A 144,179-nucleotide genomic window follows, 5' to 3' on the forward strand; every position below is an offset into this window, starting at 1 on the left:
ACACAGCCTTGCTTGACACCATGGAAACTTTGGATTTCCTTTGATAGGTTCCCATAACGGTCGCATCTAACACGGATCCGAGTATTTTCATGTAATCTACGGATAAGAAGCAAAAGACGTCTGTCGATGTTTGTGGCATTTAATTTTTCCCAAAGTCTGTGCCGGGGTATCAAATCGAAAGCTGATTTGAAGTCTATAAAGGCTACATAGAGGGAGCCTCCTTTCTTTGAGGTGTATTTCTCCACTAGATGTTGCAATACCAGTCCTTGGTCTAGAGTTGATCTATGTGCCCTGAAACCAGCCTGGGCTTTCTTAAGGATGTGCTCCCGTTCCAGCCAGTCCGCAAACTTTTCACGTAAGTGAGTTGCATAGAGTTTGCTGATGATGCTTAAGAGACTGATTGGTCTGTAATTGGCTGGATCAAGTTTACAGCCTTTCTTGAATATGGGAACGATGATTGCCAATCCCCAGTCCTCTGGTATTATTGCTGTTTGATCTATGCTGGTGAATAGGCTGGCAAGGACTGGGGCCCACCAGTCAATACTGGCTTTAAGAAGCTCAGGAGAGATATTATCTGCTCCCGGGGCTTTTCTGTGTTTGAGTGCCTGAATAAGCCTCCTGACCTCCGCAACCGACACCGGAGGCCACTCGTCACCTGCCTCACACTGTGTTAGTGGCTGTGTCAAAGGCAGAGCTGAATATGAAGATTGGAAAAATGCCTCCCAAGTCCCTGCAGGTATAGTATACTCCACTTCTGAGGAGGTAGATCGCACTCCATTTGCTACCATTCTCCAGAAGGTGGCCGAGTCTCTCTCTCTGGATGCATCTATTAGGCATTTCCATTCTCTTTTCTGTGCCTGGAGTTTTTTGTTTTTGATCAGGATTTTATAATTTCGTTTATCTTCAAACCAGACCGTGGGGAGTTGGGGTAAGTTGGCAGATCTATAATTCTTGTATTTTTTCAGTAAGTTTAGCTTCATGTCCTGACATTCTTGATCAAACCAGGGTTTGGAGTTTTTATATACTGAGGATTGCCTACTTGAGCTGTTCCTTTTTTCCTTCAGGGAATCTTGAAGGAGTGAAATTAACTCCTGAAATAAATTTATTTTTAATTCATGGCTTGAGGAAGTTATAAGGTTATCTCTCTAATAAATAGCTGGTGCTTAATAAATAGCTGGTGTTTAATTTTGTTGCAAACAGATCAATAATAAGTAGATCACCTGGAAATTACCTGAGCATGCTCGCTTTCAGAAGCCATGTTTATTAAATCAAGAGAGCTGCACCAAGAATGAATTTGACATACTCGGTGGTAGGTGGGAGAAAAACGGTTTCTGAAGTCATGAGACCAATTGTGGCCGAGACCTTATGCAAGTCATATGAACATTCATGCCTTTCCAAGCTCTGGCAAACTGAAGGGGAAACAGATAACAAGAGAAAGGAATAAAATCAAACCGTCGGAAGACAGGAGAACATGGGAGAGGTACTATGCGGAAACGCTTTCAAGTCTAATTGCAGATGCTGCCATGAAGAGATCGAAGACTCATCGCAAGACACTATTCAGCCTAATGGAGCAGATTGTGTTTTGAAGGTAAGTGGTATTCCAGCCAGGCTTTGGAGTTACGTATATGGGAGAAGGAAAAAGGGGTCATATTTTCTATGGGATGTATATGGAAATCTCTGGAGTAGAGTCTCAGGGTACACCCATTAAAATGAATTGATCCAAGTTTATTTATTTCACATTTTTAAATACCATCTGTTTATATTATAAAAACCCCTCAAAGTGGTTCGGGTTAGTAATTATTTTTAATGGCTCTACTCTGAGTAGGACTTCCAATAGCAATAATCCTATGTAACTGAGTTGCAAAACAAGCATGAAGGAAAGCAAGATAATGCAAATTCATTGGTTCGTGCATTCTACGCAATATAACCACGTATGCACACAGCCCCAGTGTAAGAAATTGTGAAGAAATGAAAGATGTGGGCAAGAATATTTATATTTGGGTGCCTTATCTCTTGCCTTTTTGCCCTGGCCAGGCGAGAGAGCCAGACAAGATGCCAAAGCCAATGGATTCAACACAGCCACAGTGGTTCCAGACACTTCCGGTCCAAAAAGCTGGAAGACGACGGCAACGCCGTCTCAGTGATCCTTCTCAGGAGCTGGATTTTGCTGCGAGGTTTCAGTGGGTAAGCTTGCATAAAGTGATTAATAAAAGGCATTTATCGTCATGTATGCATTTAAAGGTAAAGGTAAGGGACGCAGGTGGCGCTGTGGGTTAAACCACAGAGCCTAGGACTTGCCAATCAGAAGGTCGGTGGTTCGAATCCCCGCCATGGGGTGAGCTCCCATTGCTCGGTCCCTGCTCCTGTCAACCTAGCAGTTCGAAAGCACATCAAAGTGCAAGTAGATAAATAGGTACCACTCAGGTGGGAAGGTAAACGGCGTTTCCGTGCATTGCTCTGGTTCGCCAGAAGTGGCTTAGTCATGCTGGCCAGGTGACCCGGAAGCTGTACGCTGGTTCCCTCAGCCAATAAAGCAAGATGAGCGCCGCAACCACAGAGTCGGTCACGACTGGACCTAATGGTCAGGGGTCCCTTTACCTTTACTTTATGCATTTAAAGGTAAAGGTAAGGGTCGCGAGTGGCGCTGTGGGTTAAACCACAGAGCCTAGGACTTGCCGATCAGAAGGTCAGTGGTTCGAATCCCCACAATGGGGTGAGCTTCCATTGCTCGGTCCCTGCTCCTAGCCAACCTAGCAGTTTGAAAGCACGTCAAAGTGCAAGTAGATAAATAGGTACCACTCTGGCGGGAAGGTAAATGGCGTTTCCGTGCGCTGCTCTGGTTCGCCAGAAGTGGCTTAGTCATGCTGGCCACATGACCCAGAAGCTGTACGCTGGCTCCCTCGGCCAATAAAGCAAGACGAGCGCCGCAACCCCAGAGTCGGTCACGACTGGACCTAATGGTCAGGGGTCCCTTTACCTTTACCTTTATGCGTTTAAATGTGCAGTCCAACCCATTGTAAATAAATTTGACAATAAATGTAATAGATGAGCCAATGATGATCACAGAATCATAGAAATGTAGAGTTGGATGGTACCCCAAAGGTCATCCAGTCTAACCCCGTGCAATGCAGGAATCTCAACTAAAGCATCAATGGAAAATGGCCATACAACCTCTGCTAAAAACCTCCAAGAAAGGACAGTCCACAACCTCCCAAAGGAGACTATTCCACTGTCTTAGCAGCTCTTACTGCCACTTGTGTTTGTTCCCACCCATCTTGAATCCCATCACCCCTTTTTTTTGGAAACGAACAGCTGCGGATTTGTTCCACATCATTTAATCAGCTGAAGATCAGCTGCTTATCCAGTTTGTCTGATGAATAATTTTGGGTAACTTCAAAAGCGTGTTCACTTCAATACCATACCAAATTCATCCAGTAATAAGTATCATCCGTTTTCCATTCATTGACAATATAGCCTGTGTTTCTGCTGGGTTTGAAACTCCTTTGTTAAATCTAGTACTGAATACAGGCTTTCTCTGTCCTCACCCTCATCTAAGCAAAGAAGAGGTCTCCCGTTTGGAAATGCTTCATCCTACCTGAATCTGGAGAAGCTGGGTGGGAGTTCTCATTCCACAGTATACAAAGGAATCAGCAGGTGAGTGATATTTGCAGGGTAAACCTTGGGTACTCTTGGACTAGTTGAACCTATAATGATTAAAATGGATCAGATAAATTGAGCACCATCAACTTAAGCATCACATGATAGATGAAGCATTACAAGAAACATTCCAGAATGCAAAGAAAATGTTTGCAGAGGAAATGAAAAGTCTGACATTTGTGCGTCTGTTCTAGGCTATAAAAAAGGTAGCTTGAAATAGTCATACTGAAGATAAGTGGTTTGGGGTCTAATTTTAGGCATCTGTAAACATTTGACGCGGGTGGTGCTGTGGGTTAAACCACAGAGCCTAGGACTTGCCGATCAGAAGGTCGGCGGTTCGAATGCCTGTGACGGGGTGAGCTCCCGTTGCTCGGTCCCTGCTCCTGCCCACCTAGCAGTTCGAAAGCAAATAAAAGTGCAAGTAGATAAATAGGTACCACTCCGGCGGGAAGGTAAACGGCGTTTCCGTGCGCTGCTCTGGTTCACCAGAAGCGGCTTAGTCATGCTGGCCACATGACCCGGAAGCTGTACACCAGCTCCCTCGGCCAATAAAGCAAGATAAGTGCCACAACCCCAGAGTTGGCCACAACTGGAGCTAATGGTCAGGGGTCGCTTTACCTTTTTAAACATTTGCAAAATGTTTTCTGAATGTTTATTTTATTTTTGTAATATTTTTTAAAAAAGTTTTCTTACACAATTATCTGAATATGATGCGTACAGCAAAGTTTGCCTGACCTGGATTAGAGGACATGTTTCAACTGCAGACACTGGGAGGGAAGATTTCTTTGTGAGTTGAAGATGGCACATAGACAAAGGTGTACCAGCTGGGCCACCAGGGCAAGGCTTTGGAGCAAAAGTCCACACACACACACGGCAATTGCAGCAGGGCTGATGACATATATTTTGAATTAAAGGAAGTAATGCACATGACCATATGGAGAATTCTCACCCTCTACAAATAATAATAATAATAAAAAAGTAGAGCCATCACCTTGCCAACAAAGGCCCGTATAGTAAAAGCTATGGTTTTCCCAGTAGTGATGTATGGAAGTGAAAGCTGGACCATAAAGAAGGCTGATCACCAAAGAATTGATGCTTTTGAATTCTGGTGCTGGAGGAGACTCTTGAGAGTCCCGTGGACTGCAAGAAGATCAAACCTCTCCATTCTGAAGGAAATCAGCCCTGAGTGCTCACTGGAAGGACAGATCCTGAAGCTGAGGCTCCAATACTTTGGCCACCTCATGAGAAGAGAAGACTCCCTGGAAAAGACCCTGATGTTGGGAAAGATGGAGGGCACAAGGAGAAGGGGACGACAGAGGACGAGATGGTTGGACAGTGTTCTCGAAGCTACCAGCATGAGTTTGACTAGACTGCGGGAGGCAGTGGAAGACAGAAGAGCCTGGCGTGCTCTGGTCCATGGGGTCACGAAGAGTCGGACACGACTAAACGACTAAACAACAACAACAAATAAGACCATTAAGTTCAGGCTCTAACATTACCTAACAGAATCACTGTTTAACTCCACTGCTTCCCTGCTGGAAAACTGTGGATATATGTTATTAAAGCACATATAAATATATTGGGCAACCATTAAAAGCAGTGGGTGCTCCATGCAGGTACTGTTTTCATGTGTCTGTAAAACTACATGTCATATAATACTATATGACCACAATGTGGAGAACAGGGGAAAGTTTTTTATCCTGTATTCTCAAAACTCGCAGAACATTGGATTGCGGGAGAAGTTTGATTCAATTCGCATTTAAAGGCCAACCAACCTAAATCACACTTTCTGAAATAATACACGAACCAAAATGCAGCCGTCCTTCAAAATTTGCACTTTCAGTGCAACTATCAGTAGAAGTAGCTTGCAAAAATGAAGAATATTAAACAAAACTGCTTTGCAGAAAAATGTGTACAGTATGTTAGAAAAAAAATTGCACTACAATGTTGTTGAGTTTCCATGACTTCTTTTCCAATAATAATTGGAAACTGGTGTGAGAAATGTGGACCTCCTGCAAAACTCTACAAATGAGTAAAACAACTTTTAATTTATGGCAACACAACAGCGTCATATTTCCCTGACACAGTAGTCACTGATTGTTCTTTTTCTTTTCTCTTTCTATTATTTTAAATTTTATTCATTGTTTTTTGGTTACAGGTATACCAAATACACCGTTCTGTTTATGTCAAATTAAATAAAAAGAATTTTTTTAAAACGTTACACGCATTAGTATGTAATGCACAACTTGCTTCATCAATGGTACTAAATCAGTTGACTGAACTAAACCAGTGGCTGAACTAGGTTGAAGCAGTTTTGTGTGTGCCTTAAATAGTGGATCCAGTTGTTATGACCAGGGTTTCATCAGCTGTGCTCTGTCCCTTTAGGATCTATGGACAGCTAGTAGCTTTGAAAGTCATCAGCCTGAAGACTGAGGAAGGAGTCCCTTGTACAACCATAAGAGAAGGTAAGATATTCGAAGTGGACACCATCTCTGGCAGCAGGGCTCAGTTCCTGAATCCACTTTCTGTACCAGGGCCAAGCCCTACAATATAGGAACTAATAAAAGTGAGTCTACATACATGCAGAGTACTAGTTCCTTGCCTCCAAACTATCTCATCTAGCAGGGCCAGGCTGCCTCAGGCATCTGATTTGGGGGGGTGGGGGGAGAGAGAGATGCATGTGGGATTTTCTGTCTCAGGTGCCTAAATAAACCTCATCAGCAGTACTATACACCTTGACTTTGGGAGAGGAAACAAGTTCCTGCTGTCTCTCAGGCAGCAAATTATACCTGGCAATTCCTGTCACATTCATACAATTAAGGAGGGATCCCTGCGACGGGGTGAGCTCCCGTTGCTCGGTCCCTGCTCCTGCCAACCTAGCAGTTCGAAAGCACGTCAAAGTGCAAGTACGGTGGTGCCTCGCAAGACGAAATTAATCCGTTCCGTGAGGCTCTTCGTATAGCGGTTTTTCGTCTTGCGAAGCAAGCCCATTGACAGCTTAGCGGATTAGCGCTATTAGCGGTTTAGCGGCTTTTAGTGGATCAGCTGATAAGCGGCTTATCAGCGGATCAACTAATAAGCGGCTTAGGGCTTAGGAAAAGGGGGGGGAGGGAAAAAACCCCGCAGGAACTCGCAAGACATTTTCGTCTTGCGAAGCAAGCCCATAGGGAAATTCGTTTTGCGAAGCGCCTCCAAAACGGAAAACCCTTTTGTCTTGCGAGGCGTTCGTCTTGCGGGGCACCACTGTAGATAAATAGGTACCACTCCGGCGGGAAGGTAAACAGCGTTTCCGTGTGCTGCTCTGGTTCGCCAGAAGTGGCTTAGTCATGCTGTACGCTGGCTCCCTCGGCCAATAAAGCGAAATGAGCGCCACAACCCCAGAGTCGGCCACGACTGGACCTAATGGTCAGGACCTTTACCTTTACCTAGCAGGGTAAAGGTATATTCCAGGGACGTCCAACTTCCAGGGGACTGCAATCTAGTCACATGATTAAAATCACGTTTTAGGGAGGAACAACCCAGTTTTTTGGGGGGGGGGGTTCAGGTCATAGGAAATATCTGTTTATCTGTTTATTTAGGGGTTTGGGTAAAATAAAATATTAAAAGGCTCACAAACAGATCGATAATGGCAGTCTGCCATGCAGAGGAAATTCCAGCTTCCGCTCTAGCAATCGAGACGATGGGGCGAGGGGGCAGGGCCGGATGGAGGAGCCAGCGATCTACCGTGATCTACCTTAACCTACTGGGGATCGATCAGTCGATCCCGATCAACCTGTTGGACATCCCTGGTATATTCTCACTAGAAGTGACTGGAGCTGCTTGGGAATTCTAAGAAACCAAAGAAATTGCAAGTTAAAAGACAGTTCAGTCCAGTCATGAACGAGTCTGGGGTTGCGGCGCTCATCTCGCTTTACTGGCCGAGGGAACCGGTGTTTGTCCGCAGACAGTTTTTCCAGATCATGTGGCCAGCATGACTATTCTGCTTCTGGCGAAACCAGAGCAGTGCACGGAAACGCCGTTTACCTTCCCACTGGAGTGGTACCTATTTATCTACTTGCACTTTGACGTGCTTTGAAACTGCTAGGTTGGCAGGAACTGGGACCGAACAACGGGAGCTCACCCCGTCGCGGGGATTCGAACTACCAAAATTGCAAGTTACTCAAGGGCAAAAAGTTACTCCTTTTGTTGGTGTGGTGCCAATACCTATTTTGAGAGTGTTTTCCCTCCATCATTGTTTTCGTTGATCTTGTACTGGGCAAAATGTCCAGAGTTTTCTTGGTGTCTCTGATTTGATGCATTAGATAAAGATTTTAATTATTGCCTTCAGGCCTTTAGATGCTCCCACTGATATAACATCCAAAAGCAGCTTGTTTAATTTTCCATTAAGACTGTTGCTTTAGTCTGCCTCTGAGTCCCAATGGAAACATATTTTCCCTTCTAAGGGGCAGATAAACAATTTAATGCCAGCCTCTAGAAAGAGCAAGTCCTGCAGAAATAATTTCTCATGGTGCTCCTAATTTTTTGTTCTTTCCCCCACTCAGCTCTGCATTTCATAATAGGGGTGAGCAAAAAAAAAAATAATGATCAAGATTGACGGTTAGATCTCGGGGGGATTTAACAATAGTCACAATTGAAAAAGGTTTTCTTTTTCTTTTCTAAATTTAGTTACTGTGATTTTAAAAGTTTGCGGGGAGGGAGAAAGGACTTACAGTGGATTTTTTGTGAACTGTGGAAGGGTTATCTGTTCAGTTGAAGTTCTGAACATGTATTTCTGGCATATACTATGAGCACATACTAAGAGCCACTCAGTTTCTAGGTATATGACACCTAATCACTATTTTGCACCTGTCTCCATTTGTGGATCTTGGGGTGCTAGTGAAAAAGCAAGGTATAGAGATCCCACAACAAGTCTGAAGTCTGCCCACCCATGTCCTAACTCATCCTGAATGAAATTGTGCATTGGGATAAATGAAAAAGACTAGATTTTGTCCAGCTAAGTCAGTGTTTCCCAAACTCAGGGTTTCCAGCTGTTTTGGACCACAACTCTCACCATCCCTTGCTAGCAAGACCAGTGGTCAGGGATGATGGGAGTTGTAGTCCAAAAACAGCTGGAGACCCAAGTCTGGGAGTCACTGAGCTAAGTCATACTCAGAACACAGGCAGTGCAATCAACAGACTTTTAAGTCATGATGATTAACAATTTCATCGCTTTTAGTGGCTCGTCCTTGAGTATGACTTGGGTACGTACACCTTAGTGCAGGCATGGCCAAACTTTGCCCTCCAGCTGTTTTGGGACTACAACTCCCATCATCCATAGCTAGCAGGACCAGTGGTCAGGGATGATGGGAATTGTATTCTCAAAACATCTGGAGGGCCAAGTTTGGCCATACCTGCAGTAGTGGCTTGAAATGCTGTGTTTCATGACAAATTTTTAGAGTTGTTCACATCAGAGAGGGGGCAGTGATGTCTTCACCCAATGTACATGACCTTTATGGTTTCTGTTATCTGTGTTTGCACGAGGACTGTCAATGTATGCTCACATTATGCTCTTACTCTCATGGGATTGAAATGTGTCTGAGAAAAAAAACATATTTCAATAAACTACAGGACTGATATAGATTGTGGCATTGTGTGAATAAGGCTTCAAAAATTCCCACATTTACTTGAATGTAATGCACACCTTTATTGGCCAAATTACATCGCAAAAATTAGGGTGTGCATTAGATTTGATGGTACATTTACATTCGCCAGAAAAAGCTTTCTGGGTTTTGAGGTTTTGAAAATTGAGGTGTGCATTAGATTCGATGGCGCATTTGTTGTTGTTTACTCGTTTAGTCATAGAGTCATAGAATCATAGAATCATAGAGTTGGAAGAGACCACAAGGGCCATTGAGTCCAACCCCCTGCCAAGCAGGAAACACCATCAGAGCACCCCTGACATATGGTTGTCAAGCCTCTGCTTAAAGACCTCCAAAGAAGGAGACTCCACCACACTCCTTGGCAGCAAATTCCACTGTCGAACAGCTCTTACTGTCAGGAAGTTCTTCCTAATATTTAGGTGGAATCTTCTTTTTTGTAGTTTGGATCCATTGCTCCGTGTCCGCTTCTCTGGAGCAGCAGAAAACAACCTTTCTCCCTCCTCTATGTGACATCCTTTTATATATTTGAACATGGCTATCATATCACCCCTTAACCTCCTCTTCTCCAGGCTAAACATGCCCAGCTCCCTTAGCCGTTCCTCATAAGGCATCGTTTCCAGGCCTTTGACCATTTTGGTTGCCCTCCTCTGGACACGTTCCAGTTTGTCAGTGTCCTTCTTGAACTGTGGTGCCCAGAACTGGACACAGTACTCCAGGTGAGGTCTGACCAGAGCAGAATACAGTGGCACTATTACTTCCCTTGATCTAGATGCTATACTCCTATTGATGCAGCCCAGAATTGCATTGGCTTTTTTAGCTGCCGCGTCACACTGTTGGCTCATGTGTCCGACTCTTCGTGACCCCATGGACCAGAGCACGCCAGGCACTCCTGTCTTCCACTGCCTCCCACAGTTTGGTCAAACTCATGCTGGTAGCTTCGAGAACACTCTCCAACCATCTCGTCCTCTGTCATCCCCTTCTCTTTGTGCCCTCCATCTTTCCCAACGTCAGGGTCTTTTCCAGGGAGTCTTCTCTTCTCATGAGGTGGCCAAAGTATTGGAGTCTCAGCTTCACGATCTGTCCTTCCAGTGAGCACTCAGGGCTGATTTCCTTCAGAATGGATTGGTTTGATCTTCTTGCAGTCCATGAGACTCTCAAGAGTCTCCTCCAGCACCATAATTCAAAAGCATCAATTCCTCGGCGATCAGCCTTCGTAGATTCACATAAATATGGTAGGAGTGGGAATGTGCTAGATGTGGAATAAGCAGCAATGTGAACATATCCAGAGTCGCATACAACCCTAAACTAGTAGGAGAGGGTAGTGTTCTTTTATGCCAGCATCTGGGGCTTTGCCCTATGCTATCATTGAGAGAGACCAATATCTAGGCTGTTTTGGTGTCTTGGTGCACCTCTAATGAGAAAAGCATGGTGGGAAAGGTTTCTAATTTTAACTGTTCTATCGTTTCTGAGGCAGTCCTTCTGTTTAAGAAGGACACAAAACGGGACCAGCTCCTGCTCAAAATTCCAGGTGTGGAAATGATGGGTAGTTGTATTTGACAAGGCAACCTTGCCTTGCTTTCTGTGCTGTTAAATTGTTTCCCCCTCTCGCAGACAGCAGGCTGACCCCTATTTATGTGTCCTTCTTTAGCATCTCTCCTCAAGAGCTTGAAGCATGCCAATATTGTGCTCCTTCATGACATCATACAAACCAAGGAGACCCTGACATTAGTCTTTGAGTATTTGGTGAGTTGATTTTATTTAGGGTTTGTGAGCTTTCTCATGAGCCAGTAAACAAACACTGGGTCTTATTTTTGCAGTGCTACAAAGCGTTTTATAGCAATGCGCAAGAGTCCATCATGGTGACATATGTTTCTGGCTTGCTTTCCCCAATTGCCTTTGCGAGTTATCTTCTCAGATCCCTAACTTCTCTTAAGTGACAGCTGCGTTTTAAAAACATGCTTCATTTGCAGAAAAGCTGGCAGGAACTGATTACTCTTGAAGCTGCCATGACAACAGACTCGTAAAACCACTGGTTTGTTCATTCACAAGCACACATGCAAAAACCTTTCCCTCCGTCACCATTTGAGTAATGATCCTTGTAAAAGCAGCACAAGCAGAGAAATACAGTGGTACCTCGGATTACGGATGCTTCAGGTTACAGACGCTTCAGTTAACAGGTTACAGACTTCGCTAATCCTGAAATAGTACCTCGAGTTAAGAACTTTGCTTCAGGATGAGAACAGAAATCGTGCAGCAGCGGCGCGGCGGCAGCAGGAGGCCCCATTAGCTAAAGTGGTACCTCAGGTAATAATAATAATAATAATAATAATAATAATAATAATAATAATAATAATTTATTATTTGTACCCCGCCCATCTGGCTGGGTTTCCTCAGCCACTCTGGGAGGCTTCCAACAAAGACAAAAAATACACTAAAATGTCACACAATTTCCCTGAACAGGGTTGCCTTCAGATGTCTTCTGAATGTCAGGTAGTTGTTTATCTCTTTGACATCTGATGGGAGGGAGGAACAGTTTCAGGTTAAAAACAGAACGAATTAAGTTCTTAACCCGAGGTACCACTGTAAAGTCATCAAGCTGTAAAGGTAAAGGTAAAGGAAACCCCTGACCATTAGGTCCAGTTGTGACCGACTCTGGGGTTGCGGCGCTCATCTCGCTTTATTGGCCGAGGGAGCCGGCGTACAGCTTCTGGGTCATGTGGCCAGCATGACTAAGCCGCTTCTGGCAAACCAGAGCAGTGCACGGAAACGCCGTTTACCTTCCCGCCGGAGCGGTACCTATTTATCTACTTGCACTTTGACGTGCTTTCGAACTGCTAGGTTGGCAGGAGCAGGGACCGAGCAACGGGAGCTCACCCCGTCACGGGGATTTGAACTGCCGACCTTCCGATCGGCAAGCCCTAGGCTCTGTGGTTTAACCCACAGTGAGGTATATGTAAATTCTCCTACCTTCTGTGTACAATCTTCTGGTGATACTCTGACAAACCTTTTGCGGGATTAATTCAGGCATTGTGTGGGGACCCTGAATTCTTCAGATGTTGTTGGCTAGTTCTCTCTTCAGCCCCAGCCAGCACGGCCTATAGTCAAGGATGATGAGAACTGTTGTCCAGGAGCATATGTAATGCCACAGGTTTCCCATTCTTGCATTAATCCTACAGAAGGAAGTGCAACCTCCATTAAGAACAGGCCAAACAAGACTTTTATATGCCCAAAGATGGAAGAACTCATTATTACCAACAGTGGAGGAATGCTTGTTAAAATTAATGGACTTAGCTGAGGTGGTGAAATTGACAAGCTTAATCAGAGAAAAGTCATTGTTAACATTTACTAAGGATTGGAAACCTCTCATAGACTTTTTGCATGAAAAAGAAAAAGAAATAAAGACATTTGGGTTTGAGGATTGAAGAGAACAATCAATAGAAAGTGGCTTTTATACTGGAGTGGATGACGTGAGTAATGCTTGTATATAGCAGTGAGGCAAAGAATCAAAAGTTCTTCAGTTCTTAACTTTCTTCCTCTCTTGATTCTGGATTGTTCTATTGATGTTTTAATATGCTGTAAACCGCTTTGAGATTTTTATTTAGAAATATAAAGTGGTATAATAATAATAATAATAATAAAGATCTTTTCTCTCCCTTTATATCTATCTCTTTCTTTTCACCTTTCTCCTCTTTTCTTCTTTTTGCCTTTAAATTAACATTTTAGTTTGGACAAAAAAAGGATATTTGATAATAATCTTTGTATTTTTATTTCTAAACCCTAATAAAAATGTATTTTAAAAAGAAGAAGAAGAAGAAGAAAAACAGGCCAAACAACACCTCCACAGCCAGGAGGGCCACCTACCAGCAGCCTCCATGGTGTCTGGGTTCTGCCTCAATTTCTCAGCTCTCATCTTAATCTTCTATTGACTCCAGGCATAGCTTTTAATTATCAAAATTGCAGAAGGCAGAGAAGGGAAATGTTCCTTCCCCTGCTGAGATCCTGTAGAAACATCTCTTCTGAAGCTAATATTTGTACTGGGATGACATGTACACATACATTGGCTCAGAGGAGGGATTTTCCTCAGGACCTCAGCAGGGGTGGAAAGGGTTAAATGACCCCTCCCTGGTTGTTCTCATTACGATGATTGTCAGCCGCTCTCCAGCAGATGCAATTTGCCCTTTTAAAAGACTCCTACATCATGAAAGTATTGCAGCCCATGTTAATGTACTTTATATATTGTGATGCGGGTGGCACCGTGGGTTAAACCACAGAGCCTAGGACTTGCCAATCTGAAGGTCGGCGGTTCAAATCCCCGTGACGGGGTGAGCTCCCATTGCTCGGTCCCTGCTCCTGTCAACCTAGCAATTCGAAAGCACATCAAAGTGCAAGTAGATAAATAGGTACCGCTCTGGCGGGAAGGTAAACTGCATTTCTGTGCGCTGCTCTGGTTCACTAGAAGCGGCTTAGTCATCCTGGTCACGTGACCCAGAAGCTGTACGCTGGCTTCCTCGGCCAATAAAGCGAGATGAGTGCCACAACCCCAGAGTTGGCCACGACTGGACGTAATGGTCAGGGGTCCCTTTATCTTTTTATATTGTGATATCTTGCTCGCATGGTCGACACACTTTTAAATGGCTGTGTGTTGAAAGTAAAGATGGATTCAGATCATGTTCTTTTGGCTCAGCATAGTACAAGGAACTGGCATCAATTGGTGTAGCATCGTATTTTTCACTCTATGACGCACCAGACCATAAGGTGCATCTAGTTTTTGGAGGAGGAAAACAAGAAAAAAAATATTCTGAATCCCAGAAGCCAGAACAGCAAGAGGGATCTGGCTTCTAGGATAGCCTCTGGCTGTTCTGGCTTCTGGTATAGCCGCGGGAAGCCTCTTCAGGGCAGCAGGATGAAGGCTCCCTCTGCCCGGAAGAGGCTACCACTGCTAAGGCAGAGGCCAGGAGAGGCGCTTTGCTGAAGGGGCGCTGCGCAGAGAGGGAGAGCTGTGCAGCGCCCCTTCAGTGAAGCGGAAGGAGGAACAGAAGGGGCTCTGTTCCTCCTCCTGCTTCGCTGAAGGGGCGCTGCACAGCTCTCCCTCTCTGCGCAGCGCCATTCGCTCCATTAAACGCGCTCACATTTCCCCTTTTAGGAGGAAGAAAGTGTGTCTTGTGGAGTGAAAAATATGGTATTTGTGTGTCCCCAAGGCACACACAAAGCTCCAGGAGGAGAGTTTCCATCTCCCCATACAATGCCCTACTGGTTTCATCAACAAGGGGCTGGCGGGAGGCTTGTGCAAAGCACACATGTGGCTGCACGGAAGTATCTAAGAAAATTGGGTTCACCGCCCTCAATTCCATTTCCTGTCTATTTATTTAGCACACAGACTTGGCACAGTACATGTCCCAGCATCCTGGTGGGCTTCGTCTTTATAATGTTAAGGTAAGTTCTTGAAGAAAAATGTACTGTTCTTAAGTGTGCAACAGTTCAATCCTACGCATGTCTACTCAGAAGTAAGTCCCATTGGGTTCAATAGGAGGCGCTCCCAGGTGAGTAGACATGGGATTATAGATCATATACCAAGAGCAGCTCTGGTTATTGGATAGATTATTTCGCTGAACTGAGGAGACCTGGGACTCAGCTACACAGGTCAATTATAACATTAAAAATGTGACACCAGATGGTGCTGTAGTGCAGCAATCCGAAGTCAATAGTAAATTGCATTGTGAGCTATATATATTTTCATTGCATTTTTTTATATCTGTGTAGATCCAGCCTTGGTTCAAATCTCTGGTTGGTTGGTTGGTTGGTTGGTTAGTTGGCTATATATTTATTTTACAGTTTCTGTCCTGCTTCTAAGCCCATGCATGGGTGCTCAAAAATTATCAGTTGCAATAAAAAGAGGTTTGGTTTCTTCTTCTTCTTCTTCTTCAAAGAAATCAGTTCCATTCATACATAAATACAACTACAAAGCTCATTTAGCAAGTCTCTCTCTTGCAGCTGCACCTATCTTGCAGAGGTCTTGCAATAAGTGAGACCTTGAAATGTTTTTTTTAAAGCTGTAGACAGGTATGTCCATTGGTACCAAACGTAAATAATTTGATTTGCTCTGAAGCAAAGTACCCCATAATAGTCTATTGCCTCAGCCTGTGCTGTTGATTATAAGTAGCTTTCAAGGGTTTTATGTACAGTGGTACCTCGGGTTAAGTACTTAATTCGTTCCGGAGGTCTGTTCTTAACCTGAAACTGTTCTTAACCTGAAGCACCACTTTAGCTAATGGGGCCTCCTGCTGCCTCTGCACCACCGGAGCACGATTTCTGTTCTCATCCTGAAGCAAAGTTCTTAACCCGAGGTAATATTTCTGGGTTAGCAGAGTCTGTAACCTGAAGTGTATGTAACCCAAACATATGTAATCCGAGGTACCACTGTATTTGCTTACTTTTCTATCAAGGGTTTATCCTTTTGCTTGAAATGCCGCAGTAAAACTGATCAGTCATGAACCAATTATGTCCTGTTTCTGTCTGCCAGCTCTTTATGTTCCAGCTTCTGCGAGCCTTGGCTTTCATCCACGAACACCGCATCCTTCACCGGGACCTGAAACCTCAGAACCTCCTCCTCAGTTGCCTGGGAGAGCTTAAGCTAGCTGATTTTGGTAAGCCATCATTGTCAGACTGCTGGACAATAGCCAGACCTTCTGGCAAAGGCCAGCTTTCCCATCTTTGACAGGGTTTTTTTTTTTTTTTTTGCTTTCACTGATCTTTTGGAGGAGCACATTGCTGTTTAGTGTCTTTTGTCATCATCCCTCTCCTACGTATAACATAATATAAACAAAGAATTTAGAAAATATCCCTGGATGAAACCAATTGACTTCAAATGAGAATTCTCTCCAGCTCCATAGGGAACGCATACCTGCCAACAGTTGAAAATTAAAAGTAAGGGGCAGAGATCCATAGTTCATTGGCAGGGCATATTGTACAGCCATCAGCATTGCTTTCAATACTAAGGTTAAAAATTGCCTTTTTGTATGTATGGAATAGCCCTTGGTGAAAACAGTTGACTTTAACTCACACAGACATGACACATCTTGTGTGCGTGTTCTTGCAATTGCTTGTTTCATTTATTGCAATTATTTATTTCATTGGCATCTGTTTGGCTGCATTTTCATAGCTGGCCTTGTAGCTTGGGTTTCCATCTTTGCACAGGGACGAGTCCGTTTCTGGAGAGGGCATTAATGTTAAATCTACACTTGTAGGAAAGTAGCAAAAAAATAAATGTAATAAATTTAGCTCCCTAGCTAATAAGAGTTAAATGAGTCTGCTGTTCCATGTACAAAGGCCCTTGGGCTCTTTGTACTGCTGTGGCAATTATGTACACTTTAAGGCCCCTTCATGTAATGTCCTTGTCTATTAAAATGACTCAGAGACATCCAGAATGTTCAAACTGAACCATAACATCGGGCACTTAAACTCCCGGTAATGAACCAATTAAGTGGCAGCACTTGGAAATAATCTAGTTTAATGCCCATGAAGCTACTGGGGGAAATTATCTTAAATCCAAGTGCTTTGACTTAAGCTGAATTGAGGAGTTGGGGTTGGCTGCTCACTTTATATTGACACTAGTGGGAAGTGCCCACTGCTGCCCAGGAATTTGTAGAACCCCCCCCACAAAACCCAGTGATTTTAAAATAGATGTTGTAATTTGTAAGCTTGGACCCATCACGCTAACAATTGGATGAAGTCACACCAAAGCCATGTTTTGGTTCGCCATTTTAATTCAAAATGGCGCCTTATATCCAAACGTTGATGAAGGCTGCCACCCCCATTTTGGGAACCCATTGGCGATGATATCTCAAGAGGCGGCTGAACACCTAGTGATCAAACAGACAAACCATTTTATTTCCAAAATACACAGTAGATGAGTTAGCTGTTGGAACCTCCATACGACCGAGCTGAAATGGCTCTCCTCCTCGTCGTATCTTCGGAGTCCATCTAGGCTCTCCTCCAAAGGTGATTAACGACCTAAGCCTTTGAATGAGGCTTCAGGCACGCTCCCCATTACGCAGAATACCCAGACAGCAGAAAGAGCCAGAAATATGTGCTACATTGCTGCTTTTATTTCTAACTATGCCAACAAAGGTCCGTACAGTAAAAGCTATGGTTTTCCCAGTAGTGATGTATGGAAGTGAGAGCTGGACCATCAAGAAGGCTGATTGCTGAAGAATTGATGCATTTGAATTATGGTGCTGGAGGAGACTCTTGAGAGTCCCATGGACTGCAAAAAGATCAAACCTCTCCATTCTGAAGGAAATCAGCCCTGAGTGCTCACTGGAAGGACAGATCCGGAAGCTGAGGCTCCAATACTTTGGTCGCCTCATGAGAAGAGAAGACTCTCTGGAAAAGACCCTGATGTTGGGAAAGATGGAGGGCACAAGGAGAAGGGGATGACAGAGGACGAGATGGTTGGACAGTGTTCTCGAAGCTACCAGCATGAGTTTGACTAGACTGCAGGAGGCAGTGGAAGACAGAAGAGCCTGGCGTGCTCTGGTCCAGGGGGTCACGAAGAGTCAGACATGACTAAACGACTAAACAACAACAACAATGCAGGACAGAAAAGAACATGCGTCTGCTCTCTGTGAGAGACAGAGAACAACAGGGAACAAAAGAAACAGGAAACCAGAAACTTCAACATCTGTCTCCCGTCTCCAGTGAGACTTCCAACAGTCTGGAATGTCAACAGAGTCTTGTGACTCCAAAAACTGCACAGTGGCATAACAGAAATCTAACATCCTCCCCCTTTCTGTGAACACCACTGGGCAATGTGTCAGTACAATCCCAGTACGAACCCAGTTTCTGTACATAGGTAAAGTGTTGATCCCTTGGAACAACCTTGGACAATAAATCAGCAGGAATTAGGCTTATGCTCAAACTTGCTGCAGAGGAGAATCTACAGGTTTCTCATCACAATGTGAATACAGTGTTGACATCGGCCAATAAGTGTAAGATACGGAGAGTTTAGATATTTGGGTCTCTAGGTTATTCAGAAACTGAAAAGCCACCAAAAAGTGGCTGTATGTTCAAGGCCTTGCATGGCTATCTATACTGGAAACTCATTTGAAATCATTCACATCAAAAAGGTGTGAAATAATAGTAATGGGTTGATGTTGCAGTTAATGGTAAAGGAAAATTTCATAAAGGCTAAAATCCTAATCCTGTCTATTAAGAAGTAACAAAGTGTTGTAGTTGTTTTTTAATTTACTGGGGCTTATCTCCAGGTAGGAATGCAGGGGAAATTTGGCTCTATTTGCATTTAAAGGCTAACCTACCTAATTTTCACTTTCTGAAAAAATGTGTGAACCGAAACAGTCATCCTTCAGAATTCACATTTCTCTGAATTTTGCAATGCAATTCTCCCACTAAGTGACGTCCAGAAAAAGGCATGTACTGGGGTAAAGTGTGCATTAAATGTATATATGAGTGAAAATAACATACAGAAATGCATGTCATTAGGGAAAATCACACTATTAAATATGTATATTAGGCAAAATTACATGGTAAAACATTAGAAGTTAGTACTAAATTGCTGATGAATGATTTTTCAAAAATTCTGCAAGCTGATGTGGAACTGAATTTGAAATTGAATAATTAGAAACTGAGAGAAACCAAAATTGACAGGATTGCACATCGCTTAGGATTGCAGCCTAACCTTGATAGAAATGGCTGTGATAGGCCAGGCTTGACTACTGTAATTCGCTCTATGCGGGGCTGCCCTTGAAGCTCTCCCAGAAACTCCAGAGGGTGCAGAATGCTGCAGCGAGGCTCCTCACGGGGTCTCTGCCATGGGAGCATATTCACTCAGTGCTTTTCCAGCTCCACTGACTCTCGGTTGAGTACAGGGTGAGATTTAAGGTGCTGGTTTTGACCTTTAAAGCCCTTCACAGCCTAGGACCCTCGTACCTACGGGACAGCCTCTCCTGGTATGCCCCCCCGGAGGACCTTAAGGTCCATATATAGCAATATCCTAGAGGTCCCGGGCCCTAAGGAAGTCAGGTTAGCTTCCAACCAGAGCCAGGGCCTTTTCAACACTGGCTCCGGCCTGGTGGAATGCTCTGTCTCTTGAGACCAGGGCCCTGCAGGATCTGATCTCTTTCCGCGGGGCCCTCCCCCTCTTTCTTTTTCCTTTCTCCTCCTATGAAGAGATTGCTCCCTAATTGTTTTAATGTTGTATCTTAATCTTTTAAATTGTATTTTAATCAACTTGTTTTTTTTATTGGTTGTTAGCCGCCCTGAGCCCGGTCTTGGCCGGGGAGGGTGGGTTATAAATAAATTATTATTATTATTATTATTATTATTATTATTATTATTAATGCTATAGAGAGTGTATTGGAATTATAATTTCATGCATGGTTTTAAATGACTTGTTTCTTGGCAGGTCTTGCTCGTGCCAAGTCCCTTCCCAGTCAAACGTACTCTGCTGAAGTGGTGACATTGGGGTACCGACCTCCTGATGTGCTGCTGGGAGCCACTGACTATACTGCTGATGTGGATATCTGGTGAGAGCCAGCTGTGGAGATGCTGTAAATCATGTTGAGCGTAGCAGTCTTCCCCTTTCAAGCATATACAGAACATTGGCAGGGTGCAATAAGAGCACTTTTTGAGACCATCATTAAAAATCACTTGAACTACATAAAAATTAGGGATGTGGGTGGCGCTGTGGATTAAACCACAGAGCCTAGGACTTGCCAATCAGAAGGTCAGTGGTTCGAATCCCCACAATGGGGTGAGCTCCCATTGTTCGGTCCCTGCTCCCCACCAACCTAGCAGTTCGAAAGCACGTCAAAGTGCAAGTAGATAAATAGCTACCGCTCCGGCGGGAAGGTAAACGGCATTTCTGTGCGCTGCTCTGGTTCATCAGAAGTGGCTTAGTCATGCTGGCCACATGACCCGGAAGCTGGCCAATAAAGCGAGATGAGCACCGCAACCCCAGAGTCGGTCACGACTGGACCTAATGGTCAGGAGTCCCTTTAGCTTCACCTTTACATAAAAAGTAACTTTGCAAACATAATAAAAGGAAGAACTTTACTCAACTTTCAAGGCTGACACAGAAGTGAGGTTTGTGGAACCTAGATCCCTACCCCCAAGCCAACTGATACCACCAATTTCTAGATTTGAATTGGACTTGAGCCCCTATCAGAGTAGATATGGAGATTCTTCCCTCTCTCTTGCTGAGATAGGTCCAGAAGAACATAGAAGCAGAAGTGAGATATTTTACCATGCCCTTGTGTTCGTGGTGAGGAGCACCACACATGCCACTACTCACTCAATATCAGCATGGTAAATGCACACCTGACAGTATGCTGAGAGGAGTTTTTATCTCTCTTCAACTAATATACAAAGTCCCTTTAGCAATGATGGCAGGAGGGCTAGAGCCAGTGTGGTGTAGTGGTTAAGAGCGGTGGACTCGTAATCTGGTGAACCGGGTTCGCGTCTCCGCTCCTCCACATGTAGCTGCTGGGTGACCTTGGGCTAGTCACACTTCTCTCTGAAGTCTCTCAGCCCCACTCACCTCACAGAGTGCTATCGGCCAGTGCTATCCCAGAAACTGGGATGCGTGAAGGGGGTGCCATTTTCTGGACTGACACCACCCCCTCCCTATTCCCAGAAGCTGCTCATATACCGTATTTTTCGCTCCATAAAAGGCACTTTTTTCCTCCTAAAAAGTAAGGGGAAATGTCTGTGAGTCTTATGGAGTGAATGTGTGGTCCATCGCTGGCTCCCTTTCTGGCCCCACCCCCTTGCCCAGGCCTCCATTGTTGAATGTTCTTCAGATGGAGGCTGTTTCTTACCCCAGTGACATGTGACTGGCTGATTAGATTATCTGTCTGGAAACTGTACATTATTACATGAGGACTGTTCCACAGCATTTGATATTTTCATTTACATACATTCATTTGAAATAAGATGGGTTTGGGTTTATGAAGCAATTCTATATCCTCCCACCATGCTGACGAAGAATTCTACGAAACAGTAGTCAATATCTGGAATCCCTGTTCAGTGTTGGACATCATCTTTGCTGAATATACAAAGCTTCACATCGTACAAAGTCTGGTACCTCGCTTCATTTAAAGATTTTCATAGACTTTGAGACTAAAGATTTCATTTTGTACTTGTTATGGTTTGAAGATCTATAAAGATTAGAGGTCGGCTGGCAAGCTCTACGGTACGTGGCCTTGAAGACGAAGCTCTGGCTATGGCTCAAGCTTTGTTTTAAACCAGTGGGTGTTGACCCCTTGATATTGGGGGATGATTTTCAATCATCGTGGGAAAGGGAGGTCATTAACGAGGTTCAATCCTGTGGATTGTCTCACCTTTACTTTGAGTCTATGACGTACAATCAAGCTAGAGAGGTGATCTCCTGGAGACTGAGTGATATTGCCAGACAAGAGGACATAGCCCAGGTAAAACCTGGGATGTTCCTAGGGGACCAGATTTATCGGACCATACCAGCCCCCTACCTTGCAGAAATCCACTATGTGGAATACCGCAGACTTCTTACAGCGGCTAGATTAAATGTCCTTGACTCTGCGATATTGTGGGGAAGGTACAGGGGAGTACCATACGCCCAGAGAACCTGTCATTGTGCTATCGGTGTGGTTGAGTCCACCGAACACATTCTCTTGACTTGCCCTTCTTATGCAGAGCTTAGACAAAACTTTATAGACCCACTCCTATGTCAACTTAGCTTCCTACCTGGAGAAAACCAGGTTTTACACTTGCTGAATAATGTCACCAGAGCTATACCTTTCTTGGTGGCCAAATTTCTTTTTTTAGCCTTTAAGCGTCACAAGACCATAATTGACTGTATTGACATGGGGCTATCTGTTTAGCCCTTTTAGTGTTGGCTAAGCTCTAAAATCTTCCTGGATGTTTTAACTGTGTATTGACAAATGTATTTGTATTTTTTTCTGACTGACGGTCGAATAAAAGGTTGATGATGATGACAAACAAAACCATTGAAAATCCCAAATATAAATACAAAAATAAAAACAATGAAATGGAAAGAAAAATGAAGATCTATAAAGATTGTCTATTGCGTATGTACATGGTCATCGTGTTGCCTACACATTGCTGATGGAAACTGTAGAAAGGGCTCCCTTTCCTTTCCTAAAGAAGTTGCAGAACTGTGAGGTGAACCCCATAAAAACAGGATTTCCCCCCTTTACAAAGTAAGCTCAACAACTTTGAACTGATTCTCAAAAAAATGGGGCTTTTCCCCTTTGCAAAAGAAGCTGCACAAGTGTGAGCTGACCCCTCCCCAATTGGGCTTTTCCTCTTTCCCCCTCTAAAAACTAGGTGTGTCTTATGGAGCGAAAAATACAGGTACAGTGGTACCTTGGGTTAAGTACTTGATTTGTTCCGGAGGTCCCTTCTTAACCTGAAACTGTTCTTAACCTGAAGCACCACTTTAGCTAATGGGGCCTCCTGCTGCTGCCGTGCCGCCGGAGCACGATTTCTGTTCTCATCCTGAAACAAAGCTCTTAACCCGAGGTACTATTTCTGGGTTAGCAGAGTCTGTAAGCTGAAGCGCATGTATCCTGAAGCATATGTAACCCAAGGTACCACTGTAGTTGCATTGCACCTGTCTCCCTCCTGCCCGCCCCAATGACCAATATAGCAACTTTGCAGAAGTGATTCTGATTAGGAGCACAACATGGTGCGTGTGTTGGGAGCAGGGCACCCCACTGCTCAAACCATATTGAGCAATCCTATTTAGCAACGGTCTTTAATTGGGAGATCCATTGACTGTCCAAATCAGGCCAGAGGGTTTGATGTTTTGGGGAAACACTTTACAGTGGTGCCCCGCAAGACGAATGCCTCGCAAGACGAAAAACCCACTAGACGAAAGGGTTTTCCGTTTTCGAGGCGCTTCGCAAGACGAATTTCCCTATGGGCTTGCTTCGCAAGATGAAAACGTCTTGCGAGTCTTGCGATTTTTTTCGCTCCCCCCCTTTTTCTAAGCCACTAAGCCGCTTAGCCGCTTTGCCGCTTTGCCGCTAATAGCCGCTAAGCCGCTAATAGCGGCTAAGCCGCTAATAGCGCTAATCCGCTAATCCGCTAATAGGGTTCCTTCGCAAGAGGAAAAAACCGCTAGACGAAGAGACTCGCGGAACGGATTCTTTTCATCTTGCGAGGCACCACTGTACTTCTTACTTTGAATAGAAAGTGTAACTGAGGATGTAGTGCATTTAGTTTTCTTCCACCTAGATCTGGACTTGGGCATATTTATCTGTGTATTTAATATCCACGTTGTGAGGCTGAGTGAGTGAAGAGAATGTATGCTTTTTCTCCAGGGGTGCAGGCTGCATATTTGCTGAGATGCTTCAGGGTCAGCCTCTGTTTCCAGGGGTTTGCAACACCTTTGAACAGTTGGAGAAGATCTGGGTGGTAAGTATAATGATACATCTGGGAAACTGGAACAAAGATCATTAGCATCTCAAAAGGGTCAGCTTCTATCCGTCTATCTATCTAGTCCCAATAATGGATGCAACAGAAAAAAGGCAATTTGACTGAAAGTCTCACTCACTCCCAGTGTGTTAAGTTTGGGGTTGTATCCAATAGGCTGGTCTATATTTGGCAATTTCCCCACAAACACTAAGATAAATCAAAGTGACTTCCCTTTGATGCCTCTCTTGTCTCATCAAAAATTTAAAGCCAATTAAACGGATAGCAGGTTGAAGGAGGCACACAAAAATGGAGTTGCTGCACTTTCTACTCCCTCTTGTTAAACTCTTGTATTTCTTTGTGTCGTGTAAAACAGCATTCTTGTGTGTGTGTGTGTGTTTTGGGGTTGTTTTGGGAAAGATTATCCAAAGCTGCAGCCCTATGTTGGGAATAGGAACAGTGCTTTTTTGTGATGGTACTCAATGGTATGGCGTTCCGCAAGCATAGGCAAACTCGGCCCTCCAAATGTTTTGGGACTACAGCTCCCATCATCCCTAGCTCACAGGGCCAGTGGTCAGGGATGATGGGAGTTGTAGTCCTAAAACATCTGGAGGGCCGAGTTTGCCTATTCTTGGTGTAAATGCTCAAAAGAAACTGATAGGATAAATATTAATTTTAAAAATCCTTAGCATTTGCTAAGCAAGCTCTTCAAAGTATTGATCTAAATCACAAGTTTTGAATCAGTTTGAGCTTTGCTTGTGAATCTGTTCAAGTTTGGAACCACAAATTCGCCACAAAGGGAAGGGGGAAATCTATACATTTGGGGGGTTTTTTTGTGTGTGTGAACTCGAAATTTCAAAAGATACCAGGCGAAAAGAGAAAGTGTGATAGGATGAATATTCATTTCATTATTAGCATTTTCTGATGCTTTTAAAACAGAGCTATGTAGCTGCTCCAATTGCAAAGGCAAATTGGAAGCATCGCTCACTCAGCCAGTAACAAAAAGCTTGCTTTGGTGGGGAGGACGTATCACATTTTCATTGGCACAGATTTGTTTGCTTGCGGGCAGAATCCTAAGGTGGACTCAGACCACCTCATCAAGATACAGCGTACTTGAGGCCCAGAATGTCTTTGAATTGTGCCCCGGATGGGTTTTTTGAACACCTGTCAGAAGATTCGTTTGCTATCTATTCCTTTTCATCTCAAAGCAGCAGGGATCTCCATCGCAGCCAGTGTATGGCTTCGGAATGCCTATCATTCGGGGGGAGCTACTACCATCAGGAGTCGCTCATCAATGCAATCCTGGTCTCTAGGGGAGCACCTTGGGTGTAAAAAAAAGACTGTACCGTGATCCTGACTGCTGCTGATATATTTGAAGTGGCACCTGTCTTTGCAGTCGCGAAAGCACATTTGTATTCCCGGCCACATCCTCGTAAGAAAACCTTGCTGGGCACCCTTTTCCAGAAGCAAAACCGAGAGTAGAATCTAGTCTGCATACATGTATTTTGGAAAAGACATTGGATGTGTGCTGAGTTGTTCTTTTGTTTCAGGTTTGTCTCTTGCTTTATGTAGGTCCTGGGAGTCCCAACCGAAGGAACATGGCCAGGGGTTTCCAGGCTTCCCCTTTATAAGCCAGGTATGATCTCTCTTCAGATGGCAAATATGCCACAAATGCTATTTGAAGCGGCTTTTCATATGAGCAAAATCCATGGTTGCATCCTGAAGGTAAAGGTAAAGGGACCCCTGACCATCAGGTCCAGTTGTGACTGACTCTGGGGTTGTGGCGCTCATCTCGCTTTACAGCTTCTGGGTCATGTGGCCAGCATGACCAAGCCGCTTCTGGTGAACCAGAGCAGCACACGGAAACGCCGTTTACTTTCCCGCCGGAGCAGTACCTATTTATCTACTTGCACTTTGGCTGCTAGGTTGGCAGGAGCAGGGACTGAGCAACGGGAGCTCACCCCGTTGCAGGGATTCGAACTGCCGACCTTCTGATCAGCAAGTCCTAGGCTCTGTGGTTTAACCCACAGCACCACCCACATCCCACAATCCTGAAGGTTGCAACATTTTTAAGAGCTTTTGGCTCATCCATAAAACAGTTCAGTGTTAAGCAAGAATCAGAGAAAGATGGATAATACTATGACTGATGAATAACGCTATGGAAGTTATAGGCTTTCTCCCTTCTGGCTATTCTCTCTGGTTATAATAATATAATAATAATAATTTATTGTTTGTACCCCGCCCATCTGGCTGGGTTTCCCCAGCTACTCTGGGCAGCTTCCAACAAAGATTAAAAATACATTAAAATGTCGCACATTAAAAACTTCCCTGAAGATGTCTTCTAAATGTCAAGTAGTTGTTAATCTCTTTGACATCTGATGGGAGGACATTCCACAGGGTGGGCGCCACTACCGAGAAGGCCCTCTGCCTGGTTCCCTGGTTGCCCTCTCTTTTCTGTGATGATGATGATGATTATGATGATGATGATGATAAGAAGCAGAAGCAGAAGCAGAAGAAGCAGAAGAAGCAGAAGAAGAAGGAGAAGAAGAAGAAGAAGAAGAAGAAGAAGAAGAAGAAGAAGAACCCCACCCATCTGACTGGGCTGCCCCAGCCACTGTGGGCAGCTTCCAGCATATCCTACATTATTTCCTTTTTCTCTTATGCTCCTGGTTTCCTCTGTCCCTCTACTTAATCATGTATTTTACTCTCTTTTTTCTGCTTCCCTTTTCTAAGCTTTCTACTTCTGTCCCCACCCTTGGACTCCTCTCTGGCCCAATTCCCCCTTCCTCCTCTCCTGCATTTCTGGGCTCCCCGGGTGTCTTCTACCATTCCTTCTTTAAACATCCTTTCCCTCAAAGCTCCTTTGCTGTTTGTCAGAAACCTCCTTCTTGGGTTTTCTTCTGCCTCTCAGTCCACTCTGTTACCTTCCTGCAGGAATTCGCACTCAGGGCTCCATTTCCCCCCAAAAAACCTGAGGATGAGGGTGTTTGGAATTGTAGCTCTGAGAGGGGGAAACAGCCATTTCCCAGGTGATTGAAAGGTGTTTAAAATGTGCTCTGCGCATGGGCGTAGCCAGGATTTTTGTTGGGGGGGGGCAGAACCTTAGTTTGCTATGTCTTTTTATTTATTTCTTAATTTAAGGGGGGCAGCTGCCCCCCCTGCCCCCTGGCTACGCCCATGGCCCTGCATAAGCAGCCTTCCGAAGCTCACCTCTACTGTTCGTTCCGTCTTTCTTTTTTCCCACTCGGTATGGCAGGCCTTTGGGTGCATTGCCACATGGTGGCAGTGTGGGACAGCACAGGCTAGGGAAATCTGTAGGTGGGGGGCAGCACCAGCAGGATGGATACGTGGCGTCTGCCCCTTTCGTCAGCCATGCACCCATTGTGCTAGACACTGTACATGTACATCAAAGTCCTTCCTCAGAGTCTGCAAGAGATGGCGACAGGTGGAGGCCACAGACTGAACAGTGACATAATCTCTGATCAGCCTAAAGAGATCCCTGTGTATGCTAATCATGTTGGCTTGTCAAATTTGAAATACACTGGCTGGTATTATATTTTGCCTTTGGTGCTATAAAACAGATTGTGGCTATACAGTGGTAAAGGTAAAGGTAAAGGGACCTCTGTCCATTAGGTCCAGTCGTGGCCGACTCTGGGGTTGCGGTGCTCATCTCGCATTATTGGCCGAGGGAGCCAGTGTACAGCTTCCGGGTCATGTGGCCAGCATGACTAAGCCGCTTCTGGCAAAACCAGAGCAGCGCACGGAAATGCTGTTTACCTTCCCGCCGGAGCGGTACCTATTTATCTACTTGCACTTTGACATGCTTTCGAACTGCTAGGTTGGCAGGAGCAGGGATCGAGCAATGGGAGCTCGCCCCGTCGCGGGGATTCGAACCGCCAACCTTCTGATCGGCAAATCCTAGGCTCTGTGGTTTAACCCACAGCGCCACCCATATCCCTATACAGTGGTACCCTCAGTTTAACAACAGTCTGGTTTAAGAACGATTCAGTTTACAAACTCCGCAAAATCGGAAATAGTGTCCCGTTTTGAGAACTTTACCTCGGTCTAAGAATGGAATCAGAATGGTGGAAGGGCACCGGTGGTGGGAGGCCTCATTAGGGAAAGCACGCCTTTGTTTAAGAATGGCTTCAGTTTGAGAATGGACTTCTGGAACGGATTAAGTTCGTAAACCGAGGTACCACTGTATTGTTCAATCTTTCTAGAGATGGGTTGGAGGGTCCCCTCTGCCTTTCTGTCTCTGATTTCGATGTGAGCAAGGCAAGAAGTGTGTGAGAGAGAATGTGAGCGAGAAAGAGAGAGCGCGTGCATGCACAGCCGCACATGTGATTTATAAAGCAAGTTTCTTTTATTCCCATGCAGACTGGGTGAGACTTCTGTGTCCTGAACTTCAAAGGGCCAGTTGTCTCTTATTTTGATGTGGGCAGATTGAGAAGTGTGCTTTGAAAAGAAGGCTCCCCCCCCCACCTCCTGGTTTTCCTTTCCTTCCCCCCTCCTCTTTTTTTGTTTAATGTTTTCTCGTGGGATATCTTTCAGAGCACTATACCCAGGTGCTAGAGAGGGCTGGGGTTGGGAAATGATCAACACCAATTCTCTAACTCTCAGCAGGATCATTCTTTTGGATATATATATATATATATATATATATATATATATATATATATATATAAAAGCCTGAAATGTGAAATCCATCCATCTGCGTGTTAGCTGCTGTGCCTTTTGCTTGCACTTGCAGAGATGAGGAGGGAGCTGTTTGAAAACCAGGAGTAGCAAGAATTGTGATAGTGGGGGGGTGGGGGGAGAAAATGCTTTCAGCCAGAGGTTTGCAGGTTTAGCAGAGCATAGTAACATCTCTTCAAAGAAGTGGGTGTTGTTCTGTGACTTGCTCCAAACCGCCCTTTCTCTGGCTCCAGTGCTCGAAAACTAAACATCTTCTTATTTTCACATGCTAGCCGTGATTGGCTAAACAATAACCCAAACTTGCATTGTAAAGGTCTGGAATTTTTCACACAATTAGCCGAGTCTCATTAATCAAACTGGCGTGAAATGAGAATGTGTCGCCTTCCTCTGCAGACGTAAGGGTCTGTGTCCCATCCTCCCCACATAATAACCGGGGGTGCGAAGGGCAAGTAAGTTTGCTAGCAGGGGTAGCTGTACTTACTCCAGCGAAGTACTTTAAAACAAAATTGGAGAAGATGCACATTCTGACATTGGGACGAGAGAGCACATCACTACAAAAGAAATAAGGGACATTTTTTCTTTTTGGTAAGCGAAATGTTTACCAGTGGTGGATAGTCACTTCTGTGGTGAGAGTTGCTCATATTCGTTGTTGCTTTTAAGAGAGACCTTGATGAGTTCTATAGATGTGAATGATCTAAATATCTGAATAACAAGCTTTTTAAAAGACCACAAAATCTTGTGTGTCTGAGAGACATGACCTGGGTTGCTGATTTTTTATATTTTTTTAATACAGCAGAATAATACAGTTCTGGAAAGTGAGTGAAAGTAATTCATTTCTGACTTCAGTGTGCTTTATACAGACATGGCATAAACCTACCCAGACATCTGGGTAGGGGAAATTTTTTTTTCCTCCCAAGCCATATAACCAGGAAAAAAGCAAAGGGGAAATGTGTGTTGTTGTTTTTTGGAATGTCTAATAAAACACCTTACATTCCAATTGTTCTGAAACGATGTAGAAAGAAGGGGGAAACTTTTAAAAAGCCAAAAAACCCCACAGATAGGATGGAAAACCCTCTGATGGGATGGAGGGAATGGGGCAGGTTCGTGAGTTGTCAGATGCTACATAAAATGAGGTTGGGGCCATGGGCTGCCCACCTGTGTTGTAGGTGCACAGGTGAGTGGACGGGTGAGAGTTGTTATATGGTGGAGATGCAGGTGTTCCCCATCCCCACTAATACATAGAGGTAGAAGCTTGTGAATTGGACACAACAAGGTGATCCCATGGGACCATGGGACCTTGTTATTGTTTAGTCGTTTAGTCGCGTCCGACTCTTCGTGACCCCATGGACCAGAGCACGCCAGGCACTCCTGTCTTCCACTGCCTCCCACAGTTTGGTCAAACTCATGCTGGTAGCTTCGAGAACACTGTCCAACCATCTCATCCTCTGTCATCCCCTTCTCTTTGTGCCCTCCATCTTTCCCAACATCAGGGTCTTTTCCAGGGAGTCTTCTCTTCTCATGAGGTGGCCAAAGTACTGGAGCCTTAGCTTCAGGATCTGTCCTTCCAGTGAGCACTCAGGGCTGATTTCCTTCAGAATGGAGAGGTTTGATCTTCTTGCAGTCCATGGGACTCTCAAGAGTCTCCTCCAGCACCATAATTCAAAGCATCAATTCTTCGGCGATCAGCCTTCTTTATGGTCCAGCTCTCACTTCCATACATCACTACTGAGAAAACCATAGCTTTAACTATACGGACCTTTGTTGGCAAGGTGATGTCTCTGCTTTTTAAGATGCTGTCTAATGCCTAATTCATGCCTAATTCAGGGCGACATGTCCACTACTCCCATCATATGAAGGCTTTGCCGGTTTGATGAATGTATAAATCTGGCCAGGCAGTGAGTATCAATCATGGTTTAATTAGCCTGCATCTCCTGCGTTCCAGAGCAGTGTTATCAATAGAGTTCCTTGACAGCTGCCTTGCAAAATAGTTATTTCACATTCAAGTGTACACTTATGTGCTGTGTTCACAGTATGGAGAACATTACGCTCCAAAGGCTACTGAGAACAAAGACTCTGCCTAGCAAGAGCAATATAAATGCACGATTTAAGATTGGATTCTCTGCTTTCACCCCTACTGTTCTCAATTAGTCACCACTTGATACTCTCAAGCTATCGTCCCGTTTTACGTGGTGGTTGGCACATTTACACAAGATCAACTGCTGCTCTGTGTTAACCTGACCTGGGCTATAAAACGCCGTAAGACCAAGTGAATCATTGACAGAGACGTTTCCAAATTCACTGGTTTTAAGTTCGTTTCCTGAAACACATGGCAGATACAGTATTACACTTTTGCTCACCCAAAAAGGAACTGAGCACAGCCCCCCCACTGAAATCAACACAGCGTCACACTGGCAAAACCTGCCAGTTTTCCTTCCTCCTTTGATTGGTTATGGAGATCCATACATTTAAAGCATGTCCGCTGCACATTGTGTGAAGTAGTTCCTCAGGCAGTTCTGGGGATTTATATATAAGATTTGGAGTGTATGTGGTGGTAGGAGAGGAGGAGTAGCACCTCTGGTGGAGGGACACATTGTGATAATAATAATAATAATAATAATAATAATAATAATAATAATAATTTATTATTTATACCCCGCCCATCTGGCTGGGTTTCCCCAGCCACTCTGGGCGGCTTCCAAAAGAATATTAAAATACTGTGATACATCAAACATCAAAAGCTTCCCTAAACAGGGCTGCCTTCAGATGCCTCTGGGGTAGTTTGTCCACCTTTGTGTCTGGAGGCATTTGGAGGATGGATGGCGGCTAACAGATTGAGGTTGAATCCTGACAAGACAGAAGTGCTGTTTTGGGGGGGACAGGAGGCGTTGTTTTCTGCAACCTGAGGTACCACTGTACAGCCTTGTCGTACTCCTTTCCCAATTTTGAACCAATCAGTTGTTCCATATCCAGTTCTGAGGTGATCAGGCACTCCCATTTCTTTAAGAACTTGCCATAGTTTGCTGTGGTCGACACAGTCAAAGGCTTTTGCATAGTCAATGAAGCAGAAGTAGATGTCTTTCTGGAACTCTCTAGCTTTCTCCACAATCCAGCGCATGTTTGCAATTTGGTCCCTGGTTCCTCTGCCTACCTGCTGCTAATGCTTTAGCAAGAGTTTTGCCTTGTGCCTGTTCATTTGGTTGGGCTGTCTTATTTTGCTGCTTCCAATGAGGAAGTTGTAAACTCTTTTAACACAATGCTACCCCACACCCCACCCCACGTTTCATGCTGGTGAGCTTAAATCCTCGCATTAATCCACTGCTGTGTTTGTTTCACCAGGCTGAAAAGCAAGACATGTAAATTCTCTCTCAATTCCGCTTGTACACCTAAAGGCCAGCAGCCTGATCTTTTTCTAGATATATTAGAAAGAGGCAGTTAGACTCTAGATACATCCCGAGTTCAAGGATAGGAAAGGATTAGGGATGACAGGACAGCTCTAGCCAAAATGAAATTGCTTCCTGCTGCGTTGAGGGGTTTGGGGGCCACTTAGTTTAAAACTTGCATCACACTGAAACCTGCATCCCCACAGGCGACTGCCTTGCTTCTAAGCACTGTTTTTTTTTTCATTTTGAATTGATGTGGCAGCGCATTCATTTTTAATTTTATTTTCTTGGTATTCCCCCCCCCCGAACCATTTCATATACTGTACATTCTAGAAGCAAAGGTCACACATACTAAAACAACAACAACAAAAACAGGATGTACTCTGGTTCTGGGGTATGATGATGCTTCGTAGACCTGGTCAGTGTCTCATGTGAATCACTTGGGTGCGCTCTCTCCCATGTGGAATGTGGTAGAACTTCTTGGCAGACAAATAAACAAATAAATAAATAAATAAGGAAGAGGTCCCTGAAGGTAGAAAGTTTTTGAAAATTGAAAACTATAATCATAGTTACTTGAGCAGAGCTAAAGTGGTCCTTCCCCATTTCACTATCCCATTCACAGGCGGCAAAAGTGTCACCAGTTTCTTTGGTGTAGGAGATGTGTGAAGGCAGAATTTACTGGTGGTAGTTCTTCTTCCTCCTCCTCCTACCTCCTCCTCCTCCTCCTCCTCTTCTTCTTCTTCTTCTTCAGAATTCAACTGATTACCATAGGCAAAGGTAAAGGGACCCCTGACCATTAGGTCCAGTCATGGCAGGAGGAGGGACTGAGGTTGGCAGGAGGAGGGACTGAGCAACGGGAGCTCACCACGTTGCGGGGATTCAAACCGCCAACCTTCTGATCGGCAAGTCCTAGGCTCTGCGGTTTAACCCACAGCGCCACCTGCGTCCCTACTGATTACCATAGGGGACACTATTTCCCCACCTCAGAATGACCCCTGGGAATGATGCAACATGATCGAGCCCAGTGTCAACATCTGACATAGGGGTCACCCAGACTTCCTTTTCACCCGTGTTTCTACACACACGTCCAAACTTTAATGCTATGCGTCCTATTGTAGGTGTTTTGTTTTGGCACTTCCCTCGGGGAAGCCCATGCTTTATCGTTGAATTAGAGCAAATGGCAGTTGGGTTTTCTGCGGATCGACATTTGCTCCAATTGAGCGGTAAAACACAGGTTTCCCCAGGTAAAGCGCTGGGACAAAAAACCCTCTTGGACAAGGAACTTCAAAGATGTGGAACCTGTGGCTGGAAAGCATGATGCAAAATGAAGTGTGGATTTGTGTTTGTGTTGAGCTGGGTGGCTGCAGCTAGCGCCATCTTCCCCTGCTCCCATGCCTGTAGGCCTCACGCCTCACGAACCAAGACATGTCATGGTCTTCTGTGAGGATGGATGAGCACAAGGAAGAACCCCTGGATCAGAGCTCTCCCACCCAAGCTCGGAGCTGGGTCCTTCTGCTGAGACTTTCCCTATGGAAGTCCCTCAGGTCCCCTCTTCCTAGGGATGGGGAGCTAGAGCTGGTTGGTGGGCCAGATCTTTACCTCAATCAGCCACCCATGAGCCAACAATCACTTGTCAATTGTCGTCATTATGACATCAGGTGGTGTCTTCAAAACGGCTTATTCTCTCTCTTTTTTTAAATAACTTTTTATTCAAAATTAAAACAAAACATATTATCCAGAAAGATATCATCCTTATTCCCCCCCATTTTTCCTCCCCCTCCCCTCCCTCCCCCCACAGAAACCAACCCCCCCAACCCCCGGCTTTCCTCAGTTCCAGTCTTTGATTTCTCTAAAAATGCTGTTTTCTGCATGTTACACAGTTAAACTATTTAGCTGATTATTATCAATAAAAAGTTTGTGAATGTTTATTCAAAATCGGATGTCAGGGAACTGACATCGGAGCCAGAAGTGGAGGCAGGGCTCCCAAGCGATGCCGGAGAAGGGCCAAGCAGGGAGAGAGGGAACTCATTGGCTGGGGAAGGAAATCAGCGTAACACCAGGGATAAAGGGGGGCGGTTGGGGGAATCGGAGAGGGGTCTCCAGGACTCTTCGCTGGAGACCAGTGGGGAGAGCACAGGTCCTCCTCTGCCCACACCCACCCTGCGCAGAAGACTTCCGCGCAGGGAAAGTAGGCGTAGACTTGGCGTCAAAGAGCTTTTGTGCTGGAAGAAGTTCAAGAAACGCCCACTGACGGATTCTGCTAGCGACTGAACAGCCACGAAGTGAAGGGCTGTCCAGGCAGGAAAGGTTTAACCAGGCTACCTAGCCAGCAGTGGTGGCAACTTACGCACGAGCAACCCCCATACATTCATTACATCAGCCAAGGAGTCCAGTTCGCTTTGTTGCATCTTCAAATACTTTGAAAGGTTCCCATTCATCTTTAAAGTCACAGTTATCCTTCTCCCGTAGTTTGTATGTCAGTTTTGCCAGTTCTGCATAGTCCATCAATTTTTCTTGCCATGATTCTTTAGTTGGGGTTTCTTCAGTCTTCCATCCTTGTGCTATTAAAACTCTCGCGGCCATTGTCGCATGCATGAAGATGTTTTTCAGCTTTTTTGGCAGATCTTTCCCTACAATCAATAATAAAAATGCTTCAGGTTTTTAAACAAATGTTAAATGGAACATTTTCTTCAATTCGTTGTATATCATTTCCCAAATTTTTTAAATTACCTTACAATCCCACCACATGATATAATGTCCCTTCCTTCTCCTTACACTTCCAACATATATTTGAACTAGTTTTTTACATTTTCCGTAACTGCACTGGTGTTGTGTACCATCTGTACATCATCTTCATGTAATTCTCCTTCAATAGGGAACAATCTGTAAATTTTAAGTCGGTTTTCCATAATTTTTCCCAATCTTCCATCATAATGTTGTGACCTACATCTTGTGCCCATTTAATCATAACTGATTTTACCTCTTCATCTTTTGTCATCTTTCCAAAGGGCTTATTCTCAGCGCTGCTCAGTTGATGGGCACTGTGAGAGTGCGCCTCTGAAGTCCACATGCAGACTTCATATGCATTCAAAACACTGCCTGCAAAATCTCCATTTGCAGGCATGGTTTGAATATATACCGTGTCTGGAAACAGCCTTCGGAAAATGGGAAGACCCTGTCCCTTACTCTAAAGCACAGGAGCTTTATTTTTATTTTATTTTTAGGGCCTCTTGCTTTTTCACTTTCTGCCAGCAGATGGAAGCAAGAAACAAGAAGCGCAGTCTTGCCAAACAACAGAATGCATTTGTTCGATAAATGACGTCCAAGATCTGGAATGTGTATTTTAATATTTTGAAAGCTTTTTCTTCCCTTTCCCAGTTTGGTTGATTGCTTTAAAAAATAAATCTCTACGGGGCTGAAAGAAACAGAATTCTAAAATGAAGGCAAATCTTCCTTGTCATATGAGCTTTTAGATCTAAAAGTAATCATAGCTGCTGTGTGTGTGTGTGGATCAACAAGGGAGTTTGCTGTCTCCACCATGGCCTCGAGGAACTCTTATTGGCAGAGTTGTCTTTTGCACAGACAAACTGAGAGTGCCTTCAGCCTCTGTAATTTAAGATAAATAGTTCAAAGTTCAGATGTGGGAAATTCAGGGTCAGTTCCCTTCCCACTCAGCCATGAAACCCATTGTGGGGCAAGTCATTGTACGCCAACTCTAATCTCCTTACACAGTCATTCTTAAGGCAAAAATTAGCCAAGTTTGTGCTATGTAAACAGGATCTGATTAAGGGAGTTCATGCAATATACGTGGACTTAATAGAGCCATGCAGCGTTTGACACTCAGCACCGAAGCAGCCAAGTGATTGCTCAAACATGCATCCATGCCATAAATTAGATCAATCCCAACTCACATCCAGCAGCTTTGCAGATTTGACAAATGGCAGGCTCACCTTGACGGAAGGTTGGGCTACAAATGTGACAGACAGATAGGCTGTGGATGTATAGCCAGGTAATCACTCCCAATGCTACTGCAAGACTTTGGATCTGCCACCTGGCCTGTAAATGTTTGCATCTGCAATCCTGAGAAAAGGTGGGCTGTTTGAATTCCATTGGGTCCAAATGGTGCTTAAGGCATTCAAGTACACAATGTCAAACTGATCACCTCTGTATGTTGATTGACAGTCTCAAGGAACTCTTAAAGGATCATGACAAAGGACTGGCCCGCAGAAACCATGCTGACTTTGCTTTAGCAAAGGAGCATAAGGAGACTGTAGAGAATCTAAACAAATTCTTTACATCTGTCTTCACAATGGATGATATAGGGCAGATCTCAGTGTCTGAACTAACTCTTGCAGGAAGGGAGTTTGAGAAACCTAGGAAGATAGTAGTGAGGAGAGACGAAGTTCTAGGCCTAATAGACAAAATAAAAACTGACAAATCACCAGGTTCATATGGTATCCACCTGAGAGTTCTCAAACAACTCAAATGTGAAATTGCTAAAAAATATGGGACTTGTCCTTAAGCTCAATTTCCATGGCCAAGGACTAGAAAATAAACAAAGCAACACCTATTCTTAAAAGGGGTTCGGGGGGAGTTTCCTTAATGAGAAACTTGGGGGGAATGTATTGTTAAAGATAAAAGTAACCAAGTATATATGAGAACAAGCCTTAGCATACCTTTGACTCTCTCGTCATCCAGGACCCAACTGCCTCCCTGCTACTAATTTTTTTAAGAGTTTCTTGTTGTTGATCTTAATGCTTTTAGCAATGTATTCCTCAATATATATTTTTAGCATGCCTTTCTGTCTGCTTGCACATCTTTTGCCAAAATTCCTGTTCTTTTTTGTCTTTTTAATTTTTCAAAGGAAGACTTCTTGCCTCTGATAGTTTCTTTGACTCTGCTAGCTAACCACGCTGGCATCCTCTTGACCAGTGGTGGCCAAACTTGGCCCTCCAGCTGTTTTGGGACCACAATTCCCATCATCCCTGACCACTTGGTCCTGTTAGCTAGGGATGATGGGAGTTGCAGTCTCAAAACAGCTGGAGGGCCAAGTTTGGCCATCACTGCTCTTGACCCTTGTGGCACCTTTCCTGATCTGCATTTATACATTCCACTTGAGCTTCTAATATTGTTCTCACATATTTTGGAAGGATTTGACCTTCCTGACTTTACCTTTCAATTTCCTTTTTAACTAATCCCCTAATTTTTGAGATGTTTCCTCTTTTGAAGTCAAATCTGACCATGTTGGGGTTTCTTGGCAAATGGCTATTTACATGTACATTTTGTTTAAAAGCACTATGGTCACTGCTCCCAATTGGCTCAACAGCACTTGCATATTGCACCAAGTCCCTCAAGATTAAGTTCAGGGTCCCTGCCTCTGCTACGCTATGCTATGCCTACACAGACCCTGCCCCACAGGAAAGAAGGGCAAGTAACATGCAAGAGAGCTGGAAATGCAGAGGGGTTTCTTTTCAAGGTTCCCAAATGCAAAAGGGGATAGGAGCCCATGCCACCAAATGTCCATCAGACCAAACACCCTACCAGACACCTGCGCCTAACATGCAACAACTACCGTATTTTTTGCTCTATAGGACGCACTTTTCCCCCAACAAAAATGAAGGGGAAATGTGTGTGCGTCCTATGGAGCGAATGCAGGCTTTCGCTGAAGCTGCGCTCGGAAGGCTTGCGGATAGCTGCCTGTTCTGGGGGCTGGGGTCGGGGGAAGCTCGGGCTTCCCCCACCGCAGCCCCGTGGCTAAAAACGAAGCCGCGCGCAGCCTCTCCCAGCTGGAGAGGTTGCGCATGGCTAAAGAGGAAGCCAAGACAGCCAGTGGGATGGATCCCGCTCGCTGTCTTGGCTTCTTTGCTCTTTGGGGCTGGGGGGGAATAATTTTTTCCCCTTTATTTCCCTCCAAAAAACTAGGTGCACCCTATGGTCCGGTGCGCCCTATGGAGCGAAAAATACGGTATTTCCTGAATAATTGGCAGGATTATATAGAAATCTACATCTCCCTGAGCACTGTGATGCTCAGCGACCTTACACGACTCTTCTTTTAATCCTAGGTCAGGAATTGTCAGTAATGAACCTTACCCGTTGAAGATCCATGCTTGACACATACAGATGGAGCTATCGGCACACCTCCGCCCCATTCCAGCGAATATTTACAAATGCCAGAGGTGTGATGTGCTTTCATATCAGTAATTTTCAACTTACAGCTTTAAGTCATCCACCCAGTCTGGGAATTATTATTTTTATCACTTATCTCTAATCAGTAGTCACAGCGTCTTGCAATCTGGTGGTTATGAAAGAGCTACTTCAATTACATTAGAGAGCTCCAAGGGAATCTTGTTGTCATTGTAATCAAAGCACCAGTTTTCTCCTATTCCTCCTTCCCTCCTCCCCTCATATACACATGTTCGTATACTGCAAATCAACATGTTTATTGGCACTGAAATTATATAAAGGCATGGGCATGGTGACAATTATTAACATCTCTCTTAGGCTTTTTCCTAAAAAAAATTTTTTAGCAAGAATCCAGAGTGGTGAAAATATGAATCAAGGCCACTGTCCTATTAGGTAAAGTGAGGCTGTGGATGCTGGGATTTGTGAGATGTCAGAGGACAGAGAGATATGTGTGCCATGTAGCTTGGTGTGTGCTCCCTAAGTTAGCCTGATGCCTTCAGGTGAAGTGGAGGACGCCAGCGTTGCCAAGACAGAAGGACAATTCAGTTGCCAGTCCAGCTGGCTTCAGTATGTGGAGAGGGGGGCCTCAGGTGGCAAAATGTCTTGGGCCAGCCTTGGCTTGAATGGAGTGCAGAAACACGCAGATAGGCTTTGGGAGGGAAACCAACAGTTTATTTATTGCAATTATTTATAAATTGTAAAAAGTGAAGGGTAGTGCTGGGGTCTAAACCACTGAGCCTCTTGATCTTGCCCATCAGAAGCTCAGTGGTTTGAATCCCTGCCATGGGGCGAACTCCCATCACTCTGTCCCAACTTCTGCCAACCTAGCAGTTTGAAATCACACCAGTGCAAGTAGATAAATAGGTACTGCTGTGGCGGGAAGGTAAATGGCGTTTCTGTGCGCTCTGGTTTCAGTAACAATGTCCTGTTATGCCAGAAGTGGTTTAGTCATGCTGGCCACATGACCCAGAAAGCTGTCTGTGGACAAACACCGGCTCCTTCAGCCTGAAAGCGAGATGAGCGCCACAACCCCATAGTCGCCTTTGGCTGGACTTAGCCGTCCAGGAGTCCTTTACCTTTTACCTATATATTGTAAATACTGACAAAGGCAAGGAGACTATTTATTTATTTACTTATTTACTCATGAAATTCCTATGCCACCCTTCACCCAAAGGCTATTTTTGTGGGCCTTGGGGTGGGGTGGAGAAGTTTTTTGAAGGCTTTCCACCTTCTCCCCAGTGTTTGCCCTCACTGACTGGACCGGTGGAGAGCAAACATTATCAGCAAGGTTTTCCACAGTAGCATAATACAGAAGTGGAATGTTTTCCGTTGGTCCTGGGTTGAGGTTAGCGCAAGTGTAGTTTAGGAAAAAGAATCCTTTTCAAATTGTCTAGGAAAGTCTTTAAAGCCTGCCTAAGTGTTGTTACACGCTGTGAATTCTCCCCTCTATCTCGGCAACTGCCATTGATGTGAATTGCTGACAGGGAAATTCACCATGATACCCTTGATTGACACTTGGAGTTGTAATAGAGCGCCGTGTGTGAGCGTGTCTGAGTGTGTATGAAACTCACCGCAAAGATGTTGATAACCGATGGCAAGGGTAATGTCTAGCCCAGGATAACATGACATCTCCTGATCAGAATTTCTAAACCACTTAAGATTTTTAAATTTCTAACTGGTATACAAAAACACTTAATATTACTGTACAGTGGTACCTCAGGTTAAGTATTTAATTCGTTCCGGAGGTCCGTACTTAACCTGAAACTGTTCTTAACCTGAAGCACCACTTTAGCTAATGGGGCCTCCTGCTGCTGCCGTGCCGCCGGAGCACGATTTCTGTTCTCATCCTGAAGCAAAGTTCTTAACCTGAAGCACTATTTCTGGATTAGCAGAGTCTGTAACCTGAAGTGTATGTAACCTGAAGCATATGTAACCCGAGGTACCACTGTATTTTATTACTGATTATTTACTTATTGTTCATTTATATGCCATATTTTTCTCCCAGGGAGCTCAACAACCCTGTGAAGTATTTTTAAAATCTCTGAGTGGGGTATCTAGTCCATAGGAGCAGTGCCAAAAGGATGAGGGGGTGGTTGAGACTCCAGTTATTCAGAAGAGAGGAAAGAGCAATGGCCAAGAAAAAAAGAGGGCTTAAGACTCCTGCCTATTTTGATCTAGGAAAAGTTGTATCTCTTCAATGAGACACTGTAAGGCAGTGACAGATTGCGGATTTTGTGCCTCCCTGTATAGTTGTAGCAGGTCATGTGAGAAAACAGATGGTCGCACATACATATCAGCTGGTTTTCATGGTTCCTCCGTGTCTGCCTTCCACTATTTTGGCAATCCCAACCCAGTCACTTGTACCCACATAACCTGTTTCAGTTGCAGAATTTGGGAGTCCTGGTTGCAGAATGTGTCTTCTTAAAAAAAGAAAAAAAGAAAATTCAAGCGTTGGTGCCTATATTCTCTAGCAAATGGGTAAAGAGCTCTACAGAATCGCTTTATACCAGTACTCACGCTTTATAGAAGCAATGTAGCTTTATAAATACACCACCAACAGATTTTATAGCAGGATTTGGAAAGCTAAGTGCATGGCTTGGACTGTTTCCTTGGGTTTTGTTTAATCTGGTGATTGCATATTAACTTTCCAGAGAGGTTCTTCGCCAGCAACCCTCGGAGGCTCGGAATGATCTGTGACAGGTAAACTACCTATGACAGCGTTATCATGCTTTCCCTTAGGGTCTGTTTGTTTTTATATGCAAGCTTTTAACTCCAGACTTGGAGTCAGAATAAGGCAACTCCAAAGTAGTCTATGGTAGCAGCAGAAAAAGGCATCATTATTGGGCTATTTGCATGAACTACCTAAGCAGCCGCAAGTGAACCATTTCACGACAAGTCATCAGTATGAAGCAAGAGTTCTCTGAGCTTATGGTATTCACTCTGTAAAAGCCCAGGCTGAAATATTTACCAGCTTGCCCATTGCTTAATAAATACCGTATTTTTTGCTCTATAAGACTCACTTTTTCCCTCCTAAAAAGTAAGGGGAAATGTGTGTGCGTCTTATGGAGCGAATGCAGGCTGCGCAGCTATCCCAGAAGCCAGAACAGCAAGAGGGATTGCTGCTTTCACTGCGCAGCGATCCCTCTTGCTGTTCTGGCTTCTGGGATTCAAAATATATTTTTTTCCTTGATTTCCTCCTCCAAAAACTAGGTGCGTCTTGTGGTCTGGTGCGTCTTATAGAGCGAAAAATACGGTGCACACATCTTGAGGGGTTGGGGTCAGCAATTACTGCATTGCAGATGGGTTGGGATGACCCTCAAGTTCCCTTCCAACTCTACAATTCTGTGATAACTGCTATCAGACGGGGTCCCTGTGATGAGCTGCGTTCTTCCTGAGCTCCGAATGAAAGCCTAAGGCCCCTCCATGCCTACTCTGAAGTAGGGATAACTGCATTTGAGAAGGTCCCAGGTTTCTGGTATCTTTAGTGCAGGCTCAGCAAGATATAGATAGAGATAGAGATAGAGATAGAGATAGAGATAGAGATAGAGATAGAGATAGAGATAGAGATAGAGATAGAGATAGAGATAGAGATAGAGATAGAGATAGATATATATTAGTGTTGACAATAAAAAAGGTAAAGGGACCCCTGACCATTAGGTCCAGTTGTGACCGACTCTGGGGTTGCAGCGCTCATCTCGCTTTATTGGCTGAGGGAGCCGGCGTACAGCTTCCGGGTCATGTGGCCAGCATGACTAAGCCGCTTCTGGCGAACCAGAGCAGCGCCCGGAAACGCCGTTTACCTTCCCGCCGGAGCAGTACCTATTTATCTACTTGCACTGGCATGCTTTCAAACTGCTAGGTTGGCAGGAGCAGGGGCCGAGCAACGGGAGCTCACCCCACTGCAGGGATTCGAACTGCCGACCTTCTGATCGGCAAGTCCTAGGCTCTGTGGTTTAACCCACAGCGCCACCCGCGTCCCATACGCATGCGCAAGTATGTAGACACGCATAAAAGCATTTGAAGTGGAGAAGGCACCCGGTTCATGAGAAGATCAGAAAATATCCCTCTATGCCACAGGAGTGGCAAGGATCCTAATTGCTAAAAACTGGAAAAAAAGAAACTGCCAACCAAAAAGGAATGGCAAGACAAACTGTTAGAGTATGTTGAACTGGCTAGATTAACAGAGGCAGTTAGAGATCACACTAGACAAGAGTTTCAAAAAACATGGAGAAAATGCAGAGAATACTTCACAAAACAGTGCCCTAAAATACATACCTGGACCAGTTTCGAATAATGTCTGCAGGAGACTTTGTGGATATTTAAGTTATAGTTAGAAAAAATCTTATTATTCAAAAAGGAAACAGTTTATAAGAAGTAAATAAGGAGGCCAGATACAGGATAAAGGAAGTCTTTTATTTGGTTGTTTGTATTGTTGTATGTTATGCTTATTGTATGTTATGTTCACGTTTAATAAGGGGGGTTTTGTGTATGGGGGGGTTATGTTATGTTGTAAATAAAATTCCAATAAAAAATTATTTAAAAGAGAGAGAGAGATCCCAAACTGAGATGTATTCCCAGGGCAGGTGGGGCAAAGCATTGCCCACAGAGAACTAAAAAGTGGCATTGTTGTTGTTGTTAAAATTTGTACATCATCCTATACCCACAGATCTCAGGGTGGTTCACAAGATAAAAACACAAAATACATTAAATAAAAATGGAAACAACCCAATAACCCTCCCTCCTAACACATTTTAAAAGGGCATTGGATGTCAATCAACCAAAGGCCTGGTTTAAGAGGAACATTTTTTTTTTGCCTGGTGCCAAAAGGCGTCCAAATGCCCCAGCCCTGGGGAGAGCATTCCACAATTCTCAGAGTGGTTTAACAGTCAATACCTCTTCCCCGCAGACTCTGGGAATCGTAGTGCTGCATGATGCTGCTTTCAATGTATAGTGCTTCCTCGGGTTAAGTACTTAATTCGTTCCGGAGGTCCGTACTTAACCTGAAACTGTTCTTAACCTGAAGCACCACTTTAACTAAGGGGGCCTCCCGCTGCTGCCACGCCGCCAGAGCACGATTACTGTTCTCATCCTGAAGCAAAGTTCTTAACCTGAAGCACTATTTCTGGGTTAGCGGAGTCTGTAACCTGAAGCGTATGTAACCTGTAGCGTATGTAACCTGAGGTACCACTGTATAGGGCAGATGGAACCTCAGTAATAAGGCATTCCTCTCCATGGGAAGGGGAGATAGTAGAGGAAGTGCAGAAGTGCGGGTTGTCCTCCCTTTATATAGAGTCCATGACGTATAGCCACGCAAAGGCGGTGATCGCCCAAAGATTAAGGAATATTGCGAGACAGGAGGACATAGCCCGTGTGAAACCAGGGCTGTTTCTGGGGGAGCAGATGTACCGAGCTGCTCCAGCTCGCTACCTGGCGTATATCCACTACGTGGAATACCGCAGACTATTTACCGCGGCTAGGCTGAATGTTCTTGACTCGGCGGTTCTGAAGGGAAGATATGGAGGAGTCCCATATGACCAGAGATTATGCCATTGTGCGTTGGGTGAGGTAGAATCCACAGAGCACATTTTACTGAGCTGTCCCTTCTACAACGATTTAAGACAGTATCTTATAACCCCATACTTACCCCAGCTTAGTCCCCGACAAAGAGGAAAGCAGACAGCATATCTGCTAAATAAGTTTTCTAGGAAAACAACTTTGTCAGTGGCTAAATTCCTTTTCCTGGCACTCAAGCGTCGGAAACGTACAATGGAATGCCTTGATGTGGGTTATCTGTGAGAGGTTTAATAAGGCATTCCTATCTGCACTCCGTTGCAGTTCTGGTAGAATTTGGCCCTCAGTTCTGTGCGTGTAAATGGCTCCCGCTTCTTTTCGCCCCCCCCCCCGCTACCTCCCCTCTCCTCAAAAGGCGTTGGCAGCTGACATGAGATATTCACGCTCCGAGCCCAGTTCGTTTTATGGGTATGTTTTGGTTGGGGCTCCAGGCTGAGAATGAAAGTGAGTAGATCCCAGCGGCGTGATGTCATCTGGAAGGGAAATGCCCGGCTGGGGAGGGTGTGAGGAGAGGCACAGCAGCTGGAGCTCTAACAGGCCACCCGACGCTCTGAATAAGCAAGCAAATTAAATGGTATAAAACTCAGGGCACTGTTTTTGTTTGCTTGGCGGCGTTTTTGTCTTCTGTTTTGCTTCCTACACTCCAAACTGTCATGTTTCCCAGGAGTCAGCCACTTGGCATTGAAGTGTCCCCCGCCCGCCCAGACATATCTGTGGGGAGTAGAGAGGGGAACCGCACAACTTTGTGACATGAAAGTGATTTACATCAGACCATTGGTCTGTCCACAAGGAATGGCAGTGGCTCAACAGTGTTTCAGCTAGGAAGTCAGAGCGCTTATATAATAAAACGTTCTGATGTCAGATCTATGGAGCATCTGAAGAACATTCTTCGCGTATGATGAAGTGATTAACGGGGCGGTTAAAAACACCCCACTCCCCTTCGAATGCCATAATGACACAACAAAGTTTCCATGCTTAACTTTTCTGGCAAAGTTAATGGAACATGTCACCAATTTCACAGGTTTGTCCCTCCACTCTTCCCCGTGCCAAAAAATCCAACCCAGGGTGACTTTGCTCCCTTATAAGCCTCCCCAGGGAGGCTTTGGCTCAGCTTTGGTAGACAAATAAATGCCTCCACTCTCTTGCAGGATTATTTGGAGTTGCATGTACTTGTGCGTTGGCCAGGACTGGCCCTCTCATTGCAAGGAGCAAGGCAGCTGTTTCAGAAATATCCTTTTCAGTTAAAGGGCATCAACTGATTTAATATAAGTGGTTGTCTCTATCTACAAACCCTTACTAGTATGTGTCCTCACTTTGGTGTAGAGATTTTACTTGGGGTACCAAGTATTAAGTCTGCCACCTCCTATTCAACCATCATTCAACTCCCCTAAAGGTAAAGGTAAAGGGACCCCTGACCATTAGGTCCAGTCGCGGACAACTCTGGGGTTATGGCGCTCATCTCGTTTTATTGGCCGAGGGAGCCGGCGTACAGCTTCCGGGTCATGTGCCAGCATGACTAAGCCACTTCTGGCGAACCAGAGCAGCACACAGAAATGTTGTTTACCTTCTCGCCAGAGTGGTACCTATTTATCTACTTGCACTTTGATGTGCTTTCAAACTTCTCACCCCGTCGCGGGGATTCGAACCGCCGACCTTCTGATCGGCAAGTCCTAGACTCTGCGGTTTAACCCACAGTGCCACCCGTGTCCCTCAACTCCCCTACTCCCAAGTTATTGTGCCTTTCCTACCTCATCATTCCCCCCAATGATGTAATCAATTTCCTAAGTTCAGCATTTGACTCAAACCAAAACAAGCTGTTTGTCACCCAATTATTAAGGAGAGATTGGATAACTATCACTACCCTCATTGATCTTTACCTTCAGAGTACTCAGTATAGTCTATTCCTAGCAGAACATTATACTTTTTTGGTCTGGGTCTTCATTTCATAACCAGAAATTTATTAAAAGAATTGTGTGCAGCTTGGAAAGAATCCTGGCTGTTCAATCCAATGTATACATTTATTCTTAGGTTTGGGGTGAGTGGGGACAATGTTGGACTGGACCCAAAAATGACCATTGCAATTTCAAGCCAAAATTTAATGGTAACAAAAGCAATATGCACTGCATTAGTCTGCTATTGGTCCTTCCCATGCATTTAAATCCTTTGCTTGCAAAGTAGTGATTTTGCTTCACAATGGATGGCTTTGGGGGGGGGGGAGCTTTCTCTGGAAACGAGTCTAAAGCATTCTCCAGCAGTTAGGTCCCTAACTTGGAATAAATTTGGAGGAGATGCAAAATGTATTTACCCATTTATATACCTTTAACTGGCATAATTCTGTGCCTGAGTTGTTAACACACAAATTTCTCTGTCTATACCTTCGCCCAAAGGGACATGGGCGGCGCTGTGGGTTAAACCACAGAGCCTAGGACTTGCTGATCAGAAGGTCGGCAGTTCAAATCCCTGTGATGGTGTGAGCTCCTGTTGCTCTGTCCCAGCTCCTGCCAACCTAGCAGTTTGAAAGCACATCAAAGTGCAAGTAGATAAATAGTACCACTCCAACGGGAAGTTAAGCGGTGTTTCTGTGCGCTGCTCTGGTTCGCCAGAAGCGGCTTAGTCATGCTGACCACATGACCTGGAAGCTGTACGCTGGCTCCCTCAGCCAATAAAGTGAAATGAGCACCGCAACCCCAGAGTTGGCCATGACTGGACCTAATGGTCAGGGGTCCCTTTACCTTTACCTTTCACCTTTGCCCTGCTTTGGCCAGTTCGCTCGTGAAAGATCCCCCTGTGATAGCCTTCCTCAAGCTGATACCTTGAACTACAGCTTTCCTCAGCCCAAGCTGACACAGTCATGATGTCTGGGGCTGTTGGAAGTTGTAGTGCAAAAACATCTGGTGGGCACCAGGTTGGCAGAGTCCTGTGGCTAAACCTATGGCTCAAGGTCTTGTTTTGGTGTTGGTTATTTCTCTCTCTTTTTTTTTTTTTTTTAGGCTGGGCAGAGAATCTGAAGCTGAAGACTTGGCAACGAGAATGCTAAAACTTTGTCCACGGGACAGGATCTCAGCACAGAAAGCATGTCTCCATCCTTTTTTCAACTCTTTACCTTCTCAGCTGCACCAGCTTTCTGATGGTATGTCATTCTATATTCTAACTGCCTCAAGAAGGTGCCCTTCAGATGTTGTTGAACTACAACCAGTGCTTTTCTCGCAAGAAAAATAGGTGCCGGAATTCACCATAACGTTGTTACAGTAAGTCGCTCGGTGCCAGTTTGACAACAGCCATCATCACCACCCACGGAAGTGCGAAAAACTACAGCAAACTCTCTCCCTAGCTGGTTTGGGGGTTGCCCCTGGTTTTGGTACTGGTCAAATAAATGCGCCCTACCACACTCATTCTCCTAGATTCAGGCAGATGGCTAGGGCAGCTCATAAGGGCCCTCGCGCATACAGCAGTAGAGACCTGACTGGAAAGCTTAAAGCTCGCGCCACTACATGGGAGATGGACTGAGGAAAAGGAAATAAGAATTGGCCCTGCCCTGTGGCTTGACCAGTCATGGCTAGGAGCTAGGTGGAGTCATGTTGTTGTTGTTTTTGGAGTCACAAGACTCTGTTGACATTCCAGACTGTTGGAAGTCTCACTGGAGACGGGAGACAGATGTTGAAGTTACTGGTTTCCTGTTTCTTTTGTTCCCTATTGTTCTCTGTCTCTCACAGAGAGCAGACGCATGTTCTTCTCTGTCCTGCATTGTTGTTGTTGTTTAGTCGTTTAGTCGTGTCCGTCTCTTCGTGACCCCATGGACCAGAGCACGCCAGGCACTCCTGTCTTCCACTTCCTCCCGCAGTTTGGTCAAACTCATGCTGGTAGCTTCGAGAACACTGTCCAACCATCTCGTCCTCTGTCGTCCCCTTCTCCTTGTGCCCTCCATCTTTCCCAACATCAGGGTCTTTTCCGGGGAGTCTTCTCTTCTCATAAGGTGGCCAAAGTCTTGGAGCCTCAGCTTCAGGATCTGTTCTTCCAGTGAGCACTCAGGGCTGATTTCCTTAAGAATGGATAGGTTTGATCTTTTTGCAGTCCATGGGACTCTCAAGAGTCTCCTCCAGCACCATAATTCAAAAGCATCAATTCTTTGGCAATCAGCCTTCTTTATGGTCCAGCTCTCACTTCCATACATCACTACTGGGAAAATCATAGCTTTTACTATACGGACCTTTGTTGGCAAGGTGATGTCTCTACTTTTTAAGATGCTGTCTAGGTTTGTCATTGCTTTTCTCCCAAGAAGCAATGACAAACCTAGACAGCATGGGTAGGAGCTAGGTGGAGTCATTAATCTTAAAAAAAGTGTAGACTCGCACATGCTGGCCAGCTTCCGTTTTGACTTGAAATGTTCATTTGGGACTTCTCAGAAGTTCATAAAGGCAAGAAGCGGGGTAGGGGGGGGACGTTGGCCTACAATGGCGCCTACCTTCACTCCAGATGAAAAAAAAAAACACTGACTACAACTCCTAGCATCCATGACCACTGACAATGTTGGCTGGGGTTGATGGAAGTTGGAGTTCAGTTCAGTTGGAGGGCACCAAGCTGGGGAAGGCACCAGAAAGTATCCAGGGCTAAAAAAAAGTCTTTCTTGCGCATGGCATAATAATAATAATAATAATAATAATAATAATAATAATAATAATAATTTAATTATTTATACCCCGCCCATCTGGCTGGGCTTCCCCAGCCACTCTCTGTGGCTTCCAACAAAATATTAAAATGCTGTAATACAGTGGTACCTCGGGTTACATACGCTTCAGGTTACATACGCTTCAGGTTACAGACTCCACTAACCCAGAAATAGTGCTTCAGGTTAAGAACTTTGCTTCAGGATGAGAACAGGAATCGTGCTCTGGTGGCGCAGCAGCAGCTGGAGGCCCCATTAGCTAAAGTGGTGCTTCAGGTTAAGAACAGTTTCAGGTTAAGAACGGACCTCCGGAACGAATTAAGTACTTAACCCGAGGTACCACTGTACATTGAACATTAAAAGCTTCCCTAAACAGGGCTGACTTCAGAGGTCTTCTAAAAGTCTGGTGGTTGTTCTTCTCTTTGACATCTGGTGGGAGGGTGTTCCACAGGGCGAGCGCCACTACCGAGAAGGCCCTCTGCCCAGTTCCCTGTAACTTGGCTTCTCGCAGCGAGGGAACCGCCAGAAGGCCCTCAGAGCTTTCTGAGAAGCTTTCTTGTCAGGAAGATGTCTACTTTCTAAGGCTTTTGCAGACACTGAATTCATGTTTAAAGCCATCCTCCATTCAGGGACACACCTATAATGTTACCAGATTTTTTTCAACGAATCCAGGGACACTTTTCAACTTCAACGGAGTTTGTATGGGGACTGATTTGTAAATCCGGGGACTGTCCCCAGGGAACGGGGATGTCTGCTAACCTTATCCTAGGGGTTGCTCAGATTGGCCTCTGCCAAGGACGAAAGGCCCAGGAGAAGGGGCACGAAAACCCACTCCTTTCCACTCCGGCTCAGAGTATCTAGGAGCCCACTTGCCTATCCATGCGCTCCCTGGCACATGCCTCTGCTGCTCTGGGCTGCTGGGCGAAACACACAGGCTCCCATGGGCACCTTGGTGGAGGACTCCGATTGCTGGTGTGGGCTGTCGCAGCAGCCTCACTCACCTTGTTGTGGTGAGTGGGCTTGCATGTTCCTATGATAATATGAAGGGACGCGGGTGGCACTGTGGGTTAAACCACAGAGCCTAGGACTTGCCGATCAGAAGGTCGGTGGTTTGAATCCCCACGACGGGGTGAGCTCCCGTTGCTCGGTCCCTGCTCCTGCCAGCCTAGCAGTTCGAAAGCCCGTCAAAGTACAAGTAGATAAATAGGTACCACTCCGGCGGGAAGGTAAACGGCGTTTCCGTGCGCTGCTCTGGTTCACCAGAAGCAGCTTAGTCATGCTGGCCACATGACCCGGAAGCTGTATGCCGGCTCCCTCGGCCAATAAAGCGAGATGAGCGCCACAACCCCAGAGTCGGTCACGACTGGACCTAATGGTCAGGGGTCCCTTTACCTTTACCTTTTATGATAATATGACACCAACAATCACAGATTGATCGCTCTCAAAGTGAACCATTCACATTGGGATCAGGTGTTAATCAGGGTTGTGTTATCGCCCCAACTCTATTCATTATTTTCGGCGGCCCTCCGGGGCCCCCTCCCCAGCGGAAGGCGACAAGTTTTTGAATTTCCAGTCCTTAGTCTGAAATTTGACTCCTACAATTGACTCCTAGAATTTCACTTTTATCGTTTTTATCGCCGTCTCTGTTTGGTCCATAGTCCTCTGGCTCATGAGGAAATCTCTCGTCTGAAGGTCTCCATCCCTCCCAAGAGGCCCACGGTTTGGACCTCTGCTATCTCCCTCATTGAATTCTCTGGGGTCAGGGGGGGAAAGGTGGGACTGGACCACCTCGTCTCCACTTCTTGGGGTGGGCCTCTCTGTCCCTCAAATTCACGTAAGTGATGGCCAAATCGCTTGTCTGAATGGAAGTCTTCACGAAATCCAGTCACCATGGAACTCTGGATGAGGTCCTCTTATGTCTGGCAGGCCCCTATTTTCGCTACCATCACTCCAGTCTTGGCCACCTCGGAAGGGATCCGTCTCAAGGCCACGATCAGGACCACCAAGGGAGCCTAGGACTCCTCTGACTCCGTTAACGTGATAACTGACAGCAGTAGAAATACCTCAGAGCGAATTAAAGCTGGACCTCACAGACGGGGACGCAATATTCTTTGCGTATGAAAACAACTCTTGACAGGCTTTCCCGTCTTGTTATCGGGCCCGGGTTGTGGGTGGGTTAGCGGGTGGGAAATAAATGATTTTGACTTTGGAGGCATGTCGCAGGCTGGGCAGACGCCGCCAAAGACCATGAGATTCATGGGCGGAATTAAACTAAGTTGTTGCATGCACAGAACAAGGTCCACATGTGCGAGGGGACTCCCCCGCCTTCTCTCTCTCTCTCTCTCTCTCTCTCTCTCTCTGTGTGTGTGTGTGTAGAGCAAGGGAGAGAACTGCATCCCTTTTCTACCCAACCAGCCGCACAAATCTACTTTGACACTTTTAGAAAATTGAAAAGATGGAATCTCGTAGGAGCCTGCCTTTGCCGGGGGATGGGGAGGCCGGGGAGGAGGAGGAGGAGGAGGGGAGGGCTCTCAGCAGGGTGGGGGGGGGAGTTGACTTTTCTTTATACATATAGGTTTTTTTTCCATGCAGAGTTTAAATTATGCCTGATAAAAGGAGTTTCGTGGATGTTTCAGTTCTTTCAAACCCTCCTGGCTTCCTCCCAATTAAATGAGGTTTGTCAAAGCCACAGGGCTCTGCCGCTGCCTGAGAGGCAGACAAGCACTTCCTGCAGTGACATCTCAAATCCCCGAGGGAGGAGATGAAAGTGCCCCTGCCAAAAGACAGGAAAAGAAGGAGAGAGAGAGAATGTGTGTGTGTGTGTGTGTGTGTGTGGAGGGGAGAGGTGGGGGGGGGAGAGAGAGCAAAGAGACAGAAACGCAGGAAGGGAAAAGGTGGGGAGGGAAGGAGGAAGGCAACAGATTGGCGAACACAACATGTCACTCCTGGAGAGGAGTTGGATCATTTCCATATGAGGAATGCATTTCCCAGTCCCCTGGGTTGGTATTTTGGAATGTTTCTTACAATGGCTGATATTTCACTCCAATTGCAGCCCGTGGGGCCTTGGTGGGTTGGGGGCAAGTCCATGATGTCATCATGGCAACCCAACGTGTTGGGAAACCAACCAGAGTCTTTCAGGCAGAAATCGTTGCAGTTTACGACCCAGCAAGCTCGTATTCTCCAGTGAATTCGCTACGATTGCAATGATGATAATAGGTGGTACCCAATGCTAGTCATGGGGACGCGGGTGGCGCTGTGAGTTAAACCACAGAGCCTAGGACTTGCTGATCAGAAGGTCGGCGGTTTGAATCCCCACGACGGGGTGAGCTGTTGCTCGGTCCCTGCTCCTGCCAACCTAGCAGTTCGAAAGCATGTCAAAGTGCAAGTAGATAAATAGGGACCGCTCCGGTGGGAAGGTAAACGGCGTTTCCGTGCACTGCTCTGGCTCTCCAGAAGTGGCTTAGTCATGCTGGCCACATGACCCGGAAGCTGTACGCTGGCTCCCTCGGCCAATAAAGCGAGATGAGCGCTGCAACCCCAGAGTTGGCCACGACTGGACCTAATGATCAGGGGTCCCTTTACCTTTACTAATGCTAGCCATAACCAATAAAATAAATGGGGTGAAGTTACTGAAGCCGATCGATTTCTGTGGGTCTACTCAGAATATAGCTAACATTGGATATCACCCAACAACATGATTTCAAAAAAACAAAACAAAGAATTCCCGACAAACAGCTTGCCTGTACTTTCACAATCAAGCAAGACATTTGGGTTCCAGGGTCACTGCAGCTAATTTAATTGAATTATATAAAATTTAGCATTCTGAGTGCATACAAGATTGTGTTCTGGCTGTAGCCTAGTCTAGGGGATGCTGGTGATTAGCTTTCGTATGCTCAAGTACAAATTTGAAGTGGCAGTGGGTAAAAGAATCAGCTTGTTATCTTCATCTGAGAGGATACGAGAGAGATCTCCCCCCCCCCCCGGACATTGTTATGAAATTGTTATAGCAGGGACCACTCTTTCCTGTAAATCGCCAGGGGGTGACTAGGTGGGTGGGAGGGAGATAAATGAACGATGCAAAGATCACTTTTTTATTTGAAAAAAGAGTTTTGATGATGACAACAAGATTTTAACGATTATTGAAAAGAATGCAAAGGATCAGATGTTAACTGCGTCGGATTGTGAGCTGCCGGCAAAGGAGGCTGCTTTGCTTTGGTTCAGCAAAAAGGAGGTGGGAAGTTTGCAGGAATGGTGGGGGGGCTTCTTGTCCCCTTGTAACACGGGTGGGAAACCTTTTTCAAACAGAAGGGCCACATTCTCCTCTGGCCAAGCTTCTTGTTGGGCAGGGACAATGGCAGAAGCAGGTGGAGCTACAAATGCATACGTTCCAAGTCTCCTGATTTTCCAGGGACAGTCCTGGAATTACAAAAGCCATCCCAGCTTCTGATTTGATCCTGAAATGTCCCGATTTCCCCTGCCAGTGCCGCTGCTACTGAGCTCGGGGAGGAGGGTGAGCAGGTGCTTGTCCCAAGCGATTATGGCTGCTGCGAGGGAGAATCTCATGACCTCTCCTTGGCCACTGCTTCGAGTAAAGGTAAAGGGACCCCTGACCATTAGGTCCAGTCGTGACCGACTCTGGGGTTGCAGCGCTCATCTCGCTTTATTGGCCGAGGGAGCCGGCGTACAGCTTCCGGGTCATGTGGCCAGCATGACTAAGCCACTTCTGGTGAACCAGAGCAGCGCATGGAAACACCATTTACCTTCCCGCCAGAGTGGTACCTATTTATCTACTTGCACTTTGATGTGCTTTCGAACTGCTAGGTTGGCAAGAGCAGGGACCGAGCATCAGGAGCTCACCCCGTCGCGGAGATTTGAACCGCCGACTTTCTGATCGCGACTACTGCTTTGAGTAGCTATGGCCTAAACGTGGCGAGAGATGCATATATATATTCCTGTAAAAAAGTAAAATTCATCTGACAATCAATAAGTCCAACAAATTAAAAATGATTGGAAAAAGTTGACTTCAACAAATAGCCCACAATCGTAGAATTCAGTCAAGAGTCTGCTACTAATTGCAATACAGTCGTACCTCGGAAGTCAAACGCCTTGCGAGTCGAACGTTTTGGCTCCTGAACACCACAAACTCAGAAGTGAGTGTTCCAGTTTGCGAATGTTCTTTGGAACCCAAACACCCAATGCAGGTTCCGCAGGTTCCGATTGGCTGCAGGAGCTTCCTGCAGCCAATCAGAAGCCGTGCTTTGGTTTCCAAATGTTTTGGAAGCTGAACAGACTTCCGGAACGGATTCCATTCGACTTCCGAGGTACAACTGTACTATTACCATAATCTGAGACTAATAAAAGCAGTAGGCACTCAGCATGCAACTTGTATCTGGTGTTCAGAGAACCACTGGGGCTGCAATCCTATACACAGAGTAAGCCCAAACTCAATTATGGTGGGGCTTACTTCTGAGTATACTTGTATAAAGATGGCACAGGACATCTCTTAAGGTTTTGGCATCTCCAGGGATGGTGGCTTGTCCATACTGAAGTTTACTGCATGTGTCTAGCTGTTTAATCTACATAGCCCACAAATCACCCTCAAAAATACCAACCACCACGCTTTTCACCCATAAATTCCAGTCTGCCTGTAAGCCACTCGGGGAGCCCTTGTTGGCTGAAGAGGCAGGTTAAAAATTATTAAAGTAACTACGTTTGTGGAAAAATGACTTCCATATATAGATTGGCCCACTGAAGGCTAAATTCTAACAGCTGCTAAGCAAAGTACACATCCAACGGTACAGATACAAAACACATTGGGCCGCATGCGCACTGCTGGGCACATAGAGTTGGAACCAAAGGCAGTTAAAGAAAACCAAGGTTTGTAAACCAACAGTAAACCATAGCTACAAATTGAGGTTTTTTTGGCAGCAAGCAAACTATAGTTAAACTGCTGGGCAGGCTTCACACATAACGCTAAGCCACAGTTTAATAAACAATAGTTTAATACACCATGGTTTAGCCACGTTGTTGGGTTGTTGTTTTGATTTTGATTATATATATATATTGTGGTTTTTATGTTGATCTTTTCTGTGAACCGCCCTGAGACCGCTGGGTATAGGGTGGTACATAAATTCAATAAATAATAATACATACATAATAATACATCGTGGTTTAGCATTTCATAAGCGATAGCTCAGTACACCATGGTTTAGCATGATGTGCAACCCAGGTCTATTAGGCAAGGTTGCTGCACTTTCCCATACATATTAATGGAAATATATGAACCCCGGGGGAAAATTACTTCCATTTGGTAAGTCCAGTCTCGTATTGCCAGACCATATTGGGGCTGGTGCACAATAGTTTAGTGATAACAAGGGTCCCTTCTATCCCTTCTTGAATAGTTCTTCGAACCGTAATTAATTCCACTCCCTGTCAGAATTTAAGCTGACCCCAAGTAGTCTGTTCACCAGAGTAGCTGACTTTGATGTGAGATTTCCTTAAGTAAAGACCGGGGAAAACAGTAAATTGTGGCTGTGAGCTAGAGCTGTTGATATTGCATACTTAAGAATCTTCTTACTCTTTGGGGCGATTGCAGCGTTAACTTGCAGAAAAGTGCTTTGAATTTCATTCATGAGATCCACACTCCCATCCCTGCCACCGCTTTAATGATTTTGGAGCTGTGGTTGGTAAAAGGTAAAGGGTAAAGGGACCCCTGACCATTAGGTCCAGTCGTGGCCGACTCTGGGGTTGCGGAGCTCATCTCGTTTTATTGGCCAAGGGAGCCGGCGTACAGCTTCCAAGTCTTGTGGCCAGCATGACTAAGCCACTTCTGGCGAACCAGAGCAGTGCACGGAAACACCGTTTACCTTCCCGCCAGAGTGGTACCTATTTATCTACTTGCACTTTGACGTGCTTTCGAACTGCTAGGTTGGCAGGAGCAGGGACCGAGCAACGGAAGCTCACCCTGTCGCGGGGATTCAAACCGCCGACCTTCTGATCGGCCAGTCCTAGGCTCTGTGGTTTAACCCACAGCGCCACCCCCACCTAATTTTCCACTTCCAATGCAGATTGGCCTTTCTGCGGCGAGCATTCCAAATGTATTGTTGTTAACACCACTGTGTGGATCCTGGTCACCGACCACTGAGTGCTGTCATCCCTGCTTCATGTCATTGGTAGTCAGGACAGAAGACTCACTATGTCACGGGTGGGGAGCAGTATTCCCTGGAGAGCCAGTGTGGTGTAGTGGTTAAGAGTGGTAGACTCGTAATCTGGGGAACCGGGTGTCCGAGAGACCTGTCAGGAGTAAGCATGGACCAATGGTACCAAATAGTATGGGAAACAGCCCTACTAGAAAAATTAACCAATAAACTTAAGCTGACACAGGGACAAATAGAAGAAGACACTTTCACCCCGTATGGCTCCCCTTTATCACATACACAGCCCAACAAGACAACGACAAAAATCCACCAACATCATACAAATCAATATGGCTAAGCTGATCCAAAACACCCACCCACCCCACTCACACATGAAAACAAAGACCACCACAGGCAATCACAAATGAATAACCACACCCTAGGCCAACCCCAACCTCTCTCACCACCAAAGGAACACAAGTGAACAGCACGAGCAACACTGACACCAAACCCTACATACAATAAGCATAATAGAAACATCACCACCCGACCCCATCCCCACCCATCTTCCCTCCGCCACCTCTATCCCCCTTTTCTTCCTAATGTCTCAACAAATGAAACTGATTTGTAAAAATGTTACATGGGGGGAAAAATACGAGAGACATTGCACACACTTTTGTAAATCAACATAATCTTTAATAATAATAATAATAATAATAATAATAATAATAACAACAACAATAATAATGTAGGGGTTCCATAGCTTGGCTTTTGAAAATCAGGGGGTCCACAGTACTTAGCTAACTGGGGACCACTGAGCTACAGGAATACCTGTAGATTGTGTTTAACATTTTGTGTACAGTGATACAGTCGCAGGTTTACAGATGTTTCAGGTTACAGACGCTTCAGGTTACAGACTCCGCTTACCCAGAAATAGTACCTCGGGTTAAGAACTTTGCTTCAGGATGAGAACAGAAATCACGCAGCGGCAGCAGGAGGCCCCATTAGCTAAAGTGGTACCTCAGGTTAAGAACAGTTTCAGGTTAAGAATGGACCTCCGGAACGAATTAAGTTCTTAACCCGAGGTACCACTGTACTTAGCTTTAAACACCACCAGTGAGAGTGTGCCGGAGCCAGAATAAGTGGTACCATAATTTTTACACAACCTAATAATCCCATTCCCAAGCTACTCATACCGATGATATATATTTTTGTAGTGGAAGTAGAAGCATCTGGGGGGGGGGGGGATTTCCAGCAGAAAAAACAGTGTGAGGAGGAAGGGCACAGAAATTCCTCTCCCGCCCCCCAAACTGGTCCTCTTCCTCAAATTACCACCTCTAAAGCAGCTACGCTGTAGAAAAGGAAAATTGAAAAAGACTCAAAGGACTACATAGATTGTGTTTGTTGTTCCAGCGGCAGAGGCAATATTTAAACCGGAGCGCTTGTAATTCCCCCCCCCTCCCACTATACTTGCGCCCCCCTCCCCAAAACAGAAATAATTTAAAGAATAACTGTGCTCTGCAATGTGCCACCGCTGCATTTTGGTGGCTGGGTTGCTTTGCAGCCAGGGATGCTGTGGGAACTAGGCAGAGCTGAACCCTGCTGCCACCCACAATCTCAGAGGAAAAAGAGAGATACAGAGAGAGGAGCAAAATAGAGATGCAGGTTTTCGCAGGGAACAAAAGTTTAAAAGTTAAAGCTGGAAATGGTAACAACAACAAGCAATCATCCACCAAGTGAGGAACTCAATTAGTCTGAAAGACAACTATGGCACTGTCTTTCCCCCCCAAAAAATGCTCTAAATGCGTACGGATATAAAAATTTAAAACAAACTATCTCTCTCTATTGACTGCCTGGATGACGGCCCTTTCCCTTCTCGTTTTCCTTTAAACATCCACTTTCATATTTATTTATTCTAAGCGCAAAGCAGCTGCGATAATTAGACTGTCAGATTCGGTAAGTTAATGAGGAGTCAGTGGAGTGGAAGCGTTTGCATTTGTTAAGATTGCTGAAGAAGGGAACCACCATGCTTTTGGTTTTGCTCTGTCTTTTTGTCTCTCTCCTTTTCTCTCTCTCTCTCTCTCTCCTTCCCTCCCACCCTCCACTGGGTGGGAAGAAGAGAGCTTGGCAGCACATAGGAAGATTTGAATCCTTTTGATTAGCAGGCTGCATTCCCACTACTGTTATGCCAAATTATTTCTTTTCTGGGGCTCCTGGCACTTAAAAAAAAAGAGAGAGAATTTCCAGATAAGAATTGTACGAGGGCAGGAAGCTGTGCTATAGAGAATCCAAGCTTCACTCCACACACCCTCCAAATGGAAAAGGGAAACTTGTCGAAGTTTCTGGGATTCTTTTTCTTACGATATTAGGAAAATACTAACGCGCGTTTCTTCCTCTTTACATTTTTTTTAAAAAACAAAGTACAGTGGTACCTCGGGTTAAGTACTTAATTCGTTCTGGAGGTCTGTTCTTAACCTGAAACTGTACTTAACCTGAAGCACCACTTTAGCTAATGGGGCCTCCTGCTGCCGCTGCGCCACCGCTGCACAATTTCTGTCCTCATCCTGAAGCAAAGTTCCTAACCTGAGGTAATATTTCAGGGTTAGCGGAGTCTGTAACCTGAAGCGTATGTAACCTGAAGCGTCTGTAACCCGAGGTACCACTGTAACTATAAAGAGAATTGGCTTGTTGTTTTTCTGGGAGGATTAGGTAAAGGTAAAGGGACCCCTGACCATTAGGTCCAGTCATGACTGACTCTGGGGTTGCAGCGCTCATCTCGCTTTATTGGCCGAGGGAGCCGGCATGCAGCTTCCGGGTCATGTGGCCAGCATGACTAAGCCGCTTCTGGCGAACCAGAGCAGAGCATGGAAACGCCGTTTACCTTCCCGCTGGAGCAGTACCAATTTATCTACTTGCACTTTGACGTGCTTTTGAACTGCTAGGTTGGCAGGAGCTGGGACCGAACAACGGGAGCTCACCCCGTCACAGGGATTCGAACCGCCGACCTTCTGATTGGCAAGTCCTAGGCTCTGTGGTTTAACCCACAGCACCATCCTCCTCCCTGGGAGGATTACTGAGACTGAAATGTAGCAATGCTGGTCAAATTCACATATTGCCCGAAGTGCTGCACAGTAAAAGCACAAGTGTCTGGGATAAGGAGGGCCGGCTCTATCATTGGGCAGAGTGAGGCACCCATCTCAGGCAGCAGATGCTGGGGGGGGGGGACTGGGACAAGGTGTTGGAAGACAGGCTTTGCTTGACGCACACACAGGAAGAACATAGGAAGGCTTCCTTGTACTGAGTCAGACCTATAGCCCATTGCATTGGGCTCAATATTGTCTACAGTGACTTGGAGCAAGTCTCCAGGATTTCAGACAGGGATCTCTCCCAGCCCTTAAGCCAAAAGAAAGAGGCTGGGGAACGGAAAACAGTCCATAATTGGGACATGTTAGGAATCCAGGCTGCAAAGTATGGTCTGAGAGAGAGAGGGAGTGCCAAGCCAAGGCTGATGGTCAGACAAAGTCTAGGTGTGACTAGTTGTTGTTTTTTAATTCCCCAGCATCCCATCAAAAAAGCCATCAAAAGAGGTGACCTGGAAGACTTGTCAGGGGTGGGTGGGAACCCCATCAGTTTAGTCTGATAAGCAGCTGGCTAACTGGAGCCAAGGATAATGGTTCAGGAACCATTCCCTGCTGTGCAGCGATAACAAGCAACTGACTCATCCAATTTGTGTGCTTCCAGGCTCATGTAGGATCAGGGAACATGTATAATCTGGGCCCACAATCAGATCTTGCACATCTCACAGGGAGGAAGATGCACACAGACACAACCCTAAGATTACAAAAAAGTGGATTCATTAGTCACTGGGATGTCGGCTCTTTGACACTTCTTGTAACGTGCAAAGCTACCCCATTGCTTGCTTCTTAAATAATGGGAATGTGTGACTTTTTGCCAGTAAATCAACTGATTGCCAGTTTACTACTAGAACATGTTTCTTTCTATGGTTGTAGTTTCCAGTGGTGGTTTTGTGTTAAAATTACTTTGGGAAGGAGTCCAGGAATAATTTGCTGCTGGTCCCTATGGTATGTTTCAGTCTGTGAATGAATTTCTGGAGCAGATTGCCTGACTCCCTTCATTAACCTGGTGTTTCCCAGATTCTTTGGAGTATAACTCCCACCAGTCTCAGCTACCACAGCAGATAGGAGTTGTAGTCCAAAATATCTGGAGAGTTGCTGGCTTGCAAAGGCATAGCTACTGGGTTTTTTTTAAAAAAAGTTATCATAAATGTTACTAAAATGATAGATTCCACTAGAAGAGGGGTTGAGAACCTACAGAACCTACAGATGTTGTTGGACTCAAGCGCCCATCATCCCCAACCATTGGCTATACAGTGGTACCTCAGGTTAAGTACTTAATTCATTCCGGAGGTCCGTTCTTAACCTGAAACTGTTCTTAACCTGAAGCACCACTTTAGCTAATGGGGCCTCCTGCTGCCGCCGCGCCACCAGAGCACGATTTCTGTTCTCATCCTGAAGCAAAGTTCTTAACCCGAGGTACTATTTCTTGGTTAACGGAGTCTGTAACCTGAAGCGTATGTAATCTGAAGCGTATGTAACCCGAGGTACCACTGTATTGGCTGAAGCTGATGGGAGTTGGAGTCCAACAATATTTGGAGAGCAATGGGTTATCCATCCCTCTTGCACTGGCGTAGAGTCTCTCCAAGAAATCTGCGGAAGTTCACCCAGGGATAAGCTTACTCCTGTGTCAAGCAGCATCACATAGGAGCCGTTTTCTTTCAAGACAAGCAATGTGGGTCACCATCAAGGACAGATTTGACCCAGTGCAGGCTCCCCTGTATTGCTCCCCTGTAACTGATACTTGGTTTCTTTGTTTCCTTCATAGCACAGTCCATCTTCACGGTTCCCGGAGTGAAGCTGAAACCAGAAATGTGTGATCTCTTTGCTCCATACGTGAAGGGTCATCACAAAATCAGCTCTAGCAAGTTTTGGTGAAAAGAACAAACGAAGTGTGGACTTCTTTTCTGGGGCGAGGAAGTCAACGGATGCAGTTCATCGTCACTATTTGAGTCTGGGCTTGCCATTAAAACTAAGAAGTGATCATAGAAAATAGGAGCAGACTGTATTATAGGCATAAGTAAAAGGAGCAAAATATTTTTCCCCTTTAGGTTTCAGGATTAAGTGCAACTAACAATGTGCCCTGGGACGATTTGATTAAAGGTGGGCTATACGAACAGATTCCTGCCAACCTAGCAGTTCGAAAGCACATCAGAGTGCAAGTAGATAAATAGGTACCACACCGGCGGGAAGGTAAACGGCGTTTCCATGCGCTGCTCTGGTTCGCCAGAAGTGGCTTAGTCATGTTGGCCACATGACCCGGAAGCTGGGAACCCCTCCTAAGTCCTAGACATTAATAAATGGTTTGTTGTTGTTTAGTTGTTTAGTTGTCTCCGACTCTTTGTGACTCCATGGACCAGAGCACGCCAGGCACTCCTGTCTTCTACTGCCTCCCGCAGTTTGGTCAAACTCATGCTGGTAGCTTCGAGAACACTGTCCAACCATCTCATCCTCTGTCGTCCCCTTCTCCTAGTGCCCTCCATCTTTCCCAACATCAAGGTCTTTTCCAGAGAGTCTTCTCTTCTCATGAGGTGGCCAAAGTATTGGAGCCTCAGCTTCAGGATCTGTCCTTCCAGTGAGCACTCAGGGCTGATTTCCTTAATAAATGGTAGGATTTTGATTATTTGGAATGTGAAGGGAGAAATACAAGCTGCAGAGGAACTCCTGGGCCAGCCTATGCAAAATGACCTGGCCAGGCTAGGGCCATTAAGAAACAAAATGGGGCCATTGAGGGCCATTGGCAATGCAAGAGAACTGTCCTCCCCACTTGCCCTGAGGTGTGAACAGAGACTGGGGAGTTGGAAGGTTGCCAGGGTAACTGAGTGTGGGGCGACAGGAAAATAGCGTTTAAAGCAGGGTGTTCTGGGAAGAAGAAGCAAGACTGGGATCCATCTTGGGCAGGCTGGCTGCACTACTGTGGGAGACATGCCCCTCTTGAAATGACCATGCTGTAAGATCTGGACTCCCTCCATGCAGACTGAAGGTGTAAATACAGTGGGTGAATAAACCATATTTCTTAAATCTACAACAGTCTCCAGCATGTCTCAATTCTCCAAAGGAACACAGACCCTGGAATCCCCTGGAATCTTGCAGAGAGTGGGGCTTGACACCCAACTTTTGTAACAATAAAATAGCACCAACACTCTACTAGCCATACTAAGCTCTCCAGATGTAGTTGCATAATGACACTACAAAGCATGCCTTCCCGACTGCTGTGTTACTCCAGCAGCTGCATTCTACCAGCATATACGGTAACTGGATGAAAGTTTTTCAGTGCCTGTTTCTCTATTCCAGTGGTGGAAGCTGATCTTGCCCACCATGGACCGAAGTGAAGGAAACAGCACCCATTGTTACTGCTGCCATTTTGGTTCAAGACAGCTGGGAAGGTGGCCCTCTGCCACTTTCTTAATGCCATCTTAAGATCCCATGGCCAGAGTAAGCCATAACAACAACAACAACAACAACAACAACAACAACAACAACAACAACAATTTATTATTTATACCCCGCCCATCTGGCAGTGTTTCCCCAGCCACTCTGGGCAGCTTCCAACAAAACACTAAAATACAATAACCTATTAAACATTAAAAGCTTCCCTAAACAGGGCTGCCTTCAGATGTCTTCTAAAAGTCTGGTAGTTGTTTTTCTCTTTGACATCTGGTGGGAGGGCGTTCCACAGGGCGGGTGCCACTACCGAGAAGGCCCTCTGCCTGGTTCCCTGTAACTTGGCTTCTCGCAGAGAGGGAACTGCCAGAAGGCCCTCGGAGCTGGACCTCAGTGTCCGGGCAGAACGATGGAGGTGGAGACGCTCCTTCAGGTATACTGGACCGAGGCCAGCTGGCACCAACACCAATCAAGGTCGGCGAGACTGGGTGTATATCTGAAGGCCTACAGAGCTGGGCCTCAGATCTAGCCTGAATCATAATCCGGTGCTCTTTCATTGTTCAGAAGACCAAGAAAGAAGGTGGATAAGGGACTGTGGTTGTAGTGACCCAAGAGAGCTAATCTTGTTGGGAAAAGGGCTTTTGCCACACTGTCGCAACACTGGAGCAAGCCCACAGCTCCTAAGTCCAAGGTCTGCACTTTGTGTTAGCTATGAGTTATAAGAAGGGCATTTTCCCTTCGTTTTGAAGAGGCTCACCACTCTCAACTTTATTTTTACTGAGTGCTACAGCAAAAGTTTTCACTACACTGCACACAGCAAAAGCAACAGCGAAGGACAGTTTGAGCTGCAAGTTCATTTAGGTCAAGCCAAAGCCAAGCTTTTTTCCATTTTTAAAAGAGAAAAGACATTTTCTATCACAAAAATAAATTGAATTTGGCCTAGCTTTGTAATTAGCGAATCTCTGATGTTTACCTCAGTCTCTGGCTGACTTACACCAGCATAGATGCTAACAGAATCTGGTTACGGGCCATGTCTTCCTTCTCTGACGACACATCTCAGCAGTAACAGAGGAAACAGATGTCCCGAGTTGCGTATTGTTTAGAAAGCAGTGTCAGTAATATTGACTTGGCAACCGAGATGTTAACAGTGGGTCTGATTTCTGGACCCTTAGGATAAATCTGACTGTCGCTTGATAAAGAGATCGCCAGACCAGGGGCTGAGTGGACAAACAGAACAGATGGGAGCCGATAATTTCAAGAATGTATTGATTGATCCAAGGCTTAGGGACAGACTTGTCATTCCTGGGGTTGGTTTCCGATCTTTCCCAACAAAGGGATTCCTGGAGGAAGGAGAGGATTAGATTAAAGTCAAGTCTCTGGGGAAAGATGGCTCATTGGATGAAGTCAACAAAAGGAATTGTTTAATATTTGTTACACTGTCCCAGAGAGACCTTCCACCATCACTAATGGGATTATCATTATACCAGTTCCACGCCAACGGAGTATTCAAAACGTCCCTAGTGGGTGGATGACTTCGCTAAATTCACCTGTTCCATCCCAAATATGTCTGCTTTTGAAAAAGAAAAGGATGGCAAGTGAGCTTATATGGATCGAGCCAAAGATTTTTGGTGGTGGAAGTTTTCAGGGGAGGCCAGTGATATTCTAGTGAGTCACAAGCACATGTATAATCTCCTTGATCTCTGCATTCTTGACAGAATGACAGAATGTCAATAGGAAAGGTGCTCTTAAGCGACTTCTGATGTGGGAGCATCTTTTGAGTTCTTTCATAGACAGCGCATTCTCACAGCGTTTCTCATCAGAATTCGTTTCCAGAGAGAACAAGGAAACTCCAGGCTTGCTCTTGTGTTTTCCTCCAGTCAGCCAAGGTAAACTTGCTTATCTCCAAATAATCAGGCCCACAACTGAGGGAAATAAATATAGAGATGATAAAAGTCATTAGCAATTATATAACTAGGTCCATGAAAGTTAATTGCCCATCTGCCCACACAGATCTGTATTAGTCATTTGTGGCCTAAAAGAAACAATTTTTTTTATAAAAAAAAGATTGCCTAGAGCTGATTCTTACTCACCACAGCTGGCTAGACAACTAAAAACCCCAGCCTGTTTGCATGAGTACGCTCCTAAATCATGCCACAATTAGTCAAAAGGATTATTCTGCAAAGTCTGAACTAGATAGCCCTGTGCCTTACAAATTAACCATAGATACCCATATATTAAATCATAATGCACACAAGGAACCATGAATACCAATAGAAAGTGGTGGGAAAATTAGGGTCCGTGCTCCAGTTTTACCGGTAATTTAGCTACCTTGTATATTATTTTATGCTATTGTGGGCTGCGTGAGGTAAAGTCACCTGATCGTTGACTTTATCATGCCATTATCTCATTTTCTCATCAGGATTAATCCAAACCCCAGCCTTTCACAGAGGCATTTTTTTGGTACAGGCCATTGACAAAAACCTCACAACGGGATCACAGCAAACCCATCCTTTGACAACTTTGTGACACCTTCAAATAATTTGAGAATATACCAACATGAGGAACTATATCATGCACGAAGATGGAGGGAGTGAGGAGCAAAATTGTGGCGAAGGAGAGAGAAAGTATGCGTTAAGATGTACCAAAATAGGGTTTTCTTCCGTTTTAAAAAAGGCCTTTATCAGAGCAATGCTAACATTTTGGGGAAAGGAGGGAGGCATGTTTTTTCCAGTCAATTCAAGTACTGGCTTGCAGGTGCAAAATACTGCAATATTCTTTGGGTTCCTCCACCCCTAGACCATCGAACTGTGTGCTAAAGTAGCATACTTTGTGAATGGTCCTTCAGTAACAAACAAATTGACTATCGTATTATTTACTCCAAAAAATCATCGTTATTATTTCTTTTTACAAGTATGTGGTTTTTAAAAAAAATAAATGAAATAAATGAAATTCTTCTTCGTTTCCTCCTCCTCTTCCACAAAGTAAATTTCATGGCCAATTTTTTTTATTAAAAAACAACAACAACCAACCCAAAGGAGAACTAAGCTACAGATCTCTTGTCTAAACGCTGACACAACTGTAGCCAGAACGGCAAACAATGGGCAATATTCTCTCAGAAACCCAGCAAAAATCCCTCACACAACCTGTGACTGCGTTTGGGGAAACGCAGATTAAAAAAACAACCCGGCCTTGGATCATGGGAAGGTGTCACCTCAGTAATGATACCAGGGACAGAGATAAAAGTCCCCTGGCTCTGGTCATGAGACACAGCTTCATTACTCGCACAGCGGGTGGTCCTGTGGCTCTCGACGCTTGCATTTTTTTATTTTTTATTTTATTTTTTATTCTCTGATAATGAGAAAATGTTTAAACTCCCATCCCTGTGTTTAAACACTTCTTCCTGCTGACAGCAGCAGGGAGAGCCCTTGATCAGCTGTCAGGCTGAAAAGTGCAATTTTTTCGGGAAAGTAAACAGCATGTTTGCCAGTGGGAAATAATTTTCTATTTGTTTGCACACTGTTAGTGCTGGGAGTGATGGAGCCATGTCAAAGTAGCTGATTGACTCAGAGATGGGGAATAGCAAATGGGCTGGAGGGGGAGGGAATGGCCTTTATTGTGTGCTTTTTGCGATTTTGGGGATTTCACCGCACACCAACATTTTGAGGCTCAGTTTGGGCACCTCCCTCTCTGTGAGCCTCTGAATCAGTGGGGTGCAGAAAGAATAATGGGGAGTTGCGGCGCAGTTCAATATAAAAATCTGTTGTATGAAGAACATTTTACAAACCAGGTGTTCTTTTATATATAATACCCCAGATGAAACATGATTTACACCTGTCTACATATTTATCAGGGATGCGGGTGGCGCTGTGGTCTAAACCACAGAGCCTAGGGCTTGCCGATCAGAAGGTCGGCGGTTTGAATCCCCACGACGGGGTGAGCTCCCGTTGCTCGGTCCCTGCTCCTGCCAACCTAGCAGTTCGAAAACACGTCAAAGTGCAAGTAGATAAATAGTTAGCACTCCGGCGGGAAGGTAAACGGCGTCGCTGCTCTGGTTTCACCAGAAGCGGCTCAGTTGTGCTGGCCACATGACCCGGAAAAACTGTCTGCGGACAAACGTCGGCTTCCTTGGCCAGTAAAGTGAGATGAGCGCTACACTGAGCGTCATTTGCGACTGGACTTAACTGTCAGGGGTCCTTTACCTTTTTACCTTTATGTTTTTCTCATATAACCTACTCAGTTGCTAGATTTTACAAAGCATGGCAGACGAGGGAGGTCTGCTTACCTTACGGATATTTTCAGTTACAGATAGGTAGCCGTGTTGGTCTGCCATAGTCAAAACAAAACAAATTCCTTCCAGTAGCACCTTAAAGACCAACTAAGTCAGTTCTTGGTATGAGCTTTCGTGTGCATGCACACTTCTTCAGATACACTGAAACAGAAGTTTCCAGACCATTCTATATAGTGAGCTTTGGCGTAAGGTCTGGCCTGTTTGTCCAATATAGAGAGCTGAAGGACACTGTTGGCATTTTATGGCATACACAATGTTAGACGATGAGCAATTAAATAGTCCCGAGATGGTATGTGTGATGTTGTTGGGGCCAGTAATGGTGTTGTCCGGGTGTATGTGGCAGCAAAGTTGGCATCTAGGTTTATTGCAGGCTCTGGTGCCAGTGTCCGTGTTAGGTCTGGTTGTAGTATTATTGTGGGTTAGGAGTTGTTTAAGACTGGGTGGCTGTCTGTAGGCAATGAAAGGTCTTCCTCCCAGAGCTTGAGAAAGAGAACTGTCATTGTCCGAGGACTTCCGGTGGAGCGCGGAACCGACCGCAGGCGAGGGTTCTTTCTGCGGAGGAAACCCTAGCTGTTTCGCCAAAAATAGGAGGTTTTTAGGGCGCCAAAACCTCCCGTTCAAGCCTCTGGTGGGTGTCCAGAGGTCCAGGTGCTCGGCAGTGCCAAGCAGCCGTTCGTCCGGTCGTCAGGTAACCTTTGGAAAAAGGTGAAGAGTGCGACGGAACGAGCGGTAGGCAGTTGAGCGGCCATTACAGCGGCGTTTTCAACGGCGACTCAGCGAAGCCCCGAGCCTGCGAGGGATAGCGCTCCGCTCTCGATACAAAGAAACTCGGACTCGTAAAATAGATATTTATATTAATTACGAGTGGGTCAACAAGGAAGTTTCCGAGTGATAGGAGGGAAATTCGAGTTCGGCGGTGGTTTTGACTTCATTTAAAAAGACGCAGCGCGGCGAGCAGAGCCTAAAGAGAAAGTAAGTTGCCGCTAGCGGCTACTGTTTCCGTCTCCCTCAGGACTTATAAGTTAAAAGTTTAAAAAGAAACCCTTTCACTCTAAAGGAAAGGGGGGAGTTAAGAGGGAGCAGAGAAGAGGCGTGATAGAGGGGAACCCAGTCTCTAGAGTAGAGGAGACCCCGGAAAATTTAGAGAAGATCGACGTTTAGAACTCTGTGGAAAAGTTAAACAGTGAGAAGACTCTCCGACGCCATATTAATTGCGGAGGAAAGGAAGGCAGAAAAGGAACGGAGCGGCGGACGCCATATTTAAGTGGCTTAAAAAAAAAAAAAAAAGGAGGAAAACGTCTAACTTTGGGGGTATAAAACATGATAAAATAACCCCTAGCGTTGGGGGGCTACCTCACCCTACTACCGTATGTTTGCTGTGTGGCCATTCTCCTTCCACTTTTTTTTTCTCTTTTCTTTTCTCTTCTTTTTTTTTTTGGGAAAGCTAAATAAGAAACCCTCTCGGGGGCGAAAACAGTCCACCTATTACGAAGATAGGTGTTTAACATTGCACGGCCTTATTTGATAACTGAGGAAATTTCTAGCTGAGTCTCTCCTGGACTTTTTTTTCCTTTTTTTTGGACTACCGGTAAAACGACAGCTTTGCAGAAATCCCACTTTACTTGCTGGATTAATATCTCTGAATACGAATTTTATTAGTAAAGAATAGGTAATTTGAAAACAGCTAATATATTAAAATTGATATCTAAATTTGGACTATATATGAAGCTTTAAGTACTGCTGTCATATTGCTCTTTATCATCATTATTGGGACTGGCACGGACTCATAAATTCATAAAGAAGGTCCACGGTTATTAAGACCCCGGTTGGATTAGCCCGAATAGGGGCAAGAAGATCCTGGTTGGATTAGCCCGAATAGGGGCAAGAAGACTACAAATTGACTATCTCTGAGAATCAGTGACCATACAACTTGCCTTAACATTGGGGGGGGGTTAGAGACAACAGACCAAATATTATAAATAGAGGGGAACTGGAGGCACTATCCCGTGCTTTTTTTTTTCGATTTGGCTGTCTTTTCGGCTTTTACTACTAGTAGTTATGTTTTTCTTTTATTGGTATATGATGGCAGGTGTTTGAGATTCGATATATGCTCATTGGAGGTCAAATATAGTATTTGTAATAAGTAAGGATAAGAATATTAGACAGGTATAGTTTAGAGGAATATTTGTTATTCAGAGACCAGTGATAATGTCATACAATCAAAAAAAAGGGACGGAGGGGGGAACCCCAACAGATAGGAGAGCATCAAAACAAGAAACGGAATTTAGAACAGAAATATTGAGGATGTTTGCAGAAATAAAGCAAAGTGAGAAAAATTTAGAGACAAAACTAGAACAGGTAGACAACAAAATTGGAAAAATGGACAAGAAAATCGAGGAGACAGTAAGCGAGCTTAAAGGACAGATTAAAGAAGTTGCGAAAAGAGTAGACGAGGGATTTAAAAAGACTAAACAGGAAATGAAAGAAATGAAAAGAGAAGAAGAAAAAATGAAAAATGAAATAGCAGATTTAAGTAAAACACAGGAAGAATTAAAAGACTCTATTGCGATGAATGAATTAAAACAAAGAGAAGTGAACTTAAGATTTAGACAGATCCCGGAACTACAAAATGAAAATATAAAGGAAAGATTAATAAAAGAGATAGCACAATGGATGGAGTTAGAGGAAGAGGAGGTGGCAAAGACAATACAAAATGCCTACAGGATGAAAATTAAGTCAAGTAAAGTAAAGAGTTTTCCTGGAGATTGCCTAATCACATTCAAAGATAGGGAGATGAGAAATTTGATCCTACAGAGGAACAGATAGAAGAGACTGTACATTGACGGGAACTACGTAATTATTTTCAAAGATATACCTATAAGACTCCTGAAACGGAGAGAATCTTATAAACCACTGGTGCAACTCCTTAAAAAAAACAGGATAGACTTCCGCTGGGAATTTCCGGAGGGCGTCTCTTTTTTCTATAAAGGAGTCAAAAGAAGATTAACAAGTCCAGAGGAAATAGGAAAGTTTACCAGAAGATATAAAGAACTTCAACAAGGAGAGGAGGAACTGAAAGGAGCTGAAGGTGGAACAAGACAGAGGGAGGACTCAGAGCTGGGAGAAGAGGAAGAACAGATTAGAAGAAAGTTGGAGGAAGACGAAGAAGAGGAAGAAGAAGAAGAAACAGAAAGGCTTTAGCGAAAAACTTAAACTTAAACCCAAATCTAATTAGTGGTTAACTCTTTAAAAAAAAAAAAAAATGACACTAAAATTATGGAGTTGGAACATCAATGGGATGAACGATAAGAAGAAACGGAATGGTATCGAGCATATATTAAAAAAGAAAAATCTAGATGTCATATGCCTTCAAGAGACACATGTGGCTAAGAAACACAGGAAAATTTTGATCAATAGAAGGCTAGGGAATGAATTTATCTCCTCAGATAAAGAGAAAAAAAGGGGAGTAGTTCTCTACATTAAAAACAAAATCGAAGCTCACCAACTATTTAAGGATGAGGAAGGAAGGATAATTGCGGTGCGCATTCGCTGGCAAGGTGAGACAATGATAATAGTAGGGATTTATGCACCTAACGGAAATAAGACACAATTTTTTAGCTCATTGGAAGAAAAGTTATTTGAATATGCGGACCAGAAAATTATTATAATGGGAGACATGAATGATGTGACCTCTATTGAAATGGACAGATTAAGAAAATCAAAGAACAACGAAGGAAAACTTCCCAAGACCTTTTTTACGTTGATTAAAAACTACAACTTAATAGATATATGGAGGTTGAAACACCCCCTAGAGAAACAATTCACCTATCATTCGGAACCGAATCAGTCGTTTTCAAGACTTGACCAAATATGGATATCGAGTGAGCTGACACCAAGAATAAAGAAAATTGAAATTCAGGCCAAAGTTATATCAGACCATAACCCAATAGAAATGGAGATGAAGGGAGTAGAAGAACGGACTTTTAGATGGAGACTAAATGATAATCTATGGGATGATCAAAAATTTACTGAAAGAATGCGGAAGAAATTAGCGGAATACTTTTTGGACAACTTAGATAAAGGGGTGAAAACAAGTACGGTGTGGGATGCAAGTAAAGCCGTAATGAGGGGCCTCTTCATCCAACAAAACGCACTGAAAAACAAGATTAAGGAAAAGAGGTCAAAAGAGATTTTGGGACAGATTATGGACTATGAACAAAAACTGATTAAAAAACCAAACAACGAAAAGATAATGCAGGAAATAAAATCCCTTCAAACGCAATTCGCCATGATAATTAATAAGGAGGTTGAGTGGAATATCAAAAGATTAAGACAAAAAAACTTTGAATATGCAAATAAGTCAGGAAAATGGCTTGCGTGGCAAGTCAAAAAAAGGAAAGAGCAAAATACAATTAGTAAAATAATAATAAATGGAAAAGAAACAACTGATTCGAAAGAAATTAGAAAAGGATTTCAGGATTTCTATGAGCAACTGTATAGGTACAAGGAAAGGAACAATAAGAGAAAAATAGAAAGATACCTAAAAGAAAAGATAGTGAAGAAGATGTCACCAAATCAAAGAGAGCAGCTAAATGTCCCAATTTGCAGAGAAGAGGTAGAAGAAGTGATAAAAGAATTAAAAAGAGGAAAGGCCCCGGGCCCAGATGGGTTTACTTCAAGTTACTATAAAGAAATGAAAGACACGCTAATGACGCCGCTAACTGATGTAATGAACAACATCTTGACAGGAAAAGACATCCCTGGCTCCTGGAAAGAGGCCCTTATCACAATCATCCCAAAACAAGACTCGGACCTAACTCAAATCAAGAACTATAGACCCATCTCCCTATTAAATACGGACTATAAAATATTCGCTGGAGTCTTGGCTAAAAGATTAAAAAAGATACTAATAAAGCTGATACATGAAGACCAAGCGGGCTTTCTTCCTGGAAGGTTTATAAGAAACAATACGAGAAATATAGTTAACATCATTGAATACCTGTCTGATAGATGTGATAAACCAGCAAGCTTAATTTTCTTAGACGCGGAGAAAGCCTTCGATAATGTAATTTGGGAATTTATGTTAAAGAATCTGGAAGCTATGGAGGTGGGACAAAAGTTCTTAAATGGGATAAAGGCAATTTATACAGAGCAGAAGGCGAGATTGATAATCAATAATGTGATTACTGAGGATATAAAAATATGTAAAGGAACGAGGCAGGGCTGCCCGCTCTCGCCTCTGCTCTTCATAACGGTTTTGGAGGTGTTACTGAACGCAATCAGACAAAACAAACAAATTAAAGGGGTAACTTTAGGCCTTAATGAGTATAAGGTTAAAGCCTATGCAGACGATGTGGTCTTAACGGTGGAAGAACCTATAGAAAGTATAAGGGCGTTTCTGGATGAGGTTGAACAATTTGGGAATCTTGCAGGTTTCAAATTGAATAAGAGTAAGACCAAGATGATTATTAAAAATATGGAGCAAGATGAGGTTATAAGACTGCAACAACAAACCGAAATTGAGGTTGTCAGAAAGATAAAATATTTAGGTATCTGGATTACCAACAAAAACATCGACCTATACCAAAATAACTATGTACCGGTGTGGAATAAAATTAAAAAAGATCTGACGCTCTGGACCAGGATGAAACTATCATTCTGGGGAAGAATCTCCATGGTGAAGATGATGCTGCTACCCAGGTTGTTGTTCCTGTTCCAAACACTGCCCATTTTAAAAGGAACAAAGGACTTCAAAGAATGGCAAAAAGTGATTTCCAGATATGTCTGGGAGGGGAAGAAACCAAGAATTAAATTTAAGTTGTTAACAGACGCAATAGAAAGAGGGGGCTTCGCCTTACCAGACATGAGACTTTATTACGAAGCAGTATGTCTGTGTTGGTTAAAAGATTGGGTAAAGTTAGAGAACAAAGAGTTATTAGATCTGGAGGGGTACAACAACAGGTTTGGGTGGCACGCGTATTTATGGAAGGATAAAAAGAGAGTGCATAGGGGATTCGGTAGCCACATTTTTAAAGGACCGCTAATAGAGGTTTGGGACAGATATAAAAATATATTAGAACCAAGAACACCACACTGGTTGTCCCCACAGGAGATGATAGGTGTAAAGAAAGTTAACATGAAGGAAAAATGGGGAAAGTATGAAGATATGGTTTTTTATGAAGGAGGGAAGTGGAAAGTTAAACCATACGACCAGGTCAAAATGCTCACACAAGGTTGGCTGCATTATTTCCAGATAAATGAGCTGTTTAAAACAGAGGTGAAGGAAAGAGGATACGTAGAAAAAGAATCAACATTCCAAAAAGAGATAATAAATAGTGATTACAAAAACCTTTCCAAAATGTATAAACTACTACTGGAGTGGAATACGAAAGATGAGGAAGTGAAGTCAGTGATGGTACAATGGGCAAGGGATTTAAGGTATAACATTCAAATGGAAGATTGGGAAAAGCTGTGGAGAGTGAATATAAAGTTTACAGCCTGTACATTACTAAAAGAAAATGTAATGAAGATGCAATACAGGTGGTATATGACTCCTGTAAAATTAGCTAAGATGTATAAGATAGACAATAAGTGTTGGAAGTGTAAACTTATGGAGGGGACGTTTTATCATCAATGGTGGGAGTGCAAGAAAGTTAAAAGCTTCTGGGAGGATGTATATAATGAATTGAAAAAGATGCTAGGTTACACTTTTGTTAAAAAGCCAGAAGCTTTTCTACTATGTATTATGGGAAAGGACATCAGGAGAAAGGATTGTAAACTATTCCAGTACGCGGTTACAGCAGCCAGAATTGTGATAGCTCAGAGGTGGAAGCAGGAAGAAATGCCAACAGTTGCAGAGTGGAGAGCAAAATTGACAGAGTATGCTGAGTTGGATAAATTGACAGGGAAATTAAGATATTTAAAAGATCAAAAGTTTATTGAAGATTGGGGGAAATTTGTGGGTTATCTGGAGAATAAATGTTTTCTAAACACAACGCTAGTGGGTTTTAAAGAGGCACTGTAAAGAATTAACAAGTATTGTTCAAATCGAAATAATGTATAAAGGGAGATATGTATGGCAATATGTAAGGATGGAATGTGTTTCAAAGACTCAAATTCGAAGGAATGTCAACGTCGCCGAAGGAAGTCAAAAATGAATGGAAAGTTCTGTATTTCGGATATATTGTATAGAATGAAATTAATAAAAAATCTTAAAATGCAAAAAAAAAAAAAAAAAAAAAAGAACTGTCATTGTCCAGGAGAGGTTGTAGATCTCTGATGATGCTATTTTCACATGAGCATGCAGTGATCAAATGGATCGCATCTCAGATACTGTTACCTATTGCTGCTGTTTTAATATATTTTAAAATTTTGTTGTATGACTTTATTCCAGGCTGCTCTGAGTACAGTGGTACCTCGGGAGTGGTACGTTCCGGAGCCCCGTTCGCATCCTGAACAGAATGTAAGACACGACTGCACGTCTGTGTGTGCGCGGGTTGCATTTTGCCGCTGCCGCACGTGCGCGTGACGTCATTTTGACCGTCTGTGCATGCACGAACGGCGAAACCTGGAAATAACGCGCTCCATTACTTCCAGGTTGCGCAACCGAAAAATACTTATCCTGAAGCGTATTTATCCCGAGGTATGACTGTACGTCAGTGGCGTAGCGTGGGTTGTCAGCACCCGGGGAAAGGCAAGTAATTTGCGCCTCCTAACCCATGGATTTGCGCCCCCAACCCGTGGATTTGCACCCCCTAACCCTAACCCCCAGATGTTGCGCCCGGTGCGGCCGGCCCCCCCTGCACCTCCCACGCTACGCCACTGCTGTACGTTGTTTATTAACGGGAAAGGCCAGGGGTTTCAATTATGTTGAATAAATAATATATTCATTAACAAACTCTGAGTGAAACATGTTATTTCTGGAGGCTACTTGATCAGATTTGTGGATGAAGGATTGGGAGGGGTGGGTGAGAGCATAGAAACTAGCCTTCTGTAAAAGGTAAAGGGACCCCTGACCATTAGGTCCAGTCGTGGCCGACTCTGGGGTTGCGGCGCTCATCTCGCTTTATTGGCCAAGGGAGCCGGCGTACAGCTTCCAGGTAATGTGGCCAGCATGACTAAGCCGCTTCTGGCGAACCAGAGCAGCGCACGGAAACACCGTTTACCTTCCCACGGGAGCGGTACCTATTTATCTACTTGCACTGGTGTGCTTTCGAACTGCTAGGTTGGCAGGAGCAGGGACCGAGCAACGGGAGCTCACCCCGTCGTGGGGATTCGAACCGCAACCTTCTGATCGGCAAGTCCTAGGCTCTGTGGTTTAACCCACAGCACCATGTACAAATGTAAAGTTTCGTTTCCTTGCTCCACTTGCATTTCCTCTGGCCCTGCCCACAATTAGCATGTGGCCCTCAGAAAGCTTCTCAGAAAGAAATGCGGCCCTTGAGCTGTGAAAGTCCCCCCCCCCCTTGCTTGGTACCGTGACTTTGCCCTAACCTAACCGGCATTGCGCCCATACAGGTTTAAATGCTTTCATACTTTTTGGAGTACCGACAGCTTTCGATACACAGCTCTATCCAAATATATGAAGCCCTAGCGTCACTGACAAGAGGCATTCTTTTGCGATTACCTGGAAGAAGCTTGGCAGCAAATTAATCTGTTCGCAACTATCAGAAGCATGAATAGGCCAACTGCAGGGAAGGTTGCTTAAGAAACTGAACCCCTGCCTCTTCCTCTCGGCCCCCGAGGGCAGCCGCTTAAGAGTGCGGCACACAAAGGTTTGAAAGACGCAAGTGACTCATGACACCAAAACTGATCTCTGATCAACCCAGGCATTTGGGAGCTGGACAAATTTTCACAGTCTTAGAAACGGTTTCCCAGCTATCATACCCTACCGGAGGAACACGCTCACAGCCTAAAAGTTCCTCTTTCATTCCCGGCCATTTTCATCTTTTCCTTCTCTGCTTTTCTCCTTCCAAAGGGAATGTCAACATGGCAGCTTTCTGTAAAGTGGTACCTCAGGTTAAGTACTTAATTCGTTCCAGAGGTCCGTACTTAACCTGAAACTGTTCTTAACCTGAAGCACCACTTTAGCTAATGGGGCCTCCTGCTGCAGCCATGCCGCCGGAGCACGATTTCTGTTCTCATCCTGAAGCGAAGTTCTTAGTCTGAAGCACAATTTCTGGGTTAGCGGAGTATGTAACCTGAAGCATATGTAACCTGAAGCATCATATACAGAAGCATGGAGGGGAGTATATAGGCTTGGCTCCAAATATACGTTAACTCATGGGTAGGCAAACTACGGCCCGGGGGCCGGATCTGGCCCAATCACCTTCTAAATCCAGCCCGCGGACGGTTTGGGAATCAGCATGTTTTTTCATGAGCAGAATGTGTCCTTTTATTTAAAATGCATCTCTGGGTTATTTGTGGGGTCTGCCTGGTGTTTTTACACGAGTAGAATGTGTGCTTTTCTTTAAAATGCATCTTAGAATCATAGAATCATAGAGTTGGAAGAGACCACAAGGGCCATCGAGTCCAACCCCCTGCCAAGCAGGAAACACCATCAGAGCACTCCTGACATGGTTGTCAAGCCTCTGCTTAAAGACCTCCAAAGAAGGAGACTCCACCACACTCCTTGGCAGCAAATTCCACTGTCGAACAGCTCTTACTGTCAGGAAGTTCTTCCTAATGTTTAGGTGGAATCTTTTTTCTTGTAGTTTGGATCCATTGCTCCGTGTCCGCTTCTCTGGAGCAGCAGAAAACAACCTTTCTCCCTCCTCTATGTGACATCCTTTTATATATTTGAACATGGCTATCATATCACCCCTTAACCTCCTCTTCTCCAGGCTAAACATGCCCAGCTCCCTTAGCCATTCCTCAAAAGGCATCGTTTCCAGGCCTTTGACCATTTTGGTTGCCCTCCTCTGGACACGTTCCAGTTTGTCAGTGTCCTTCTTGAACTGTGGTGCCCAGAACTGGACACAGTACTCCAGGTGAGGTCTGACCAGAGCAGAATACAGTGGCACTATTACTTCCCTTGATCTAGATGCTATACTCCTATTGATGCAGCCCAGAATTGCATTGGCTTTTTTAGCTGCCGTTATTTGTGGGGCATAGGAATTCGTTCATCCCCCCCCCCAAAAAAAAAATATAGTCCGGCCCTCCACAAGGTCTGAGGGACAGTGGACCGGCCCTCTGCTGAAAAAAATTGCTGAGCCCTGTTAAAGGAGGTTCGCTGGAGGAATATTCCAATATCCATATTGGGGCAATACCTTTATCAGACCAACGCAAATGTCACAAAGCTTTTGAGCTCTCCAGAACTCATCAGTAGGCTACATGGTCAACAACACAAAGGGAAAAAACAAACTGGCTCTTTATTAAGCCACGTACACCCCATCCCATCCTTGTCGTTTGAACCCATGTTCATGGTTAAGCTCTCTACACACTAACCATGTGCTGTAGCCAAGAACAGACTTTGGCTGCAACTTGTGGTTAGTCAAGAGCTTAATCACAAGCCTAGATTAGACAACATGGCGTAGCACAGGAGGAAAAGGGACCAGGGAGTTCCTCTTCCAGAGGGTCCCAGTAAGCCATAATTTGGCTTTGCTGACCATGTCATGCACAAAAAGTCAACACACACACATACACATGGGTGGCGCTGTGGTCTAAACCACCGAGCCTCTTGGGCTTGCCGATTGCAAGGTCAGCAGTTCAAATCCCCGGGACAGGATGAGCTCCCATTGCTCAGTCCCAGCTTCTGCCAACCTAGCCATTCAAAAGCACACCAGTGCAAGTAGATAAATAGGTACCACTGCAGTGGGAAGGTAAATGGCATTTCCATGTGCTCTGGTTTCCGTCACGGTGTTCCGTTGCGCCAGAAGCAGTTTAGTCATCCTGGCCACATGACCCGGAAAACTGGTCCGCGGACAAATGCCGGCTCCCTCGGCCTGAAAAGCGAGATGAGCAAGACACCCCATAGTCAAATTCAACTGGATTTAACCATCCAGAGGTCCTTTATTTTTACATGCACACAATATTTAATACCCCCCAGAGATCTCGCAACACAGGCACTCCAAACGCTTGCAAATTCACATTTTTGTATTGATTACTTCTTTCCTTTTGCTTACTTGACACAGGTCTGCAATGCTTCAAGAAGTGGCTTCCTCCGAACCAATTTATTATGGAGCGTTTCAGTAATTTTCTCTATTAATATCCTCTGCAGGTGATTCAGAATTGCTTTCCTTTTCTTAATATAGTGGTTGTTGTTGTTTAGTTGTTTAGTCATGTACAACTCATCGTGACCCCATGGACCAGAGCACGCCAGGCACTCCTGTCTTCCACTGCCTCCCGCAGTTTGGTCAAACTCATGTTCGTAGCTTCGAGAACACTGTCCAACCATCTCGTCCTCTGCCGTCCCCTACTCCTTGTGCCCTCCATCTTTTCCAACATCAGGGTCTTTCCCAGGGAGTCTTCTCTTCTCATGAGGTGGCCAAAGTATTGGAGCCTCAGCTACACGATCTGTCCTTCCAGGGAGCACTCAGGGCTGATTTTCTTAAGAATGGATAGCTTTGATCTTCTTGCAGTGCATGGGACCTCGGATTAAGTACTTAATTCGTTCCACAGGTCCGTTCTTAACCTGAAACTGTTCTTAACCTGAAGCACCACTTTACCTAATGGGGCCTCCCGCTGCCACCGCGCTGCCAGAGCATGATTTCTGTTCTCATCCTGAAGCAAAGTTCTTAACCCGAGGTAATATTTCTGGGTTAGCAGAGTCTGTAACCTGAAGCGTATGTAACCTGAAGCGTATGTAACCCAAGGTACCACTGTATAAGTGACTCTTACAACTGTTGGTTAGCCTTCTTGTCCGATGTGGGTCAATATTTGTGCACAATTTAATCGGCAAGGGAAAGAGCAAAATGAGGATTCTGGAATTAACCAGGGGGGTTGGGTGTCCCCGTCCCCCCCATACTCTGTTTTTCCTTATATCAGTATGCTTTCCTAGAAGCTGGATGTAACAGAAACTGTACACCCTGCAAAAGCATTTAATGATTTATTATTGTAGAAGAAAAACATTTTTTATAATAACTGCCTCTCCAAAAAATATCTAGCTTGGAAGAAGGGTTGAAATTAAGGCCAACCTATTTGCATTGTGAATAAAAGCTACCCACTCTCTAAGAAAATGCAGAAATTATCAATGCCCTCTAATGAACTCTGTGGGGTCTGGTCCTTTGATATGGATCTTGCTGCTGAAGAGGAAGGGAGGTTTCAGTGTGGTGTGGAGGGTGGTGGGCAACCCAATCTCCCTCAGAGTGAGAGAAAAGAAATGGGATTATTGTATTTTTCCTTCTTGCCTCTCCTGTGAGAAGGCCCAGCTGGGGAGTTAAATCCAGCCTTGTTTAATCAGTACCATAGCCATCTTCACAAAAACCAGAAGCAAAGCCACATCTTTCCCAAACTGAGAATGAGTCATCCTGAGGTTAGAACCTCAGTGACAGGAGCAGCCAGACCTGTCTTCGCATTACATTTGTGGCTACTGAGGGTGAAAGAGGAGAGCGCAAAATATGGTTTGAAGCTCAACATAAAAAAACCCCTAAAATCATGGCCACTGGTCCCATCACCTCCTGGCAAATAGAAGGGGAATAAATGGAGGCAGTGAGAGATTTTACTTTCTTGGGCTCCATGATCACTGCAGATGGTGACGGCAGCCACGAAATTAAAAGACGCCTGCTTCTTGGGAGAAAAGCAATGACACACCTAGACAGCATCTTAAAAAGCAGAGACATCACCTTGCCAGCAAAGGTCCGTATAGTAAAAGCTATGGTTTTCCCAGTAGTGATGTATGGAAGTGAGAGCTGGACCATAAAGAAGGCTGATCGCCAAAGAATGGATGCTTTTGAATTTTGGTGCTGGAGGAGACTCTTGAGAGTCCCATGGGCTGCAAGAAGATCAAACCTCTCCATTCTTAAGGAAATCAGCCCTGAGTGCTCACTGGAAGGACAAATCATGAAGCTGAGGCTCCAATACTTTGGCCACCTCATGAGAAGAGAAGACTCCCTGGAAAAGATCCTGATGTTGGGAAAGATGGAGGGCACAAGGAGAAGGGGATGACAGAGGACAAGATGGTTGGACGGTGTTCTTGAAGCTACCAGCATGAGTTTGACCAAACTGCGGGAGGCAGTGGAAGTCAGGAGTGCCTGGCGTGCTCTGGTCCATGGGGTCACGAAGAGCTGGACATGACTAAACGACTAAACAACAACAACAAAAAGGGCGTGCATGTTTGCAACCTGATTCTCACAACCCTTCTTCCCTTGTGAAGCTTCAGTCAATTCACACTTCAATGGTCATGTGAAGAATATAAAACCTACATTGGCTAGAGCACGCATTTGATTTATTTTCCATACTCTGTGGCGCATGGCGAACCTTTGCCCATGACACAAAAAGCAGGAAAGAGGCTCAGAGATGCTCTTTGTTTTGCTTTGGTCTGTTTCAGAAGGCACAGCGCTCTCAAATGGATAAATCCTACTTCTTTCCTTGAGGGAGGCTGGATCAGAGCCACTTTGGTGTAGGGATCTGTGGGAATCACAAGTTCATCTTGGGTCACATCTGGTTCACGTTCAGATGACCTTTTTATTTTTAGCAATCATTCCAATTGGTTTGCATAGAGCTTATACAGTGGTACCTATGGATGCGAACGGGATCCATTCCGGAGCCCCGTTCGCATCCTGAAGCGAACGTAACACGCGACTGTGCGTCTGCGCGTGCGCTGGTTGTGTTTTGCCGCTTCCGCAAATGTGTGTGACATCATTTTGAGTGTCTGCACATACGGCAAAACCCGGAAGTAACACGTTCTGTTACTTCTGGGTCACCACGGAGCACAACCCAAAAATATTCATCCTGAAGCTACTTCAACCTGAGGTATGACTGTACAATGTTTGCATAGAGGTTATACAATATTGTGTTGTTGTTGTTGTTTAGTCGTTTAGTCGTGTCCAACACTTTGTGACCCCATGGACCAGAGCACGCCAGGCACTCTTGTCTTCCACTGCCTACCGCAGTTTAGTCAAACTCATGCTGGTAGCTTCGAGAACACTGTCCAACCATCTTGTCCTCTGCCATCCCCGTCTCCTTGTGCCCTCACTCTTTCCCAGCATCAGGGTCTTTTCCAGGGAGTCTTCTCTTCTCATGAGGTGGCCAAAGTATTGGAGCCTCAGCTTCACGATCTGTCCTTCCAGTGAGCACTCAGGGCTGATTTCCTTCAGAATGGATAGGTTTGATCTTCTTGCAGTCCATGGGACTCTCAAGAATCTCCTCCAGCACCATAATTCAAAAGCATCCATTCTTTGGCGATCAGCCTTCTTTATGGTCCAGCTCTCACTTCCATACATCACTACTGGGAAAACCATAGCTTTAACTATACGGACGTTTGTTGGCAAGGTGATGTCTCTGCTTTTTATGATGCTGTCTAGGATACAATATTGCATCAAGCATTTATTTCCCCTCACTATCACATGCATTCCCCCCTCAATTTTACTTATTGCAAGAAGTCTGAAGGCAGAGTGGGGGAGTCAGGAGCAGGTTTGTCGCACGCAAGCACCCAATCCACTTGAGCTGCGCAGTCTAAATTTGCAGGTGTGCCATTGAATCCCCCTCAGTAGATAGCAATAGACTGGAAGCCTCACGGGCCAAGACAAAGCGAGGTGCCTCTGTCGGTGGATGTGCTTCTTTCGCACACAATGGCAACACAATGGTTCTGTGTTTCAACCGACTGCAATACACATGCCTCAGAAAACCCAGGAAGTGCTATGCTATTTGCCCTGCATGGACTGTACACATGCTTGCTAATTCAAAAAGGACAAAACAACAACAAACAAACCTATGGTCACGTAAAACATCCTCAATAAACACACAATTGGCTGTGTTCTTAGATAAATAAGGTATACTATTCATTGTATCCAAGTGTAAATTTCAACAGAAGTACAGTGGTACCTCGGGTTACATACGCTTCAGGTTACATACGCTTCAGGTTACAGACTCCGCTAACCCAGAAACATTACCTCGGGTTAAGAACTTTGCTTCAGGATGAGAACAGAAATTGTGGAGACTTCCGGGTTAGCGCGAACGGCTAATGGCGGATTCCCTCCGAGCTCCGGAGGGAATCGGCTCTGCTGAAGACGGGTCTTGCCGTGCCGGCAACACGGGGACCCTCAGAAACCGCAGGCGCGGAAGCCTGCGGACTTGGTGACTCGGTGGGCACCTTAAGCGCCCTCCCCGACCCACGAAGAGCCTTTTTAAAGGCTACGGAGAGGGTACGGAGAGTGGCGTGGTGCTGAGAGTAGACCGCTACTTCAGTAGAGCGAAGCCGCAAGCCATGGCCGGAGAGCGCTGACTTTCTTCCCAAAATTTGGACTGGATAACAAAGGACCCGTGAGTAGTGGAATTTGGACTTTAAAAAATTTTTATCCTTTGAATTCGGCACGATCGGGGGATGTGTTAAAGGGAAGTCCGCACCCCCTCTACTTATAGACGATTTAAAGCAAGGAACGGAGAATTAAGGCGGAATGAATACTGTTTTGATGATTTAAAAGTTTTTCACAAATTTGTTAGAAGAAGATTTCGTGCTGGAGAGAAAGGGAGGAACTTTGGAACTTTGTGTGTAATCCACCCCAAAACCCGGGAGTGTCCTGTTTGGGTGCCGGAGGAAGAAGTGAAAGGAGTTTGACAGCTGTCAAAGAAGCTGTCAAACGGGCGGACAAAGTAAAGAATTTTGTTATTTAATAACTCTCTGAATTAAAGGTGATACATTTGAACTGAGGCGATTGGAAACAAAGTAGTGATTATAACAAAGTAACAGATTATTGGAAAAGGACTACTAAATAACTGAAAGCCCCCTAGGGGGAATTAGTGACATTACAATGGCTGCAGAGGGAAAATTACTGGCGGAGATAGAAAAAATGTTCTTTCTCGTGGGAATCCTGCAAGAGCAGAGTATGGCTCTGAGCAAAGTATTTATGACCTTGAATTCTGAAACAAACAACTCTGCTGAATGCACAAAGGAGATGTATGATAAAAACTCTGCAGCTGAGCAGGAAGAGATGCTTTTGGAATTGACAGAGAAGAAAGAAGGAGTGCAGACACTACAAGTGGAAAATATCAACCAGGAATCTACACTGTTAGAGTATGAGCAAGAAGACCTTTGGATTACAAACCTGCGAAAGATGAGAAAGAAGAAGAGGGAAGTCCCTGGAGTACTTGGAATATTAAAACTAAAAAGAATAAAGCAACATGATTGGGACTTTCCTCTTGAGTATGGAAAAGTAGATGATCCTTCGCAGCAAACACTTCTTAACATTCTGGATGAAAGAAAATATGATGTGACTCTGACTGAACTCCTTCGGGGTCTTAGGACCAACAAAGAGGACTACCAATATAGTTGGCAGAGAGGGGCTGACAGAGAATCAGACGCCTCGGACGTGAGGAATCCGGGCTAAGAACTATTTTTTGTTTGTTTTTTGGACATTTGTTTGGGAAGGGACAGAAACCGGGGCAGGGGGGGGAGAGAGAATAGAATTATAAAATGTTATGATTTGTTTTATTTGGTCAATGTGACCTATAATTAATATAATAAAGGGAAAATTTGTGGAAGGGAAGTTAGATCAACCTTAAAAAAAAAGAAATTAATGATTATAAGAGAATTGGATAAGTTGAATATAGATAAACAAAAAGAATTAAATTTTTAAAAGCAATATGAATATGTTTAAGACGTCGGGTAAGAACTTGCTGAATTAATTATTGGAACTGGGATGTAAGAGGAGGGGGTGGGGGGAAGTCAATGAAAGTGGGTAAAGAAAATTAGGGTATGAAATTGTATTTGTGTGTTTTTTTCTTTGTGTGTTTGTTTGTTGTTATAAAATGTAAAAACCCAATAAAAATTATTAAAAAAAAAAAAAGAGAGAGAACAGAAATTGTGCTCCAGCGGCATGGCGGCAGCAGAAGGCTCCATTAGCTAAAGTGGTGCTTCAGGTTAAGAACAGTTTCAGGTTAAGTACGGACCTCCGGAACAAATTAAGTACTTAACCAGAGGTACCACTGTAACTCATAAAGTTCAACAAATGAACAAAGCAGAAGACCCAGTGGATCAGATCATTCTCTAATCAGTTCATGCATAAGGTCCATCTGTGTAATGGTGTCTATTCCAACTTTCTGTTCATAAAGTCCAAACAATCCACATGAAAGGTTGTTACAGTTCCACAAAATCCTTTCACAGAGTCTAGACAAGGATTTCCGGAATATTGGCCTTGTTTCACCGTCGGCTTCATCAGTAGTTTAAAGCACTAAGCATACAGTGGTACCTCGGGTTACAGACACTTCAGGTTACAGACGCTTCAGGTTACAGACTCCGCTAGCCCAGAAATAGTACCTCAGGTTAAGAACTTTGCTTCAGGATGAGAACAGAAATTGTGCAGCGGCAGCTGGAGGCCCCATTAGCTAAAGTGGTGCTTCAGGTTAAGAACAGTTTCAGGTTAAGAACGGCCCTCCGTAACGAATTAAGTACTTAACCCAAGGTACCACTGTACATCGAACATTAAAAGCTTCCCTAAACAGGGCTGCCTTCAAATGTCTTCTAAAAGTCTGGTGGTTGTTCTTCTCTTTGACATCTGGTGGGAGGGTGTTCCACAGGGCGGGTGCCACTACCGAGAAGGCCCTCTGCCTGGTTCCCTGTAACTTGGCTTCTCGCAGCGAGGGAACCGCCAGAAGGCTTTCGGTGCTGGGGGTGGAGACGCTCCTTCAGGTATACAGGAACCTTACATCCATTACCCTCCCTCCCATCCCTTCCGCATGGTCCCCGGGCGCTGGCAACCCACGCTACGTCACTAACTAAAACAGATTTCGGAGGGATTAAATCGAAAGTGCTTGCGCGTATATGAAAGCACACAAAGGTGTACATGGAAAAAGCCAGCCATGTATACACCGTCGTGCCCTAGTGTGGACGCAGCCCAGGATTACACGGTCATCTAGTGAATTCTTATTTCAATTCTACCGAAGCCCTTGTTTCTTAGTTAGGGGAATGAATTATTTGCTCTTTTGGAAGGGAAACAGAAGATGCGGTGCAACGGCAGACAAAGCTAAGATAGAAGAGACAAGAGGTGAGGAGCCTGCTTTTTTTATTTTTGTAGCATGGAGGGGAAATGAGGAATCCAGCTGTGAGTCTCCTCCAATATGCAGTCTGACAGTATGGCATGTGAGGTTTGATCCTGCTCCAGGCATGCTTCACAGGGAATACTCTGTTCAAAGTAATAATCCTCTCGAACAGCCTAAGTATTAATTTATGTTTGGTGAGGGAGGGGCGGAGGAAGAATACTACCCTTGATGGTAGGAGTTGATTACAAAGTTAATTTTACACAATCTGCATGCCTCGCCCACAAAGTTCTGGAGGGGCCTGAAGCTGGGGTCCTATAGCGATCAATAATAAATGATAAATACATTTTTATTTATACCCCGCCCTTCCCGGTTCAGAAAACCGGGCTCAGGGCGGCTAACAACAAATTTAAAACACTTAATGGATGCAACAAAAAACAGCATAAGATACAGCATAAGATAAAACGTGAATAACAATAAATTCAGAATTCAAAAATCAATTTAGGGAGGAAATCCATCCAATAAACATTAGATGGTCACCAGGGCTAGCTGGCTAAATTAGTCCTCTTTGGGCCAGTGAGGAGACCAGGGGAGAATTAGCTGTGGGATCCCAGAGCGGGTAATCTTCATTAAAAGGGGAGGGGGAGGGAAGGAAGGGGAATGAAAGATCAGGCTAAGTTCAAATTGAAAGCCAGGCGGAATAGCTCTGTCTTACAGGCCCTGCGGAAGGAAGTTAAATCCTGCAGGGCCCTGGTCTCATGGGACAGAGCATTCCACCAGGTTGGAGCCATCACTGAGAAGGCCCTGGCCCTGGTGGAGGATAATCTGACTTCCTTAGGGCCCGGGACCTCCAAACTATAATTATTCATGGACCTTAAGGTTCTCTGCGGGGCATACCAGGAGAGGAAGTCCCATAAATATGAGGGCTTTAAAGGTCAAAAGGCTTTAGGTAAAGGTAAAGGGACCCCTGACCATTAGATCCAGTCGTGACCGACTCAGGGGTTGCGGCGCTCATTTCGCTCTATAAGCCGAGGGAGCCGGCGTACAGCTTCCGGGTCATGTGGCCAGCATGACTAAGCCGCTTCTGGCGAACCAGAGCAGTGCACGGAAATGCCGTTTACCTTCCCGCCAGAGTGGTACCTATTTATCTACTTGCACTTGGACGTGCTTTCGAACTGCTAGGTTGGCAGGAGCTGGGACCGAGCAACGGGAGCTCACCCCGTCGCGGGGATTCAAACCGCCAACCTTCTGATTGGCAAGTCCTAGGCTCTGTGGTTTAATCCACAGTGCCACTCGCGTCCCAGCACCTTAAACTCAAGGAGACAGACAAACCAGGGAAGGGCTATAAAACAGCCCAAGAGAGGAAAGCAGCTTTTAAAGGGAACACCAAGGCTAGTTCACCTTGTTGTCTTAAAGTTTCTGCTCTCAATTAATTTAGTTCAGGGAGGGAATTTGCTGCAGAAGGTTGCCAGGACTAAGAGTAGCTGAGCTATTCAGAAAAAATACTTGTATTCAATTAAAAATGAACTGATAGTTTCTCGTGTTACTTCTTCTGGTTTTTTGGTAGACCTCTGACGTGCGTGCGTGCGGCTGAAATGAAATACTAATGTTTAGAATGGAGTTACTTTCAATTACTTTCCAGAACAGTAGTGTATTGGTCCATATTACTACTTTAAAACCATCCAATCCCTTATATCTCGGCCGGATCATAGAGATCTTTGCGGGTGTTGCTCTCTCCTAGATCAAATTTGACAGGGTCTCCTCCCTGTTGACCTTCAGGTGCCTGGCTTCTTCAAAGAGCTCTTGTTTATTCACAGGCCAGAACAGAACTGAACTGAAGGTGTTAAGTTGTGGGTGAACATATCAGACGACACAGCGATTCTTCAAACAGCTCTTCTTTATTCAGATGCCAGAACAGAACTAACTGAGGAGCTCAGTCAGCCTGCTTATATAGAGCTCGAGAACAATTGTAACTGTTGCAACTTTCTAAAACTATCCAATCACAGAACGTCACTTTCGATCCTTCATTTGCATAACTATCTACAGTATCCCCCTGCTGGCCCAGGGTGAGAACATCAGTACATAACAGAAGGGTTCAACCACCCTGCTTATATAGAGCTCCACTACAACGCAACAGTAACCACTTTCTGTAACTATCCAATCACTGAACGTCACTTTCAATCCCTTATTTGCATATGTGGACTTGAGTGAAAACTATCTACAGTATCCCCCTGCTGGCCCAGGGTGAGAACTTCAGTACATAACAGTATCCATAATGGAAACCGATGCAAGGCAGTCTTTATTCCAGATTAGTCAGTCCCAAACACTTTTGTCTCTGACTCTGCTCATCGCCAACTCTTTTCGACAGAAAAAAAAAGATTACCTACTCCTGAACTCTGAAATAGTGCATATTTCACTGAAGGATACAAAAGCCATCCCAAAAAAAGGGGGGGGGGAGAAAGCACAGTGGTGAAGATAATCCAAAATTCTGTTAAAAAAATAAAATATACAATAAAACAGCGAACAAGTCAGCCCTTCTGGAGTAAAAGGTAACCACGCATAAAAGAAAACAGATAAACTAGAACTCACGAAGAGGCTTTGAGTCTGAAACTTCAAAGGAGGACGTCAAGTTAATTCCCTTCAAACCTTTAAAAACAACCAACCTGAACAAATATACAATTTTCAATAATTACTAATTGAAATCGCATGACCATATATCCCAGCAAATCCCAGGCCATGAAATTACCCTTTTCAGAATTTGCCATGTTGCTTTTCATCAATATAACCATTACTGTAACCTTGCCAAAGTTTATGAAAGGTTACCAAACAATTAGGACGAATAACCCTAAAACATAGCAAGGAATATCCCTGGGAAAGAAAGTCCCAGGCACTCTCAAAGTTTTACATTCAGATGATATGAGTAATGCGTATATTTCCTTGTTTAGGGAAGCTTTCAATGTTTGGCGGACTACTGTATTTTAATATTTTGTTGGAAGCCGCCCAGAGTGGCTGGGGAATGTATATGTATGTATGTATGTATGTATGTATGTATGTATAAATAAATAAATATTATTATTATTAATTATTGTTATTATTATTATTAGATCCTTCAAGATTATAAGCAGATCTTCTGGTGAAGCAATCTTGTGTTGTTGGCTATTATTTCCGATTCGACTCAAATAGTTTTCTCTAAGAGATGTGACGCTGAACGTATCACATGCAATCCCACCTGCAAAAAATGGAATTTGAAAAAGTGTGCGGCACTATTTTTGTGGGAACTGCAGTGCCAAGGGAGGGGAGGTTTTATATGAAAAACAAACAAACTGGGGGGAGGGAGCAGCCAAGCCGGTTGCTGTTGCCATCGTTGTCTCAGCATCCTCATCGCCTCTTGCAGCAACAAATGATAATGATAATGATAATGATAATGATAATGATAATGATAATGATAATGATAATGATAATAATTTATTATTTATACCCCGCCCATCTGGCTGGGCTTCCCCAGCCACTCTGGGTGGCTTCCAAAAAAATATTAAAATACTGTAATACATCAAACATTAAAAGCTTCCCTAAACAGGGCTGCCTTCAGATGTCTTCTAAAAGTCTGGTAGTTGTTGTTCTCTTTGACATCTGGTGGGAGGGTGTTCCACAGGGAGGGCGCCACTACCGAGAAGGCCCTATGCCTGGTTCCCTGTAACTTGGCCTCTCGCAGTGAGGTAACTGCCAGAAGGCCCTCAGTGCTGGACCTCAGTAGAACGATATACTGGATGGAGGCCGTTTAGGGCTTTAAAGGTCAGCACCAACACTTTAAATTGTGCTTGGAAAACGTACTGGGAGCCAAGGTAGGTCTTTCAAGACTGGTGTTATATGGTCTCGGCGGCCGCCCCCAGTCACCAGTCTAGCTGCCGCATTCTGGATTAGTTGTAGTTTCCGGGTCACCTTCAAAGGTAGCCCCACGTAGAGCACATTGCAGTAGTCCAAGCGAGAGATAACTAGAGCATGCACCACTCTGGCGAGACAGTCCAAAGGCAGATAGGGTCTCAGCCTGCGTACCAGATGGAGCTGGTAAACAGCTGCCCTGGACACAAAAAGAAGCCTTGTTTACACCTTTCAGCTTAACAAATTTAGTATGGCATTTGTGGACTCAAGCCCACTTCATCAGGCTCAAACAGGAAATCAGTCACTGTACTTAAAATACTTCCGAGGAGCCTTTGGCACACCCACCCATCCTCATCCCTTATTGTAACTTGGCTTAAGTGCGTAACCAAAATAAATGCAACTTTTCCCCTTGAATGTGCTTTCCATCTTTCTCTTGCCCTTACGCATGCCAATCAATCACCCCCAGCTACATGCCTATGACATGCTTTGCTATACATCCATTCAGCCTTGACTTTCAAGATGATTCACCAACCTGAACTTAGATAGCTGAACAAAAGTGCCCCGAAAATGAATGTCACCGAGGGGTCAGGCCTCTCTGAACTAGACCATAATTTAATTGCTGCCATAGTGAAAGTGAAGCATGCAGAAGTTGAGTGATAGAACCCGATACACTGATGTCAAAGCCAGGCATCTGAACACCTAGTAGTTTAATTTTACCAGGGATATAAATAGGGTTGATATTTCCTGCTGGCCCTGTAACAATAATTTATTCCCCCGTCTCAGTTTCTGTTTTATGGCGTATCAACTGGGAGAACAGAATTCTGCTTGGCATTGTAATGCGACTCACAGAATCTTAATTCTGGCTAATAATAATAATAATAACAATTTCTTCTTCTTCTTTGGCTATCACTCGGTGCCGAGTAAGATTGTCTTCTGTTAAGTTGTGGGTGAACATATCAGACGACACAGAGATTCTTCAAACAGCTCTTGTCTATTCACAGGCCAGGACAGAACTGAACTGAAGGGTTCAGCCAGCCTGCTTATATAGAGCTCCAGTACAATGTTACTGTAACAACTTTCTAAAACTATCCAATCACTGAACGTCACTTTCAATCCTTCATTTGCATAACTATCTACAGTATCCCCCTGCTGGCCCAGGGTGAGAACTTCAGTACATAACACCTTCCATGAACACGGTTTTAACAGTGAGTCCGTAAGTGACTGTGAAGGCCAATTCTGGATCCTCATGTCCTTCCATAGTGGGGACATTGGTTTCTGGGCAGGAGTTGATCATAATGAGGGTTTGCCAAACGTGCCTTCCTCTTTGTGTGTTTTTCCCTTTCGTCCGGAATTTGAGTGTCTTCCACCTTTGATAAAGGGTGTGCCCACGCATTTGGCTGCATTGCTCCAACACATATAAAACATAATAAAACGTAGAACATCAAAAACTTCCTGATACAAGGTAGCAGGGCTGCCTTCAGATGTCTTCTAAAAGTTGCCCATCCAATTCTATATATGGGATGGGATGAGATGAGGGAATAATCTTCTTGGGCCAAACTTGGTCCTCTGCCGTTGAGCTACTCACCACAATGATGTGAGGTGTGTTAGGCTGAGAAGAATTTGGTCCAAGGGCATCCAGTGAGTTTCATGGCTCCCCCGGTAGGAAATAGAACATGGTTCTTATTCGAAGTGAAACACTCTAGCCACGATCCCTGTGTTGCCATAAAAATAAATTACAGTTGACTTATGTATGAGGGTTTCTCTAGGAGCGCAGTTCATGGCAGGGCTTATTTGGCTAAGAGCACATTTGGAGTTTTGAGGCAGTGCTGTGGGCTCCAGTCACAAAATGGCCACCACTGAGTGTGGCCCAAGACAAAATGGGCACTGTGCTGGTGTAGAACAAGACAAAATAATTGCCAGGCGGTGTGTGATGTGGCAAGAAATGGCTGCCACAACTGGACGAGCAGAAAAAGCAACAGGTTTGGACATGCCCCTCCATCAGTGTGTGTGTATGTGTGTGTTTGTGTGGAGATATTCTCTCATTGAGAGAAGCTCTCTGGTGTTAAGAATAGAGTGGGGGTCCAAACTTGGCATCCAATGAAATGTTTGGCAGAGAGGGTATCCAATCTAGGACAGACCAAGTGTCCCTATTTTCCAGGGATGTCCCTGAATTTAGAGAAGCCATCCCGGTTTCTGATTTGATCCCAGAATATCCCACTTTTCCTTGTTGTTGTTTAGTCATTTAGTCGTGTCCAACTCTTCGTGACCCCATGGACCAGAGCACGCCAGGCACTCCTGTCTTCCACTGCCTCCCGCAGTTTGGTCAAACTCATGTTTGTAGCTTCGAGAACACTGTCCAACCATCTCATGCTCTGTCATCCCCTTCCCCTTATGCCATCAATCTTTCCCAACATCAGGATCTTTTCCAGGGAGTCTTCTCTTCTCATGAGGTGGCCAAAGTATTGGAGCCTCAGCTTCAGGATCTGTCCTTCCAGTGAGCACTCAGGGCTGATTTCCTTCAGAATGGAGAGGTTTGATCTTCTTGCAGTCCATGGGACTCTCAAGAGTCTCCTCCAGACCATAATTCAAAAGCATCAATTCTTCGGCGATCAGCCTTCTTTATGGTCCAGCTCTCACTTCCATACATCACTGCTGGGAAAACCATAGCTTTAACTATACGGATATTTGTTGGCAAGGTGATGTCTCTGCTTTTTTAAGATGCTGTCTAGGTTTGTCATATCCTGGAGAGTGAAGTCAAATGGGCCTTAGAAAGCACTGCTAACAACAAGGCCAGTGGAAGTGATGATATTCCAGCTGAACTATTAAAAATTTTAAAAGATGATGCTGTTAAGGTGCTACACTCAATATGCCAGCAAATTTGGAAAACTCAGCAGTGGCCAGAGGATTGGAGAAGATCAGTCTACATCCCAATGCCCAAGAAGGGCAGTGTCAAAGAATGAGCTAACTACTGCACAATTGCACTCATTTCACATGCTAGCAAGGTTATGCTTAAAATTCTACAAGGCAGGCTTAAGCAGTATGTGGACCGAGAACTCCCAGAAGTGCAAGCTGGTTTTCGAAGGGGCAGAGGAACCAGAGACCAAATTGCAAACATGCGCTGGATTATGGAGAAAGCTAGAGAGTTCCAGAAAGACATCTGCTTCTGCTTCATTGACTATGCAAAAGCCTTTGACTGTGTCGACTACAGCAAACTATGGCAAGTTCTTAAAGAAATGGGAGTGCCTGATCACCTCATCTGTCTCCTGAGAAATCTCTATGTGGGACAAGAAGCTACAGTTAGAACTGGATATGGAACAACTGATTGGTTCAAAATTGGGAAAGGAGTACAGCAAGGCTGTATATTGTCTCCCTGCTTATTTAACTTATATGCAGAATTCATCATGCGAAAGGCTGGGCTGGATGAATCCCAAGCCGGAATTAAGATCGCCGGAAGAAATATCAACAACCTCAGATATGCAGATGATACAACCTTGATGGCAGAAAGTGAAGAGGAATTAAAGAACCTTTTAATGAGGGTGAAAGAGGAGAGCGCAAAATATGGTCTGAAGCTCAACATCAAAAAAACGAAGATCATGGCCACTGGTCCCATCACCTCCTGGCAAATAGAAGGGGAAGAAATGGAGGCAGTGAGAGATTTTACTTTCTTGGGCTCCATGATCACTGCAGATGGTGACAGCAGCCACGAAATTAAGAGACGCCTGCTCCTTGGGAGAAAGGCGATGGCAAACCTAGACAGCATCTTAAAAAGCAGAGACATCACCTTGCCAACAAACGTCCGTATACTTAAAGCCATGGTTTTCCCAGTAGTGATGTATGGAAGTGAGAGCTGGACCATCAAGAAGGCTGATCGCCGAAGAATTGATGCTTTTGAATTATGGTGCTGGAGGAGACTCTTGAGAGTCCCATGGACTGCAAGAAGATCAAACCTCTCCATTCTGAAGGAAATCAGCCCTGAGTGCTCACTGGAAGGACAGATCCTGAAGCTGAGGCTCCAATACTTTGGCCACCTCATGAGAAGAGAAGACTCCCTGGAAAAGACCCTGCTATTGGGAAAGATGGAGGGCACAAGGAGAAGGGGATGACAGAGGACGAGATGGTTGGACAGTGTTCTCGAAGCTACCAGCATGAGTTTGACCAAACTGCGGGAGGCAGTGGAAGACAGGAGTGCCTGGCGTGCTCTGGTCCATGGGGTCACGAAGAGTCGGACACGACTAAACGACTAAACAACAACAAGGTTTGTCATTGCTTTTCTCCCAAGAAGCAGGCGTCTTTTAATTTTGTGGCTGCTGTCACCATCTGCAGTGATAATGGAACCCAAGAAAGTAAAATCTCTCACTGCCTCCATTTCTTCCCCTTCTGCCCCTATTTTCATTGGAGAAATGTTGGAGGACATGGAGTTATGCAACCTCCAAGCCAAGGAGATAAGTATGGTGTTATCCCGAGTTGTCTGAAGGCAATCCTGTATAGGGAAAGTTTTTTTAAAAATGTTTAATGTTTTATTATGTTTTTATATATGTTGGAAGCTGCCCCACATATACTGGGGTAACCCAGTAAGATGTGTGGCGTATAAATAAAAAATTATCATTATGGAATGGGACATCCCTATTTTCATCAGAGAAATGTTGGAGGGATAGGCAGAACCAAAGCAAACAGGAACTGAGCAGGAAGAGTGAAGAGTCTCTCACATGCCATAGATTTTTGAGGGGCTATTGCAAACACAGAGACATCACCTTGCCAACAAAGGTCCGTATAGTTAAAGCCATGGTTTTCCCAGTAGTGATGTATGGAAGTGAGAGCTGGACCATCAAGAAGGCTGATCGCCAAAGAATTGATGCTTTTGAATTATGGTGCTGGAGGAGACTCTTGAGAGTCCCATGGACTGCAAGAAGATCAAACCTCTCCATTCTGAAGGAAATCAGCCCTGAGTGCTCACTGGAAGGACAGATCCTGAAGCTGAGGCTCCAATACTTTGGCCACCTCATGAGAAGAGAAGACTCCCTGGAAAAGACCCTGATGTTGGGAAAGATGGAGGGCACAAGGAGAAGGGGACGACAGAGGACGAGATGGTTGGACAGTGTCTACGAAGCTACAAACATGAGTCTGACCAAACTGTGGGAGGCAGTGGAAGACAGGAGTGCCTGGCGTGCTCTGGTCCATGGGGTCACGAAGAGTCGGACACGACTAAACGACTAAACAACAATTGCAAACACCCTGGGCACATTTAAGCTTTTGTTGGATTGGAGGCCGTTCACACACAGCTCAACTTCAGCCCTGTCTCAGGATAAGCACAGCTGCCTCTGCGCTCCATCGCAATGTGAAGTGGCATGATTTCAAACACATGAAGAGGCGGGACGCTTTGTGGTGACTGTTTTACAGAAAGCGAAACCCCTTAGGCCTCCGGATTTGGTGCCAGAGATCAGCTTCCATGTAGAATCTGACACGTTTTGGATCCCAGAAGGCAACCGGCGCCTGTCTCGCCTTTTGCACAATGACAGTGAGCTCCTGATGGTTCAGACAGACACAGAAAAGGAAGTTCTGCACAAGTGACCTTGAGCACTGGCGGCGCAGCAGGGAGCTGGTGTACTGATGTAAAAAAATATGGCAGGAAGCACCCTTTGCATGCCCTGCCCGGTTTAGAGAGAGGGCAGCTTGTCGCCAGGAATTCAGTGTGCAATAACCAAGAGGGTCTTGAAGGGGTTAACTGGATTCTGCCTATCTTTTCTGTTGAACTCATTGATTCAGGGGTGTTTCCACCCCCTCTCTCTGTTCCTATTCCTTTCTTTTACTTTCTTCTTCTTTCTCTTGCAGCTGATTAAAAACTCTTTTGAGTTTGAAGGGGCTTTTTTGTATCAAAACAGCTCAGCTGCCAGCTGGGTGCCAAGCAGTGAATATTCATGGTATTTAAATGCGACAGCATAGTAGGGTGGGTTGGGGGGGGGGAAGGATGGACTAGTTATAGTTCTTTTTAGATGGAGATTAGCTGCCACTTTGCTCCTTATGTTCTTAATCAGGACTGTTGTTGAAATATTAAGGCTTCTGTTACTACGACTAATGCCCCCTAAATGAAGAACAGGCTCCTCCGAATAACATCAAACATAAAATGGTCACTTTTAATTTCAATGCAGCATTTCTTTCCACTTTGGGTGGATGGGGAGAAAGAGTTGGCTTGACACCATCCTGTTTGGTTTCAGAACCAGAAGGCAGTGAAGAACTTTGGCTGCTTAGTTAAAAAACAAGTGCTTCTCCTCCTTTTCTTCATCTGAGTTCATCATAAGGTAAAGGGACCCCTGACCATTAGGTCCAGTCGTGGCCAACTCTGGGGTTGCGGCGCTCATCTCGCTTTATTGGCCAAGGGAGCCAGCGTACAGCTTCCGGGTCATTTGGCCAGCATGACTAAGCTGCTTCTGGCAAACAAGAGCAGCGCACGGAAACGCCGTTTACCTTCCCGCTGGAGCAGTACCTATTTATCTACTTGCACTTTGACGTGCTTTTGAACTGCTAGGTGGGCAGGAGCAGGGACCGAGCAACAGGAGCTCACCCTGTCGCGGGGATTCGAACCACCGACTTTCTGATCAGCAAGTCCTAGGCTCTGTAGTTTAACCCACAGCGCCACCCACGTCCCTATGAGTTCATCATATCCAGCCTTTAAATAATGTTCTTTACCTGCAGTGGAAGCAAGCACATGTTTGCTTCAAAAAAGAAGCTCCATTGTGCTGGATGGGTTTCACTCCCTCATAAACTACATTTAAGATTGCAGCTGGTTCATAAGCTACTAGAGTTCTCTCGAATGAAATTCAAAGCACATCAGCCTGGGAGTCATTTTGGACTCACAGCTGTCCATGGAGGCGCAAGTCAATTCTGTGTCCAGGGCGGCTGTCTACCAGCTCCACCTGGTACGCAGGCTGAGACCCTCCCTGCCCGCAGACTGTCTTGCCAGAGTGGTGCATGCTCTGGTTATCTCCCGCTTGGACTACTGCAATGTGCTCTACGTGGGACTACCTTTGAAGGTGACCCGGAAACAGCAACTAATCCAGAATGCGGCAGCTAGACTGGTGACTGGGAGTGGCCACCGGTCCTGAAAGACCTACATTGGCTCCCATTACATTTCTGGGCACAATTCAAAGTGTTGGTGCTGACCTTTAAAGCCCTAAACGGCCTTGGCCCAGTATACCTGAAGGAGCATCTCCACCCCCATCGTCCAGCTCTGAGGGCCTTCTGGCGGTTCCCTCAGTGAGAAGTGAGGTTACAGGGCCTTCTCGGTAGTGGCGCCCACCATGTGGAATGCCATCCCATCTGATGTCAAAGAAATAAACAACTATCTGACTTTTAGAAGACATCTGAAGGCAGCCCTGTTTAGGAAAGTTTTTAATGTTCGATGTTTTATTGTATTTTTAATCTTTTCTTGGAAGCCGCCCAGAGTAATAATAATTAATAATAATTGAATCCCCGTGATGGTGTGAACTCCCGTTGCTTGGTCCCTGCTCCTGCCAACCTAGCAGTTTGAAAGCACGTCAAAGTGCAAGTAGATAAATAGGTACCGCTCCGGCGGGAAGGTAAACGGCGTTTCCGTGCGCTGCTCTGGTTCGCCAGAAGCGGCTTTGTCATGCTGGCCACATGACCCGGAAGCTGTACACTGGCTCCCTCGGCCAATAAAGCGAGATGAGCGCCGCAACCCCAGAGTCGGTCACGACTGGACCTAACGGTCAGGGGTCCCTTTACCCTTTACCTTTAAGAGTTATAGAGTTATAGAGGAAGCAGCTCCTCTCCCTCCCTCCCTACCGGCCAGGGAGGAGGGAGGCTCCAACTGTGTTGCTTGGCTGCATTGCTCACCCAATGAAGAGTCTAAGAACGACTGGGGGGTGGAGCTTGCATGCCTTGTGCCGATCAAATCGGCTGCGTTGCCTGGGGACTCGCCTTTGCTCAGCGCTTCCCAGCGGAGGGGTTACGGTGGTTTTCCTTGCTGCATCCCCTTTGCTGGGTTGCTGCACTGTGGGAACCAGCACTTGAGGCTTCGTTTGGCTGCTGGCTGGGCTTTCTGCCTTTGGCTCGGAGGGGCTCAGAAGTTGAACATTATTGTGCTCCTTGGAAAATCCCTTATTTTGGCTGCTGATCCCTTATTTTCGAGGCTGTTGGTCCCTTATTTTCAAATCTGTAAGTTGACAGCTATGGTCCAGATCCTCAATGAAGATCACCTGCCAAGGTGACCCATGTCACCTGCGCTTTATTTTCAAGATCTCTACACGAGCCAAGAGTTGCGTTCCGAGCCCTGAAGCCAAAAGGATTCCCCGAACCCACTCCTTTTCCTGTCTCCTGTGTCGACGACGTGCTGTCTCTGCTGAGCAATTTTGTTTCCAGCTTATTATTTCCATGTTCTACCCAAGGGATCATTAAGTCTCATTAGGCTTCTCTTCATTAAACAATGTGTATTGGCGTGATATCTGGGGCTACTCCCCTCCCCATCTCTGTTGTTGACATTTTGCAGTGTTGCTTGACCCCCTACTAAGCTTGGGGGGAGTGAAGCTGAATGTTGAGGTTCCGGATGCCTTTTGCTTGAGGTTACACCCCGATTTTCGGGTGTGAAGTAATGTGCGCGCGCCTGTATACATACACACAGACATCAGCTGCAAAAATGTAAGATCCAGTAACACATCTCCCGGTAATTTGCAGGAGATCAGCATGGATTCCTGGCTCCCAATTGCTTTACAATAGCCACAGCAAAATAATTCTCCTTACCCCCCAGGCGTACGCCAATCTGCTGTGATAAAGAACGAAAGCACGTCTAAGTGCAAGTAGATAAATAGGCAGGAAGGTAAACGGCGTTTCCGTGCACTGCTCTGGTTCACCAGAAGTGGCTTAGTCATGCTGGCCACATGACCCGGAAGCTGTACGCCGGCTCCCTCGACCAGTAAAGCGAGATGAGTGCTGCAACCCCAGAGTCGGCCACGACTGGACCTAATGGTCAGGGGTACCTTTACCTTTATTTCCTGAAAAATAAAATAAAAAAATTCCTTCCAGTAGCACCTTAAAGACCAACTAAGTTAGTTCTTGGTATGAGCTTTCGTGTGCATGCACACTTCTTCAGATACCTATCTGTAACTTTATTTCCTGCTTATTTTCTGTCTTGGTTAAGTTGTACAGTGGTACCTCGGGTTACATACACTTCAGGTTACAGATGCTTCAGGTTACATACTCCGCTAACCCAGAAATAGTGCTTCAGGTTAAGAACTTTGCTTCAGGATGAGAACAGAAATGCATGCAGCGGCGCGGCAGCAGCAGGAGGCCTCATTAGCTAAAGTGGTGCTTCAGGTTAAGAACAGTTTCAGGTTAAGAACGGACCTCCGGAATGAATTAAGTACTTAACCCAAGGTACCACTGTACAAAGATTCCACAAGCCTGAAATCTGCCCTTCGCTATTCTAAACAATTTTTTCAGGCACAGAAGTCCCAGAGTGAGGAGAAAGGCAAGAGCAATCTTCTGCCATCGCCCCTGAAGCTGGTTGTCCTATCCACCAACCTTGTACCTACTGATGCTGCTTTTAAAAGCTAGGTCAGTTCATAGCAAGACAGGCTTCCTCAACCTCAGCCCTCCAGATGTTTTTGGCCTACAACTCCCATGGTCCCTAGCTAGCAAGACCAGTGATCAGGGATGATGGGATTTGTAGTCTCAAAACATCTGGAGGGCCGAGGTTGAGGAAGCCTGTAGCAAGATCTCCCTCATCCATGATCTGATAGCAAGTGAGGAGACTGAACTTGTGTACATAGTAAGCCAGGGGTCAGCAAACTTTTTCAGCAGGGGGCCAGTCCACTGTCCTTCAGACCTTGTGGGGGGCAGGACTATATTTTGGAAAAAATAATGAACGAATTCCTATGCCCCACAAATCACCCAGAGATGCATTTTAAATAAAAGCACACATTCTGCTCATGTAAAAACACCAGGCAGCCCCCCCCCCCAAATAACCCAGAGATGCATTTTAAAGAAAAGGACACATTCTACTTGTTAAGTTGTGGGTGAACATATCAGACGACACAGCGATGCTTCAAACAGCTCTTGTTTATTCACAGGCCAGAACAGAACTGAACTGAAGGGTTCAGCCAGCCTGCTTATATAGAGCTCCACTACAACACAACATTAACAACTTTCTAAAACTATCCAATCACTGAACGTCACTTTCAATCCCTTATTTGCATATGTGGACCTGAGTGAAAACTATCTACAGTATCCCCTACTGGCCCAGGGTGAGAACTTCAATACATAACACTACTCATGTAAAAACGCGCTGATTCCCGGACCGTCTGCAGGCCGGATTTAGAAGGCGATTGGGCCAGCTCCAGCTCCTGGGCCTTAGTTTGCCTACCGATGGCATAAGCCAATGGTCTGTGCTTGTTTGTGTGTAACTGGAGGAATTTGTCTCCCTCAGCTATGCACTTCTGGTGGGTGGGTGCTTCAACACCCATGGCTTGGTGGGACCTGGTTGCTGACTTCGTTGGACTGGTCATGTTGTTCGGATGCCTGATTATCTTCCAAAACAACTACTCTATTGAGAACTTAAAAATGGAAAGTGTAACGCTGGTGGTCAACAAAAGAGGTTTAAAGACTCTCTCAAGACAAATCTTTAAAAAATGTAGTACAGTGGTGCCCCGCAAGACGAACGCCTCGCAAGACGGAAAACCCGCTAGACGAAAGGGTTTTCTGTTTTGGAGGCGCTTCGCTAAACAAATTTCTCTATGAGGTTGCTTTGCAAGACGAAAAAATATTGCGAATTCCTGCGGGGTTTTTTTCGCTCCCCCCCTTTTCCTAAGCTGCTAAGCCGCTTAACAGCTGATCCACTGATAAGCCGCTTAACAGCTGATCGCTAAAAGCCGCTAGACCGCTAATAGCGCTAATCCGCTAAGCTGTCAATGGGCTTGCTTCGCAAGACAAAAAAACCGCTAGATGAAGAGAATCACGGAACGGATTCTTTTCGTCTTGCGATGCACCACTGTATAAGCACCAACAACTGGGAAACACTGGCCTGTGAGTGCTCTAATTGGAGAACTGCCTTTACCAAAGGTATCATTGACTTTGAAGGCACTCAAACTCAGGACGAAAGGGCAGTGGCGTAGCGTGGGGGGTGCAGGGGGGGCCGGCCGCACCGGGCGCAACATCTGGGGGGGCGTGCGCTCGCACTCGCAGTGCTAAAATCCACGGGTTAGGGGGCACAAATTACTTGCCTTGCCCCGGGTGCTGACAACCCACGCTACGCCACTGCGAAAGGGAGAAGCATGCTAAGAGGAAGGCACGCATGGCAAACCCTCACCGTGATCATCTCCTGCCTGGAAACCTATGTCTCCACTGTGGAAGGACGTGTGGATCCAGAATTAGCCTCCACGGTCACTCATGGACTCACTGTTAAGACTGTGTTCATGGAAGACCATCTTACTCAGCTATGAGTGATCTCCAAAGAAGAAGAAAAAGGTGTTCTCCATAGCAGTGGTCCTCACAGTGGCTGACCAGAAGTTCTTCTGAATACCAGTTGCTCAGAACCACAGGCTTCCCACACGCATCTGGTCCTCCACTGTGAGAACAGGATGCTAGAATAGATATTGGCCTCATCCAACAGACTGTTATGTTTTTCTCTGGCTTTTCATCCGCCATTTTTGAAAGAACGTCTCTAAGAAAGGAAACCCCACCTTTTAACAGTATTTTTTACCACTCTAAACATAGCGGATGGTTCTGAACCCTCTTGTGGACCTCTTCCAGAATATTGTTGTTTAGTCATGTCCGACTCTTCATGACCCCATAGACCAAAGCACGCCAGGCACTCCTGTCTTCTGTCTTCCAGAATATAGGTAAAGGACCTTTAGGTCCAGTCGTGGCCGACTCTGGGGTTGCGGTGCTCATCTCGCTTTATTGGCCGAGGGAGCCGGCGCTTACAGCTTCCGGGTCATGTGGCCAGCATGACTAAGCCACTTCTGGCGAACCAGAGCAGCGCTCAGAAATGCTGTTTACCTTCCCGCCAGAGCGGTACCTATTTATCTACTTGCACTTTGACATGCTTTCGAACTGCTAGGTTGGCAGGAGCAGGGACCGAGCAACGGGAGCTCACCCCGTCGCGGGGATTCAAACCGCCAACCTTCTGATCGGCAAGCCCTAGGGCTCTGTGATTTAACCCACAGCGCCACCCTTGTCCCCTTCCAGAATATACATTGGGACAAATTACATACCCTCCAACATTTCTCCAATTAAAATAGGGACATCCTATTCTATAATAATAATAATAATTTTATTATTTATACCTTGCCACCACATCTGACTGGGTTGCCCCTGCCATTCTGGGCAGCTTCCAGTATATACAAAAACATAATTGAAATATACTCGGAATCATGCAATGATTTCATGCTCTTTATTGCAGCTCGTAAAACAGTGTATGAATCCCCCCCAACCTCAGGCTTTTTATATACATTATTTACACAATGAGTCCCATCTGATTGACTGCTTCTGCTTCCCTCCTGGATCCTGATTGGGCCGCTCCTGCAGGCCAATCAGTTGTTGTATTCTAGGATCCTACGGGCCTAATAGGCTGATTAACTTCCTCCTGGGGTCTGATTGTGCTGCTGCTTCAGGCCAATGAGGATGTTGCATTCTAGGATCCTACCTGCCTATTGTTCTAGGATCCAAGCTTAGTACATAACAATAATAAAACATTATACAGGTCTGCCTTCAAACATCTTCTAAACGTTGTATAGTTACTTATCTCCTTGGCTCGTGGGTTGCATAACTCAATGCCCTCCAAGAATTATCCAATGAAAATAGGGACATCCTAAGAAAAACGGGACACAGGTGGCGCTATGGGACGCGGGTGGCGCTGTGGGATAAACCACAGAGCCTAGGACTTGACAATCAGAAGGTAGGCGGTTCGAATCCGCACGACGGGGTGAGCTCCCGTTGCTTGGTCCCTGCTCCTGCCAACCAAGCAGCTCGAAAGCACGTAAAAATGCAAGTAGATAAATAGGTACCACTCCAGCGGGAAGGTAAACGGCGTTTCTGGGCGCTGCTCTGGTTCACCAGAAGCGGCTTAGTCATGCTGGCCACATGACCCGGAAGCTATACGCCAGCTCCCTCGGCCAATAAAGCAAGATGAGCGCCGCAACCCCAGAGTTGCTCACGACTGGACCTAATGGTCAGGGGTCCCTTTACCTTTAAGAAAAACGGGGACATTCCAGGATCAAATCAGAATCCAGGATGGTTTCTGTAAATCTGGGACCGTCCCTGGAAAATAGGGACACTTGGAGGGTCTGAAATTACCCTGTTGCCCACCTACCCTTTACTCCAGTTATGCTTCTGGGGTGCAGATGCATTCGAGCTGTTACACAGGACCGATTTCAGCTGTTTGTTACAGCGCTGGAGTCCCTTGCAATATGGCAGGAGGGCAGCTTCTTGCCTGGCCTCATGGATCTGCCTGATTCCTTGCTAGCTCTACATCAATGAAAGGGCTTGATTCACTCCACATTGCCCGCTCGCGCGCGCTCTCTCTCTCTCTCTCTCTCTCTCTCTCCCCACCCCCCCCCTCCCGCCATGGGTCAAGATAACATATTTTAAAGATCCCCTGGGAGCTCATTCAAGCTCTCTGTTTACATAGCAGATTGGTGGCTTTATGTTTGAAGTCAGGATTTAAGCTGTTCCTTCTAATTACAGAAAGACTTTGAAACCAGAGAGACCTCAGCTATGGAAGAGAGAAGGGGGGGGGGCAGGAGAGGATTGGTGAAACAATGACTTTAGCCAAAGCTAAGCTTCCTTAGAAGAATGGGTGCGGGCCTTGGTAGGGTGGGTAGGTGGGAGAGAGAGATCGGCTCACAACCAAATGAGACATATGTTCATTTCCCCTTCTTATGGTTTTTAAATCTTACTACTTCTGACACATACCCCCTGTTCCATATCCCACACATTTCATGTAATTGTTAAGTGGGAGTGCAAGCCAGACCCTTAAAATGTCCCCATTTTTCCAGGGACTGTCCCAAATTTACAGATTTGATCTCCGAATGTCCTGCTTTTCCTTAGGACGTTCGTATTTTCATCGGAGAAATGTTGGAGGATATGAAGTTATGCAAACCCCCATGCTGTCTGAAGGCAATCCTGTATAAAGGTAAAGGTAAAGGGACCCCTGACCATTAGGTCCAGCCGTGACCGACTCTGGGGTTGCGGCGCGGGGATTCGAACCGCCGACCTTCTGATAGGCAAGTCCTAGGCTCTGTGGTTTAACCCACAGCGCTACCCACATCCAATCCTGTATAGGGAAGGCTTTTTTATGTTTAACATTTTATTATGTTTTTATATATATTGGAAGCCACCCAGAGTGGCTGGGGCAACTCAGTCAGACGAGTGGGGCATGAATGAATGAATAAACATACATACATACATACATACAAACAAACCCAAATAATACCTTGTCCATCTGGCTAGGTTTCCCCACACACTCTGGGCAGCTTACAGTACATATAAAAATTAGCAGCAGCAGCAGCAATGGAATAAGAAGTCCCTATTTTCAGAAATGTTGAACGAAGGGTGGTGTTTTACAAATTAATGAATTATAACTCTTATATCCTCCTCTTCTTTGGGGTAAGGTAAAAGGTAAAGGGCCCCTGGATGGTTAAGTCCAGTCAATGGTGACTATGGGGTTGCGGCGCTCATCTCACTTTCAGGCTGAGGGAGCCACTGTTTGTCCACAGACAGCTTTCCAGATCACATGGCCAGGATGACTAAACCGCTTCTGGCACAACGGAACACCGTGACGGAAACCAGAGCGCACAGAAACACCATTTACCTTCCTGCCGCATTGGTACCTATTTATCTACTTGCACTGGCGTGCTTTCGAACTGCTAGGTTGGCAGGAGCTGGGACAGAGCAACAGTAACTCACCCCGTCGCGGGGATTCAAACCACCAACCTTCTGATCAGCAAGCTCAATAGGCTCAGTGGTTTAGACCACAGAGCCACCTGCGTAACTCAGAGTGGCTTACATGCAGCTCCCAAGCACTCTCCAATCCAGGTACCAAACAGGCTGAGACCTGGCTAGCTTTTATAATGTAATAACATCATGTTCTCCATGGCCAGAAATGGGGCCCTCTAGATGTTGATGGGCTCCAACTCCCATCAGCCCTTGGACAGCATGGCCAACAGTCAGGGGTGATAGGATGTGCAGCCCAGCAGCAACAGGACGGCTGCATGTTCCCCATCCCTGTTGAAAACTTTGCAAAACTGAATGCCGGCAAACGTCTGCATTAGAAGCAACTATTTCCTTGTACCCCTTCATGGATCACTGCCTTGCCGTGGCGAAGGGGCTTGAATAACTCAGAGAAGCTATGAGCTGTGCCGTGCAGGGCCACCCAAGATGGACAGATCATAGTGGAGAGTTTTGACCAAACGTGATCTACCTGGAGCAGGAACCGGCAAGCCACTCCAGTATCCCTGCCAAGAAAATTCCATGGACAAAGACAACAAGTAGTGATGTATGGAAGTGAGAGCTGGACCATAAAGAACGCTGATTGCCGAAGAATGGATGCTTTTGAATTATGATGCTGGAGGAGACTCTTGAGAGTCCCATGGGCTGCAAGAAAATCAAACCTATCCATTCTGAAGGAAATCAGCCCTGAGCGCTCACTGGAAGTACAGATCCTGAAGCTGAGACTCCAATACTTTGGCCACCTTATGAGAAGAGAAGACTCCCTGGAAAAGACCCTGATGTTGGGAAAGATGGAGGGCACAAGGAGAAGGGGACAACAGAGGATGAGATGGTTGGACAGTGTTCTCGAAGCTACTAGCATGAGTTTGACCAAACTGTGGGAGGCAGTAGAAGACAGGAGTGCCTCGGGTGCTCTGGTCCATGGGGTCACGAAGAGTCGGACACGACTAAACAACTAAACGACAACAACATTTCCTTTTAATTTGCAAGCCTTGGGAAGCTTGTTCCTCCCTTTGGGGTTGTGGCATTCTCTTGAATGCAGCGGCCATACTCCTGGAGGGACTGTACTTCATTTAAATGTAATTTATTTCATTTATGCAGCTGATGTCTCATTCTCGCAGGCCAGGAAAGGGACACCATGAATGTGTGTGTCGCTCCTCAGAGGAAACTCTACTTGCTAACACTTTAGTAATCAGATTAAGGGTCTCAAACCGCAGCTGTGTTTGCACTATATAATTATTCTACTTTATAATGTGAAGGATTGTCTTCTTTCCAATTAACATGACCAGGCGTTTCCTTGCCTCCTGTTTTTCAATTTGTTCCCTGAATAAATAGAGCCCCACATTTGCAACAGTGGATTACTGCTGTTTGAACCACACTGATCCAGGCAAACTCTGGCAACAATTATAATCTCTTATCTGGAAATGACTTGAGGGAAGGGGGCCATAAACCCCACTGAGATGGAATTCTTTCCAGTATTATCCACCATTCTAATGGATATAGATACAATCTATATTAATTAAAAGCTGCAGGGCAGCCAAGAGTAAGATTTGGCGGGGGAGGGGGGGCTTACTCCTCATATTTTATGACCCAAGAGGATGTTCTCTTGCCTCCAGTTTCCTCCTCCAAGGTCTTCTTCAGTAAGCAGCCTGAATGAGATATTTTCCCAGCAAAAGGAAGATCAGGGTGGGCAAAAAAAGAATTAAAAGGAAGGCAGTCTAGAGTTTGTTTTCTTTGGCTTGGCGGGTGTGTGCCAGAGATTGGATTAAGTCACGCAGTGGAGATCATATGGAGCTGCATCTAAGAGGGCTCGTAGCTTTCTACAGGTTTGGAAAAAATCAATTGAGCGTCATTTCCGGGTTTGGAAAAGCTGCTTGGGTTTGCCAGCAGGAGAAAGATGCCAAAGTCAAAAAGCACCAGCTTTTGGCTGCAACACAGGAATCAGGAGCGTGCTTAGAAACATTTGGGTTGCAGCTAAACAGTTAAAGGGCAAAAGTACAAAGATTCACAAAATGTTTAGGGTTATGCGTACTGTTAAGTTGTGGGTGAACGTATCAGACGACACAGCGATTCTTCAAACAGCTCTTGTTTATTCACAGACCAGAACAGAACTGAGCTGAAGGGTTCAGCCAGCCTGCTTGTATAGAGCTCCACTAGAACGCAACAGTAACCATTTTCTGTAACTATCCAATCACTGAACGTCACTTTCAATCCCTTATTTGCATATGTGGACCTGAGTGAAAACTATTTACAGTATCTCCCTGCTGGCACGGGGTGAGTACATAACACTTATCCCCAGAAAAAAAAGCACTGACAATCTCTACAGTGGTGCCCCGCAAGACGAATGCCTCGCAAGACGGAAAACTCGCTAGACGAAAGAGTTTTCCGTTTTGGAGGTGCTTCGCAAAACGAATTTCCTATGGGCTTGCTTCGCAAGACGAAAATGTCTTGCAAGTTCCTGTGGGTTTCCCCCCTTCCCCCCCTTTTTCTAATCCGCTAAGCCGCTTATCCGCTAAGCCGCTAAGCCGCTAAAAGCCGCTAAACCGCTAATAGCGCTAATACGCTAAGCCGTCAATGGGCTTGCTTCGCAGGACGAGAAAACCACTAGACGAAGAGACTCACGGAACGGATTCTTTTCGTCTTGCGAGGCACCACTGTATTTTGAAGCATCTGCAATGTACACACTTCTCAATTACAGGGGAGGAGAGACAGATGGACAGTCAACCTTTAATTGCATAGGTCAGGGGTAGGCAACCTAACGCCCGTGGGCTGGATGTGGCCCAATCGCCTTCTCAATCCGGCCCACGTATGGTCCAGGAGTCAGCGTGTTTTTACATGAGTAGAATGTGTGCTTTTATTTAAAATGCATCTCTGGGTTACTTGTGGGGGCTGCCTGGTGTTTTTACATGAGTAGAATGTGTGCTTTTATTTAAAAAGCATCTCTGGGTTATTTGTGGGGCATAGGAATTCGTTCATACTTTTTTCCCCAAAATATAGTCCGGCCCACCACAAGGTCTGAGGGACAGTGGACCGGCCCACGGCTGAAAAAGGTTGCCGACCCCTGCTCCAAGCAGTGCCTGTCAGTGCTGCCCAGGTCTGCTGGGAATTTATTTAATAAAATTTATATAGCGCTTACCGTGAAAGCACACATCTCAAAAGCAGTTTGCAAAAAGAATTGTTGTCCAAAACATCTGGAGGGCTCCAGATTGGGAGGAAATGCCTTAGGGCCCTAGATAATAACATTTTGAAGAATAATTTTAGTTTCCTTTGAGGAAGCACCTTTTGCTGGGGCTGTGTACACATTACAGTGTACAGTGGTACCTCAGGTTACATACGCTTCAGGTTACAGACTCCGCTAACCCAGAAATAGTACCTCAGGTTAAGAACTTTGCTTCAGGATGAGAACAGAAATTGCAGCAGTGGGAGGCCCCATTACCTAAAGTGGTGCTTCAGGTTAAGAACAGTTTCAGGTTAAGAACGGACCTCCGGAACGAGTTAAGTACTTAACACGAGGTACCACTGTACTTTGGTTCCAGTGTGTTCCCACTGCTGGTGGCCGATGCAGAGTACACATGACCTTCCCCCCCCCCCTAAAAAAAAATATAGTCCGGCCCACCACATGGTCTGAGGGACGGTGGACGGGCCCACGGCTGAAAAAGGTTGCTGACCCCTGGGATAGGTGCTTGATCAACGTTTCTTTATAATACAAGATTAGTGAACCTGAACCTTTAATGAAAATAAGCAACATGGAAGAGCAAAATGCCAGATGAATGCAGCCTTAGGCTACTTTTGAGTATGAGACAATAGCGTCAACTGGAGATTGGTTACTAGACTAAACTAGAGATGGATTCACAGACAGTCTCTCTGAAAATAGGAAGTACCTTTTCCTCTCTGGGATTCTGCAGTTTCATGTCTATCCTTCTTTGCAAGGCTTGGTGCTTCACAGTGAAGCTATGATACAGGTGACCATACCAGGGGTGGATAGACTTTAGGCTCACATGACTATCATATTTAGGCCCAAAATATCCAATGTGAGAAGCTGTCTTTCTCTGTATGTGGGTCTCCAACTCCCAATGGTCAAGGATGATGGGAGGCATACCCTCCAACATCTTGAAGGCAAAAACCAGGAAACCATCTTCTCATGAGAGAATGGTGGCCATTTGGGGCGCTGTGATCACATGCTGCAATTCCTTCCCCCATCAAAAAAGTGCTTTTTTTGGCCACGGCGCCCAAAATGGGTGTTTTGCGGCACCATGCAATATCACGGCCCCGGAAAAGGCTCTTTTTCAGGAGGAAATTGCGGAGCAAAATTGCATGAGATCGCCACGTTCAAAATGGCTGCTGCCTTTAGTCTAACATCAAGTTGGGGGGATGCATTCATGCTCCCTTCCCATGTGGTGGCGCTTGCAGGGCATGTTAAAGGGCAAAAACTGGGAGTCCCTGATCCTAGAGCGGTGGCATGTAGGTCAAACTCCTGGGACAAGGTTAGTGGAAGGGCATGCTGTGTAAGTTTGTGCTTTACAGTCCCCTCTCACTGGACCTCATCCGCCTGCATATCCTCAGCCAGACTGGCTGTTATGTACTGAGTTGAACAGGATTCAAAATGCAGCAGTCTGATTGGTTCTAGAAAAATAGGATTCATAATGCAGCAGTCTGATTGGTCCTAAAACAATACAATTCAGAATGCAGCAGTCTGATTGGTCCACAGGAGCCACCCAATCCAGCTCCAGATGGAAGGGAATCCACAACCTGATTGGCCTACAGGAGAATTCCGGAATTAGCCAATCACGTGGGGCCCATTGTGTAAATAATGTATATAAAGCAGACATTCTGGGGGAACTTCCATTTCTCCTCACCACTATGAGCTGAATAAATAGCATGAAATCCACTCTCGATGCCAAGTATATTTCATGGGCTGAGAGGGTTACCTGCCAAGGCCTGTGCCAAGTTTCCCACTTCTGAAGCTCAATAAAGTTGTGGCGAATTTGAACCCATACTCTGGTCTCTTGTCTCATTCTTTGGGAAAAGGGTAGGCACCACAGACAGGGTTTAGCGCGTGTGCCCGCAAGAACCCACAGACGCCTTTGGGAGGCAGAGACATAGCTGCCAACCATCCCTTATCCCTTAAGTCCCTTATCCCAGCGCCGTGTCCCGCTGCTGTCCCTTATTGATGATGTCCCTTAAATTTCCCGGGTTTCAAAGGAAGCAGCTCCTCTCCCTCCCTCCCTGCCGGCCAGGGAGGAGGGAGGCTCCAACTGTGTTGCTTGGCTGCATTGCTCACCCAATAAGGAGTCTAAGAACGACTGGGGGGTGTAGCTTGCATGCCTTGTGCCGATCAAATCGGCCGTGTTACCTGGGGACTTGCCGTTGCTCAGCGCTTCCCAGCAGAGAGATGACGGTGGTTTTCCTTGCTGCATCCCCTTTGCCGGGTTGCTGCGCTGTAGGAACCACTGCTTGAGGCTTCGTTTGGCTGCTGGCTGGGCTTTCTGCCTTTGGCTCGGAGGGGCTCAGAAGTTGAACATTACTGTGCTCCTTGGAAAATCCCTTATTTTGGCTGCTGATCCCTTATTTTCAAATCAGTAAGTTGACAGCTATGGGCAGAGACGTGAGAAGGCATCAGAGAAGGGAGGGAAGGAAAGAGAGACAGAGGCCAGTGTTGTCCCCGTCACCCCTGACCATCCTTCAAGGCACCCCAGGGTGCCACGGCACACTGGTTGAAAACCACTGGGATAGGTGAAGAAAGTAATTGGGGAGAAAGAAATGTATTTTTGGCTGATCTTGAAACCACGGACTTTGCATCTGGTCACAGTGTTAAGAGGAAAGGAAGAAGTAGGCATTCAAATGAGGCCCTTTTAGATGCTATGCAGGTATCGGGTTGCAGGAAGGGTGCCTAGAAGCAGCAGCATGAAAATGACTGATTCATTCGGCGGAGGAATTCAAATGCATACTGGAAATTTAGCTTTGCAGCGTTAATTTAGGCTCCTGTTCTGCCGACCCGGTGCCACAAATCCACTTGAAAACAAACAAACATCAGACTTGCTGCAGTTAGGAAAATGGCGTGGAGATGCACTAGAAAGTGTGGGGTGATTGATTAAGGAGAAGATCTTATAAACAGCACAGAAGCAAATCAGGATGACCGTTCCGTCTTGTATAACCTCCCCGCAAACAAATCACAACCCATAAAGACCAGACCTGGTCTAACCTCCATATAATAATAATAATAATACAGTGGTGCCTCGCAAGACGAAAAGAATCCGTTCCGCGAGTCTCTTCGTCTTGCGGTTTTTTCGTCTTGCGAAGCAACCCTATTAGCGGCTTAGCGGATTAGCGCTATTAGCAGCTTAGCGGATCAGCTGTTAAGTGGCTTAGCGGCTTAGCGGATCAGCTGATAAACGGCTTAGCAGCTTAGAAAAAGGGGGGGGACCGCAGGAACTCGCAAGACATTTTCGTCTTGCGAAGCAAGCCCATAGGAAATTCGTTTTGCGAAGCACCTCCAAAACGGAAAACCCTTTCGTCTAGCGGGTTTTCCGTCTTGCGAGGCATTCGTCTTGCGGGGCACCACTGTAATAAATTTTATTTATATCCTGCCCTCCCCAGCCGAAGCTAGGCTCAGGGCGGCTAACAACAATAAAATAGTACAACATTCTAAAATCATTTCATTATAAAATTAATTCAACTCAAAATGATGGCAACCATTAGGCTAAAGTTCTGTGAAGATTGCCAAAGGAGGGAGTCAGGCTGTGCCCTGACCAAAGGCCTTGGTGGAACAGCTCTGTCTTGCAGGCCCTGCGGAAAGATGTCAAGTCCCGCAGAGCCCTAGTCTCTTGTGACAGAGCGTTACACCAGATCGGGGCCACAGCTGAAAAAGCCCTGGCTCTGGTTGAGGCCAGCCTAACCTCTCTGTGGCCTGGGACCTCCAATATGTTTTTGTTTGAAGACCGTAAGTTCCTCCGTGGGACATACCAACAGAGGGTGGTCCCGTAGGTACGAGGGTCCTAGGCCGTATAGGGCTTGAAAGGTTAGAACCAGCACCTTAAACCTGATCCTGTACCCCACCTGGAGCCAGCGCAGCTGGTATAGCACCAGGTGAATGTGATCTCATAGCGAAGACCCCGTAAGGAGTCTCGCCGCAGCATTCTGCACCCGCTGGAGTTTCTGGGTCAGTCTCAAGGGCAGCCCCACGAAGAGCGAGTTACAATAATCCAGTCTGGAGGTGACCATCGTGTGGATCACAGTGGCTAGGTCAGGGCGAGAGAGGTAAGGAGCCAACTGCTTAGCTTGGCGGAGACTTTGTGTAGCACGAATGCTCTATAAGCAGGGTGTCTGGAGCAGCCCTCTGAAAACATAAGCAGCGGCTGTTTCCCAAGTCTGTCTCCATCCTTAGGCGAAACACAAAGGTTCCTTGCTGGGTGGAAAAAAGGAACAGAAGCATCACTTTGAAGAATTAAAAAGGTAAACTGCAATTTCACGGGCAAGGCAATTAGCCAAGCAGGAGCAAATCTCAGCATAAGCCTGGCATGTGTGGCTAATCCAGAACAAGATTCTTGTCCCATGACAACTTCTTACCTGATTTGTTTCCTTGCAGTTTTAACCTTGTCTGCCCCCCTATTTTCATTGGAGACACGTTGGAGGGTATGCAGTTAGTTATGCGCCAAGGAGATAAGTAACTATACAACTTTTAGAAGACACCTGATGGCAGGCCTGTATAGGGAAGTTTCCTCATGTTTAATGTTTGATTATGTTTTTATATATGTTGGAAGCTGCCCAGAGTGGCTGGGGCAACCCAGTCAGATCAGTGGGGTATAAATAATAAAATAATAAAATAATAAAATTATTATTATTATTATTATACAACTAGTGCTTTTTTCTGGGGGGATGCAGGGGTATGCATACCCTTAAACATTTTGTGAATCTAAGTTTGGCCTCGTTGAGGGGCAGTATTTCAATATGAATAGGAAAATGAGAGTACCCCCTAAACATTTTTAAAGGGAAAAAAAAGCACTGGGTAGAGTCATCATAGCGATCCATAGTTAAAAGTAGAAGTTGGCAAATGTGTTCTCATTTTTGCCCTTCAAAATATGGCAACCCTACAATCAGCTCACCCTAAACAATTGGCTTCCGCCAGCATTCCCAGTAGAACAGCTTGTTACTGCTCAAATCCAGGTAACTTCCTTTCTGAGAAACAACATCTGGCAGAAGCATCTTCTTCCTCTCATCCAGCTGTTGCATGTGATGCTATCAGCATTTTTATTTATTTTAAGAGATGCGGCTAGTTAGGCTTGAGTACAAAAAGCGTCAAACTCCCCTTTGCAGAGGAGATATTAATGTTTCCTACACCACTAAGTAAGAGAGCCACTTTCAAGAGGTTCACTTCTAGTGAAAGGTGTGCAGTAATAAGCCAGCCATCTGTCTGGCAGGAAGCACCATGACAATTAAGAGATCATTTTGAAGAAATCTTCCCTGAGCACATAGCTCAAAGCTAACCAGTTGCTGGAGGCTTTTTTCCGGCCTAATGAGAGAAGCAAAAGATATCCGAGACCAAGGAGAAGAGTTGGTGGAAGAAGATTGGAAGAAATTTAAAGTTTATCTACAGAAACATTGTAAAATTAAGGATTGTTAGAAAGATGTTGGAAAAAGAAAATTATGTGGTTTTGGCAGAAATGATATAAAGGATTAGGTAAAAAGGAACTGATGAAAGAGAGAACGTAAAATTACAGTATATTAAAACAAATTATTAAGATAAAAACAAGGTTGGAAGGATTTGCTGAAATAACAATTTGAACTAGAATACAAAAATGGGAGGTGTGAGGAGGTCAAGGAAATAAGTAAAGGAAGAAAGCTATATAAAGGTTTGATTTGTTCTTTTTCTTTTTTAAATGATTGTATTTTTTCTGTCTTTTTAATTTTTATTTTTCTCTTTTTTCTTTTTGTAACCTTTAAAATTTTGATTTAAAAAATATTAATTTTTTTTAAAAAAAGATAAGGGGCCCCGCACCCAATGCTAATCTTAGAGAAGTCCCATTGAAATTAATGCACATGAGTGACTTGGATGGGGTTGCCGTATTTCAAAAAGTGAAAAGTCGTTGGGCTTTTTTTATAGTTTGCCCGAAGTTGCTGCTTCTTTTTGCAAAATCTCAAAAAAACATAAATGGTTTTTTGGAGCTGTTTTTAATGAAAATCCACCAAAAACAACACTGCCGACATGGGTTGCCATATGTCCAGATTTTCCTGGATGTTTCAATTATTTCTGCCCGGACACTGCTTCTGATGGCTGATTGACAGCTATGTCTGGAAAATTCCGGACATATGGCAACCCTAGCTCGGATTAATTTAATTGGATCTACTTGGAATGCACCTTAGTTGGATACAACCAATGGAATATAAACAATAACAACAACCATAACGTGTGCATTCCTTTTTGCATGTTCGAAAACCCTTCCCATTACGTTCACCGTCTTCATTGTGATGACTCCAGACCATTTTTCGGGATGGATTCCATCACATACCACAAATTTAGGTAAAGGTAAAGGGACCCCTGACCATTAGGTCCAGTCGTGACCGACTCTGGGGTTACGTCGCTCATCTCGCTTTATTGGCCGAGGGAGCCAGCGGACTAAGCCGCTTCTGGCGAACCAGAGCAGTGCACGAAAACGCCGTTTACCTTCCCGCCAGAGTGGCACCTATTTATCTACTTCCACTTTGACATGCTTTCGAACTGCTAGGTTGGCAGGAGCAGGGACCGAGCAACGGGAGCTCACCCTGTTACAGGGATTTGAACTGCCAACCTTTTAATCAGCAAGTCCTAGGCTCTGTGGTTTAACCCACAGCGCCACCCGCGTCCCAACCACAAATTTAGGTTTATACAATTAAAGTGGATTAAAGTGCTTTGCTGAATCTGTTATAAGAAAATAACCCACTTTAAAACAAACAAACAAACAAACAAACAAACAAACAACAGAAGCTTTTTTGGCACAGTCGTCCAAGAGTGTCCCATTTCTATTTTGTCAATAATGCGTGTATTTTATTACCTCCATAGTTCTCTCCAGTGTGACACAGGAGCAGAAGAAAGGCCCGAGAGTTTCCTTGCCCATTGCGAAAAACAGTACCATTTTCCTGCAACGTGTCTTCTTCGACTGGTTGACTCGATGCTTGAATTTGTTTAGATAACTTTTTTTTTTAAGCAAAGCTATGTTCAAAATGTGATGAAACTTTACTGCTAATTTTTGTAAGCTGCTGTGGGAAACGTTTTTGCTGGAGGAAGCCCAGCAATCCTTATCTCACATCCCACCCGACAAGGAGTGCCTTACAGTCAGCATTGTCCCGCAGGGGTGTTGAGATACAGTGACCAAGGAGGACTGAACTGCCTCCACTCCAGCTGACACACAGACAGTTCAATCCTGCTTTCTAGATGCAGGATCCATCTGTGTACCTGCACCGGACCTGACGTCACATGCCGATGTCCGGTTTGGGGGCAGGTGGGCATAGTCTGGGGGAAATGACCTGGCATGCCAAAATGGGCTAAATTTGTCCTGAGGCTCCCAACCCCTGCCCTCAACCAGAACCAGGGCCTTTTCAACACTGGCTCTGGCCTGGTGGAAGGCTCTTGTTATGTACTGAAGTTCTCACCCTGGGCCAGTAGGGGGATACTGTAGATAGTTTTCACTCAGGTCCACATATGCAAATAGGGGATTGAAAGTGACGTTCAGTGATTGGCTAGTTATAGAAAGTTGTTACTGTTGCGTTGTAGTGGAGCTCTATATAAGCAGGCTGGCTGAACCCTTCAGTTCAGTTCTGTTCTGGCCTGTGAATAAACAAGAGCTGTTTGAAGAATCGCTGTGTCGTCTGATATGTTCACCCACAACTTAACAGCTCTGTCTCATGAGACCAGGGCCCTGCAGGATCTGATTTCTTTCCACAGGGCCTGTAAGACAGAGTTGTTCCACCTGGCCTTTGGCTTGGAATCAACTTGATCCCCTCTTTCCTTTTTCCTTTCTCCTTCTGTGATGGAACTCCTATTTGGCGACTTCCCTGGCTTTTTTCTGGCCCACGTTTTCATCCCCAAAAAGTTTTTGATTGAAATGAGGCTGCATTTTAATGTTGTATTTTAATCTTGTTTTTAAGTTGTATTTTAATCAATTGTTTTTATACCTGGTGTTAGCCGCCCTGAGCCCAGTCTTGGTTGGGGAAGGCAGGGGTATAAATAATTATTATTATTATTATTGTCAGAGTCACCCGTGGTCCCAGCTCACAAGAGACCAAAGTCCACTCCAGCTTATGTACAAAAGCTTTTATTGAAGAACATTAGTAGCTTTACATCCGAGGTCCGTGGCTCTACGTCTGTTACCCTTAGACCGCCGAAGTCCCCTCTGAGTCAGTACCGCCTCTACACCAGTTTAAGAGGCTTGTACTGGTCCACCTCTTTCTCTCTTTCCTTTTCCGCAGGGTCTTTCTGCCCCCCTGTGTTCTCTCCCTTCGGGACTCTCCAGAGGCTGAATCCTCTGCCGCCTCCTCCCCCCTCCTTCGGGCTTTGGGACCAGGCTCCTCCCCAGGACTCTCTTCATTTCCGCGCGCCTCCCATTTTGAACTTGGCGCGCGTACGTTGCTCCTGACCTTCCCTTCGACAGTTACACTGCCCTCGATACTACTTTCCTCCCCTTCCGGCAGGACGTTTTGCCCTGATCTCCTTCCCCTCTCTGCTTCCTGTTCTGCTCCTTCTGACACACTGGTCACTCCTCCCCCCTCACTCCGTTCCAGCGGAGCAGCCGGTCTCGCTCTCCAACTCCCACTGGGGGTTCCCCCTTCGTTTCCCTGCTCCTGACTGCTTCCCCCTCTAGCTCCCCTTGGCTTGACCAGAGGGGCTCCCTTTTGGGAGTCCTCCGATTCACTGGACGGACTCATGGACAATCTTGGGTCATTGTCATCCTCTTCCTCGTCAGTCTGGAATCCTTCCCCCTCACTTTCTGTCTCCTCCCTCATCTGCGTCTCTCTCCCTGAACCCCTGACAATTATTATTATTATTATTATTATTATTATTATTATTATTATTATTTCAATATACAACATTGAAATAATATATACAATTTAGCTACCCAGTCGCTCACTTCTCCAGCCTCTTGGTGGATTTCAGGTACCTTTTAAAGGGTGCCAAATGTTTTCACTAGTGATTCACTATCATATTCATTACTGTGGGATTTGTGCCACAGTTCCTCGTCTGTGGCCTTAGGTGCCAAACTGTCTTGGGCTGGCCCTGCTTGCCTCAAGGCTGCTATACCCAAAACAAATTGTCCTGCCATTAACTTCCAGACTGCTGGAACCTGCTCCCTTCTTTAATTATGATGATGCTGTGGGAGCTGCTAGCAGGAGCAGAGAGCCTGCCTGCACCACAAGACCCTCTGAGTTACAAGGGAGTAGAAATCTGCTCAGCTTCTCCTCCCTGCTCCAGCATCCCCCACTTTTCAGAGAGTTTTGCTGGCGTGGAGAGGAGCCGCCAAGTGCCGAACCTTCTTATGACCCTGAGTAGTGTGGCGCTATGGGTTAAGGTTATGACTGTCTCCTTTGGGAAGAATTTTTATTACATGCTGCATAGCTAGGTACCAATCTCCTCTCCCCCCAAAAAAACAACAACACTAAAGATACTAATACTATATGCATCACCCAAAAAAAAGATGCAATAATTTACCTTTGAAGACGAAAGCGGGTGGCGCTGTGGGTTGAACCACAGAGCCTAGGACTTGCCGATCAGAAGGTCGGTGGTTTGAATCCCCGCGACGGGGTGAGCTCCTGTTGCTCAGTCCCTGCTCCTGCCAACCTAGCAGTTCAAAAGCATGTCAAAGTGGAAGTAGATAAATAGGTACCACTCTGGTGGGAAGGTAAACGGCGTTTCCCTGCACTGCTCTGGTTCGCCAGAAGTGACTTAGTCATGCTGGCCACATGACCCGGAAGCTGTACGCCGGCTCCCTCGGCCAATAAAGCGAGATGAGCACCGCAACCCCAGAGTCGGTAACGACTGGACCTAATGGTCAGGGGTCCTTTTCTTTAGTGTAGCTGAAGTTGTACTACTCTACTCACCTTACCTTACTGTATGCTTGTAAAACGTGGACCACTTCTAAACGCTATCTCCAACTCCTCAAAAGATTCCATCAACGGTGTATCCGAAAATTCACCTGGGAAGACAGGCGAACTAGCACCAGTGTACTGGAAGAAGCAAAGATCAACAGTGTCAAAGCAATGATTCTTCAACATCAACTTCGCTGGACTGGTTGTGAGGAGGCCTGATTATTGTTTTCCAAAGCAACTACTCTATTCCAAACTTAAAAATGGAAGGTGTAATGCTGGTGGTAAACAAAAGGGGTTTAAAGACTCTCTCAAGGCAAATCTAAAAAAAAGTAGTATAAACACCGACAACTGGGAAACACTGGCCTGTGAGTGCTACAGTTGGAGAACAGCCTTTACCAAAGGTGTCATGTTCTTTGAAGACGCTCGAACTCAGGACAAAAGGGAGAAACGTGCTAAGAGGAAGGCACACTTGGCAAACCCTCACCATGATCAATTCCTGCCTGGAAACCTATGTCTCCACTGTGGAAGGACGTGTGGATCCAGAATTGGCCCCTACAGTCACTTATGGACTCACTGTTAAAACCGTGCTTATGCAAGACAATATTGGCTATGAGGCATCACCAAAGTAGAAGCTGAAGCTGAAGTACTTTTAGACACTGGACTTTTGTCTTACATGTCTCCCCGGCCACCAGCTTTCAGTTTTAGCAATGTGTGCTACAGGAGTCTCCAAGCTCTCTGTAAGGTAAAAAGGTAAAGGGTCCCCTGACCGTTACGTCCAGTCGTGGACGACTCTGGGGTTGTGGTGCTCATCTCACTTTACTGGCCGAGGGAGCCGGCGTTTGTCTGCAGACAGCTTCTGGGTCATGTGGCCAGCATGACTAAGCCGCTTCTGGCGAACCAGAGCAGTGCACGGAAACACCGTTTACCTTCCCGCCAGACTGGTACCTATTTATCTACTTGTACTTTGACGTGCTTTCGAACTGCTAGGTTGGCAGGAGCAGGGACCAAGCAACAGGAGCTCACCCCATGTAAACATCCCCTCAAAGATTCACAACGCAGGGGACTGTTCAACTTGCTCCCATCCTGTTTACATTGGCTAATGGCATGAATTGTCCATTCATGTCGTGAATTGGCAGGACACGCAAGGAAGGGGAAGAGGAACCTGGCCCAGGGTGCCGGCCCAACTGGTACACAACTGGTACACAACACAAAAAGGCAAGATGTGGTAAGTCGGCCCTAGTGTCTTGCAGGGGGGGCCCTCCTCATTTAATTGAGTCTCGCCCTTAGGTCTTTCCTCAAAGTCTTGCCCTGACAGCGCCAAGGATGCCTCAGGGCTTCCAACAACCACATGAAAAGAGGCTCCCTTTTCATGAAAATGATGTACCTATAAAACTAGCAAAGATGTAGAGAACTGCTTCAAATGTATGTTGGAAATGTAAGGAGACGGAAGGCACATGTGGTGGACATGCAAGATAACAAAAGCATTCTGGGAAATGATATATAATGAGTTGGAAAAAATGTTTAAAATAACATTTGGGGGGGAAACCAGAGGCTTTTTTACTAGGAATTTTAGGTGCGGAGATGCTAAAGGAGCAGAAACAATTATTTCTGTATGCAACGACAGCAGCACGGATTCTACTGGCCCAGAGATGGAAAGAAGATAAAGTCCCGACCAGCTATGAATGGCTGATGAAGATGATGGACTTCGCCGAAATGGCGAAATTGACCAGGAAAATCAGAAACCAGGAAGAGAAGATCTTTGAGAAGGGATGGGGAAAATTCACAATGTACTTAAGAGAACACTGTAAACAACTAAAAACTTTAGTAATGTTTGTAATGTACTAAAAACTAACTAAGAAAAATAGAGAAAATAAGGGAAACAGTGGAAAAAGATTGAAAATCGTTACCATGGAAGGGCGGAGGGGAGTCAAAGGATCCAGGAAATCCTAAATGGTGATGATGATGTTTATTGTTCAAATTTAAATTTAAATAAAAAAGATTTATTAAAAAGAAAAGAAAAGAGGCTCCCTTCATAGAGGTCAGCAGGAACTCCCTAGAAGTCAAAAGCTGCCTAGACATGGTATGTGTAAAACACATTTAAAGCACATTACTTTCTCCAAAAAATCGGGGAATGACAGGTTGTTAAGGGTGCCGGGAACTATAGCTCTGTGAGGGGTAAACTACAGTTTCCAGGATTCAGGGTGGGGTGGGGTGGGGTGGGCGAAGGAACATAGCCAGAGAAACAGCAGGAGTGGGTGGCAATTTGACACCTAACATGACGAAGGGAGAAACAGCAAATGTTCTGGCTCGGATGCCACAAAAACCAAAGGGTGCATGCTAAACCCTTTGTTGGCAAATAATTATTATTTTCCTAAGGGGTTTCATGGAAACCCTTTGCCAAACTTGTCAGGCAAGTAGTGCAAGGCACTGATTAACCAATTATTTTAGTGCCAAGGGCAGTGCCAACCTCAGCAGTTTGAACAGTTTCTCCTCTTCTACTTGGGCTCAATGGAGGTAGCTTGATGCCTTTTCCCAGGCAATTCTTCACATAGTCAACAAAAGCTGAGACAGTGCTATGTGTCATGTAGACTTGATGGGAAATTTTAAAAAATAAAAATAAAAATAAAATTGTATATATTCAGCCCTTCCTCCAAAGCACTCTTAACAAATAGATGCTCCCATTTTACCTTCACAGCAAACCAGTGGAGAATGTTAGGCCGAGAAATTCTGGCTTGGACAGAGCTAACCAGAGATGGAGATGGGATTTTAACCTGGGTCTTCTCAGTCTGTGGCCGGTATCCACAACATACATTTAAAGCGTATTTGAAGCACATGACTTCCTCCACCAAAGTATCCTGGTAACTATAGTTTTTGGTTTTTAAACATATTATTATTGAAGATTTCTTGGTTTACAAAAGTACAGTGGTACCTCGGGTTAAGAACCTAATTCGTTCCAGAGGTCTGTTCTTAACCTGAAACTGTTCTTAACCTGAGGTACCTCTTTAGCTAATGGGGCCTCCCGCTGCCACTGCACCGCCACCGCGCAATTTCTGTTCTCATCCTGAAGCCGCCGTTTACCTTCCCGCCGGAGTGGTACCTATATGTCTACTTGCACTTTGACGTGCTTTTGAACTGCTAGGTTGACAGGAGCAGGGACAGAGCAACGGGAGCTCACCCCGTCGCGGGGATTCAAACCGCTGACCTTCTGATCGGCAAGCCCTAGGCTCAGTGGTTTAGACCACAGTGCCACCTGCATCCCAATACATCTCTAAAAGGTAAAGGGACCCCTGACCATTAGGTCCAGTCGTGACCGACTCTGGGGTTGTGGCGCTCATCTCACTTTATTGGCCAAGGGAGCCGGCGTACAGCTTCCGGGTCATGTGGCCAGCATGACTAAGCCGCTTCTGGCGAACCAGAGCAGCGCACGGAAACGCTGTTTACCTTCCCGCCAGAACGGTACCTATTTATCTACTTGCACTTTGACGTGCTTTCGAACTGCTAGGTGGGCAGGAGCAGGGACCGAGCAACGGGAGCTCACCCCGTTGCGGGGATTCGAACCACCGACCTTCTGATCGGCAAGTCCTAGGCTCTGTGGTTTAGACCGCAGTGCCCCCCGCGTCCCAACACCTCTCTATGGGCCCCCAAATAGCTCTCTAGCATCACTTTTGGAAGACTCCTAAATGCCTCCCTAGATGCCTCGACGGTGTAACTGGCAGAGATAAAGTGAGGTCTTTGAAGGAGGTGGCTAATTCACTGAGCCGAATTCATTCCACCACCCCCGCCTCCCGACCACTTTGGCATCACCCACCGTCTTTTTAATTCCCGGTCCTGCTTGCTGCCTCATCTCTTTGACATCCAGACAATTGCAGCTATTCAGACAACTCCTCAGCCACCTGCCAGTGGCCATTCTTATGCACGTGGGCAGAAAACGGACCACAATGCAGAGCTACTCCACTGAGAAACAGAGTTCTCTCCCCCCCTTCCCCCTCCCATAATGTTTTTATTAATTTCGAAAACATTTACAAATTTACTTAAAATTCAATATATATATATATATATTTTAAAAAATTGACTTCCCACCCTTACCTGCGTTGTGTTTCTGTTCCCACCCTGTACCAACTGCTTTATATAACATATTAATACAAATATCCTCTATTTCACGTACGGTTGCATCCACTCTGCTGCTCATAATTCGAACCCTGCCAGCGTTTTCATTTGACTATAGCAGTTCTTCAGATAGTCTCCACTATTCCTTATCTGAAGAAGTGTGCATGCACACAAAAGCGTATACCAAGAACAAACGTATTTGGTCTCTAAGGTGCTACTGGACAATATTTTTATTTTTTTATACACCGGTATTTCGACTGCATCATACCAACATGGCTGAATCTATTCCTTAAACAGTTCGTCTCTTTTATCTCTTATTTTTGCTGTCGATTTTGCTGTTTCTACACAGTCTGTTAACTTTTGAAGTCATTATTCCTTTGTTGGTACTTCTTCTCATACCTGTGAACATTTCTCTGGTGAAAATGGGGATGTCCCATTCCATAATGATAATTTTACTATTTATACCCCACCCATCTGACTGGGTTCCTCCAGACACTCTGGGTGGCTTGCAACATATATAAAAACAAGATGATGATGATGATGATGATGATGATGATGATGATGATAATATAACAAAGGAAACAGCTGAAAAGAAAGAAATTAAAAAGCTGATATCAGGGTGAAGGAAGTCAAAACTTTATGTAATTTATATTTATGTGGTGTAAATGTTGAAGTTTCGTTGGGTGTAACTTTTATTGTCATTATCTAATTTTTAATTTCTTTTTATTGCTGTATATTGTTTTTGTTTTGTTCTTCTGTTTTGTTGTTGTTCTAATGTATCAATAAAATCTATATTTTTTATTTTTAAAAAAATTATACATTTAAAAAACTTCTCTTAAGGCGGCTCAGGTGTTGGAGAACTCCATACCCCCCCCCCCAATGTTTATCTGATGAAAATAAGGACGTCCTAAGGAAAAGTGGGACATTCCGGGATCAAATCAGAAAATGGGACGCCTTCTCTAAATTGGGGACTGTCCCTAGAAAGTAGGGACACTTGGAGGATCTGCATTCTTTCCATTTCAATTCTGTGAGTACAGTGGTACCTCGGGTTAAGTACTTAATTCGTTCCAGAGGTCCGCTCTTAACCTGAAACTGTTCTTAACCTGAAGCACCACTTTAGCTAATGGGGCCTTCTGCTGCTGCTGCGCTGCCGCTGCACGATTTCTGTTCTCATCCTGAAGCAAAGTTCTTAACCCGAGGTACTATTTCTGGGTTAGCGGAGTCTGTAACCTGAAGCGTATGTAACCCAAGGTACCACTGTACAGGATTAAGGCTGCTGTTTTTGCATACATAAATAGTTTGACCATCTTTTTCAGGGCAAAGTTTTGACAGAGCAGAAGGCTTTTTTTCTTTTTGCTCCTCCTGAATGCAGTCAGGATACCAGAAAGGCCATCTTTATTGTGAATTCCACAGTGGACTCCTGCCAGGTCTCCAGGAAGCATAATTCTTGGCTACTGAGTCAAGCAACAGTAAGAGGAACAGTTAATATGACGAGGATGTGCAATAAACCTTACCATCGCACTGAATAACGCAATGAAGTGTTTGGAAAAGAGTTTGGATTTGATATCCCGCTTGATCACTACCCGAAGGAGTCTCAAAGCGGATAACATTCTCCTTTCCCACCCTCCCCCACAACAAACACTCTGGGAGGTGAGTGGGGCTGAGAGACTTCAGAGAAGTGTGATCAGCCCAAGGTCACCCAGCAGCTGCATGTGGAGAAGCGGGGAATCGAACCCGGTTCACCAGATTACGAGTCCACCGCTCTTAACCACTTCACCACACTGGCTCTCTAGTCAAGGAAGGCAACATCAACTCACTGACCCAGACAAATGGTGCCGGCTTTGCTTAATCCCTCTCCGCTATAATGGTGGATTGTCATAGTTAGTAAACAGTTAAAGTGTCCCACTTGAGAATGGTGGCTATATGACTGTCTCCTTTGGGAAGAATTTTTATTACATGCTGCATAGCTGGGTACCAATCTCCTCTCCCCCCAAAAAAACAACAACACTAAAGATACTAATACTATATGCATCACCAAAAAAAAAGATGCAATAATTTACCTTTGAAGACGGAAGCGGGTGGCGCTGTGGGTTAAACCACAGAGCCTAGGACTTGCCGATCAGAAGGTCGGTGGTTCGAATCCTGGCGACAGGTGAGCTCCCGTTGCTTGGTCCCTGCTCCTGCCAACCTAGCAGTTCGAAAGCACATCAACGTGCAAGTTGATAAATAGGTACCGCTCCGGCGGGAAGGTAAACGGCATTTCCGTGCACTGCTCTGGTTCGCCAGAAGCGGCTTAGTCCTGCTGGCCACATGACCCGGAAGCTGTATGCCGGCTCCCTCAGCCAATAAAGCAAGATGAGCGCCACAACCCCAGAGTTGGGTTGCTCTCTCCGCATTGCCATGTCTGAAAACTGATGATCAAAAAAGGTAGAGCCCACCTGGCCTGCTCCTGGTGTCATATGTGACATCAGGTATGGGACAAGCAAGGATGTGACTACATTGAAATCATCGAGAGCTTAAAGTTGGCTCCAGATTGTTCCTCTGCAAGTGGGGCTTGCAGCCAGTGCCCGTCAGCTTATCAACACTGAAAGCAAGCCCTGTCCGTTTGCAGGTTCGCTTCCTGGCAGGCAAGAGAGCCTTCCCTCTAAAACCTGGAATCTCATTTATTTGCAAATTGTTCCTTGTGGGCATGTTGTGGCCTAGGACTTCTTATGCAACTCAAGAGGAACCAGAGAAGATCAGGTGCAGCAATGGAATGCTTGCAAGTTGACGCATTGCCACAACGAAGCCAAGCAGACGGATGTGGAAGAGACCACGCACATGCCAGCCAAAACCAGATGCGTTGCCAACCGGAGAGGCAGCCTCTTCACATATTTCCCCTCTCAGGAACAGCTGTGGGTGATACAGTCAGTGCATTCACTGTGAGTGCTGCCGGGCATCTGAGCCAAAGCACCACTTGCCTCACTGTGACATGGAGCACAAGGCTTCATATGGTTGCAGCCCACATTTAAATCCTATGCAGATTTACCATGGAGTAATCCCCACTGAACTCAGTGGTAGTGTGGGATGTGATACATAAGTAGCAGTCGAGTACAACATTCCTTGTTTTCCTAGAGTGGACATCCAGGGAATGTTTGGTCCAGCCGGTCAAAAACTTCCTGTTTCCTCCTGGCTGGGACATACTTCCTTTGCATGTGACTAGAGGTGGGCGTGACCTTACCTGTCCAGATAACAAAAGGACAGGGCACGCAGCCCCCCCCCTTTTGACTTCCTTCGTCGTTGAAGCAGCTTTTTAGCTAGAGATGCTCTATTGGCTTCCAAACAACAGAGGACACTGGGATTATTCCCCTATGTATGAACACTGGGATTAACCCCCTATGGGATTATCCCCCACATGTATATACTTTGTATATACTAAGTCTGCCTTCAGGGATTCAACTGTGAACTGAATGTGAGTAAAGTATCTGCAGAAGGGACATGGAAAAGAGTTAAGAGCCTCAGACATAAGATCTCCAGGTTGATGGACTATATGGAATTGACGGAAAGGACTGGCAGAATCCGAAACCAGGGAGAGGAGTTGATGGAAGAAGATTGGAAAACTTAAAGTTTATATATAGAAATATCGCAAAATTAATGAGTGATAGAAAAATGATGGATTGATATTTTATGGATTTAGCAGAAATGTTATAAAGAGTTAAACACATACAAGCATTTTAGTTTTAATGTTAAAATAAGGTTTAAAAAAAATTGGTGAAAGGAGGGAAAGTAAAGTTACATTATATTGAGATAAATTACAGAACAAAAATTGGAAAAGATGGAAAGGATTTCCTGAAATAGATATTCGAATTAGAATACAAAAAAGGGAGGTGTGAGGAGGTCAAGGAAATAAGCGAATGAAAAATAAGTTGGGGAGATTAGTTGTGTTTTCTGTTTTTTGTCCCTTTTTCTATTTTTTTTCTTTCTCTTGTGATGTGTTGTTTTGTTTTTGTTTGGTGTTATTGTTTTTACTTTTGCTTTTTGTAACCCTTGAAAATTTTAATAAATATTAGTTTTTTAAAAAAATGAATGTGAGTAAACTACTTTTATGTACTTAACACAAGATCGTGGCGTGTTTATTCTTTTAAGAGGGATATAAGGGAACTTACCAGGAACCTAATAGTGAGAGGCTTACACAAGCCTGCAACCATCTCCCCGTTGTGTGTTTAAAAAGGGGAATGTGAAACTCTGCTAACGCAAGTTAGGAAGGATATTAAAAAACAATATATCCTCTCCTGCCTCCTGGCTCCCTGAACATTCCCACAGAACGTAGGCATGCAAGGGATTGCATCATTCCTATTTGCCTCTTTCTCATTTGACGGTAAAAGCTTTGTTCTGCGGCTCTTTGCAGTTTGATTTCTCCTGTACAGAACATTCAGGGTTTGTGAGCACAGTACCCCTGGAAATGTGGATCGATGCAGACACATGCGTAATTTTTGCAATGTGCCTCTCTAGCGGTTCAGCTAAGCTCAGGCACCTCTTATCTTTGCAGCAGAAACAACAGAGGTGTGTGTCTCTCTATCCCATTTCTTTTTGCTCGATGTGATGAACATCTTCCTCTTGCCTAGTTTCAAAGGTGGGGCATCTCTTCTTGCTGACCTGAATTGGGAAGAAGAAGAAGAAGAGGAGTTTGGATTTGATATCCCGCTTTATCACTACCTGAAGGAGTCTCAAAGCAGCTAACATTCTCCTTTCCCTTCCTCCCCAACAACAAACACTCTGTGAGGTGAGTGGGGCTGAGAGACTTCACAGAAGTGTGACTGGCCCAAGGTCTCCCAGCAGCTGCATGTGGAGGAACGGGGAAGCGAACCCGGTTCACCAGATTACGAGTCCACCGCTCTTAACCACTACACCACACTGGTTCTCAGAGGGAAGCAATGCTCTCATGAGCCACTTTCAGTAAGTATTTTGCAGGAGGGTTTCAAAGGCATAGTGGAAATTTAGGTGTGCACACTTAAAGTGGACTAAAGCGCTCCGTTGTCCTGACAGAGCAAATACACTTACAAAAAAAATCCCAATGGTCTTTTGCTGTTAGGAAAGTGAGGAGGGAAATGTGCAGGATTGGAATGGTGAACAAAAATATGTATAACCACTGAGGAAGCAAATTGGGATGAATTTGGGACGAGTGCTCATTGTCATATAACCTTACCTCAAACAAATCGGGACGAAGGCTCAATAAAGACCTGCCATAATCTAACCCCTATGTAAGCTTTGAGCTCATAGAATATTTGACTATGACCTGGGAGACCAGGGTTCAAATCTCACACGCAGACACAAAACTCACTGGGAGATCTTGGGTTAGTCTCTCAGCCTAGCCTACCTCACAGGGTTGTTTTGGGGATTCAATGGGGTGGGGGGGAATCATGTAGGCTGCCTTGAGCTGTTTAGAGGTGTGGTGGGATAGAACTATAATGAAACGAACAAATAAACAGGACATCTGTAGGAGCCCACAGTCAAATATTCTCCTAGCCTCAGAGCTAAGAGAATAAGCAGAAATAAGACTCTCAGCTACTGCCTGCAGAGCTTGAAATTCATGCCGTAAACTCATGATCTGGAACCAATAGATTGCAGTACCAAATAACACACATTTGCAGCAAAAACAAGACAATTTTGGGCCATTGCACTCGTTCGGTGTTTGTAGAAGAGAGAGTTGCTGCAAGATTTTGGTTATTCTGCAATTGATGTCATATGCAGCCTCAAGTGGAAGTTATTCTGTGCCGGTCGATCTGCCAGTTATGCAACGCTACATTCCTATTACATTTCTTGTCTTGCTTTCTAATAAAAGCTGGTGCGTTTGTGTGTGTGCCCAGGGCCGCAGCATTGTAGTCATCTTCCAACGCTAAGGTAGAAAGTTGGTAATTCTGTAAGTCTGATTATAGTTCCACGAAGCTAGCAAGAGATGACTGCGTTAGGCTACCCTTGTTTTATGATGCTGGAAGCAGAATTCTGAAGCGTCAATAGAAGATGCAGCACAAATAAATAAATATAGTGGCAGGTTGATGCTTGCCTTATGATGCCACAATACTTAAAAAAATAAAATAAGAGGAGGAGGAAAAAGTCAAGGAACCTACTCCTAATGCGTTCTGCAACCCAACATCCCCCTGGATGCTATTCAAACAAACATTGTTCCTTCCTACAATGGCTGTCTATGGGCGATTTCCCTGGTAAGTCAACAATGCATTCCATCCTCGCGTTGTTTGCATTTCAATGGAGCAGCGACACACAGACAGGCAGAGGCACAGGATCAGGCAATTTGAGAAGCACTGTAAAAATGTAAATAGGGCATAATGTAGCTATTTATACACAAGCAAATATGTCTCATTGCTCGGGATCTGACGGCAGCTATCTGCTATCTAAGGCAAACAACGTTTATTTCGTCCACAAAAATCCTTCGCAGATTATTTTTGTCTCCAGCATCAACAATTCTTTGTTTGGTTTGCTTGTGATAATTTTTATTAAAGTTTCCCTTTGGTTAAAAATATGGATTGCTTCTGTGAGTTCTCCTTGCACAAGGGCCATGCTAATCTCTGTATCGTTCCAATTTTAGAATATGTGCTGTTTATAAATATCCATAAGAATTATACATCTGGCATCACATATCTAAGATGTGTTGCAGGAATTTATGTAGAGGTTGGGGGGGGGGTTGCCCCTCCAGCAGATATCATGCACATGCAGCCCACTACCAAAACCAGCACAATCACTTTTGTGATTTGTCCCCACAAAACACTTCATCACAGTTTCTTCCTATCTATTCAAAGGGCCTTTGCTGCACAATACTAAATGTAAGAATTCACTGATAAATGTATCTATGCACTGGCTCACTGGGAAAACTTCAGAAATTCCTATAGACATATGAGCTCAGCTACTCAGCAGCCCCTCTGCCTGAGTGATAATTCCTGGCATCCTGATACTTGAGTGCCAGACAGGTAGCCATTCCAGAAATAACAAACCCAGATGAAGACAAAAGGGTGTGATTAACTTGACTGGGAAACAGGGAAATGTAAAAATCTTTTTTGTTACACTTGATGGGTGTTTGGTGGAGGGCAAGGAGAACCATGGGGCAGGGTCCAGGATGCTCAGATTACTGCCACTGGACCTCCCCTTTCATGATGTAACCGTGATGTATGAGTGATGTAGTTTGGGGTGGCACTGTGGGTTAAACCACAGAGCCTAGTACTTGCTGATCAGAAGGTTGGCGGTTCGAATCCCCATGATGGGGTGAGCTCCTGTTGCTCTGTCCCAGCTCCTGCCAACCTAGCTGTTCGCAAGCACGTCAAAGTGCAAGTAGATAAATAGGTACCGCTCTGGCGGGAAGGTAAACAGCGCTTCCGTGCACTGCTCTGGTTCGCCAGAAGCGGCTTAGTCATGCTGGCCACATGACCCGGAAGCTGTACGCCGGCTCCCTCGGCCAATAAAGTGAGATGAGCGCCGCAACCCCGGAGTCGGTCACGACTGGACCTAATGGTCAGGGGTCCCTTTACCTTTACTTTAACATGGGGATTAGCAGCTAATAAAAGTTTGGGAACTCTTTTGTTTGGGACTTCCATCTTGTTCCACCTTGTGGCAGGTGGGAGTCCTGTCGCGACAGTCTTCAATAAAGACCAAGCCTACTGGCTGCTGTTTTGCTCTGGTATTCCTGGCTGGTGTCCTTGTTTTTTGTCCAAGGGAGCCCACATATTTCTCCGTTAACAGATGGAACAATTGTGTGTGTGTGTGTGTGTGTGTGTGTTCAGTTTTATTACTCTAGACAAATAACATGCCATATTTCAGATTTCATTTTGGCAAAGTCATTGAGGCCCCCCCCCCGCCCTTTTTTCTTTTTGGCCAAAGTAGTTGAGCGTTTTTTGTTTTTCAGCTATTTTTAAGGAAATTTGCCCAAATCTACACTTCCGATATGGGTTGCCATAAGTCCGCATGTTCCAGGGCATTAAAGCGGCAATGTCCAGGAAATTCCGGACGTATGGCAACCCTACATGCATGGGTCAGCATGGTCATGGTTAATGGATGATGGGAATAGTAGTCCAAAACATGTACAGCATTGGTTTTCAAGTGGTGGGTCACAGCCTGATCGAAAGGTGGGTCACAGCAGCAACACAGCCATCGTACAAATGTATGGTTAAAACATATAGGCCCCCAACTGCTTATGTAGGCTAATAGTCTGACCTCAGTGGAGAAATATTGAGGATAACTGATTTAGAGGGCAGGAAGTTTTTTCTGTTAAAAGACGCCTGCTTCTTGGGAGAAAAGCAATGACAAACCTAGACAGCATCTTAAAAAGTAGAGACATCACCTTGCCAACAAAGGTCCGTATAGTTAAAGCTATGGTTTTCCCAATAGTGATGTATGGAAGTGAGAGCTGGACCATAAAGAAGGCTGATCGCCAAAGAATTGATGCTTTTGAATTATGGTGCTGGAGGAGACTCTTGAGAGTCCCATGGACTGCAAGAAGATCCAACCGATCCATTTTGAAGGAAATCAGCCCTGAGTGCTCACTGGAAGGACAGATCCTGAAGCTGAGACTCCAATACTTTGGCCACCTCATAAGAAGAGAAGACTCCCTGGAAAAGACCCTGATGTTGGGAAAGATGGAGGGCACAAGGAGAAGGGGACGCCAGAGGACGAGATGGTTAGACAGTGTTCTCGAAGCTACAAACATGAGTCTGACCAAACTGCGGGAGGCAGTGGAAGAGAGGAGTGCTAAAAGGCACATCACCCTTCCTTTTAGGGCAAGCAGCGGCTAATGTCGCTGACCAAGGCCTGCGCCTTAGGCAAGGAGGTTTCTATCGTATGCCGCCGCTGTCAACGTGGGACCTAAAAGGGGGGGGGGGAACCCTAGATGAAGGCGAATGTCTGAGGGGAGAGGGTGGCGGGAGGGAATAAATAAGCCTTTTGTTTTGAAGGTTAAATAGCCAAAAATGCAGCTCAGAATGTTCCATAAAGGTTTAGCTTTCAGCAACACACAGCGGAGACAAAGCTGATTCCACCTCTTTCGCTGGCCCCGTGACCTCGGAGTTTTATATGGCAGTGCCTGGGAAGTCAGGGAACTCTATGGCTTTCCCAGGACATTCAGAGCTTTCCTGCTCTGGGCCTGCCTGAGTGGGGAGCAGCGGGGAGGGAGAGTTTTCGCCTCCAATTTTAAAATACCAGGGGGAGTTTACCGATTAATATTCATGAACAAGGAACAGTCTGCTTTTTGTTACCACGGCCTTTTCCCATGCAAGGTGGGTTCGGAGGGAGGAATACATTAACACGCACACACCACATCCTTACTGACACAAAACTAACCACCTCTAGGATTACCAAAAGGCAAGAGCCAGCGCTCAACACAAGTGGTAAATATTTAACAGGGAAAGATCTTGCTTCTTTTGCCCTCCCCTCGCCCCAATCTCCTTGCTTCCTTCTAATTTGCCGTATATATTAATCTCATTACTTCGTCTTTAAACAACGGGGCTGTGTTTTCCAAAATACCCGGGCTTCACAGAAAGTCTGGATATAGGAAGGGTGGTGTGTATACACACACACACACACACACACACACACACACACACACACGACACACACACACGACACACAACCTTTGCACTAGTAGCACAATGGATTGCGGTTCTTTGTATTGTTTTGGGGTTGGTTGTTTTTTAAATCATGGCGGTACATTCCCCGTTGTAGCTAGGGAACAAGGATACCTCCGTTTGCCCCGAGACAAAACTTGTGGTGTAAATCAGGACTTTCTGTCTTCAGCTGGGGCGGGGGGTGGGCGGGGGAATCCTAAATTAGGATAAAATACGGGTGGCAGCTGAATGAATAAAAGCCAAGGTTTTCAAAAGTGACAACTTTGGGGACAGGCAGCTCCAAGAGGCTTCTTGCATCTGATTTTCAGAACATCAAAATTTCCCTTTAACTCTGTGCATAGTGCTTAGCACCTCTGAAGGAAAGTGAGATCCGGATTTCAAAACAGTGACATTCAGAAAGCAGTAAAGACTATTTGTTTTAACCCTTCAGGCTGTCTAGAAGTTTTTGAATAAGACGCATTGTGACGTTCAGTTTAATTGGAGGGGTACATTTTGATTATTCGGGACACCTCAGTCCGCACTCTGTGTATTCTCACGTTCACCCCAACTTCAGCAGAGAATTCCCAAGAACAGAGGAGCACACTACAAATTTAGAAATAACACATGGTGCACCCTTATCTTTGCAGATATCACAGAAGCATTTGCAAATCTGAATGTTCTCCTTGAACCTCTGACCCATGGGTAGGCAAACTAAGGCCCGGGGGCTGGATCCGGCCCAATCGCCTTCTAAATCTGGCCTACAGACGGTCCGGGAATCAGCGTGTTTTTACATTGAGTAGAATGTGTGCTTTTATTTAAAATGCATCTCTGGGTTATTTGTGGGGCATAGGAATTTGTTCATCCCACCCCCAAATATAGTCCGGCCCCCCACAAGGTCTGAGGGACAGTGGACCGGCCCCCTGCTGAAAAAGTTTGCTGACGCCTGACCATCACATGCAACAGAAAAGTGGCATATCAGGGAATATGATTCTGATCTAGACTTTTGTATTCTGCTGTTTGTATTCTGCATGCAGGGAGCTTGGTATGTGCAGCAGCAATATCTGCCACAATCCATTTCCCCTGCGGTGGTGTAAATTGGCACTGTCTGGGAACGTTTGTCCGCTACGGATCGTTGCCGGAAACTGCCACCTCAAAAGGGCTATGAGCAAAGTTCAGGCTTCCGACTGTTATAGCCGAGCCACCCAAATGAATTCTCCTCACTATGAAGCAGATTTGTTAAATCGAGGGTATAAGGCAGGGGAGCATGTTCTGTTTCCCAGCTCCAAGTCTGGTCAGCAATCCCCTCTCCAGATATTTGCTTCCTTCCAATATACCAGGTGTGGGGAACTTTTGGTCCCCTGGATATTGCTGAACTACAACTCCCATCAGTCTCAGCAAGCATGACCAATGATTAGGGATGATGAGAGTTGAAGTTCACCTGCAGGACCAAAAGTTCTCCACACCTCCTCTACACAACCACAGTTATATAGTGAGTATCACTCTGAAACTCAGTGTGATGGCCTGGGAATCTGACTCAGAAGCTGAACCTGAGGAGTCCCAGCCTGCACAGGAGTCCCCGCCTCCAGGACCGGCTGAGCCAGGGCAGGGGCTTGAATCTGAAGGGCCCTCCCCTGTGGCGGATCCTCAGGAGCAGACACCAGATGAATCCACTCTGGCTCCGGAGGTGATGGAGGACCCATTGCCTGCAGGTGCTCCTCTCCCAGCCCTGTCAGGGGAAGGTGAGGCTGCCTCTGGGTCCAGTAACCCTCCAGCCTCTCCTGAGCTGCAGAGGCTCAGGGCAGAGAGGGGGAGGGAACTGGTTTCTCCCAGGAGGAGTGCTCGCCTTAAGGCCAGGAGAGGCGGGTCACCTGGGGGCCGGGACCACCCCTGGCCTCAGAGGAGATAAAGGCCAGTCAGCCCAGGCCCAGGTTGCAGGAGCAACGACATTGGAAACCTGTTGCTGCCAGTACCCAGACCTGTTTTTCCGTAGTTCCTGACCACGCCCAGCTTCTTGCTTTGGACCCCGCTTCCCCCTTGGTGGACAGTCTCCAGACCTCGGCCCAGGACCAGACTTTGACCACGCCTCACGATAACCCCCCCCCCCCGGGACCAGCACACTCACCTATAGGCAGTACCTAACACCAAGAAAACTAGCGCTAATACACCCAGGAACCTCACCAAAATGCTGGAGAGGGTGCACCTCCACAGGCACATACCTCCACATGTGGTGGGAGTGCCCCAAAATCCAACTATTCTGGACAACAGCCACACAAGAAATATGTAAAATAACTAAGCAAGTATTAGACATCACCCCAGAATTGGCCCTACGAAACATCTTCCAAGACAACAATGCCCATTTACACCACCAAGAACTCATAACCCACCTACTTTCAGCAGCCAGAAACACCATAACCAGACACTGGAGAGACCTGTCAGGAGTAAGCATGGACCAAGGGTACAAAATAGTATGGGAAACAGCCCTACTAGAAAAATTAACCAATAAACTGAAACTGACACGGGGACAAACAGAAGAAGACGCCTTTACCCCAGTATGGCTCCCCTTTATCAGATATACAGCCCAACAAGACAATGACAATAATCCACCAACAGCATACAAATCAATATGGCTAACCTGATCCAAAACACCCACCCACCCCACTAACACACGAAAACAAAGACCACCACAGCCAACCACAAACAAACAACCACACCCTAGGCCAACCCCAACCTCTCTCACCACCAAAGGAACACAAGTGAACAGCACAAGCAACGCTGACACCAAACCCTACATAAAGCATAATAGAAACATCGCCACCCGACCCGACCCCCACCCATCTTCCCTCCCTCCACCCCTTTTCCCCCTCCCCCTAATGTCTCAACAAATGAAACGGATTTGTAAAAATGTTACATGGAAAAAATACGAGAGACATTACACTTACTTCTGTATAACAAAACAAAACAAATTCCTTCCAGTAGCACCTTAAAGACCAACTAAGTCAGTTCTTGGTATGAGCTTTCGTGTGCATGCACACTTCTTCAGATACACTGAAACAGAAGTTTCCAGACCCTTCTATATAGTGAGAAGGTGGGGAGGGGTATTACTCAGAAGGGTGGTGGGAATGGGTGATTGGCAGATAGCTGTGATGAGCCTGTTGACGACTCTTAACGACTGCAATAGGTCTTACAAGAAAAAGAAGATTTTCTTCTGTATAACAAGAAAATCTTTAATATAGTGGGTATCACTTAATTCCAGCTTTGTTACATAGGACAGACGGACAAGCTGCCTGCCTTCCATACTGGAAAATACTATCCTACATTCCATTTAGAAATTTATTTAACATTTTGGAGATTTGTTTTAAGTCGGTTACATTCACCCTGATACTTGATCATCACCACTTCAGGGAGAATGTTTTAGAGGTGGAGAAGCTCAGTTCCCCTTAAAGTCACGAAGAATATCGGACCTGCTCGTCTCAGAGGATCGTTGTCAGGAAAAAATGGGGGACTTAGAAAGCGATACAAATGATTCAAGTCTATATTGAAAAAGTTATTTCCCATATGCGTGGTTTGAAGTGTAAGAAAATAGCAGGATATATTAAGAAAGAGGTTGGAGAGGATAAAATTAGGTAAGACAGAACCTTAAATTGAATTGCAATGTAATTTGAGTTATAAACATCAATATTGGGTGAGTCACTAGTTTTGTTGAACGGGAATATAATAGTTGAGGAACAAATGTAACTTTCTCTATGGAAAAAAGAATTAAAAAGTTTTATTTATTTTTAAAGAAAACAGTGTGATACAGATGTAATTAACGGATAAATAAAAACCAGTGTACAGTGGTACCTTGGTTCTCAAATGGCTTAGTTGTCGAACAAATCGGCTCCCGAACGCCGCAAACCTGGAAGCAAGTGTTCCAATTTGCGAACATTTTTCAGAAGCCAAACCTCCAACATGGCTTCCGCTTGAGTGCAGGAAGCGCCTTCAGCCAATCGGAAGCCGAGCCTTGGTTTCCGAACGGCTCCAGGAGTCAAATGGACTCCCAGAACGGATTAAGTTTGAGAACCAAGGTGCCAATGTATAACTGAAAGCAACTTACTTTGTTTCTTAAACTTCCAGAGAAGTGAGTTGAATGATCCAGAATACAGGTGAAACTCGGAAAATTAGAATATAGTGGAAAAGTTCATTTATTTCAGTAATTCAACTTAAAAGGTGAAACTAATATATGAGATAGAATCATGACATGCAAAGCAAGATATATCAAGCCTTTATTTGTTATAATTGTGATGATAATGGCATACAGCTGATGAAAACCGCAAATTAACAATCTCAGAAAATTAGACTATTAAATGAAATCAGCAAAAAAAAGGATTGCAAATAGACCAATACTGAACCTCTGAGAAGTAGAAGCATGCAAATGTACTCAGTGCTTGGTTTGGGCCCCTTTTGCATCAATTACTGCCTCAATGCGGCGTGGCATGGATGCTACTAGCCTGTGGCACTGCTGAGGTGTTATGGAAGACCAGGAAGCTTCAATAGCAGCCTTCAGCTCTTCTGCATTGCTCGGTCTCATGTCTCTCATCTGTCTCTTGGCAATGCCCCATAGATTCTTTATGGGGTTCAGGTCAGGCAGGTTTGCTGGCCAATCAAACACAGTAATCCCATGTCCATTGAACCAGGTTTTGGTACTTTTGGCAGTGTGGGCAGGTGCCAAAGTCCCGCTGAAAAATGAAGTCAGCATAAAGCTTTTCTGCGGAAGGAAGCATGAAGTGCTCCAAAATCTCCTGGTAGATGGCTGTGTTGACCCTGGACTTAATGAAGCACAGTGGACCGACACCAGCTGATGACATGGCTCCCCAAATCTCTTCTGATGAGAGCAGCTTGTGCATCTCATTTGGAAACCAAGGACACAGAGTCTGGAGGAAGAATGGGGAGGCACACAATGCCAGATGCTTGAAGTCCAGTGTGAAGTTTCCACAGTCTGTGTTGATTTGGGGAGCCATGTTGTGTGTACTTAACCATTTCCCTGTCATTTCTGTTCCATATTTCAAAAGACCAGCCCCCACCTTGACCAATTAAAAGAACTAGGAGGGGCAGCAGATCTGCAAATTGGCACAGGTCAACGGGAGCTGCAAGAAGGATCAGCAGCCTGTGTCCCGGTGCTTTTGGCAGGCCACAAATTTGGACAAATGTCCCATGTATCCAATGGTCAGCTCCATCTCTCCCAACTGCCCATCTTCTTGAGAAGACTGTGGCCAATCCAGCATTTTTCCCAAGATGCATTTTCATGAGCTATGCATGAACTTGATCCTATTGCGAATGCAGACCATAACCTTTCTTTAAACAGGTAGGCCAAGAAAGTTATATCTTTCTGCCTTTAGGGACCAGTTTCCAAGTACAGAGGGCTTACCTTGAAAATGTTTTCCATACTGTTTGATGTTGTGGAGCCATCGGTGGGAATACTGAGAGCATTAGGTTCCTGGGTGGTTCATTGATTTGTTCTAGTTTTACTAAATTGACTAACATGAATTCACTCAGACATTTCACTTTCCATACTGAAATGCTTATTCTGAATACCCTTTTGAGGGACAGGGTGGGAAAAGAAGACTTGAAAGTTGAAATATATATCTGAGCTATGTGACGTGGACATGGACTTTATATTTTCATATATAAATGAATCACTAACATGTTTTGAGTAGCAGAGGGTGCAATTCCTTCTAGCTATTTAAGTTCTGTAAAAATGGATTTTTATGTGCAAAGGGTTTTTAATGATTGAGCATCTATGCATACATATTAATAAGTCCACACTGAAACATGGAGAGAATAAAAACTGCGAAGAGACTTCAAGAGTAAGATGATCCATTGGTACTACCATTTGAACCAATGAACTCATAATGAGTCATCTGTATCTAATTACTCAAATAACAGCAATGGAATAATTAGATGCCCATGGTCACATGCTGGCCAGCTAAAGTTTTCTCTCTCCATCCAGTTCCTACAAATACTATTAGGACCAATTAAAGGTAAAGGTAAAGGGACCCCTGACCATTAGGTCCAGTCACGGACGACTCTGGGGTTGCGGCGCTCATCTCGCTTTACTGGCCGAGGGAGCTGGCGTACAGCTTTCGGGTCATGTGGCCAGCATGACTAAGCCGCTTCTGGCGAACCAGAGCAGCGCACGGAAATGCTGTTTACCTTCCCGCTGGAGCGGTACCTATTTATCTACTTGCACTTTGACGTGCTTTCGAACTGCTAGGTTGGCAGGAGCAGGGACCGAGCAACGGGAGCTCACCCCGTTGCGGGGATTCAAACCGCCGACCTTCTGATTGGCAAGTCCTAGGCTCTGTGGTTTAACCCAAGCCTGGTACTTGAAGTCTAAAATGTCTGACTGATCCTTTTTATGAGGGATATCACTCAGTTCAATTCACACTCTACAGAAGGGCTGTTCACAATGCACTCTGAAAAACCCCAAGGCAGCACATTCATGTTGGGGAGTATAGCATATGAACCTGTTTTTAACATCTATTTCAGGGCATTTAAACCCAGCTTTGTAGTCAACACAGCTAGCATAATGACTTATATAAGGTCAACAGAAACAAAGGTTGCAATCTAAGAGACACAACACAAAAAGAAAAAGGGATGAGGAGGGGAGAGGAAAAACAAGCAACCTCAGGGGTCCCTTTACCTTTACCCTTACCAGGCTTGGGGTGGGAAGAGAAAGACAGAAATTGCTGACGCCAGAAAATGCAGAAATCCCAATGAAGCTGTAGGCACCTTCTCATGTTATAGTTTTACAGGCACTTTCACAAATTATCAGAATTGTGTTTAATGTAGCATGTAATGTGGGGAACAGCGACATCAGTTCAGAAAATAGTGACTATTTAATTCAAATGATCTGGTGGATGCACTTATATGTCCCTGTGAACTGACAGGGCATGAAAGAAATTTGCCTAGCTGCTCTCTTGCATGTTTCGCCTCTCTCCTTCCCTGGAAAATAGAGAAGATACGTACAAGAGTGCAAAAATTTAAGTCTTTGCATCCATGAAGTGGATTAGTAGGATATTACACAGATGGAAGAAATGCAACTGATGAAATTGTCTCTTGTGACGACGGGCACACAGTTGGCAATACAATATTAGCACTTTCAAACTCGGATTTCTAACAGTGATTAATTTTAATCTCGTTTCCCAGAAACAAAATGCTGCAATCTGAGTATGGGGAGAACGCAACTTACCTGCACAGCTTTGAAAAGTGGGAACAAAATTAAAAAATTCCTTCCAGTAGCACCTTAAAGACCAACTAAGTTAGTTCTTGGCATGAGCTTTTGTGTGCATGCACACTTCTTCAGATACCTGAACTCCAGGTATCTGAAGAAGTGTGCATGCACACGAAAGCTCATACCAAGAACTAACTTAGTTGGTCTTTAAGGTGCTACTGGAAGGAATTTTTTTATTTTGTTTTGACTATGGCAGACCAACACGGCTACCTATCTGTAACTTGAAAAGTGGGGTAGATCATCTGCTGAAGCTGAGGACCCAACTAAATTAGATCGATGTTTGCCTCACTTTATTTATTAAAAAGCAATCCATGTGGTATATGGGCACATGTGAATAAATTGGATTGAGACTGCAGCACCGAAGTTGTTTCTTTTTAACCCTCTCAGAGCCATTTCCCCCAATGTAAACAATTCTTCAAGCATCTGCTTGCCCCATTAGGGACAGTTTACAAGTAACTTGAAAAACAGCTATACTTCTCAAAGAAAGGCTGCGGGACAGGTTTCCCCAGCTCAGAGCTCTCCAGATTGTTTCAAAGGATGACTCCAAGCCAGGGGTAGGAAACCTAAGGTTTGTGGGCCTTCTCGATCCGGCCCACGGACGGTCCAGGAACCAGCGTGTTTTTACATGAGTAGAATGTGTCCTTTTATTTAAAATGCATCTCTGGGTTATTTGTGGGGCCTGCCTGGTGTTTTTACATGAGGAGAATGTGTGCTTTTATTTAAAATGCATCTCTGGGTTATTTGTGGGGCGTAGGAATGCATTCATTTTTTTTTTCAAAATATAGTCCGGCCCACCACATGGTCTGAGGGACAGTGGACCAGCCCACACCATAGCTGAAAAAGGTTGCTGACCCCTGCTCCAAGAAGTCCCTGTCAGTGCTGCCCAGGTCTGCTGGGAATTTATTTATTTAATAAAATTTATATAGTGCTTACCGTGAAAACACACATCTCAAAAGCAGTTTGCAAAAAGAATTGTTGTCCAAAACAGATGGAAGGCTCCAGGTTGCTAGGAAATGCCTTAGGGCCCTAGATAATAACAATATTTTGAAGAATAATTTTAGTTTCCTTTGAGGAAGCACCTTTTGCTGGGGCTGTCTACACATTACAGTGTACAGTGGTACCTCAGGTTACATACGCTTCAGGTTACAGACTCCGCTAACCCAGAAATAGTACCTCAGGTTAAGAACTTTGCTTCAGGATGAGAACAGAAATTGCATGGCGGCAGCAGTGGGAGGCCCCATTAGCTAAAGTGGTGCTTCAGGTTAAGAACAGTTTCAGGTTAAGAACGGACCTCCGGAACGAGTTAAGTACTTAACCCGAGGTACCACTATACTTTGGTTCCAGTGTGTTCCCACCTCTGGTGGCCGATGCAGAGTACACATGACCTTAGCCATGATCCACATCTATCCCATAATTTCTTGAGAAATGCCACTGTCTGATCCTTTTCCCCTCAAACCAGCTTCCATCTGATTTGAAAACGGAAGCCACATTCACTTCTCAGTTAAACTGAGGTATGTGCATTTGAGAGTCCCATGGATTCCAAGAAGATCAAACCTCACTGGAAGGACAGATCCTGAAGCTGAGGCTCTAATACTTTGACCACCTCATGAGAAGAGAAGAGTCCCTGGAAAAGACCCTGATGTTGGGAAAGATGGAGGGCACAAGGAGAAGGGGACGACAGAGGACGAGATGGTTGGATAGTGTTCTCAAAGCTACCAGCATGAGTTTGACCAAACTGCGGGAGGCAGGGGAAGACAGGAGTGCCTGGCGTGCTCTGGTCCATGGGGGTCACGAAGAGTCGGACACGACTAAACGACTAAACAACAGCAACAACATGTGCATTTGAGACAGCCATTGTGCATGCACGGATGACAGTGTGCGAACAGCTTCGCGAACAGGGTGTGTGTGTGTGTGTGTGTTTTTAGGCACGGTGAAACAAATTTGGTTGTGTGCATCGGATTAAAGCACACACACACACACACCCTTCCGAGCCTGGTGTGTACAGTAATGACAGTCGATTCACAGAACCTGTGAAGTCCTGCTGAGCCAATTGTTTTCACCCGTTGCAGACTGCTTGTGGTGAGTTATAAACTGAAATTGCGTTGGCCATGCTTCTAAAACCTTCCTCAAGTGGAACAATCAGTGGTTTGTCTAACTCTGATGTGGCCAACTGTGACCTCGAGATTCCATGTGTCGAAGTTCTCCCTGCCATAAGCAGAACTTTTGCCCCATTCATTGTTTCTCTCGAACTATGAATGGTGTATTGATAGCCATAGCTCCAGAAATGCATTCCTTAATTCTATAATATCAGCTCCAGGACATACAATTTTCCGTTTTTTTATTCTGGAAGCAGACAGGAATTTTGCTTTTGCTTTCTTTTTCTTTTACCATCAAAACTCTATCTGCTTTTTTTCTACTTGGTGAATTGGGAAATTGTAACGCAAGAATCTAGCTAAACAAGTTCCCAATACAAACGCCATTTTGTAAACAAAGAACTCTTTGAAAAATGGTTGCAGGCCTCTGGATCCTTGTGATGGCCAGGAAAACTGTTTGTTTTGGGGTGTGTGTGTTTTTGTTTTTGTTTTTGTTTTTTTTTTGCTGTTCCTGGAATTCATCTAAGCCTCTCAGATAGTGTCACATGTAGCAAGAGTGTTTGCGGTGCAGAAGGAAAGAAGGAACTTTTCTCCGCTGAAGAAGTCAGGCTCTTTCCTGCCAACTAACTATCAACCATGATTACTGAGAGCATTGCTCTTAAGAATATGCAGGAATTTCATACCCCGTATATGCAAGATTATTGCTAATGCCTGCCCTTTGGCAGACCAAAATATTAGTAGGGGGAATTATCTGAGTCTTTATCAAAGCAGTTTGACTCATAAACCAACCCATCAGCAGAGAGTTCTCTTTCTTTCTTTCTTTCTTTCTTTCTTTCTTTCTTTCTTTCTTTCTTTCTTTCCTTCTTTCTTTCTGTCATTCTATGAGGAACTTTTAAAAACTGCACTCTTAAATCCACTCAACAAAGTCAACTTTGAAAGGCTTGCTTTATTAACATTTATCAAGTCAATTGATACCTCTCATCGAAAGCATTCTCATCACTGGGTTCTAAAACAGATTCCCATTCCGGTCCCTCCTCTCCCCGGTTTTGAGGGTTTTTCTTCTTCTTTTAAAAACCCATATATAATGTCTTCTCGTGACCATCTAGCAAACGCAATTTGTTGCCTTTTTTAAAGCTCCTGAAAGAAACGTAGAGCTTGGGAATCGGAATAATCACCACTTTTGTAAAGACAAGTGTGCTCAACATTTTGTATCCTGACAGTATTCTGTTTTCCTCATTTGAACCTTGTAGCTTCTTTTAAGAGGCTGGTGGGAACAGGTTAAAGGTCGCCCTTGAGCTGCCAACAAATCGAGTGAAAAATTGTGGACAGTTCCCCTTTGCTTGGATTAAGAGTTCTATTCTTTCCCTTTGTGATGGCAATACCTTCTCTGGGAGGACTTGTGTGTAGCAAATTAGTGTTCTGACCTCCCTTTCTAATTACTTCTTCAGGTGTAACAGCAAGCCAGCTGTTGGGGAAAGACAGAAGATGCCGCTCAGCGGTGTTCGGTTCACATAATGACATCTGTCACTAATAGCCCCAGAATTACAAAAGGTTCCTTTTGTTTCTCTCCTTTTATTCAAAGAAGTGGAACGTCTTCTTTCCCCGAGGAAATAAAAAGTGGAATTCTGGGAGTTGTATGAAAGTGACGGTGCGATATTCCGTGTGGTCCATGCTTAAGGTTGTCTGCCAAATCTATACCAGCGGCTCTCAAACTCTCCCTGCCACAGACCACTTGGAAAAAATGCTAATAGTTTTGTAACGATTTTTCTGCCCTATGATTTTTAATTGTATTCTTATAGCTGCTTAGATTTCTTGCATGTTGCATTTATTGCAAGTTGCATTCCAGAGAAGTCAGATGGTAGTAAGGTGAAATACTAAATAAAATAATAAAAGAAACCATTAAAATACATTTGAAAATCCACACAAATATTTAACATAGACATGCCACGGACCACCAAAATGAAGCTTTGAGAACCTCTGATCTCTCAAAGCCCTTCACGGCCTAGGACCCTCATACCTACGGGACCTCTTCTCCTGGTATGCCCCACAGAGAGCCTCAAGGTCCATAAATAGCAACACCCTAGTGGTCCCGGGCCCTAAGGAAGTTAGATTAGCTTCAACCAGAGCCAGGGCCTTTTCAACACTGGCTCCAGTCTGGTGGAACGCTCTGCCTCATGAGACCAGGGCCCTTCAGGATCTGATTTCTTTCCGCAGGGCATGTAAGACAGAGTTGTTCCGCCTGGCCTTTGGCTTGGGGCCAATTTGAATCCCTCCCCCTCTTTCTTTTTTCTTTTCCTTTCTCCTCCTGTGATGAGGCTGCATTTTAATATTTTAATTGTATTTAATCTTGTTTTTAAGTTGTATTCATTCAACTTGTTTTTATTATTGCTTGTTAGCCGCCCTGAGCCCGGCCTTGGCTGGGGAGGGTGTGGTATAAATAAAAATTATTATTATTATTATTATGTATTTAAATGAAACAACAACATTCAGCTCTAAATATGTGTAATCAAAGTGGTATGTTTTCTGGTAGCTGGAATATCCTAAGAACCGAATGTGCTAGAAACTATGAACATATCCAGTAAGTTTCTGTTGTGTAATCCTGAAGCCAGTTAGATGAACATCTGGAAAATTTTGGAAAGCTTAGTAGTGAAAGCATACCACACAGAGCTCTGGCTGCAATGCACTATATCTGAGAAGACGACTAGATGCAGAAGTCGGAGCTCTTGCAACTTTAATAATTGTAATTATTGAATGACAAGTTACACCTGTTGAAATTCCCTATTTAAGGTATGGGAGTCCTGCTCCCTCTTTCACCCCCGCCATGCATTCTTGTTACAATAAGGGCAGGGCAGGTCATACACTGCAAAACCTTTGCCAAAGTTTCGCACCGGTTTGGAGTGAATTGGGTTGGGTTTTGGGTGACCCTGTGACCTCCGGGTTTGAGTGTCAATGACTCTGTGGGGCTCCACAAAACGCAGGGTTTTCGCTGCAAAACTTCAGCACAGGTTTGGTAAAAGGTAAAGGGACCCCTGAGCATTAGGTTCAGTCGTGGCCAACTCTGGGATTGCGGTGCTCATCTCACTTTATTGGCCGAGGGAGCCAGCATACAGCTTCCGGGTCATGTGGCCAGCATGACTAAGCCACTTCTGGCAATCCAGAGCAGCGCATGAAAATGCCGTTTACCTTCCCACCAGAGTGGTACCTATTTATCTACTTGCACTTTGACGTGTTTTCGAACTGCTAGGTTGGCAGGAGCAGGGACCGAGCAACAGGAGCTCACCCAGTCGCGGGGATTCAAACCGCCGACCTTCTGATCGGCAAGTCCTAGGCTCTGTGGGACGGTACTGCTGGCCCCAAGGGAAGCGCTATGTGCATGTCAAAAATAACCATGCTAGCCGTCTGTTTCATGAAATCTCTTCATTAAAAAGGTTACCATGGTGAATGGACAGTAGACCATAGATATAGAACAGCCACATAGCAGAAGTAAGCACTGCCCCTAAGAAACTGCCACACACACACACACACACAGAGAGAGAGAGAGAGAGAGAGATCATAAAATTGCAAGGGAAGGAACATGCCGTGAAACTCAGAATGCTGGATGCTAGTACATTTACTAGCAAAGCTATTTATTTCCTGCACACATGTTCTAGGTCCTGAGAGTTGAAGTTTTACTCCTCATGATGCCCCGCATTTCTTGGGCTCCATGATCACCGCTGATGGAGACAGCAGTCACGAAATTAAAAGACGCCTGCTTCTTGGGAGAAAAGCAATGACAAACCTAGACAGCATCTTAAAAAGCAGAGACATCACCTTGCCAACAAAGGTCCGTATAGTTAAAGCTGGGGTTTTCCCAGTAGGAATATATGGAAGTGAGAGCTGGACCATAAAGAAGGCTGATCGCCAAAGAATTGATGCTTTTGAATTTTGGTGCTGGAGGAGACTCTTGAGAGTCCCATGGACTGTAAGAAGATCAAACCTATCCATTCTGAAGGAAATCAGCCCTGAGTGCTCACTGGAAGGACAGATCCTGAAGCTGAGGCTCTAATACTTTGACCACCTCATGAGAAGAGAAGACTCCCTGGAAAAGACCCTGATGTTGGGAAAGATGGAGGGCACAAGGAGAAGGGGATGACAGAGGATGAGATGGTTGGATAGTGTTCTCGAAGCTACCAGCATGAGTTTGACCAAACTGCGGGAGGCAGTGGAAGACAGGAGTGCCTGGCGTGCTCCAGTCCATGGGGTCACGAAGAGTCGGACACGACTAAACAGCTAAACAACAACAGTACAACTACTAGGAAAGCTATTTATTTCCTGCACACATGTTCTAGGTCCTGAGATTTGAAGTTTTACTCCTCGTGATGCCCCACATGTATTTAATTATAGAACACGTTTACACCAGTTTAACTGTCATTCTCTCCCCAGGGAACAGAGGTTTAGTGAGGGATCTCCCTAGCGGGAAATTTCCATTGGTCTCAGGGCCGGACTTAGGTTTGATGAGGCCCTAAGCTACTGAAGGTATTGAGGCCCTTTAGATGTCCAGCTGTCCTTTGTCAACAACAAATTGTCTCTGTTTTTTGCGTTGAATATATGCTATATGGTGATTTATGGACCTAATAGGTATCTCAAGATGAATATTTTTCTAAAGTAATTTTATAATGGGATCAAAATAAATAAATAATGTATTACATGAAGTCAATCAGCAGGCATAAGACTCATACCCTTAGTCTATGCTGCCTGATCATCAGTCAACAAGCAATCTTTAAGATTAGAGAACAGGTACAACAGCTTGACCTACATTCAACTGTGCTGCACTGCATGCTACGTGTTGCCATACAACCAGTCCATGCAGAATGTAGGCACCCTATATATAGAAATGAGCAAACCAGTGATATTTTAGGGAGCAGGCTAGCAGGCGGGGCCCATTACTTACACCATAG

The 144,179-nt window shown here is 45.1% G+C and overlaps 1 protein-coding gene across 1 annotated transcript; it reads left to right on the top strand.

Annotated features, from left to right (window-relative positions):
• The first annotated feature begins 1,178 nt into the window (after window positions 1-1,178).
• Window positions 1,179-60,754, top strand: CDK15 (cyclin dependent kinase 15). Its single transcript, XM_081841176.1, is given in 14 exon segments — window positions 1,179-1,460; window positions 1,463-1,588; window positions 2,035-2,184; window positions 3,557-3,654; window positions 6,043-6,122; window positions 10,945-11,039; window positions 14,667-14,729; window positions 15,817-15,940; window positions 19,717-19,837; window positions 23,636-23,729; window positions 25,299-25,362; window positions 40,639-40,687; window positions 46,549-46,688; window positions 60,260-60,754. Coding segments are annotated over 14 exon segments (1,398 nt in total). The 5' UTR covers window positions 1,179-1,376; the 3' UTR covers window positions 60,370-60,754.
• Window positions 60,755-144,179: the final 83,425 nt, after the last annotated feature.

Source organism: Podarcis erhardii (assembly GCF_964252035.2).
Source record: "Podarcis erhardii genome assembly, chromosome: 1".
Lineage (NCBI taxonomy): Eukaryota > Metazoa > Chordata > Lepidosauria > Squamata > Lacertidae > Podarcis > Podarcis erhardii.